Source organism: Mytilus californianus, unplaced genomic scaffold, assembly GCF_021869535.1.
Source record: "Mytilus californianus isolate M0D057914Y unplaced genomic scaffold, xbMytCali1.0.p SCAF_3, whole genome shotgun sequence".
Classification (NCBI taxonomy): Eukaryota; Metazoa; Mollusca; class Bivalvia; order Mytilida; family Mytilidae; genus Mytilus; species Mytilus californianus.
In genome coordinates, this window is record NW_026262679.1 from 110,849,611 (window position 1) to 110,970,605 (window position 120,995).

Sequence of the window (120,995 nt, forward strand, 5' to 3'; positions counted from 1 at the left end):
AGAAGGAAATTTTGTAAAAAAATAAATCCATTTTTTCCGTATTTTACTTTTAAATGGACTTAGATTTCCTGCCAGGAAACAACACATTCACTCTGTGGTTAAAGTTTTTAAAATTTTAATAACTTTCTTATACTATTTTGGATTTGTACCAAACTTGGACAGAAGCTTGTTTATGATCAAATGCTAATATCTAGAAGGAAATTTTGTTTTCTTCCAGTTAACATTACATTCAATCTGCAGTTAATTTAGTTATTAAACATTTATTAGATTCATAAACTATCCTGGATTTTTACCAAACTTGGACAGAAGCTTCTTACAATAAAAAGATAGTATCAAGAGGAATATTTTTATTGATTTACTTCCTCATTTTTGTTGAGCCTGCGATTAACAGAAAAAGTAGGCGAGACACTGGGTTCCGCGGAACACTTACGAATTTTTAACAATATATGCCCAAATTATTTACATACTAATTTTGTTAAAAATGAAACATCTTTCAATACAAGATCTAGTTGTAAAAACTTTTATATACCAGGAATTAAAGGGTGTGAATCAACAACTTTCTTTTATAATGGAATAAAAGACTGGAATTCGTTACCAGACATGATTAAAAGTTGCTCTAAAAAATATAATTTTAAAGTGCAGGTGAAAAAATTTTTGATGGATAAATTTAAATCCATCTTTAATAGTGAATTTGTTTTTTATTAATTATACTGGGGCTTTGGCCATTTATCTGTGATAAATTCTAAATGATTTGTGCTTGTATTTTCTATGTGTCAACCCTTGGTGTAAACTGGAAGTCTCGTTATAAAAGGACCCCACTGGAAATAAGTTTTACTAACTTTTGTGGGTCATCCAAAGATATTAGGCTACAGTGTAAAATCTAGTCAAGTTAAATTTCACTCATTTTTAATCTAGTCTAATCATATTATCAAAATATCATGAAAATTTTCATAATTTTATTTTTTATTTCTTAATTTAAAATTTTTAGTAAACATGTATATCATTTTAGTGTCTATAAACTATGTCTAGTGCTGTATCTATGTCTTTGTAATATTTTGTATCTGTCAAATTCATGCCTTTTTATCTTGAATAAATATATATATATATATATGAAGCATTGATTGTATTCAACTATAATCATGGACAAAGGAAGATAACTCCAATTTAAAAATTAATTGATATTTAGAAAATAAAATGAAAAATTCAGCAATTTTTCCATTTGTTAGATTATAACTCTTAGAACAGTAAAAGTGACGGCACCAATATTCAAACTTGATCTGTTTATTGTGGTAATAAGCATTGTGTATAAGTTTCATAACATTTGGTTGAGGCAAACTTAAGTTAGAGGACGGAAATGAAAAATTTAGCAAATTTTCCATTTGTAAAGGGGCATAACTCCTGAACGGTAAAAGTGACGCCTCCAAAATTGAAACTTGATCTGTATTTAGTGGTAATAAGCATTATGTTTAAGTTTCAAAATATTTGGTTGAGGCAAGCTAAAGTTAGAGAACGGAAACCAACTTTGGGACGTACGTACGGACGGACGTACGTACAGACGGACAAGGGTAAAACTTAATGCCCCCTCCGCTACGGCGGGGGCATAAAAAGGGTGTTTTGTAATTGTGGTCTTTATGGAGAAATTTTGTTTGATATGAGATATTAAAAATATTTGTTACTAGATATAGGAAGATGTGGTATGAGTGCCAATGAGACAACTCTCCATCCAAGTTACAATTTATAAAAGTAAACCATTATAGGTCAAGGTACGGCCTTCAACACGGAGCATTGGCTCACACCGAACAGCAAGCTATAAAGGGCCCCAAAACATTACTAGTGTATAAAACCGGAAAAACCAACGGTCCGTAATCTATATAAAAACGAGAAACGAGAAACACGTATGAACTACATAAACAGACGACAACTACTGTAATCAGATTACTGACTTAGGACAGGTGCAAACATTTGCAGCGGGATTTAACGTTTTAATGGTACCAAACCTTCTTCCTTTTCTGAAACAATAGTATAACATCACAACATAGAAAAACACACTATAAAATATCAATTGGAAGGCTTAACTCAATAAAAAAAAGATCGTACCTCTTGTACACACGTTTTTGTGCAAGGAAAATAAAATATTTGTTGTTTGATTGTTTGTTTGTTACTGCAAGTACTTACTCGAAGCGACTTCGATCGACCATGTTGACGTAGTCAAAAAACGTATGTTAATCTCGGCTTGAATTCTTATGTGTGATATTTAGAGAAAAATCAGTATTTCACCAAAGGTTGAAAGTATTATTCCTGTGGATTTGTCAGTTATTTAAATTAATGTAAAACCTGAAATCCACATAAAATTCAAGTAAATCAATCACGCGTTGACTTACATCTTTGAAAATTACAATTCTTTCATTTGGTTATAATTCAGCCTGGTTTGTTTGAAATTTTTTTTTTGGCTCACGGTGATCAGTGGCGTAGCAAGGCCATGTTTTGCGCCTGTCCCAAACCTGGGCGAGGGGTCTAAAGGCCCATCAGCGGCTCAGATGCAGAGTACCTCCGGGTAGGGAGCGAAACCCCCGGAAGCTCACGCGTTATCGTTAAGAATTTACCATTTCTGTCATTCAAAATTCATCGATAGTAACATATTTGGTTGGTTGGGAACACAACTTTACTACATAAGATATGATTTCAGCTTTCCAGTTGTGAACTTTCCATTTCTGTATAACAACATTCCAGTAGAACCTGCATATCTTCCAGTTGATAGAATATTTCAGAACTTGCATTTCCCGTCATGATTTCCTTGAATGAGGTTGCTACTTACAAGGAAGCAGTTAAACCAAGAGTTCAAAGTGGTGAAGTTGAAAGCATCCCTTCGGGAATTTTAAGATCGCTGTCACGAGAGTTAGTTGACTGTTTCACAGATGACAATTCCGTCCACTTTTCCTCGAAACTAACCTATCGAATTAGACTTATCACCGAGTTTTTACTTACATGAGCCGAAAATGACGGATGCCACATGTGGAACAGGATATGGTTACCATTCTTGAGCACCTAAGACCCCCCCCCCCCCCGTTTTAGTAACTTGGTAACTTTCGCCTCACTTTTGATTTTGAGTTTGATTTGATTTTTTTTTTCATGTTGATTTGATTGTGTTGATTTGGAATTTAATGGTCCTTTGTTTTAGAGAAAAATGTCCAAACCATTTACTTTAGAATATGTTTGAAAGGAGATGTTAAGTAAACCAATCAATCGACAAAAAAATCATAACTTTATAAAAATAGAAAAAAAACAAGTTCTATTATTTATTTTAACTTCATATAATTTTCACACCTTTTTACGGGGAAATTTCGTTAATGGACGCATAAAATAATTAATTTTCATAGATGGTCAGGTGTAACATAAAAATGCAAGCCACACATATTGTATCCCAGCAGATACTGAATTGCTTTCAACAATAGTAAAATAGAGAATGGAAATGGGGAATGTGTCAAAGAGACAACAACCCGACTAAAGATTAAAAAACTGCCGAAGGCCACCAAAGCGTCTTCAACACAGCGAGAAAATCCCGCACCCGGAGGCGGACTTCAGCTGGCCCCTAAACAAAAATGTGTACTAGTTCAGTGAAAATGGACGTCATACTAAACTCCTAAACATATAAATGAACTAAAATTAAAAAAAAAAACATACAATAAAATTGAGAATGGAAATGGGGAATATGTCAAAGAGACAACAACCTGACCGAAGAGCAGACAACAGCCGAAGGACACCAATGGGTCTTCAACGCACGCAGCGAGAAAATCCCACATCCGGAGGTGGTCCTCAGCTGGCCCCTAAATAAAATTTTGTAATAGTTCAGTGAAAATGGACGTCACACTAAACTCCAAAACATATATATGAACTAAAATTGAAAAACATACAAGACATACAAAGGCCAGAGGCTCCTGACTTGGGACAGGCGCAAAAATGCGGTGGGGTTAAACATGTTTAGTGAGATCTCAACCCTTTCAAGTAATCTGAATAGAATATTCACAGTAGATTAAAAGTTTGACAGAAAATGAACAAATATATAATTTGATACCATTTGATTAAAAATTAAATTTCGTGACTGTGATATGATTATCTTCAATTACGAGTCATCGAAGAAAGTATTACAATTGCTCGTGTGCTTTAAACAGTTCTTTTGGTTTATTGGGATCAAAATATTTTATGCCTTCAAAATTCATGTGCACGCCCGGGCGTTTTGACGCAAACGTAGCTACGCGCCTGGTGATAAGAATTATTCTGTAAAATCTTACCGTCCTGGTGATAAGAATTAGTCTGTAAAATCTTACCGTTATCAAGTAACTGTTCTATTCTTATGCCAATATCTTCTTTTTGTCCTTTCCTCCCTGTGCTTATAAGGCAAGATAAGGTGAAGAACTTACGACATCTGATTAACCTGATATTGATTTTCGCAATCGGATCCACAACGTTCAACAATATCGTTTGAGTTGAAAGTATAAAATATGAAAACTGGAATTTCCACAATTTACTTACTTCCTCTTCTGTTTTAATCTAAAATAGTTTATCGATACACACACACTAGACGAGTTTGTTCTACAAACATGGTTGAACAGTAATATTGGCTTAAACTGACTTCTTTAATAAACAGAAACTAAAATAGTTGATTTTACAAAAAATGTAAACTCTTCCGAACACTGAGGACACTGAAAACTTTAGAATGTAAACAAAATGTGCTCACTTCAAAATGTACAAGTATAACCCTATCGCGGTCAATTTGAAGTTTGATGTATAAAGAAGTTTAAGAAAAGTTATGTTTACATTTAACGAGTATGACAGAACTAAAACTATATTGTTAAGGGGTTAATGACTTGTATGAAATTAGAAAAAAACTAAGCTGATGAAAAAGAGTAGAATATTATTATACAAAGGATAGAGTGAGATCAAGCCCTTATAGAGTCTAATTCTTTTCTGAAATTTTAACTTGTAATTAAAAGACTTCCATTTATTTCCGATTTTAAATTGTCATAATTCAAAATTAAAAACGAATAGTTTAAAGGCAGTGGCTATTTTACCGGCGCCGGCAAAATATAAAATATGCTATTTTGCCGGCTCTAGTTAAGCGGAAGCCAATTTTGCCAATAAAAAACGATTTTGTTTACATGCAGATATGCAATTCAAAGAACTTACTATGATTTCAAAAACAAATTAAATTTAAACATATTTTATTTGATTTTGAAGCTATGTGATTGATTTTGTTAGATTGCATAATGTTTTATCAAATTTATATGCAAAGAGATTTTTTACTTTTATATTTTTACAACATATACAGTTGAAAAATCTGAGATTTTATTTTTATGCATTCATGTAGCATTAGACTGTGACTGGCTTTAGAAGTAATTTCATTTACTATTTTGATATGATTTCATTGCTACAAATGGATGCTCAATGTTTTTATTTTTATGTCTTTACTTTTTACAAATTCTTATTTTCACTTTGACTGATAAATGTTTTTAAACGATTAAATGTATCGCAAATATTTATACTGTTATTTTATTAACTATATGAGTAATAAACTGATTCTTTTATGTTGACAATGCACAATATTTCGCACTACTTTTCGAAAGTAAATATTAAAATTCACTCTTTACAAAGAACTGGCATAATAACAAATTCTCTTTATTGCCGGCGCCGACAAAATAGTCATTGCTACATACATATGCTATTTTGCCGGCTTTAATTAAGATATTTTAATCAGAGCCGGCAAAATAGCATAGTTTCTATTTTGCCGGCGCTGTAACTATTCATTATATTTCAAAGAAATAAAAGTTTTTAAGTCTTTTAACAACTAACTTTAAGGTCAAGGTACTTTGGCTCCGATTGAACTAGGACTTATACATTGAATCTATTAGTCCAATGTTGAGCTATTACTAAAACTCATAAAATTGGCCAAAAGCGTTCCTAAATTTTTCTTTAAATCATCAAATCTCTATTTTCAAATTCATGAAGTTTTCTTTAAAATTTAAAAGTTGTTGATACATAGATATCCGTTTGATTGAAATAAAATAACCATAGGGTCATCAACTTCGTTTATACGGTATACATCATTCAAACTTGTTTTCTATGTAAAAAAAAGAAGAAAAAAAAACACCTCAAAACGTCGTACAACATCTATTTCTGACGTTTTTTTTCACTACCAAATAGGTAACAGATTGGTTATATACCAAAAACGAATTGCACTCAAAACATTTTACCTTGTTACAACAAAAACAATACTAAACTAATGTCAATATGGAATAATATACTAGTCAACAAAAGAAACGATACAAGGCAAAGTATTTTCCATATATAATGAAATTGGATACACTGTACCAAGGCAAATAATTGACCAATTGGTGTAATATTTACAGTGTTATTTTCTTACCAAAACCATTGATTTAAGGCAAATATGCGATTTTTTTTAATTTTTGTTATTTCAAAAATCGTATTTTCACCCAAAATTCAAAAATCGATATTAGAACTTAAAACTTTAAACTTAAACATGGTCTGTTTAAAATTTTGAATGCCTTTGCAGATATTTGAATACTTAATTCTCATCTTCGAAATTAACTTTTGTCATCATTTCCCGCAAAATAAATTTGACCCCTGAGTTCAATAACACGGTATTTTCTTCTTCTTCTTCTTCTTCTTCTTCTTCTTCTTCTTCTTCTTCTTCTTCTTCTTCTTCTTCTTCTTCTTCTTCTTCTTCTTCTTCTTCTTCTTCTTCTTCTTCTTCTTAATCATATGTATTTGCTTTGCACATTGGATAATTCACCAATTTTCCTATTTATTATATGTTATGATAAATTGGAGTTCAAACTTGTGTATCGTTACTTTTGTTGACTACTCGGTATGTGTATAATTCAACTTAACTCAACACGATCTGTCCATATTCAAGTCTTCAGATTTATATGTCTCTAATTCTTCTATATAAATATATGTATACATGTATCACGTTGCGAGTCTTTTGTATAACAAGCTATACATATGATATAAAATAAACTATTAGTTGCGTAAGAAATTTTAGAGCATTATTATTAGGAAGACTCCAAAGGTACTTCGAATGACCGGATATTTGAGTAATTCTCGGAATTCCCGCCATTTTTCTGCAAGCAAAGCATATATCATGATACTTCTTTAATCTATGATATGATTCAACACTTGATACACGCATAGATGTAGGTTATATTCATGCATATTGTTCATTTCCATCCAAGAGTAACACTCTTGTTATAATCTGTATAGTGTATAGCCACTCTTGTAGGTTCAAATATAGTGCGTAAATCTTCGTCTTCTTTCCTACCTATTGAGTATTGTATTTATTGTTAATTTGTTCTCGTCCTGAACATGCATGAAATATTTGCCACTGGACGTTAAGCAACCAACAATCAATTAATCTTCTTCTTCCCGGTTACGAGTCAGACTCTTCTTCTTCAAATCAGATTGATACGGTTAACATTATTTACAATTTTGAGTCCGTTATATTAATGTGTAGTCTGTAGCCCTGAGCTGAAATCTTCATTGGATCCCGCTTCAGCAATATTGGCAAATAATGCATTCCATTCCATGATTGTTCTTGGAAAGAAGGAATTCCTGTAGACATCACTGGTGATCCTCTGTTGGAAAAACTTTTGTCCACCACAAGTTCTACTGTCGCCACCTTTGAGGTAAGTACTCTTGTTGATATCTATCAGCTCATTCTGAATAGGATAGAGCATTCATAGCCTGTTATCATGGCGTCTTGCCTGTAATGTTCCCCATTTAAGCTCTTCTAGAATTGTAGTGACACATCCTGGTGTACTTGATGTGTAGTCATTGTAGACAAAACTAGCAGCTCTACTCTGAATAAGTTCTAGTGTGTTAATGTTGGCTTGGTTGTTTGGGTCCCATATGGTTGAAGCGTACTCTATGACAGGTCGTACTAGAGTTGTATAACCAGCAGCCTTTACTTTTCTTGTACACTCTTTTAGGTTCCGTTTTACAAAGCCAAGTGTTCGGTTTCCCTTTGCTGTAAGATTCTGTATATGTGTGTTCCATGAGAGATTGTTCAATATTGAGACTCCAAAGTACTTTGCATTATCTATTGTTCAAGTGTGTGGCCATGTAAGCTGTATGGATATTGTAAAAGGTCTTTGTTCTTTGGTGGTATGCTGATAACATTGCATTTTGTTGGGTTAAATCTCATCATCCATGCCTTTTCCCAATTTTCGAACGCTTCAAGGTCTTTATGCATTTGATCTGTATCCTTTGCATCACTAATTTCCCTCTGCAATTGAGTGTAATTGACTCTGTTCAAAATAAATCCCTTTCTTATGAATTTCAGTGTCCGGAGCGATTTCCTGATATTTTTCATTTTTTTTGTCTGGTGTTGAGTTGTCTCATTGGAATATAAGTTGAATTTACTGACAGACAGCACTTTCAATATATTTATATATATATATGCCAGTTGACTTAGTATGTATTACGTCACAGTACCCAAATTGCACCTATTTAGCAAAAATAGCAGCGAAAATTTTACAAGCTTTCCTAGGGACTAAACAATTTGTATTTTTTATTATTTGACAATTTGCACGTCTTTCAAATAGATAAATATATTGAAATATTCACAAAATGATTACAGTATATATAAACAGATAAAGTAATCACTGGAAAAAGTAAAATATACAGAAACATCGCCATGCGACATCCACAAAAAGTCTTTTTTTTTTAAAATGAGCAAATGAAATATGTTACAAGCATCCATTTCTTAAAAAATGAATAGTAAGCATGGACAAATGTCAAATTGTTCTAAATATTTGAAAAAATAAATAAAAACATCTGTTTTTAGATTTTTAAGGACGCGAATAGATGCAATTTGGGTACTCCTCATTACAGAACCATGGATCCTTTAGAGGTTGGTTCAAACCCATTTTTCTATGATTCATTATGGATTCAGAATTAAATTGGTGGAACTATATATTAAATAAGGATACATCTACAAAATAAACACAAAATGGAAACTTTTGTCTGGATCATAAATAAACGTAAGCAAAAAAACAGTCAAAATTGGTGCAATTTGGGTACCCTCATGTTACATGCTTTCTATTGTTAGACCAGAATATATCTCAAATACTGTCTGTCTGTAGTTTTAATTGGAAAGCAGGGTGTGCTTCTACAGAATGCTATCCAAAGTAGATATAGCTGTAGGTTGGACAGGCTTGACCATGATGATGCTATATAGTATAGCATTCCCCTTTAGTGGCCCCATTACTGTATGAATGGAATCCTTAATCTTGAGGCCTGTTGGCACAAATTGTCTCGAATGTGCAAGTTCACTCCTTAGTGCTTTATGCTCAAACCATTATCTCTGTGATTTTTAAAGGGTATGCACTGGTTAAGATTGGGAATGAGGAACTGCAGTATCAAATCTGCCAGTTCTGTTAATATAATTTGCCACTGCTTGTAGTTTGGCTTTTGTCTTTGATGTTCTCGCCTGCTGAAGGCTGGTTAATATTGTTGCTCAATTCAGGTTTCGGATCCCGACCTCTTTGGATATTTAATGAAACATATTTTCTCCTTTGTTCTCATAGCAAGGACACTCCAAGAGAAATTGGTGAGATGTTTCGGGTGCTGCACAGTTGCATGACTCTATGGCCTACTCATTTCTTGTAATAGCCAGTTGGGCAAATATGCTGAAATGTCTTTTAGTTGGGAAATCATTCAGGATTGAGTGTTTCATCATGTTCATAGTTGGTATCTTTTAGTATAAGTCCCTGCCTCTCTCAGATATTTCCCATCTTCTTTGCCATATTCTTGCTGTACTTTTATAGGTTGCTTGTTGGATGTCCTGGAGTGTTGCGATGTTATTCTTGGTTGGTAGTTCTTTTGATTCCTTTGCTGCTGTCTTTGCAAGGATGTCAGCCTCATCATTATCGGTTATATTGGCATGTCCTGGTGTCCATGAAACTATTACTCTGCAAAGATAATATGGGTGACTTGAAGGGTTGTGTAACAAGAGCCTGACTGAATAGCTTCTTGTTACTGAAACTGTGCGATGCACCTGATCATACAACGAACGAATGCTCTGAATGACAATGACAACTCTGGGACTCAAAACTCTGGTGAAAACTAACTCTTGAGACTCTTGAACTCGCGATGAATAATTCAATAATTCAGCATGGAATACTTTTATTTCCGATGGACTGTGTTCAGAGTAGAGTCATGAGTCCGATCTTATTTATCAAAATTACAAACAAGTATTTATACAAAATTAAATTGACAAGAATAAACATAACAAATAAGAATTAATTTGAGTGATATTGTTCACTGACAAAGATTAAACTATTCTTATATCATGTATATGACAAGGTAGGAACAAGGTTTTTCTGGTTTCCAGCAAATACTTAAGTATAAGTGAATGGATTTCTATGAAATTGTACCACAAGGTTCCATACCACACACAGAAGGGTGGGGTCGATTTTGTGGGTTGTGGCTTTAATCGTTAAAAAACTAGAGGCCAAATAGGGGCCAAAAACAAGACTTTTCTAATACTGGCTAAGCTGGTTCTAACATAAATTATTTCTGATCTATATAAAGAAACAACAAATACTGAGATGGCAGGAGATACACACCAAACAGGGTGTGTAAACTATTATATTTAGTTTGTAAACAGATTTACTAAGTATTGCGCAACAGCAAAGTATTGCACAACAGCAAGAAATCTTCAATTGAAAATAAATACAAATCTTTTAACCAATTTCAATGAGGATTGATTTAAAGTCTTGAATTGTTTGAGGTTTTTACCATGTATTACTATATTGGATATTAGGACATTTTTAAATAGGTCTACTTTGAGGTCCAAAGGGTCCAAAATTAGACTTTGTTTGATTTCATCAAAAACAGAATTCTGGTGGTTCTACATGTTCTATGATATGCTGAATCTAACTGCATTCAGATTTTGAATTTTAGGCCCTGTTTTCAAATAAGTCCATATTAAGGTCCAAAGGGTCCAAAATAAAACTTTGTTTAACAGTCAGGGGACTTACTTAAATGAGTGATTTTCTAAATCACTGATTCAAGTAACATTATGTCCATAAAGGTTGGAAGTAAGAGTTGTCTTTCTTTAATAATCACCTATTTAAGTAGTACAAATTAATCACTAGACTAAGTGATTTAATTTTATTGTAGCTTTAAATATAAAATACTAATGATCCAGGGACTAATTATGTTGCTGAAATTATCAGAACCAACATCTGTGTTGATAGGATGACCGGGTCATGTCAGGTGATGACCTTGTACTAAATCTAGGATAATGACATAAAAATCACTTGTTTAAGTATCATACCTCAATTTCCTTCCAAAAAATCACTTTTTTAAGTACCATTATTTTAATAACCCCCACTAATTTCAACACCCCCAAATAGTGAAATTTTGATCCCTAACAGTAGAATTTTATTACATAATCCCAATGATGAAACCTTGAATTTTATAGGAAAAATACTCCCACTGCTGGGAAAAATCTGTTAAGAAAGTATCAGTTCATTATGTAAAGCCATTTTTATAGCATTTTTTCAACTAAAATAGAATTTGCAGCTAAACGATTGCATCAAAGGCATAAACCTTGCTGCTTAAAAGAAGCAAAAAGTTCATTTTTTTCAATTTTACTAATGAAATGATATTATCTAAACCTATGTGTTTAAAATTTTGGTAAAACTACAAAATCACAATTTGTGACAAAACTTCGAATTTGCTACTTAAATAAGTGATTTAAAAATCACTTATTTCAATAAGTCCCCTGACTGTTTAAATTCATGTTTTTTTTTTATATTCTGAATCTAAACATGGAATTAGAGTTTTGATATTGGACCATTAAGTAGATTAAATGTCCCATTTCAAATTTTTATACGACCGCGAAAAAAATTTTGGGATCGTATAATGGTATGATGTCGTCGTCTGTGTCGTCGTTCGAAGACACATTTGGTTTCTGAACAATAACTTTAGTTTAAGTGAATGGATCTCTATGAAATTTTTTAAGAAGGTTTAATTCCACAAAAGGAAGGTTGGGATTGATTTTGGGGTTGATGGTCCCAACTGTTTAGGAATTAGGGGCCCAAAAGGGGCCCAAAACAAGCATTTTACTAGTTTCAGGATAATAACTTGTGTACAAGTATTTTGATTGCTCTGAAAATATACCACAATGTTTAATACCACAAGTAGAAGGTTGGGATTCAATTTGGGGGTTATGGTGCCAACAATTTAGGAATGAATTAAGGGCCAAAAAGGGGCCAAAAACAAGCATTTTTGTAGTTTCCAGACAATAACTTGTTTGTGAGTGTATGGATCTCTCTGATATTGTACCACAAGGTTCCATATTATAAAGGGAAGTCTGGGATTGAGTTTGGGGGTAATTGCCCCAAACATGGAGGAATAAGGGGCCAAAAACAAGCATTTTTCTAGTTTCCAGACAACAACTTGTGTTTAAGATTTCAGTTTAATTGAAGTCTGGAGCTGGCATGTCAGTTAACTGCTAGTAGTCTGTTGTTATTTATGTATTATTGTCATTTTGTTTATTTTCTTTGGTTACATCTTCTGACATCAGACTCGGACTTCTCTTGAACTGAATTTTAATGTGCATATTGTTATGCGTTTACTTTTCTACATTGGCTAGAGGTATAGGGGGAGGGTTGAGATCTCATAAACATGTTTAACCCCGCCGCATTTTTGCGCCTGTCCCAAGTCAGGAGCCTCTAGCCTTTGTTAGTCTTGTTTTATTTTTAATTTTAGTTTCTTGTGTACAATTTGGAGTTTAGTATGGCGTTCATTATCACTGAACTAGTATATATATTTGTTTAGGGGCCAGCTGAAGGACGCCTCCGGGTGCGGGAATTTCTCGCTGCATTGAAGACCTGTTGGTGGCCTTCTGCTGTTGTCTGTTCTGTGGTCGGGTTGTTGTCTCTTTGACACATTCCCCATTTCCATTCTCAATTTTATTAAGTGAATGGATCTCTCTGAAATTGTACTTCAAGGTTCCATACTACAAAGGGAAGGCTGGGATTGAGTTTGCGTGTAATTGCTCTAAGGAGAGATTCAAAAAGGTTTTTTTTATAGGGGGGGGGGGGGGGGGGATTTTTTTTCCAATTTTTTAAGGGGTTCATATTTTTTTCAAAATAAGTTTCAAGAAGAAAGAAGAAACCTTCAAATGCACAGTATTGCGCAATAGATTTGTAAGATCTTTGACCACATTTATTTTGTGTCAGAAACTTATATTATGTCAAAAATGTGATCATAATCCAAATTCATAAATTTTTAGACCTTGGAAGAATAAATGTAAAATGATAATCTGATTATGACAATTAAGAACACACATTTATGAATAAGGTAAATGGTCACCAATTAAGTAACAGATTAAAACGTGTCACTCAGTGTCCAAATTGAGAATTTCAAATTACATGTAACATCAAAACATGTTGTTTAAAAGATATGGATAAGAAATGTAAATAGAAACCAAAATATAAAATGAATAATTAAACACAATGAATTTAAGTCCAAAATGTCAGAATTGTAAATTTTAAGTAAAAGTCCAAAATAATAGTAGAAGCATCTTTTAGCTTGGTCACAGTTTCCTTGCAAAGTTCTTGTTGCTCTGTTGTCCTTGATTTTGAGTTTCCTTAATTAATGATTCCAGTGTAAAAGTCTTGTTCTGGTCATTTGAGTTCCACCCAGTCTGATCTCTGTATTTACAGATGGCAGGAAGATCTCGCAGAGGAAGAGGAAGGAGAATGGGTAGTGGATGGGAAGAGTGGGTAAGTATAATATACTGAGGTCATAGCTCCATTTTATTAGTCCTGGTACTAATAATAATTTTCAATCTTTAATAGTTGAAAGTTCAGGGTTCAACATTAAGTATAAACTTTGTCCAATTACTGGGACAAGTGAGTGTCATTCTCAGAAAAGTAAAAGCTGCTAGTAAAAAATAAAGTTCAAAACAGGAAAAATGACTTATTTAGCCTCAATTATACCTTTTTTTACATTGATTTTACATGTAAAAACTACTTCCCTTTACCTTTTTAATTAATTTGGAACCTTAAATTCCAGCTCAATAAACTAAGATTGAAAGTAGATTCTTCTTACAATCAATAAATACATTTATGAATTACTTCTTCTATTGTTTGATTCAATTTTGTAACTAGACACTTCCACATTTTGACAAGTTGTTTTAAAAATAAAAAACAGATATGTAAATAGGAAAACAATCTGTAATTGCTAATTTCAGGGAGGATACATGGAAGCAAAAAGACAAAAATTGAGTGAACAGTTTGCTAAGAACGCTGACGAAACTATATCTGGTCCTATATCAGACATCTTTAAAGGTGTTGCTATATATGTAGATGGCTATACAAGTAAGTCTCCTGCTTGTTGTTTTTGGTATACATGTAGATGGCTATACAAGTAAGTCTCCTGATTGTTGTTTTTGGTATACATGTAGATGGCTATACAAGTAAGTCTCCTGTTGGTTGTTTTTGGTATACATGTAGATGGCTATACAAGTAAGTCTCCTGCTTGTTGTTTTTGGTATACATGTAGATGGCTATACAAGTAAGTCTCCTGTGGGTTGTTTTTGCTATACATGTAGATGGCTATACAAGTAAGTCTCCTGCTGGTTGTTTTTGGTATACATGTAGATGGCTATACAAGTAAGTCTCCTGCTTGTTGTTTTTGGTATACATATAGATGGCTATACAAGTAAGTCTCCTGATTGTTGTTTTTGCTATACATGTAGATGGCTATACAAGTAAGTCTCCTGCTGGTTGTTTTTGGTATACATGTAGATGGCTATACAAGTAAGTCTCCTGCTTGTTGTTTTTGGTATACATATAGATGGCTATACAAGTAAGTCTCCTGATTGTTGTTTTTGCTATACATGTAGATGGCTATACAAGTAAGTCTCCTGTTGGTTGTTTTTGGTATACATGTAGATGGCTATACAAGTAAGTCTCCTGCTGGTTGTTTTTGGTATACATGTAGATGGCTATACAAGTAAGTCTCCTGCTTGTTGTTTTTGGTATACATGTAGATGGCTATACAAGTAAGTCTCCTGTTGGTTGTTTTTGGTATACATGTAGATGGCTATACAAGTAAGTCTCCTGCTTGTTGTTTTTGGTATACATGTAGATGGCTATACAAGTAAGTCTCCTGCTGGTTGTTTTTGGTATACATGTAGATGGCTATACAAGTAAGTCTCCTGTTGGTTGTTTTTGGTATACATGTAGATGGTTATACAAGTAAGTCTCCTGCTTGTTGTTTTGCTATACATGTAGATGGCTATACAAGTAAGTCTCCTGCTGGTTGTTTTTGGTATACATGTAGATGGCTATACAAGTAAGTCTCCTGCTTGTTGTTTTTGGTATACATGTAGATGGCTATACAAGTAAGTCTCCTGTTGGTTGTTTTTGGTATACATGTAGATGGCTATACAAGTAAGTCTCCTGCTTGTTGTTTTTGGTATACATGTAGATGGCTATACAAGTAAGTCTCCTGCTTGTTGTTTTTGGTATACATGTAGATGGCTATACAAGTAAGTCTCCTGTTGGTTGTTTTTGGTATACATGTAGATGGCTATACAAGTAAGTCTCCTGCTTGTTGTTTTTGGTATACATGTAGATGGCTATACAAGTAAGTCTCCTGTTGGTTGTTTTTGGTGTACATGTAGATGGCTATACAAGTAAGTCTCCTGTTGGTTGTTTTTGGTATACATGTAGATGGCTATACAAGTAAGTCTCCTGCTTGTTGTTTTTGGTATACATGTAGATGGCTATACAAGTAAGTCTCCTGCTTGTTGTTTTTGGTATACATGTAGATGGCTATACAAGTAAGTCTCCTGCTTGTTGTTTTTGGTGTACATGTAGATGGCTATACAAGTAAGTCTCCTGTTGGTTGTTTTTGGTATACATGTAGATGGCTATACAAGTAAGTCTCCTGTTGGTTGTTTTTGGTATACATGTAGATGGCTATACAAGTAAGTCTCCTGCTTGTTGTTTTTGGTGTACATGTAGATGGCTATACAAGTAAGTCTCCTGCTTGTTGTTTTTGGTATACATGTAGATGGCTATACAAGTAAGTCTCCTGCTTGTTGTTTTTGGTATACATGTAGATGGCTATACAAGTAAGTCTCCTGTTGGTTGTTTTTGGTGTACATGTAGATGGCTATACAAGTAAGTCTCCTGTTGGTTGTTTTTGGTATACATGTAGATGGCTATACAAGTAAGTCTCCTGCTTGTTGTTTTTGGTATACATGTAGATGGCTATACAAGTAAGTCTCCTGTTGGTTGTTTTTGGTGTACATGTAGATGGCTATACAAGTAAGTCTCCTGTTGGTTGTTTTTGGTATACATGTAGATGGCTATACAAGTAAGTCTCCTGTTGATTGTTTTTGGTATACATGTAGATGGTTATACAAGTAAGTCTCCTGTTGGTTGTTTTTGGTATACATGTAGATGGTTATACAAGTAAGTCTCCTGTTGGTTGTTTTTGGTATACATGTAGATGTTTATACAAGTAAGTCTTCTGTTTGTTGTTTTTTGGTATACATGTAGATGGTTATACAAGTAAGTGTCCTGTAGATTGTTTTTGGTGTACATGTAGATGGCTATACAAGTAAGTCTCCTGTTTGTTGTTTTTGGTATACATGTAGATGGTTATACAATTAAGTCTCCTGTTGGTTGTTTTTATACGACTGCAAAAAAAATTTGGGGTCGTATATTGCTATCATGTCGGTGTCGTCATCGTTGTCCGAAGACATTTGGTTTCAAGACAATAACTTAAGTTTAAGTGTCTGGATCTCTATGAAATTTTACCAAAAGGATCAATACCACTAAAGAAAGGTTTGGATTGTTTTTTGGGGGTGATGGTCCCAACCGTTTAGGAGTTAGGGGCCAAAAAAGGGCCCAAAACAAGCATTTTTCTAGTTTCAGGACAATAACTTGTGTATAAGTATATTGATTGCTCTGAAATTGTACCACAAGGTTCAATACCACAAGTCGAAGGTTGGGATTCATTTAGGGGGTAATTGTCCAAACCGTTCAGGAATTAGGGGCCAAAAAGGGTCTAAAACAAGCATTTTTCTAGTTTTAAGACAATAACTTGTGTTTAAGTGTATTGATGTCTCTTAAAATGTACCACATTTTACAAAAAGAAAATTTTCTTCAAATGTTATTTTTTTTGGAAAAAAGGGGGAGGGGTTTTAAAAAAAAGTATATACAAGTAAGTCTCCTGTTGGTTGTTTTTGGTATACATGTAGATGGCTATACAAGTAAGTCTCCTGTTTGTTGTTTTTGGTATACATATAGATGGTTAAATAGTGGATTCAATTTATATTATTTTATATTATGATGATAGAAATCAGAACTTGCCGAAATGGTTTTATTGCTAACATACACGTCATTTGAACTCTAGTGAATAGTCATCTCATTGGCAATCATATTTTTCTCCTTTATTTTTATATTCACAAGATTTGTTTTTATAATGATAATGTTTTCTTTTTTTCTTTGTATTTACATCAAGGGTCCTCATGCATGTATGTCAAACAACTTGAACAATTCCCTGTGATAAAGATGAAGAATACGTTTATTTCTAATTGTATCAAAGTTAACTGTTGATTGCATATTCTTGTTTTAAAAATATTTTCATTATTTTCTCTGACATTTGTGTTTTCCACTGTACAACTTAGTTTAACCTTAAGGTGTTAATCATGTAGAAAGTTAATCAAGTTAGTCCTAACTGTAAAAGTATTGCTATACATGTAGATAGTGCATGTACATGTTAAACAAGTAAGCCTTTTATCTATATATCAACTGTCAAGATGAAGAACAGGAATAAAAGCCCTGTTCATTGATAAATTATTTATTTTTACTATGTATTGTGTGCGATTTTGTCCCATGTACATTTACTCCATATCCTTTCATTTTCTATGTATATGCAATATATATAGAGTATTGTTATTCCACAAGTTAGGTATTTTTTTTGATTTTAGAGGAGGTCTAAATTGTTGACTAGGGTATAGAAATGAGATCACCTAGACTTTTCCCCTCTTGCAGTTAGACCAATACTGACGTGTGGAGCTTAATTTCTGTTAAGAATGAGATAAATACATAGCCAATAATATGGGGTAACTAAGTCTTTATCCTGGTTCTCTATTAATTTTTTATTTGTTCTTGTCCTGAATATGCATAAAACGTTGGTTTTCCCGTTTGAATGGTTTTACACTAGTAATTTTTGGGGCCCTTAATAGCTTACTGTTCGGTGTGAGCCAAGGCTCCGTGTTGAAGACCGTACTGTGACCTATAATGGTTTACTTTTATAAATTTTGACTTGGATGGAGAGTTGTCTCATTGGCACTCATACCACATCTTCTTATATCTATGACATATTTCCACGGGATGTTAAAAAAGCATTAATCAACAATAATTTGTGCATTCAAGTGATAGGCACATGTAACCTTTATTTGAATATGCCTATTGGCTGTATGTGAAAGCTGAATATGCCTATTGGCTGTATGTGAAAACTAACTGACCATAATTATTCTCTGTAGTGCTACTTATACCCAGTAAGTATGAACAAGTTTTTATGTTTTTACAGAACCCTCATCAGATGAATTGAAAAAGATAATGAGGCAGCATGGAGGGAAATATGAACATTACATGATGAAAACTCGTGTTACACATGTCATAGCAACAAATCTACCAGACAGTAAAATACGCAAAGACTTTAAACATTGTAAAGTTGTCAAGCCTGAATGGATCATTGAATGGTACAGTTAACTTTAATTTGGGAGAAAAAAAATTCTTGTAAAATACGAAATTCAATCTAGTTTGAAATGATATAATACTACTGACATTAATTTTTCTCTATCCCTATAAATGTACATTTTTAAGAGCTTTTAATTTCCATCAATTTTGCTATTTTATTGCTAATAACACCAGTTAAGAAAATCTATTCAGTGGTCTAAAAATTTCAATGAAACTAGAAAAAATTCAAATTTGAACTTCATTTTTCTCAAAAAACAAGCACGATAAATTATGTTTTATTTTATGATTTTTATACGACCGCAGAAAAATTTTTGTGGTCGTATATTGGTATGACGTTGGCGTCGTCGTCGTCGTCCGGCGTCGTCGTCCGAATACACATTAGTTTTCGCACTCTAACTTTAGTTTAAGTGAATGGATCTCAATGAAATTTTACCATAAGGTTCAATACCACAAAAGGAAGGTGGGGATTGATTTTGGGGGTTATGGTACTAACAGTTAAGGAATTAGGGGCCAAAAAGGGGCCAAAAATAAGCATTTTTGTAACTTCCAGACATAACTTGTGTGTAAGTATATGGATCTCTCTGACATTGTACCACAAGGTTCCATATCACAAAGGGAATGCTGGGATTGATTTTGGGGGTAATTGCCTCCAAATTTTAGGAATTAGGGGCCAAAAAGGGGCAAAAAACAAGCATTTTTCTAGTTTCATGACAATAACTTGTGTGTTAGTGTATGGATCTCTCTGACATTGTATCACAAGATTCCATATCACAAAGGGAATACTGGGATTGATTTTTGGGGGTAATTTCCTCCAAATTTGGGGAATTAGGGGCCAAAAAGGGGCAAAAAACAAGCATTTTTCTAGTTTCAGGACAATAACTTGTGTGTTAGTGTATGGATCTGTTGAGAATACCGCGGGAGTTAAGACGTCGCGTTTTACCTATTGTATCTAGGGTTGACGTCAATGCGGGACGTAGCCTTAGCAGCTCGAATATATATGAAGTAAACGTTAAACTGTATGGTTGTGTTCTTTCTGTATAACGATAGTTTGAGTTAGCCCCGACATTTATGGTGCCGTGACCAGGATTACATCGATGGAGAAGTTAAAGAATATTAGGACTGGAAATAGAAGTGCAGTGACGAGACTTTTCCGAAAATTCGAGGAGGCGAAGGAAAACACGGACTTCGACAGAGATGAACTACTTGCAACGTACGATAATCTTACGCAAAAGAAGAAATTGTTGGAAAAACTGAACGAACAGATATTGGAAGCAACGGATTCAGACAACGTTGAAAGTGAAATAGTAGATACAGATGAGTATTCAAATAATTTAGACACTAAACTTAGACATTTTCGTAATTTTATACAAATTGGTCAAAACCGTACACCAAGTTCCAATGTAACACAATCTTCATATCAAGTACTCAATGTAGAAAGCCCTCCTTTCCGCCCGGCAAATCTTGATAACTTTCAAAACGCAACACCATTCTATGCTTCATCCGCCGCTCAACCACAGACAAGCTACAATGGCTCTGATACAGGTCATATTGCTCCACAAAATATAGCTAGTACTAGTAACCATCGTTTACCCAAGTTATCACTACCGAAGTTTAATGGCAACATTTTAGATTGGCAAACGTTTTGGGACTCGTACGAATCTGCTGTACATTTTAATCCTACTTTGACAAACATTGAGAAATTTAATTATCTGAAATCGCAACTTGAAAGCGAGGCATTAAATACGATAACTGGATTTGCGCTTACAAATGGTAATTACATGGAGGCTATAAATGTACTCAAGGAACGGTTCGGACAAACACACAGAATTACGGAAGCCTACTTACAAGCTCTTGTAGATATTGCCCAACCACGATACACCTTAACAAGCTTAAGATTATTTTATGACCGATGTGAAGCCTACGTAAGAGGTTTAGATTCGCTCGGACAACCTGAGACGTCATATGGAACTTTACTGGTACCGATTATCATGAGAAAGTTACCCAGTGAAATCAGACAACACTTAGCCAGAGAACACGGACCGTCCAGTTGGAATTTGAAAGATTTGAGGAAGAGTATACTTAACGAAATTCAAATCATGGAGGCAGGACAAAATACGGGCACTTATCTTGATTCTATAGACCACCAGTTTGCAAACACATCTATAAGTACATTTCACACAGGAAATAATTCACCACAAGGACACATAGCACACAACGCGAAGAAAGGCCAGTCCCGGAATATTAAGGAGAGACCATGTATTTTTTGTAAAGACATACATGCGCCAACATACTGTACCAAGGTTAGTGACCCTAAAGCCCGCATATCTATAGTTAAACGAGACAATTTATGCTTTAATTGTTTAGGGAATCATCATGCCAATGAGTGTAAATCAAAAAGAACGTGTAGACACTGTAACAAGAGACACCATTCCAGCTTGTGTAATGTAGGTAACCATGGTAACAGGGAAACTGTAAGCAACCCAGAGAAACAGAACAATCAAAATCATAATCAATCTACATCTGTCAATATCATTAATAATACTGAAAATAAGGAAGATACGAAAATTTTACATTCTTCGACACAGATGCGCACAAATGTGCTATTGAAGACTGCTGTAGCTCCTGTATGGTCAGGTAGTATGTGTATGGATACTAATATTTTATTTGATGAAGGTGCACAAAGATCTTTTTTAACTGATGATCTAGCGAAAAAATTGAATTTGAAAACTGAAGGAGTTGAAATTGTACATCTATCAGCATTTGGGAAGGATAACACCAGCACGAGAGAACTACGTAAATCCACCGTACACATTGAAACAGAGAATAGGCGTAAATTTCCAATTGAAGTTCTAATTGTACCTACCATAGCAGTCCCACTTCAGAATCACATGCGCTACGTTAAACGAGATATGAATTATCTGAAAGGATTGAGACTCGCTCATACAGTTACTAAAGAAGATTCTTTTGAAATTTCTTTACTTATTGGTGCCGACTATTATTGGGATTTTATTGAAGACGAGGTTATACGAGGAGATGGACCGACCGCGGTAAGATCAAAGCTTGGGTATTTGCTATCAGGACCCTTACAATCAGGTAGAGCACATTCGTCTACGACAGCTGGCATCTTTAACGTACTAGTTTCGCACAAATCAGAAGAATTTAACTTGGAATCGTTCTGGAAACTTGAATCGATAGGCATAGATTCATCCGAAAATCATGAGAAGGAGACAAATTATTTGAAAGACTATCAAGATTCATCAATTGAATTTCTCGGAGATAGGTATTCGGCGAAATTACCATGGAAACAAGATTACGAAGAATTACCGTCAAATTATGATGTAGCCAAAAGGAGAACGGAGAACGTTATCAGAAGAATAGGCAAAGATGAGACCATGCTAAAGAAATACGGAGATATAATAAAGGAACAGGAACGTCGCGGATTTATCGAGAGGGTTGATGAATCAGAACCGACAATTAACAAAGTACATTATATACCACACCATGCCGTTGTCAAGAAAGATTCCAGTACAACACCAATACGCATAGTGTATGACTGCAGTTGTAAGATGTATCAAAATCAACCTAGTCTTAATGATTGCCTAATGAGCACTCCCCCAGAGTTAAATGACTTATCCAAGATCTTGGTAAGATTTCGACTTCATCGTTATGCTATCACTACCGATATTGAGAAGGCATTTTTACATGTAGGACTCAACAAAGACGACCGAGATGTAACCCGATTTCTATGGTTAAGTAACCCTTCAGATGTAACCAGTCCGTTAATGACATATAGATTTAAGGTAATATTATTCGGAGCAACTTGCTCACCATTTATCTTGAGCGCCACCCTATTAAAACATTTGCAGCAAACCAACAGTAATACCGCAAGAATGCTTGAACGGGATTTATATGTGGATAACATTTTGACTAGCATAAACAGAGAGCATGACGCTTTAAACTTCTTTGAGCAAGCAAGAAAAATGATGATTAAGGCAGGATTTAATCTGAGGTCTTGGAATTCGAACAGCGAAAAGGTACGACAACAAGCAGTATCTCAGAATGTTTTAGACACGGACACAGACACGAAAGTATTGGGAATGAGATGGAATAGCCACACAGATTATCTTTTCTATCCACACAAGGAAGAAATTACGTCAATACGTGTAACTAAACGAGAAATATTGAGATATTCGTCAGGAATTTACGATCCGCTAGGATTACTGAGTCCAGTTACAATTACGGCTAAAATTTTATTGCAAGAAATATGGAAACTTGGATTAAAATGGGACAGTTTAATAGAAGGGGACCTATGTAACCAATGGATCAGTATACGCGATAATATTGAGACCGCAACACAAACAGTATTTCCTCGATATTACTTCTCTGAGACTACAGGATCAACAAATCACAGTCTTCACATATTTGTTGACGCAAGTACAAAGGCATATGGTGCGGTAGGATATATATGTAACGGACATGAGACAGCACTTGTAATGGCAAAGTCACGAGTAGCACCATTAAAGGAAATTACACTCCCACAACTTGAGTTAATGGCAGCCATAATCGGAGCACGCTTAGCTAAACACCTTCAATCAACGATGGAGTGCGAAAACTTAACTTTTTGGTCGGATAGCCAGATCGTTTTACACTGGCTTAAGTCAACAAAGACATTAAAACGTTTCATACAAAATCGCGTGAATGAAATAAACGAATTGACAAAATCATGGGAATGGAAGTATTGTCCTACAAGCGATAACCCAGCTGATCTAGTAACACGAGGGATAACGGCCGAGCAATACACAAACAGCACATTATGGATTAAAGGTCCGCATTGGTTAACAGACCGTTCAACTTACCCAAAATCAACATCAATCGACACGTCTTTATCCGTTTTGTTAACAGAAAATGACAATACATGTATTAGCCAACCAAAGGACGATTCGATTTGTCAACTTGGAATTAACTTTATTATTGATATTGAACGATATTCGTCGTACCAGAAACTGTTACGTATCAAGTCATATGTACTACGGTTTATAGAAAACTGTAGAATTGAAAAGACTTTAAGGACACTAGAACATTTAAAACCAAGTGAACTATCCAAATCGGTTGAGGTATGGATTCGAAATTGTCAGGAGACGGCTTTTGCTACGGAATATAACGCATTGAAGTATAACAGTAGAACACGGAACAGTTTACCGAGAATCAGACAATTAAGGTTATTTCTTGACGACAGGAGCATCATCAGATGTGGAGGAAGAATTCAGAATGCGCCCTTATCGGAGTCCACAAAATTTCCGTATATCTTACCTAACGATCATACAATTTCTAAACTTATTGTATTAGATGCCCATGAAAGAATTTGTCATTCCGGAGTAAATGCCACTATCGTACATTTGAGACAAAGTTTTTGGATACCTGCAATCCGACAGTTTGTTCGGAAAACACTCAGGAAATGTGTTACTTGTAGAAAGGTGGTTGGACTACCATATGTAGCACCGGATCCACCGCCACTGCCTAAGATTCGTCTACAAGAAGCTGACCCTTTTACAGCTACAGGGATAGATTTCACAGGCGCATTACAAGTAAAAGATAACGATAATGTCATAAAGAAAGTCTACATATGTTTATTCACTTGCGCCTCTACGAGAGCGATACATCTTGAAGTCGTTACAAATTTGTCAGAAGAAACGTTTTTACAAGCTTTTCGGCGCTTTTCAAGCAGAAAATCTTTACCGAAAGTTGTTATGACCGACAATGGTTCTACTTTTGTATCCGCTTCAGAAGACATCAAACAACTTTGTAATTCAAAAAAGTTAAAAGAAACATTATCAGCACAAGGAATCGACTGGTTTTTCATCCCTAAACGTGCTCCATGGTTTGGTGATTGGTGGGAGCGTCTTATTGGAATGACGAAAACGAATTTAAAAAAAGTCCTAGGAAAATCACTTGTAAATTTAGAGATGCTTCAGACAATTGTTACAGAGATAGAATCCGTCTTAAATGATCGACCATTAACATATGTTTCTTCAGACCCCGAGGATCTTGAACCACTTACTCCAGCTCATCTTCTTTATGGACGTAGGATAAATACATTATCGTACATGGATACTCGTGAAATTGACATGTTTAATGAGACATTTATGAGCAAAACAAGTTTTATCAAACGTGTTCAAAGACAATCATTACTCTTACAACAATTCTGGAACCGATGGAAAACCGAATATTTAACGTCATTGCGTGAATTCCACAAGAAAACGGGAAGCAATTCCACGATAAACAGAATAGGCGATATTGTTCAGATTCATGACGAAAACCGAAGAATAATGTGGAAAACCGGGATTGTGGAAAACCTAACTAAAGGAAATGATGGACTAGTTCGTTCCGCTATTATTCGAACCAAAACTGGAACTACATCACGTCCGATCGTCAAGTTGTATCCTCTTGAACTTTGTACAGACATCGAAACATCAAAGGACGAAGAAGCTCGACAGAAGGAGGAACCAAGTGCGACAACAAGCCGGATATTGCCAAACCGAGAAGCAGCCAGAAGAGCCAGGGAAAATATTAAAAAATGGACTAAATAATGCGTAACCGATGAACTGTTCTGATTTATTATGGACTTTTACAAATATGCTTGATTTTAATCGACTAATTGCAAAAACAGATTATATGATAAAATTGCATTGAGTATGTGAACAGGTGCGCGGAAAATATAGACACTGTTATCTGTGGACGTAATAGACTCATTGTGATTTAACTAAAAGATAACTAATCTGGAAGTTAGTGACTGTGCTAAAGTTATTAAGTTTAAGTTTTGAATTTGAGAGACAGTAATTTTAATTCATTTTTACTTTATTGTAATTTAATTTTAATATTTACCTTTAGCGGCCCGGAGAATGTTGAGAATACCGCGGGAGTTAAGACGTCGCGTTTTACCTATTGTATCTAGGGTTGACGTCAATGCGGGACGTAGCCTTAGCAGCTCGAATATATATGAAGTAAACGTTAAACTGTATGGTTGTGTTCTTTCTGTATAACGATAGTTTGAGTTAGCCCCGACAGGATCTTTATGAAATTGTACTGCAAGGTTCCATATCACAAAGGGAAAGCTGGGTTGGAGTTTGGGGGTAATTGCCCTAAACGTTTAGGAATTAGGGGCCAAAAAGGGACAAAAAAACAAGCATTTTTCTAGTTTCCAGACAATAACTTGTGTTCAAGTGAATGGATCTCTCTAAAATTGTACTGCAAGGTACCATACCACAAAGGGAAAGCTGGGATTGAGTGTGGGGGCGATGAATCATAAGGGGGTTCAAAAAATTTGGGGGGGGGATTTTTTTTTCCTTTTTTTTCTTTAGAATTTTCCATTTTAAATTGGTTATTTCTGATTTATATATAAACGCAAATAATAATGATATGGTTTGAATAGCATACATGTGAACCTCCCGACAGGAGTACAATAATCCTGTTTTCAGGAGTCTCCTCCCGACCTCCGGTTGAAGAGGAAAATTATAATCCCGTGTATGAAATTTTTCATGAATGAAAAATTTCTGCCCAACATATCATCTCAGGCATCTGGTGTAACTCACATTACCTGAAGTTATATTTTACCTGTAAATCAATTAACATGCATAATTATATGGCTTCACTTGTCAGCTTGGGTGTCAAACATACTGGTAATCAACGATTTTTTACCTCAGGCTAACTGCCGTTGTGTAACAAAAACTGTGTATTTATTGGGTTACTTCCCTTGATTTATCCTGTTTTAAGTTACTTTCCTTTTAATAATGAAAATTTTTAAAAGAATATAAATAAAATATAAATTGAACAAATAATCATAAAAGGATGGTAAATAAATGATTTTAAATGTCTTAGGACAAATAAAAAAATAATAATTTGAAAATTATTTGAGGATTCTATACTTCCTTTCAAGGCTTAAATTGAAATTTATATAATAACTATGACCCTTGTTTTACAGTTAGAATGATTTTCTGAGTATGCAAACAAAAGCTATTTGCAGATAGTTAAACAAATGTTCTGGTTGCAATAAATGTTTTATAGAATATGAAGTAAAAAATTTAAAGAACATACTGAAAAAAAAAAAATGTTAGATTGAACATGTAAAATATAAAGATGGAGAAACTTTATAAGTACAAGGGTACTATAAACATAATAAATTGGATGGAAAGTTGAAGAAAACACACTTTAAAAGACCATTTTTACAGCACACGGTTACATTTACGACAAAATTTATGTCGATTAAAAACCTCCTGATCTGAGTCCTAATCTCCTGACCAAAATTTCCCAATCTCCTGATCTGAGTTTCACAGTCCATCACATATATGAATAGGTAAATTAAAAAATTATAAGTTCTTAGACCACTTTCATTCTGTGTCAGAAACCTATGCTGTGTCAAATATTTAATTACAATCCAAATTCAGTGCTGTATCAAGCTTGAATGTTGTGTCCATACTTGCCCCAACTGTTCAGGGTTTGACCTCTGCGGTCGTATCAAGCTGCGCCCCAGCGGAGCATTTTATTTTCAAAGAAATCATTTTAGAAAAGAAATAATCTCAATCTACTAGATAAGTGCAAGTCATAAAAATGGCAATGCATGGTAAAACTATCCAGTAACCTTAAACGTGTCTTAAAAACAATTTTTGAAAATCTTGTAATTAGAAATAATGTATTTTTGTCAAATTACTTCCCTTTCCGGAGCATAATGTTAATTTTTGCTGTGTTTCAGTGTTAAAGCTGGACGTCTGCTCTCTTATATTCCGTTCCAGTTATATACTGGTCAGTCTAAGAACCAACCAGGAATGGCTTCATATTCAGCTTTTGCTGTTGCAAGGCAGACAAGTACAACTTCTACGTTAGCTAGGATGGCAACCATGAATGAAAGTTCAGTCAGCTTTGATAAGGATGATTTATTTTCTCCTGAAAAAAGTGAAGAATGCATTGGAAATCATGCAAATGATATGGAACACTTTCCTACACCAAAAAGTCCCACATTAGATGCTAGTGATTCTGATTCCAGTGATAATGAATTTGGCCGTCTGCTGGCAGAATCTAAAAAGACTGAGAGAGAAAGTACATCAAATGAAAAGAAAATTGATGATACCTCTAAAGACCAAAATTCAAGTAAAAATGTAATTAAACCTGATGATCTCATGTCTGATGATGAAATTGATATTGATATTGTTGCTCAAATATTAGAGGAAACTAAAAATACAAATAATAACTCACCAATGGAAAATGAAAAGGCAAAAAGTAAGACTGAAAGCACTACATGTAATATAGTTTCTGAAACTGAGAATAAACAATCTCCTTCAAAAAGAGGCATGGCTTTGGCAGGAGAACCAGAATTCATTAGTGAATTTTATAACAACTCACGACTCCACCATTTGTCTACTTGGAAATCTGAATTTAAATCTTATGTCAATGAGTTACAGAAGCAAGGGACAAACTTCATTGGACGACAGAAATTGAAAGAGTTTTTACAAAAGAAATGTGATACCATGTCAGATAGGGGGATTATCAGTGTAGCTAACGTAGGAAAACCAGAGAAGATTATCATGCATGTTGACATGGATTGTTTCTTCGTGTCTGTAGGGCTAAGAAAGAAACCAGATTTAAAAGGTAAGTAAACACTACAGTGCAAGTGGATTTAATGATTTTAACCTATAGGTTGCAGAAATGGGCACTTGATGTGTGGACAAAATAGGGTTAAAAAAATATGTTATCATTAGACTTGCACATACAATACTTTTAAAAAAAAGAGTTGAGCTTTTGCATTCAATATTTTTACAAAACAAGGAGGTGTCCTTTTATGAATAAGGGCCGTTTTGGCCTAAAAATTGAGGTATTTCTTAACAAGGTGATTTTTATGTAAAGATAATATATAGATATATGTATGTGTAAAATCTAAACTGGAAGGAATTTCAAACGTTATGTATATTCACCTAGATTTTGCGGTCAAAAGATAGTAAAAACAAATATTTTTCCTGAAAAAAATGACAACAATGGTGTTTTTGACACATATATGTGAATCAGAAATATTGAGCACATGCAAGTTCCAAATAAATATAGCAATGAGAGTTCATATAAACAACATATAAATGATTTTCTTGGTGCTTGTATGTGCACTTTATTTGCAGGTCCAAAATACTAGTTGAAAATTGACCAAAATCTTTGCTTTTTTCACAAAAATGCCTAGAAGTATCTTTTCCACAATATTGAAACATATTTTTTTCATGCCACAAAAAAAAATAATATAACATATAGTGATAAATTTTTGCATTGTTGAAGGAAAGCCAATTGCTGTGACTCATTCAAGAGGAAAGGGAGTAAAATCCCAGGTTCCTGGATCTGACCCACAGTATGAGTTTGAGCAGTGGAAGCAGAGAAAGTTACAGAAAGGAAACCAGAAACAATCAGACAGCCAGCTTACTGATGAATTAGGAGATTCTTGGAATGTGATCAGTAAATCTTCAGATAGCTTCCATTCGATGTCAGAGATTGCTTCATGTAGTTACGAAGCTAGACAGGTGACATGTTATGGTTAAAATATTTTTTTGGCCCCTAAAATTGAAAAAGTCAATATTATTAATTCCTTCAAAAAACCTAGTTTTATTGCTCAATAAACAATGGTAAATATGAGGATGACTGATATGGCTATTATTATTGAAATAGATTTATGACATCATACACATGTCATATTCGACTAACAGTGTTTTTATGTAAAAGTATTAAGTTTATGCTGGACATATATACATGTGTAATGTTCAGCCAAGTTTCACAGATAAATTTTCAGATAAAAAAATTATACATATTGCCTGAATCATAACTTAATATGAATATGTTTTATTATTTTTAAGAAAAAGGCATTATTCTTGATTTTTAAAATGACCAAACCAAAATAGTTTTACTTAGAAAAGATAATTACAAAAACATTCTATATTTACTTTTGTTATAGGCAGGAGTAAAAAATGGAATGTTTATGGGTAAAGCTAAATCCTTATGTCCTGATCTGATCACAATACCATATGATTTTGAGGGATATAATGAAGTTTCCAGGATGTTGTATGACATTGTAGCCAGGTATGTTTTTGTTGAGCCTGCAACATTTTGTCAGGAAAGAGAGACATAGCGATCCTACATTCTGCGATGTTGGTGGCGTCTTTATTTAGGTTTAGTCTGTGGTTAAAGTTTTTTTTAGACATCAATAACTTTGGCAAAGCTTCATGGAATTTTATGAAACTTGCTTTGAAGCTTTTTTACAATCAAAAGACAGTATCTAGAGTAGAATTTTGAAAATATTTAATTTATTTCTTCATATTTTACTGATTAGGCCAATTAAAGTTAATTGACAGATTTTCATCCCCACCCGCCCCTCTGGAATCGTCCTGCCCCAAATTTTTTAATTTTTTAAAATTTATGATTTACGGATTTTGTTCATTTCCGTTACCAGTAACCGCCAATAATTTCGTTTCATTCAAAACTTCCTGTTTCATATTCGGTTTTCGTATTGTCGAGTAATATAAATCGACATATTCAGTGTCAAATAATGTTAATCGCAGTTTATCACGGTATGTCACAAATTTCAGTGATTAGAAAACCGTGGACTTTTTTATTTATACAATGACTTTGTGTCAGGAAATTTAGAGTGTGAATGATATCCAAAGCGCAAGAATCGTGGAACACATTGGTACAAAAAAAGGACTGGAATAAAGTTATTGAAACCAGCACGAACTTGGGTGATTTATGACCGTATATTAAGTACAAAGAGTCGGCCAACGTACAAAATGTATTATAGCAAGCCCTTAGATTTACCCCAAGGCTGTCGTTTTTGTTGACAAACAGCAAACACCCTCTGTCCCCAGCCCCTCAATAGAGTCATTAAACAACTTCTTCATTTTGGATCAGTTCATGTTTTACATTAAAATTATATTTGCACCTTGCATAAGAATCTTAAAAGCATCAACCCTAGAATTTTCAACACAGTTTGAGTTTTCATTTCACTCTGTACTCATAATATTTGTGTTGCATACCAATGCATATGCTTCATTTTATGGGCACTACAAATCATAGCTAAGAAAGCAAAATAAATTTGATCTAGGTAGTCTAAAAGAGAACATTCTCCATGTTTTTGCTATTTTCTAAAAATAGGTTTCTAAAGCGGCAATGACATGTAGAACAGTGGTTGCCAATCAAAAATGTTAATTCAAGAATTTGAAAAATAATGTAAAATTCCTTAAATATACATAATATAAGCTTATTATTACCCTTGTATATGAACAACGTGTCACAAAAGGGAAAATGGAGGAAATAAAAATTAAAAAATAAAATCCTCCCACCTGCCTCATTTTATCTCGCCTTGACGGAGTCAAAAAGCAAGACACAGGTATGCTGTTTCCAGAGGCGGTGGATTCAACAATGTATTAGTTTGTGATTAGGTCTAGTTTAAGGTGAACCACTAGTGGTTGGTCAATGATATTTGGTATGCAGTTGTATTAGCACTGGCACATCTCATTTCCATGGAGATTATTAGGCCCTGCCCCCTTAGTCATGGTCTATTGACTTTGAAACTTTTGCTTAGTTTACATGTATTAGTTTGTGATTAGGTCAGTTTATGGGGAACCACTAGTGGTAAGTCAATGATATTTGGTATGCAGTTGTATAAGCATTGGCTTATCTCATTACCATGGAGATTATTTGGCCCCGCCCCCTCAGTCAAGGTCTATTGACTTTGAAACTTTGCTTAGTTTACATGTATTAGTTTGTGATTAGGTCAGTTCAAGGGGAACCATTAGTGGTAGGCCAATGTTATTTGGTATGCAGTTGTATAAGCATTAGCACATCTCATTTCCATGGAGAATATTTGGTCCCTCCCCCTCAGTCATGGTCTATTGACTTTGAAACTTTTGCTTACCGTCTTTTGGTATGCATAGTGCGCATTTTTGTATTGTGTGCACCCCCTTTATGGTTCTAGAAACTTGAGAAAAAAGTTTCTTCTTCATATAATACACATAGACATTTTTCGGAAAAGTCACAGCTCCAAAATCGGTAAAATGTTGCTTGAGCGTGATTTTTTTCGGCAAGGAATTAATGAGAAGTCATGGAAAGAATTTATTGTAGCTGAATAAAGAATTTTAATAGTTATCTTCTTTTTATAACCCACAAGTTAATGTTTGTCGTTTGTTAGCAAACAGGAAGTCTAAACTGGAAGTTTTTTAAATGGTCACCGATGTCTGTGAATTCTGTACGGAATACGTAATTAATACGAAATTGTATTATCTTGTATTATTTAATTTTATGTTATGAATTAGTGCTGAAATAAATTGTTAAAATCTCATAATTTTTATTTTTTGTTTGTTGATTCTAGCTGTTAATCCGGATTATCACACCTCAATCAATTGGTCTAATCGATGTCAAAACAATCAATGACAGGTTCACCTTGTTCCTAATTAAATTCGTTCAGGTTACAATTATGGGATAATCATGTTTTCAATCATAATTTCTTGAACGGTTTCAAACAGTTGTTATTGTTTAAAAGTTACAAAGTAGAAACGTATTTATAAAAAAAAAACTTCTCATAGAATCACTTTACAATATTAAGTCACATGACTGGCGATCACCTGATACATTAAAAAAATATGGCGGTTTATCTTTTCAAAACGAGCGTGGTTTATTCAATTTTCATACACTTATCTTCTACTATCCATAATGAACACATACAAAACAGTAAGTTATGACCACAAGAAACAGAGCCTAAATTAACCGACAACAAAAGCTTCATGGTGTCTTTATTAAGACATGGCAAACTTCCGGATTGCAAACAGATGGACAAGTTTACACAATAAACGAACGTAACTACAGAGATATAAAATGTATTTTATTTGAATAAAACATGACATATCATGTACAATAAGATACATATTACAAATATAACATGTAAAACATAATAAAAGTCGAGGTATTAGCGAAAAATTCCATACTCTTCACTTCACCTGTTTTTTTCTTTGTCGGAGTTCGGACCTGAAAAAAAGGCTAAGAAAATGTTTGTAGGCATGTATAATGGGCACCCCTCTTACAAGAAACATGACCCAGGGTATAAATGTGCACACTATACATACCAAAAGACGGTAGTTTACATGTATTAGTTTGTGATTAGAACAGGTTAAGATGAACTGCTAATGTTAAGTCAATGATATTTGGTATGCAACTGTATTGGCATTTGCAAGTTTAGTTTCCATGGAGATTATATAACCCCAACCCCTCATCATGGTTCATTGACTTTGAAACTTTTACATAGTTTACAAGTCAATGTTTGTGTTTAGGTTTGTTGAAAGGGAACAACTAATGATAAGTCTATGGTATTTGGTATGCAGTTGTATTAGCATTGGCACATCTCATTTCCATGGAGATTGTTTTGCCATGTACCTTCAGTCATGGTTCATTGACTTTGAATATTTGCATAACTTACATGTTAAAGTATTGCTATTTTAATTTCAACATTTGCATTATCAAAAGTACAAAAAGGCGAGACATATCTCTGTGTCAACAGTTTATTTAAAAAATCTGGATGAAAATCTTCTAATTAATTTTAGTTGGCCTTAATGGACTTGGTTTTTTTCACAGTTACCATTAAAATACAGTCTAAAGTTTAAGATTTTCAGACATCTATAACTTTGCCAAATCTTCGTGGAATATTATGAAAATTGGACAGCAGCTTTTATTTGGTCAAAAGATAGTAATCAGGGTAAAATTAAAAATTATTTTTTCACTTTTCTTAATTTTACTGATATGAAGCCTTCATTTTTAGCTCACCGGGTCCCGAAGGGCCCCATGTGAGCTTATGCCATCACTTGTCGTCGTCTGTCGTCTGTCGTCGTCGTCGTAAACTATTTAATAAATCTTCTCCTCTGAAACTACTGGGCCAAATACCTTCAAACTTTAACTAAATGTTCCTTAGGGTATCTAGTTTATAAATTGTATCCGAAGTTTTGATCCATCGACAAACATGGCCGCCATGGCTAAAAATAGAACATAGGGGTCAAATGCAGTTTTTGGCTTATATCTCAAAAACTAAAGCTTTTAGAGCAAATCTGACATGGGGTAAAATTGTTCAGTTGGTCAAGATCTATCAGCTCTGAAATTTTCAGACGAATCAAACAACCCATTGTTGGGTTGCGGCCACCGAATTGGTAGTTATAACAAAATTTTGCAGTTTTTTGTTATTATTTTGAATATTATTATAGATATATATAAACTGTAAGCAGCAATAATGTTCAGCAAAGTAAGATCTACAAAAAAGTAAATATGACCATAATTGTCAATTGACCCCTTAAGGAGTTATTGCCCTTTAAAGACAATTTTACACAATTTGTTCAAGTTTGCTAACATTTAAAAATCTTCTCCTCTGAAATGCAGGTGAGCGATTCAGGCTCTTGAGAGCCTCTTGTTTTGTTTGCAGTAATCAATTTGTTATTGTCAGGGGTTAAAGTTTTTAGACATCAAATAACTTTCTCCAACCTTCATAGAATTTTGCAAAACAATTCATACAAGAAAACTAAAGGTCTGATATATGTACAAAACAACAAACAAAAATAAAATATAAAAAAGGAATGTTTACAGCAACAAACTACAACCACTGAGTTACAGGGTCCTGACTTGGGACAGGCTCATACAGAATGTGACATGATTAAACATGTTTTGGGGTTTCCAAACCCTCCCTCTTGCCTGGGACAGGTCTATTATTAGATATTGGAATAGAGACGCTTGACTATTATTTTGTATACTTTAGCTACACACATGACATAGAAGCAGTAAGCTGTGATGAGATGTTGGTAGATTGTACTGATCTTTTATCAGACACTGGAGCTGAGTCTCTGGACTTTGTCACTATGTTAAGACAAGAAATTTATCAGAAGACCAAATGTACAGCATCTGCTGGCTTGGGTTTGTATGAAATGGACCTTCATTTATCTTAATAATATCACACACCAATGAAAATGTTCTTTTGCATGAAATTCTATTTTGTGGTTTCATCATATATTCTAATCAAAGCAACAAAAAAAATAACAAATTATTGGGCACTTAAATTTCTTGGTTGTATTTTTTTTAAGAAAAGCTCAACATAAGATTTGGAGGTGTGGTATGATTGCCAGCAAGACAAATATTCAACAGAGTCCAAGTGACATGGAGGTGCACACAAATTTGTCATTCAAATTAGATAAATTGTATTTGATCAAGTCATGACTGATAATAAAAGCATATGAAAAACTGTGTACTGTGGATTGACTATTATTCATGGTATACCAATTTTCATGGGTATCAGTCAACCATGAATTTCAAAATTAAAATGCACAAATTTTCTATTGGCTTTGTTTGCAGACTTTGGCAAAACCACAAAATCAAATATTCATGAAATTACAATTTTTCCTCAATCCATGAAAATTGGTACCCACGAAAATAAATGAATCCACAGTATTAAGGATGCTATTTTACAAATATTAAGGTTCAGCATTGTATATAGTAATATTGTGAGTATAAAATTTTATTATTTTTTTTAATCATGAATTCCTTTAAAGTCAAAGTTCTAAAACTATTTCTATTGTAAGAACCTTTGACTGATTTAAAGGTTATTGGTAAAAATTTAGAAAATTAGATAAGAAATGTGTTATGAATTGTTCTACACACCTTATTGTTATTTTTTCCATTCAGGATAAGTTTTGAAATTACACAAACCAGTTGAAGTGTCTGTGACCCTGTTTAAACAATGTATTGTGCATAAAACTTTTCAAAGAGACATGCGTAAACCTTCGTAAACATTTCAAACAAAGCATTTTTATGCCTTTAACTTGTGTTTCAAAAAGTTGGAACATAATCTATCAAATTTCAAAATGTTCACTTTCTAAATTTTTTCCTCCCTCAGCTCATTACTAATGACCTTTGTTTTTGCAACACTTGACCCAAACGAAAAGCTGTTTAAGTGATTGATTTTTATACGACCGCAAAAAAATTTTTGTGGTCGTATATTGGTATAACGTTGGCGTCGTCGTCGTCGTCGTCCGAAGACGCATTAGTTTTCGCACTCTAACTTTAGTTTAAGTGAATGGATCTCTATGAAATTTTACCATAAGGTTCAATACCACAAAAGGAAGGTGGGATTGATTTTGGGGGTTCTGGTACCAACAGTTAAGGAATTAGGGGCCAAAAAGGGGCCAAAAATAAGCATTTTCTAGTTTCCAGACAATAACTGTGGAACGGTGTATGGATCTCTCTGAAATTATACTACAAGTTTCCATACCACAAAGGGATGGTTAGGATTTGCTTTGGGGGGTTATTGCTCAAACCGTTTAAGAATTAGGGGCAAAAAAGGGGGAAAAACAAGGTTGTCCTCATTAATGGACAAATACTTTAGTACAAAACATAATTTAAAGCAGTGTAAGGGAGATAAATCAAATACATCATTGAAATTATCTCCCTTACACTGCTTTTAAATTATGTATAAAGTAATGGTTAATGAACAATTAAGATAAGTTAAAACAGTGTAAGGGAGGTAATCCAAATACAACGTTTTGGTTACTTCCCTTACACTGCTTTTAAATTATGTTTAAAGAAATGCATATTTATAAAGGAAGACCAGTATGGCACATTAGATTTGTAAAATCTTTGACCACATTTGTTTATTTGTTATGCCGAATCTAACCGTGTATTTAGATTTTTAATTTTGGGTCCAGTTTTCAAATTGGTCTACATTAAGGTCCAAAGGGTCCAAAATTAAACTTTGTTTGATTTTAACAAAAATTGAATATATGGGGTTCTTTGATATGCTGAATCTAAACATGTGTTTAGATTTTTGATTTTTGGCCCAGTTTTCAAGTTGGGTCCAAATTGGGGTCCAAAATTAAACTTTGTTTGATTTCAACAAAAATTGAATATATGGGGTTCTTTGATATGCTGAATCCAACCATGTATTTAGATTTTTTATTTGTGGACCCCGCTATCAAATTGGTTCATATTGAGGTCAAAAGGGTCCAAAATTAAACCTTGTTTGATTCCATCAAAAATTTAATTATTGGGGTTCTTTGATATGCCAAATCTAACCGTGTATTTAGATTTTTAATTTTGGGTCCCGTTTTTTAAATTGGTCTACATTAAGGTCCAAAGGGTCCAAAATTAAACTTAGTTTGATTTTAACAAAAATTGAATTCTTGGGGTTCTTTGATATGCTGAATCTAAACATGTGTTTAGATTTTAGATTTTTGGCCCAGTTTTCAAGTTGGTCCAAATTGGGGTCCAAAATTAAACTTTGTTTGATTTCAACAAAAATTGAATATATGGGGTTCTTTGATATGCTGAATCTTACCATGTATTTAGATTTTTTATTTGTGGGCCCGCTATGAAATTGGTTCAAATTGAGGTCAAAAGGGTCCAAAATTAAACTTTGTTTGATTTCATCAAAAATTGAATTATTGGGGTTCTTTGATATGCCAAATCTAACCGTGTATTTAGATTTTTAATTTTGGGTCCTGTTTTTATACGCCCGTTTACGGGACGTATTATGGTATACCGTTGTCCGTCTGTCCGTCCGTCCGTCCGTCCGTCTGTCCGTCCGTCTGTCCGTCGTCAACATGTCGGAAATTAACTCAAAAATGCTTTAACCAATTTGCATAAAACTTTGGTGAATTGTTTATATCTATTGACGTGAGCTCCCTTTCGTTTTTTATAAAATTTAGATTTTACGTTTCCGAGTTATGGGGTTTTATTCATTAAAAAAAGGGGGATTTTCCCGTTTTTGGACAATAATTCAAGAATGCTTTCACCAACTTGCAAGAAATTGTGGTGAATTGTTTATATCTATTGACATGAGCTACCTTTCAATTTTTATAAATTTTAGATTTTACGTTTCTGAGTTGCAGGGTTTTATTCATGAAAAAAGGGGGGATTTTCCAGTTTTCGGACAAAAACTCAAAAATGCTTTCAGCAATTCTAATGAAACTTTGGTGAATTGTTTGTATGTATTGATGTAAGCTCCCTTTAGAATTTTATAAATTTTACATTTTACATTTCTGAGTTATGGGGTTTTATTCATTAAAAAAAGGGGTGATTTTCCAGTTTTCGGACAATAACTCAAAAATGTTGTCACCAATTCTCATGAAACTTTGGTGAATTGTTTATATCTATTGATGTAAGCTCCTTTTTTATTTTCATAAATTTCTAATATGACATTGAGAATTAATTGAACTTTATTTGTTTATAGTCTGACAACAGATTTACTAAGTATTGCACAACAGCAAGAAATCTTTAATTGAATATAAATTCAATTCATATAACCAATTTCAAGATCTTTGACTACATTTATTCAGAAACCTATAATATGTCAAATATTTAATTACAATCCAAATTCGAACCTGAATCAAGCTTGAATATTGTGTCCATTTTTGTCCCAACTTTTCAGGGTTGGACCTCTGCGGGCGTATCTAGCTGCGCTCAGCGAAGCAGTTTATTTAAATTGGTCTAATTTTAAGGTCCAAAGGGTCCAAAATTAAACTTTGTTTGATTTTAACAAAAATTGAATATATGGGGTTCTTTGATATGCTGAATCTAATCATGTATTTAGATTTTAGATTTTTGGCCCAGTTTTCAAGTTGGTCCAAATTGGGGTCCAAAATTAAACTTTGTTTGATTTCAACAAAAATTGAATATATGGGGTTCTTTGATATGCTGAATCTTACCATGTATTTAGATTTTTTATTTGTGGGCCCGCTATCAAATTGGTTCATATTGAGGTCAAAAGGGTCCAAAATTCAACTTTGTTTGATTTCATCAAAAATTGAATTATTGGGGTTCTTTGATATGCCAAATCTAACCGTGTTTTTAGATTTTTAATTTTGGGTCCCGTTTTTTAAATTGGTCTACATTAAGGTCCAAAGGGTCCAAAATTAAACTTAGTTTGATTTTAACAAAAATTGAATTCTTGGGGTACTTTGATATGCTGAATCTAAACATGTGTTTAGATTTTTGATTATGGGACCAGTTTTCAAGTTTGTCCAAGTTGGGGTCCATAATTAAACTTTGTTTGATTTCAACAAAAATTGAATATATGGGGTTCTTTGACATGCTGAATCTAACCATGTATTTTGATTTTGGACATTGGACCATAATAGGTAAATTAAAAAAATTGAAGTTCTTAGACCACATTCTTTCTGTGTCAGAAACCTATGCTGTGTCAAATATTTAATCACAATCCAAATTCAGAGCTGTATCAAGCTTGAATGTTGTGTCCATACTTGCCCCAACTGTTCAGGGTTTGACCTCTGCGGTCGTATCAAGCTGCGCCCAGCGAAGCATTTTATTCTGGATTGGACTAAATAGAGATAAGGTGTATTAGATTTACTTATTTATATAAATTATAGGGGGGGGATGTAGAAACTGAAAGCCTCAATAATTACTGTATTTAGAATGTGTTAGGTTTGTAATAACTACAGTACATTGCCATGAATAAGTTCGCAAAATGGCTGATATAAAAATTCAATAAAAAAAAATTGCATTTACTACCCATATTTGATCACTAAAGAAATAAAAATTTACTTACCAGATGGATTAAATATTTCGAATTCTTTTTCACAAACTAGCATAAAGGCTCCTAGTGTATTGCAAAGGGAGGTTGCTCCAAATGTCAAGAACAACTCGCTCTAAATCGGACACCTTCAAAATTTCATTTGCTCTCCCTTCAACTTGAGCTTTGAGTACTTTCCACACATTTTCAATGATATAAATGTCCTGGCTCTGTGGAGGCCAAGATAGAGTATTTACGTTATTTGCCTGCTTCCACTGATTTTAATGCAAAGATACGTGACAAGGTGCATTGTCCTCTTGGAAGGTCCATCGGTGATTTTGGATGTGTCAGGCGATAACAGGCCATAGAAAATCGTGTCCGCAGAAATGTAATTTTTCACTGTTCGTATTTCCTTCCAAGGTGTTAGAATTCCCACTCTATAGTAAGAAATACATCCCCAAAGTATCATTGATGCGCGTCAAATAGTTACCCAGTCATGAAGAAGTCCAAGACATTCAGGACATAATCTCTCCTTTGACTTTCGCCACTTTTGATTGTTTTTGACAATCCTAAAAAGCACCCTGTCGCCCCCCAAGGTTGTCTTTTGTCGTCCCCACTTTGAGGTAAATTTTCTCTGTTCCCCTGTTCTTGAATTTGTTTAAGAAATTTTTGGATTGTTCTACTATTAATTCCAGTCACATTTTCAATTTTGTTACTTGAAAATCCATTATTATCCCCCCGCTTTAAAAAAGTGGGGGTATACTGTTTTACCTCTGTCTGTCCTTTCTGTCCGTCCATCCGTCCGTCCCATGAATATTTTCGTCGCATTTTCTCAGGAACTACTTGACAAGGATTTCTGAAATTTGGTCTCAGGGTTTATATAAGTAAGTTACACCGTGTGATGCTTTTTCAGATTCATCACTCAACAACTTCCTGTTTACCGAACACTTGTATTATTTTACACATGATAGCCAAGTTGAAAATTTTCGTCACATTTTTCTCAGGAACTACTTGACAAGTATTTCTGAAATTTGGTCTCAGGGTTTATATAAGTAAGTTACACCGTGTGATGTGTTTTCAGATTCATCACTCAACGACTTCCTGTTTACCGAACACTTGTATTATTTTACACATGATAGCCAAGTTGAAAATTTTCGACACATTTTTCTCAGGAACTACTTCACAAAGATTTCTGAAATTTGGTTTCAGGGTTTATATAAGTCAGCTATACCGTGTGATGCGTTTTCAGATTCATCACTCAACGACTTCCTGTTAACCGAAATATTCGGCGGGGGTATCATCAGTGAGCAGTTACTAAGCTCACAGTTTTACTTGTTTGACATTCCGTTTTGCTTATTGGTGAGTTCCTAAAGCCTGAGGTGCCATGTTGCCTAGTAGACAATTTTTTGGTTTAAAAAAAGGGGAATAATCCAAATTTATGTGCACCTGTAGGGACATTGTAATGTCAGAATGTAATTAGGACCAAATTTCAATTTTTAAACAATTAAAGAAAAGTAATTAAGATGAATTTATTTATAGACGAGTTTCATGGAGGGATGTATGTCTTAAATGTAAAAAAAAAATATCAATAAAGGACCCTTAAGGGAAAACACTCTTAGGGGTAGCTTTGAAATTTTCTTTTGTATTCTTTAAGTAAAAGGGTACAAGATATATTGAAATTCATGTCTATTGAACAGGTTCTTGACAAAAGAGAAGGAATATTTTTGGGCTAATTTAGTCTTGTAAATTCTTACAGTGATGTCAAGAATCTGAGTGAAGAGTGAGATTTTCTAGTTCTTTACACTAAAAATCTTAAGAACATTTTAAGCATAACGTCTTTCAAACTAGCCTTTTTGCCAGGGAATAGACACTTATGTTGAAATAACTGTTTCATGGCTCTATTAGTCTATATTATTTCTAAGCATGTACAAGTGAAAAGCCATTTTAAAAAAATTTAGTTGTATAACCCCTGAAAAGGGTACAAATATCCAAAATGGCAATGTGTTATTAGATAAACAGATTTCACATATGATATGATACTAAAAAACTTAAAATATGTTTGAATTAAGGGCCATTAAAGTTTTAAATCCAAATTTGTACCTTCTATTAGCAGTAAAATGTTCCTGGAGGTGTCCTGAAGACCAGGTATGACTTGTTAACTGGATTTTTTCCTGTGTTTTGGTTTGATTTGAGATTTTTTTCTCTGCAGGTGGGAACATTCTTCAGGCAAAAATGGCAACTAGAAAAGCTAAACCAAATGGGCAGTACCAATTAAAACCAGAAGATGTTGTAGAATTTATGAAAGAACAATCTGTTAGAGATATTCCAGGTAAAATGTTTAATGTTTGGTGGACATTGGTAGTAAAAAAGTGTTCATATGATTTAAGGAAAGAATCCGTAATTTAAAAATTGTTCAAGATTTTATACTTTGATTTGAAATGTCATCGCATATATATTTTTTATAGTCGCCTAGAAAGAACCCATATGTTTTCCAGTTTGTGCGCCTGTCATTCCATTTATTTATCAGTCCACACATCCGTCGCATAAAGGTTAAAGTTTTGGATTAAGGTTGTTAACCATAAAGTAGTGGTCACATCAAGTTAAAACAAATCACACATGTTTATTACGATGTAAAATATATGCAAATGTATGGTTTGACCCAAATTTCACTGGTCACTGAATATAATGCACATGTTCACTGTAATGTAAAATATATGAAAAAGTATCATTTTGAACAAGATTTCATTATTCACTGAACCTGAAAAATGTGATATTGCTAGCAGGGCATGGTATCCTTTGGACACATATTCTGTTATTTATTAATTATTAGCTCAATCCTATTGTTGCTTATATCAGATACTTATCAATTTGGCCTCTATAGCTATAATAAGAAATCTAGTCATATTTTCATATTGCATTTCGACAATGAGCAAAATCCATACTGCATAGCAAACTATAAAAGGCTCTTAAATGACAGATGTAAAACAATAAAAACAAGAAAACTAACAGCCTTAATTATGTACAAAACAATAGAAGAAAAACAAATATGATATACAGCAACAAAGGAACAATCACTGAATTACTGGATCCTGACTTGTCTAATCTAGGTTGATTCTTTCATACTTTATGATAAGCCTCATGAGTATTTTATTGTTTGTTTAAAATGCATTTTGGCATGACTATAAAAGTTTAATTGCAAATCTAAAATTTTACATCCTTTAAAAGAAAAATATGATAGTGGATAAAACAGATTTGAAAATAACTCTTTAAAGTATTATTGTGCATTGGCCATTGATGGGATGAACCATAAAAATAATTTTGACATTAAAAATATCATACTTTTAGGAGTTGGCTGGTCTATGTCTCATCGATTACAGTCCATGTCAGTTTCGACATGTGGGGACCTACAGGACCTGTCACTGGAAGCCTTACAGAAGGAGTTTGGTCCCAAAACTGGACAGTCCTTGTATAAGTACTGTAGGGGACAGGATGACAGACAGATTAAGTTAGAACAAGAGCGGAAATCTGTGTCTGCAGAAATTAATTACGGCATCAGGTTTAAAAATGTAAATTTTAGTGAAGCTGCTATAAAAATATAATTTAAGTATATAAAATGTTGTGAGGAGAAATGGGTTACCTATGGAGAAGGATTTTATTAAGAATTATTAATTAATTAATCAAAACAATTTAATTATCTAAAGTTAGAATTGAATTTCTACATATAGTGAAGGAAGTATAACAGATTGATTACCTCAATGTAAAGGCCAGTTCTTGTCTTGCCTCAACAGTGACAGTGGTGAGATTTAGGTGTGCTGTTTCCATCAGCGGTGTCAACAATATGTTTAACTTGTGATAAGGTCAGTAAAAAGGGAACAACCCTACCCTAAAGTCATCTTCCATTGATTTTGAATGGTTTGCATAGTTTACATATCAAAGTACTGTCATTTTAACTTAAATAATTTAACTACCAAAATTTATTACAGGCGAGATAAATCTCTGCATTAACATGTACAGCTTAGTGTATTTCTTTGCCAATTTATACTCCCTCTGACTGGGTGATTGTTTTGTTTTGTCTGCAACAAAAGTCACAAAGCTAGAAATAGTAGTCCAAATTCCATCTGCATTGCATCATCCTGTTGTCGACATTTAGATTCTTTCTGTTGTTGTAGTTTTAAGATTTAAACAAACTTGAACAATAGTTTTTTCATGATCAAGAAAATTTATCAAAAGGAAAGATTTGATTTTTTTTTGGATTTTTTTTTTTATTATACTGATAAATGAACTTAGATTTTTTTGTGGAGTTAACATTTTGATCAAGTCTAGGGTTATAGTTTTTTAAGTAACCTTTCTGAAACCTTTATGCAATTTCAGAATTAACCTAATGACATTTCTCAAAAAGAACACCTTTTTGCAGATCTTTGAAAAAGAATGTAAAATTTGCCTACATACTAAGTCTTCTTAAAAATCTTTGTTTTATTGTAATGTGATTATGGTTGAAAATAAGAGTAAAAAACATTTTAAGTGTATAAGAATAAGTAAATTCTGAAAATTTATGAAAAATTTATAGATATAAGATCTGTTGTAAAAGTCAATGAAGCAACAACACAAATTTACCAAAACAGACATTTAAATATAATACCTCCTACTATTTCCATAATTAAAACATCATCATAAACTTCTTTCTGATCATATTCCGTATAATAAAAAAGATATTTTAACTTTTTTTTTAATATTTCAAAATTTAAGGATTATGATGCAGATAAATTTTTAATGGAGCTGTCCGAGGAAGTTCATACTAGATTAAAGAAAATAAACATGAAAGGGAAGACAGTCACACTCAAACTGATGATCCGGCGAGAAGACGCACCTAAGGAAACAGCTAAATTTATGGGTATAGTATTTTTATAGCCATTCTCATCACTTGACATTCGTAAGGTAGTATACCATGAAGTTATGGTCACATCAACTTGAAACTTAGTACACATGTTCATTATGATGTGAATATTTTGAATTATATACCAAATAATGGTTTGCTGATTTCACTGTACATTGAATTGTGGTAGTGTGAAATTTGTACTTTCTCAGGTTACAGTTATTTTTTAATGAAGTTTTCAATGAAGTGGAGGTCATATCAACTTGAAATTACCGGTAGTACACATGTTTATTATGAGGCGAACGTTTTAGAATTAATGCCAAATTAAAATTTAGAATAGTCTGACTGGGAGTTTTTATATTTTTATGAAATTTATCTTCAGACATTGTGTATATTTCAGGACATGGACTATGCAATCATATTTCCAAGTCATCTACCTTACCTTTAGCTACAGATGATCCTAAGATTATAGCTAAAGAATGTCTTACAATACTGAGGAATCAACATCTTAATGTCCAGGATCTTAGAGGAGTGGGTATCCAGATTCAGCGACTAGAATCAGCTGTAGTTGGAACTAAAACTACTAATGGACCAGCTAGTAGTATTCTTAAGTTTACTGTGGCTAAACTTGGTAATATTTGATAAAAAAACAATTTCATAAGATACATATTCAGAAATCATAAGTTTTTGTGAATGACAGGGTGAACATTAAAATAATCAGAACTCACATTTAGATTAAGATTTATACAATAATTTTAATTCTACATGTCTATTGTAAAGTACACTCCCCCTCCAAACAAGGTGTAGTACTGGTTTACTTCTGTCTGTCTGTCCTTCCCATGAAATTTTTGTCACATTTTTGTCAGGAACTACTAATCAGAGATTCCAGAAATTAGAATCAAACTAAATGGGAGCATGCTATACTGCGTGATGTGTTTTTTCACATTCATTGCTCATCAACTTCCTGATGACCAAATACTTACATATTGTTACATTTAATGGTCATGTCTGATACTTTTGTTGCATTTTTCTTGTCGCGCGAAAGCGAGACATAGCGATCCTAGATTCAAGCTTGGGTGTCTGCGGCGTCAACATTTAGGTTCAGTCTGTGGTTAATTTTTTTTTAGACATCAATAACTTTGTCAACCTAACATGGAATTTTATGAAATTTGGACAGAAGATTGTTTATGACCAAAAGACCGTATATAGAGCAAAATTTTGAAAATATTTTTTTTTTTTTTACTGATAAATGGACTCACTTTTTAAGTCAACATTACACTTTTACACTGACAGCGTTAATTGCAGGCAAGACACAGGGTTTTGAGGAACCCCTTACAATTTTTAGGCAGTTAAGCTGCCTTATGCAAGCACCCTAGATTTGTGTTCTACCCAATAAATGCTGAAATATGTGCCATTGTTATTATCTAGCTGGCTACTATGTTATTTATAACTAATTGGACATTTTTTTAATACTTTTATTTCTGGAATACAAAAAATATGAACAGAAAAAACTTAAATGATCGTCGAACTACCCAAAACTTTTGAAGTTGCACATAGGAAGTAGTGCTCAATAGAAATCCTTACGTAGTTTATTATCCCCTGTGCTTTTGGCTACGATGTCAAAGAACAATTGTATGAAATATTTCATCGCCGAAAATCGGTAATTACAAGTCGTTTATATTTCCCAAATGGCAAAATATTGTTCATGTACAACAAATCTCTATGATAGAGGAAATAAAGTTATATAAGTGGGCGGTAATTTTTAACTTATCTTGCCAAATAAGGTTGTTGTTATTTTATGAATGAAACAAGGTCATGAAACAGATGCGGAAATCGACGTTGATGGGATGTTTTAAGTAATGTGGACAATTCGTCCACAAGACGAGTCAGACCGAATCCACTGAAACCGTCTAAAGAAGACAACTTTGACCGTTTGTCAGATTTACTTAGGGTTTCATAAAATATTAGACTAACATGTCTAGCGGAGCCATTAATCTTTTGTTTGTGCATTGGGGTCTATTTAGGGGTATTTGGAGGGGCCTGAAGAAGGGAGGGGTTTACTATAGAACCCTATGGGATTTTATTTTTTTAATTTCAAATGACTATTTCTCGAAAACAGTAAGTGATAAACACATGCAGTCTTCAGTAATGAGAACAGGACAATAAAATAAATCAACCAAAATATAGGGTGAGTCCCTGGGGGTCATCCCAACCCCCTTCAATTTGAAAATGTACTTTTATTTTGTAAACCGTCGCCATCGCAACCCCTAAACAATATATAAACTTGTATGGGACAATAAAAGAAATCAAATGAAAATAATTTGGGGGAGTCCAACGGTGTCGTCCCACCCCCTCCTGTTTGAGAACTTGGAAATGGTCGAGATCCCCAACCCTAAACCATATATATTCATGTATGGGACAATAAAACAAATCAAATGAAATATAGGGGGAGTCCCTGGGGTCACCCCACCCCCTCCTGTTTGAGAACTTGTAAACGGTCGAGATCCCCACCCCTAAAACCATATATATTCATGTATGGGACAATATAACAAATCAAATGAAATATATGGGGAGTCCCTGGGGTCACCCCAACCCCTCCTGTTTGAGAACTTGGAAATGGTCGAGATCCCCACACCTAAACCATATACATTCATGTATGGGACAATAAAACAAATCAAATGAAATATAAGGGGAGTCCCTGGGGACACCCCACCCCCTCCTGTTTGAGAACTTGTAAACAGTCAAGATCCCCATCCCTTAACCATATATATTCATGTATGGGACAATATAACAAATCAAATGAAATATATGGGGAGTTCCTCGGGTCACCCCATCCCCCTCCTGTTTGAGAACTTGGAAATGGTCGAGATCCCCACACCTAAACCATATATATTCATGTATGGGACAATAAAACGAATCAAATAAAATATAGGGGGAGTCCATGGGGACACCCACCGCCTCTTGTTTTAGAACTTGTAAACAGTCAAGATCCCCACCCCTAAACCATATATATTCATGTATGGGACAATATAACAAATCAAATGAAATATTTGGGGAGTCCCTGGGGTCACCCCACCCCCTCCTGTTTGAGAACTTGGAAATGGTCGAGATCCCCACCCCTAAACCATATGTATTCATGTATGGGACAATAAAACAAATCAAATGAAATATAGGGGGAGTTCCTGGGGTCACCCCACCCCCTCCTGTTTGAGAACTTGTAAACGGTCGAGATACCCACACCTAAACCATATTTATTCCTGTTCATCATTTCAAAAAGATTTGAATGACATACAGGGTCAATCTCCTAGGTGTCACATATGCATATCACTTTACTAGACCAAACCAATATGAACTGGACTTTGCCCAATGTCAGGAGACCATGGGAATGACGAATTATGGGGGCTTTGTTTGGGAGACTTCGTAACGGCATCCTGTTACAATTATTTCTTGTTTATTATAAAATTTTATTGATGCAAAAAATGAGTCTAGGTTAATTGAATTTACTTTAATTATTTATTAAATTATTTCTGGGCCTATAATAGTTTTCATTTATGGCTCATTTTGAAGAAAACATATAAATCTTTCAAGCAGTGTAAAGCCCGAGAATGTTTGACCAACTGTTTTACAATCACCTGTCATTTTTATTCCAAACTTGGTATGGAGTAACATCATGCACTTGGGGGTGAAGATGGGGGTCATTTACATTGATATATGAGTTGCTTTTGGATACCTTGATGAAATATTAATTAATTTGCCTTAATAATCAATTCATTTAATGAACATAAATGTACAATATACGAATGTTTAATGTTTGTTCTTTTAAATCTTGAAAAAAAATTGAAGCAACACTGCCACAGTTTTCATAATTATGTTTGCCTTGGTTTTTGGTTAACTGCCTACAGCGCTTATAGTGCTTTGATTTTATTTACTAGAAACAGGGACAGGAAATATGTACAGTCTTGTCACAGTGTAAAATAATTATGTGTATGTATAATTACCAATTGTTAAGATTTGAGTTAAAGAGCTTGTACACCATAAATTTTGTGCTGCTCAAATCTTGAGTTCAAGACACTTGTACTTTTATTTTTATACATACAAACAGTGTATTCCTATGCAGTATGAACAAAAATTTATATTTAATTACAGACCTTCCAAAACACACAGAAACAAGAAATAATATATTGCCATCCAGTTTAAGTAAGAGTTCTGTTGAAACAGCATTAAGTATAAAGCCACAACCAGAAAAGAAATCCAGGGAAAATCTGATGAAAAACTTCTTAACAAACAGTAAAACAACTATGGAGAATTTGGAAAATTCAGGGCCTGAAAAACAAAAAGAGGGGATTGATATAAATTTGTTAATCTCAAAAACTGTGACAAAGGACAGCACTTGTCAGAGTAACATGTCATGTTCAAGAGCTACACAGAATCTAGCAGAGGATATAACTAGGTAAATGATTGACTTGTTCTTAAAAAATTAACTGTAAGAAACTCAAGATATTGAAGCTTTTATTTTACTAGGTAATGCTTCGGTGGTGAATATTTTATTTACCTGTTAGAGTTTATAGTATATATTTTTACTGGTCACAGCAAAGTATTGGGCTGGTTTGAAAAATTTACTTTGAAATACATACAAAAAGTTGATACATAATAACTACTCCATTCAATGTAAATTGTTTCTTTTGGACTTTTTGTAATTAGTTAGGATAGATGATGTATTAGTATATTAAAAAATAAAACATGAAATTTTGAGTCGAATCAATAAACAAGAATTTGACAACTAATGCCCCTTCAACAAAGCTGTCAAACTTTTTTTTAAAGTCAAGTAAAATTTCTTCTTCATTGTAAATTACAATTTCCATTTAAGTAATATACTTTAAAATCAGTAAGATGAACATTACTTGAAAATTGTATGTAAACAGATCAGGTAAAGTGGACAAATGTTGTATTATTGTATTATATTTCTTATAAATATAATATCAGATATAATCTTAATGTTTACAGATTTGTTTTGTAGAAGGAGTAATGCTTTAATAGTACCACCACTACCAACTCTAAACTTGGAGACATCGCCTACTGAACTATTCAATATTCCAGAATTTCCGTCTGTAAATATTGACTTAAGCACACCAATAAGGTCTAAGGTACCAGCTACACCTGAACTGACTAGGAACAGGATAGCTGTACCTGCTGATTACTTCCCTTCGCCATCACAGGTAAATATTATTATTTTAGGGAGAAACTTTAAAAAAGCAAAAAAGATCAGAAAAATAAGATCTACAAGTTAATCAACATTTCCAAATTGTCACACTAGTTATAGGATTTATTTCCATTTAATGACTTTTTTATACGCCCGTTTACGGGATGTATTATGGTATACCGTTGACCGTCCGTCCGTCTGTCTGTCCTTCCGTCATCAACATGTCGGACATTAATTCAAAAACACTTTCACCAATATGCATGAAATTTTGGTGAATTGTTTATATCTATTGACGTGAGCTCCCTTTCATTTTTTATAAATTTCAGATTTACCATTTCCGAGTTTTGGGGTTTTATTCATTAAAAAAGGGGGGATTTTCCAGTTTTCGGACAATAACTCAAAAAAAAAATTCACCAATTTGCATGAAACTTTTGTGAATTGTTCAAATCTATTGACGTGAGCTCCTTTTTGTTTTTTTATAAATTTGGGATTTACCGTTTCGAGTTTTGGGGTTTTATTCATTAAAAAAGGGGGGATTTTCCAGTTTTCGGACAATAACTCAAAAAAAAATTTCACCAATTTGCATGAAACTTTTGTGAATTGTTCATATTAATTGATGTGAGCTCCCTTTTGTTTTTTATAAATTTCGGATTTACCGTTTCCGAGTTTTGGGGTTTTATTCATTAAAAAAGGGGGGATTTTCCAGTTTTCAGACAATAACTCAAAAACAATTTCACCAATTTGCAAGAAGCTTTGGTGAATTGTTTATTTCTATTGACATGAGCTCCCTTTGGATTTTTATAAATTTCAGACTATACGTTTTCGATTTATAGGGTTTTATTCATTACAAAAAGGGGGATTTTCCAGTTTTCGAACAATAACTCAAAAATGCTTTCAATATTTTTTTGTGAAACTTTGGTAAACTGATTATATTTATTTTTGTAAGCTCCCTTTTGATTTTTATCAATTTTCGATTTTATGTTTCCGAGTTATAAGATTTTATTTGTTTATAGTCTGACAACAGATTTACTAAGTATTGCGCAACAGCACAGTGTATTGCACAACAGCAAGAAATCTTTCATATAACCAATTTCAAGTTCTTTGACTACATTTATTCAGAAACCTATAATATATCAAATATATTATTACAATCCAAATTCAGACCTGTATCAAGCTTGAATATTGTGTCCATTTTTGCCCCAACTGTTCAAGGTTGGACTTCTGCGGGCGTATCAAGCTGCGCTCAGTGAAGCAGTTTATTATTTATATATCAAAAACTTTAATAGATAGGTATTAACTGTAAACAGTGATAAAGATCATCAATACTAGACTTACAAAATGCCACTTAATAAGATCTACAAATAAGCAAACATAACTGACTAGAATGAAGGAAAAAAAATCAAAATTAAGATGGCATAATACATTACCATGTGAGCGTTTCAGGCTATTGTTATAAAAGGAGACTCTTTTCATGCTTCTAATGGATTTACAATTTTAGATAGACCCAGAGGTGTTACAAGAGCTTCCACCTGATATTAGAAAACAAATTGAAGCAGAAATGATAATTAGAAAGAAGTCAAAAGGTGTTCCAAATGATAATCAAAATCTACCAAGCAGTGATGAGCCAGGCTGTTCACACTGGACCAATCCTCCACCAGCTTATAAAAAGACACAACAGGAAGACTCAGTTATTGGTTTGCCTTCAATGTCACAGGTAAGTATAAACAATAGGTATTATAGGTTAAAGATAACAGTTTTATTAGGTTCTTGTTTCCAATAGGGAACACATATTACATTATTGTAGTAATTAAACCATATTTAAGTTTTGTCATGGTTTCTTTAAGTTAGTATGACAAAAATTTGCTCCTTTTAAAACGTGATGAAATTGAAAGTTTATTAAGTGTTTGAAGCTTTTGAAATGTTTAAGGGTCTGCATTACAGATTGATCCAGATGTTTTACCAGAATTGCCTCCAGATATTAGACAGCAGATTGAAGCTGAAATGAACACTCGACATAAACCAGATACTATGCCACTAGCTAATCAACATCAAACAATCTCCCGTAATCTGCATAGCGGTGATCAGCCAGGTTGCTCTAATTGGACAAACCAACCAAAAGCTAATACAAGACCTGTACGAAGTAGTCCAATTGTTGCTTTGCCATCTTTCTCTCAGGTAGGTTAAAGTCGTTTTTATACGACCGCCAAAAAATTTTGGATCTCTCTGACATTGTACCACAAGGTTTCATATCACAAAGGGAATGCTGGGATTGATTTTGGGGGTAATTGCCTCAAAATTTTAGGAATTAGGGGCCAAAAAAGGGGAAAAAAACAAGCATTTTTCTAGTTTCATGACAATAACTTGTGTGGAAGTGTATGGATCTTTATGAAATTGTACTACAAGGTTTCATATCATAAAGAGAAAGCTGGAATTGAGTTTGGGGTGATTGCCCAAAACGCTTGGGAATAAGGGGCCAAAAATAAGAATTTTTCTAGTTTCCAGACAATAACTTGTGTTCAAGTGTATGGATCTCTCTCTGAAATTGTTCTGCAAGGTACCATACCACAAAGGGAAGGCTGGGATTGATTTTGGGGGTAATTGCCTCAAAATTTTAGGAATTAGGGGCCAAAAAGGGGCAAGAAACAAGCATTTTTGTCGAGCCTTCGACTTTAGTCGAAAAAGCGAGACATAGCGATACTACATTCCATCGGAGTCGGCGGCGGCGGCGTCCACAAATATTCACTCTGTGGTTAAAGTTTTTGAAATTTTAATATCTTTCTTAAACTATCCTGGATTTCTATCAAACTTGGACAGAAGCTTATTTATGATCATAAGATAGTATCCAGAAGTAAATTTTGTAAAAATAAAATTCCTGTTTTTCTGTATTTTACTTGTAAATGGACTTAGTTTTTCTGCCGAGAAACATTACATTCACTCTGTGGTTAAAGTTTTTGAAATTTTAATAACTTTCTTAAACTAACCTGGATTTGTACCAAACTTGGACAGAAGCTTGTTTATGATCATGAGATATTATACAGAAGTAAATTTGTTAAAAAAAAAATTCATTTTTTCCGTATTTTACTTATAAATAGACTTAGTTTTTCTGCCAGGAAGCAATACATTCACTCTGTGGTCAAAGTTTTTAAAATTTTAATAACTTTCTTATACTATCCTGGATTTGTACCAAACTTGGACAGAAGCTTGTTTATGATCAAAAGCTAGTATCTAGAAGGAAATTTTGTTAAAATTTTGTACCTGGTTATCCGTATTTTACTTATAAATGGACTTAGTTTTTCTTCCAGTTAACATTAAATACAGTCTGCAGTTAAAGTTGTTAAAACATTTATTAGATTCATAAACTATCCTGGATTTATACCAAACTTTGACAGAAGCTTCTTACAATCAAAAGATAGTATCTAAAGGAATATTTTTATTGTTTTTTTTCCTCATTTTTGTTGATCCTGCGATTAACAGCAAAAGTAGGCGAGACACTGGGTTCCACTGAACCCTTACAAATTTTTCTAGTTTCAGGACAATAACTTGTGTGTAAGTGTATGGATCTTTATGAAATTGTACTACAAGGTTCCATATCACAAAGTGAAAGCTGGGTTTGAGTATGGGGGTAATTGCCCTAAATGTTAAGGAATTTGGGGCCAAAAAGGGGCCAAAAAACAAGCATTTTTACAGTTTCCAGACAATAACTTGTGTTCAAATGTATGGATCTCTCTGAAATTGTACTGCAAGGTACCATACCACAAAGGGAGGGCTGGGATTGAGTTTGGGGTGATGAATCATAAGGGGATACAAAAAATTGGGGGGGGGGGGGGTTTCCTTTTTTTTTCTTTAAAATTTTCCATTTTAAGTTGGTTATTTTTTATTTATATATAAAAGCAAATAATAATGATATGGTTTGATTTCATAAAAAATTAAAATATTGGGGTTCTTTAATATGCTGAATCTAGCCGTGTATTTAGATTCTTAATTTTTGGTCCCGTTTTCAAATTGGTCTACATTAAGGTCCAAAGGGTCCAAAATTAAACTTAGTTTGATTTTAACAAAAATTGAATTCTTGGGGTTCTTTGATATGCTGAATCTAACCGTGTATGTATTTAGATTTTGGATATTGGACCATAATAGGTAAATTAAAAATATTTTTAAGTTCTTTGACCACATTCATTCTGTGTCAGAAACCTATGCTGTGTCAAATATCTTATCACAATCCAAATTCAGAGCTGTATCAAGCTTGATTGTTGTGTCCATACTTGCCACAACTGTTCAGGGTTTGACCTCTGCGGTCATATCAAGCTGCGCCCAGCGGAGCATTTTATTTACATTATTATTAAGTTAGCACATTTAAGCATTCTTTTTTATGCCGTTGTTCACAGCCACCGCACCAGTGAAGTCAACTTTGTGGAATGTATATATATTGGACCATTAAAAAGAAAGGCACCATAATTGTCAATATTTGTTGCATTGATAACCCCAATGAGATGGCTAAAACCTTAAAAATTGAATCATGGAATGGTCAGACATTTTGACAAGTTTTTTTGATATCAAGGAAATTTTAAGAGAATAAATATTTTATTTTGAAAAATGACATTTTTAGCTCTAACCCCCAATTTTGAATTATTGGACGATCAAAATGAGAATAATAAAAAAAAAATCACAATATTTAAAATATAATGAATGGTTATCTAGATTTAACAGATAGAATGAATTAAATTTGTCTACAAAATTGACAAAATATGCATATTTGGTACATGTGTGTGGGTTGGAAATATTCAGCACAAGTAAGTACCAAATATATTTACCTGAGTGGAGTTGTTCATTTAGACAAGCATTATGGTAAATTATTTAGTTTATGCTTGCATGTGCTCTATATTCTTGAGCCCAATATTGAAGAAATAGTTGCCACTGGACATGGGTAATCAACAGTCAGATACATCCAACTCATTTTCTTACTCTTTCAAAGCATATTTGTGAAATTTCTTTTACACAGACTAAAAGCTACATTTGTATTATTATTATAAGTAAACATTAAGATGTTTTGAAAACTGCTTTACCAACAAAGCAGAAACTAACCTTATAATCAACTACTTCAGTTGAGATTATGTTACAATCACATATTAATTAAAAGAAGGTAAAGTCAATGAGTCAGGAACCTAACAACACAAATAAGAGAAGACATCTACATGTTTTTATACAACCTTTGCGGTCATATATTGGTATGACGTTGGCGTCGTCGTCCGAAGACACATTGGTTTTCGCACTCTAACTTTAGTTTAAGTAAACGGATCTTAATGAAATTTTACCATAAGGTTCAATACCACAAAAGGAAGGTTGGGATTATGGTACCAACAGTTAAGGAATTAGGGGCCAAAAGGGGCCAAAAATAAGCATTTTTGTAACTTCCAGACATAACTTGTGTGTTAGTGAATGGATCTCTCTGACATTGTACCACAAGGTTCCATATCACAAAGGGAATGCTTGGATTGATTTTGGGGGTAATTGCCTCAAAATTTTAGGAATTAGGGGCCAAAAAAGGGGCCAAAAACAAGCATTTTTCTAGTTTCAGGACAATAACTTGTGTGTAAGTGTAAGGATCTTTATGAAATTGTACTACAAGGTTCCATATCACAAAGGGAAAGCTGGGTTTGAGTTTGGGGTAATTGCCCTAAATGTTTAGGAATTTGGGGCCAAAAAGGAGCCAAAAAACAAGCATTTTTCTAGTTTCCAGACAATAAATTGTGTTCAAGTGTATGGATCTCTCTGAAATTGTACTGCAAGGTACCATACCACAAAGGGAAGGCTGGGATTGAGTTTTGGTTGATGAATCGTAAGGGGGTTCAAAAAATTTGGGAGGGGGGATTTTTTTCCCCTTTTTTTTTCTTTAAAATTTTCCATTTTAAATTGGTTATTTCTGATTTATATATAAAAGCAAATAATAATGATATGGTTTGAATAGGTAAATTAAAATTTTTTAAGTTCTTAGACCACATTCATTCTGTGTCAGAAACCTATGCTGTGTCAAATATTTAATCACAATCCAAATTCAGTGCTGTATCAAGCTTGAATGTTGTGTCCATACTTGCCCCAACTGTCCAGGGTTCGACCTCTGCGGTCGTATCAAGCTGCGCCCAGCATTTTATTAACAATTGAAATATGTCTATATTATATGTCATTCTCTTAATCATCAAGAGTCTAGAAAAGGCATGAATGAAAACAAACTATCAATGATCTGCCATCAACAACCACTGTTGAGGCTGCTGACATGTATGAATGAAAACAAACTATCAATGATCTGTCATCAACAACCACTGTTGAGGCTGCTGACATGCATGAATTAAAACAGACTATCAATGATCTGCCATCAACAACCACTGTTGAGGCTGCTGACATGTATGAATGAAAACAGACTATCAATGATCTGCCATCAACAACCACTGTTGAGGCTGCTGACATGTATGAATGAAAACAGACTATCAATGATCTGTCATCAACAACCACTGTTGAGGCTGCTGACATGTATGAATGAAAACAGACTATCAATGATCTGTCATCAACAGCCATTGTTGAGGCTGCTGACATGTATGAATGAAAACAGACTATCAATGATCTGTCATCAACAACCACTGTTGAGGCTGCTGACATGTATGAATTAAAACAGACTATCAATGATCTGCCATCAACAGCCACTGTTGAGGCTGCTGACATGTATGAATGAAAACAGACTATCAATGATCTGTCATCAACAACCACTCTTGAGGCTGCTGACATGTATGAATGAAAACAGACTATCAATGATCTGCCATCAACAACCACTGTTGAGGCTGCTGACATGTATGAATGAAAACAAACTATCAATGATCTGTCATCAACAACCACTGTTGAGGCTGCTGACATGCATGAATTAAAACAGACTATCAATGATCTGCCATCAACAACCACTGTTGAGGCTGCTGACATGTATGAATGAAAACAGACTATCAATGATCTGCCATCAACAACCACTGTTGAGGCTGCTGACATGTATGAATGAAAACAGACTATCAATGATCTGTCATCAACAACCACTGTTGAGGCTGCTGACATGTATGAATGAAAACAGACTATCAATGATCTGCCATCAACAACCACTGTTGAGGCTGCTGACATGTGTGAATGAAAACAGACTATCAATGATCTGTCATCAACAACCACTGTTGAGGCTGCTGACATGTATGAATTAAAACAGACTATCAATGATCTGCCATCAACAGCCACTGTTGAGGCTGCTGACATGTATGAATGAAAACAGACTATCAATGATCTGTCATCAACAACCACTGTTGAGGCTGCTGACATGTATGAATGAAAACAGACTATCAATGATCTGTCATCAACAGCCATTGTTGAGGCTGCTGACATGTATGAATGAAAACAGACTATCAATGATCTGTCATCAACAACCACTGTTGAGGCTGCTGACATGTATGAATTAAAACAGACTATCAATGATCTGCCATCAACAGCCACTGTTGAGGCTGCTGACATGTATGAATGAAAACAGACTATCAATGATCTGTCATCAACAACCACTGTTGAGGCTGCTGACATGTATGAATGAAAACAGACTATCAATGATCTGTCATCAACAACCACTGTTGAGGCTGCTGACATGTATGAATGAAAACAGACTATCAATGATCTGTCATCAACAACCACTGTTGAGGCTGCTGACATGTTTGAATTAAAACAGACTATCAATGATCTGCCATCAACAACCACTGTTGAGGCTGCTGACATGCATGAATTAAAACAGACTATCAATGATCTGCTGTTGAGGCTGCTGACATGTATGAATTAAAACAAACTATCAATGATCTGTCATCAACAACCATTGTTGAGGCTGCTGACATGTATGAATTAAAACAGACTATCAATGATCTGCCATCAACAACCACTGTTGAGGCTGCTGACATGTATGAATTAAAACAGACTATCAATGATCTGCTGTTGAGGCTGCTGACATGTATGAATTAAAACAAACTATCAATGATCTGTCATCAACAACCACTGTTGAGGCTGCTGACATGCATGAATGAAAACAGCTATGTAATGCCGTCCACAATGTAATGTGGTTTATTTTCTGCTTGGTTTAATTTTCTCGATTTCAAATAGCAAACTGGTTCACTTGATTTTATTTTCATGTTTTTTTATTTATTATGATCATCCTTGAAGATTATAGTTACGTGGGAAAGTTTTCCTACTTTTATGTTAATTACGAAATTAGCCAAAAATATAAACCCTTCATGAAATACAGTAATATTTTGAAAACTTCAATTTACAGTTAGATGAAAGCTGTTTTAATGCATTACCTCTAGATATCCAAAGGGAAATAAAAAGTGCTTATGGCAATCAAAGTAAAGGCATGCAAATAAACAATAAATCTCCAAATGCCAAGAATGACCAGGTAAATCTTGCATCACCTACTAAAGATCAGTCACCAGGTCATGGAAAGAAAAACAGTCCTGTGTTTAAAGTGCCTAAACAACCAAAGGGAAAATCTGGGAGAGGTAGACCAAAGAAACTTAACTTTGTATCAAAGAAACAACCAAAAATTAAAGCTGCTGTGACTGGGAAGAAATCTACAGAGGTAAATTTTTTATTAGATATATTCCTTTAAAAAAATGTATTGAAAATTCCTTTGACTTTATACTCAGAATGAAATCAAATGCTTATTAATAGCTTTTTTATTAAAGGACTAAAAAAAGTTAGTTGAAATCACTAAATAAAGTTTATGATTTTGATGTACAATATTTTGAATGCAAATATTCCATTGAACTCAAGATGACAAAATATAAGAGAAATGACAGACATTTTACACGGTAATTTTCTTACTTTTACATTTAGTCATCAGAGCTGTTGTACTTTTTATTTCACAGTTACTCCCTCCAGATTTAATAAGAATATCAGATGATCCAGTTGTAGTTGTTAACGAACCACCTTCCATTACAACAAATTTTGGAAATGGATCTTGTGTCCCACAGGAACAAGGAACAAGCTCAAATACAATTCAGGACAGCATTAAAGTCCCAGTTAACTTGTGTGGGGCTGTTACTATAACAGAAGTCAGAACTTTGTTAAAGGAATGGATTCAGACATCAAACGGTAAGAATGATATGTGGATAACTAAACCATATGCTTTCTGATCAATTTCCTATATTTCTATTTTTATTCAATATAGGTAGGCATTAAACATTTTATTCTTGAAAACAACTTTGGCAAAAACATCACGCTTTAAATGCGCATTTGTTCACATGCTTTTCATTGGACATCAAATGAAATTTTTATAAGAATTATTTCATTTAAAGAAACATTTCTAACCGTATATTTTATTTACAGATCCAGAGAAAGATGATGAGGAAATAATGACTAGTTATCTTACAAATCTGGTACTAGATCGTAATTTGGAGCAAGTTGATTTAGTAGTAAAATTTTTGAACAGGTAAGCAAGCTTAACTGTGACATAGTTGGTTACATATACACAGAAAGTTTTATTAGGTCTATCCACTTTTCTGTGGAAAGACGTATTGTATTTGTTCTGATTATTATTTTTTTCTTCCGCCAAATTTTGTCATCGCGTAAAATTTTTGTTCCGCAATATGTCGCTTAGAAATTTCTTATATAGTATCATACAGTATATGCGCTTTTTATTTTCACCTATTCTAAGCCAAACAATTTTCTTTGTAAGAGTTATCTCCCTATTCATTGTTTATCAAGTGTGTGCATCTCCTTTGTAACAAAAAAAGATATCGACAAAATTCTTTTTCTAAATTGTTTGTTACATCCTCAGGAATTTTTGGCTTATTTGGATCGAAGCGATTCGATGAAATTTTAAAGGAGTTATCTACCTTTACCAAATAAATTTGTCCCTAGGTCCTAACTTAGAAAATGAGGTCAAGGTCAAGTTCTCAATTTTGACTTTTCCTTGTTTTTGCATTTTCTCCAACACTTTTAAAGATATATATGAAAGAACAAGTGCAAAATGTTTGATTTATTGTAATGAAGATATGTTACATTTGGTTTGAAACAATCTAATGGCATCTTATAGGAGTTAGTGCCCCTGAAATGTCCAATTATAAGGTCTTCAACTTGGTTCATTATAAAGCCATATGACCTTATACAAAAGGTTGGATGACATATAACCTTGAAAAATGACAACCGGAAGTGACCTTGAGAAAACCGGAAGAAGCCATTTTTGCACTTTCTTCATGGAAAAGTACTCAGAATCCATATATTTTGTAATTTTAATACATTAACTTAACACTGAAGACTAGAAATGTCTTTCGATAAACCGGAAGTGGCCAATTATCTCCTGGTTTACAAGCAAAAGTATATAGAAACTATATATTTTTGGAATCAGTGTGAAAGAAACTATTATATGAGACCGGAAGTGACATTTACTTCACCGGAAGTAGCTAATTATCTCCCTTATTTCACTCAGAAGTATATAGAAACCACTTATTTATTGCATCAGTATGAAGAAACTGATGATAAGATGCCAATTTTAACTTCGAGTAAACACGAACTAGCTTCTTTTCAATAAATTTAAAAATTGCTGTGGAAAGACCTTCAATTGTTCTATGAACAATTAATTGGTTTTTAATTGTGTCTGAAACTTTAATTCAGTATTTTTATTACTGTTTCATAGTAAGAAGATCATCAAATACAAAAGTAAAGCACTGCACAATATTTTGCCGAACTTATAGTTTGCAAAAAAGGAAAGCTTCAATTTCATTCAAACATGTTTTTTTTAACTTGTCATTTGACTTTGAGTTCAGCTGCAATTTTCATAAAATATGACCAACAGCTTGCTAAAATTAACAAAATTACAAAATTTAAATGATTAGGGTGTATGCATTCCCAAGATATTAATCAACAATAACAAGGATCAAATTATCAGTTTCATCTGATGAAACAAGTAATGCCAGTAGTCACCCATTGAATTTAGGTATTAAAATGAGAATAATAATTGTCTTGTTTTTCAGGCACATTAAAAGATTAGAGAATGCTGCTTGGATATCTACTTTTGACAGAATATTGGACTCTGTGCAAAATGTTGTTAAAGGCCTTTATGGAAGTAGATTAAAGATATAAGAAAAATATACATATTTTTGTATCATTTCATTTTAAATAAAAATATAAAAGTTATAACTAATTTAAGTTTTGTAAGCAGTCAGGCCATTGCTGTATGTCTGTCAGATCATCATTGTATGTCTGTCGGGTCATTGAATGTCTGTCAGGTCATCATTGAATGTCTGTCAGGTCATCATTGTTTGTCTGTCAGGCAATCATAGCATGGCTATCAGATCATCATTGTATGTCTTTCGAGTCATTGAATGTCTGTCAGGTCATCATTGAATGTCTGTCAGGTCATCATTTGTCTGTCAGGCAATCATAGCATGGCTGTCAGGTCATCATTGTATGTCTGTCAGGCTATCATTGTATGTCTGTCAGGTCATCATTGTATGTCTGTCAGGCTATCATTGTATGTCTGTCAGGTCATCATTGTATGTCTGTTAGGCTATCATAGCATGGCTGTCAGGTCATCATTGTATGGCTGTCAGGTCATTGTATGTCAGGTAGGTCATCATTGTTTGGCTGTCAGGTTATCATTGTATGTCTGTCAGGTCATCATTGTATGGCTGTCAGGTCATTGTATGTCTGCCAGGTCATCATTGTGTGGCTGTCAGGTCATCATGGTATGTCTTTCAAGTCATCATTGAATGTCTTTCAAGTTATTGTATGTCTATTTGGTTATCATTGTATGTCTGTCAGCTCATCATTGTATCACCTGCAAAGCGTACTGAGATCTGCTGGATATGCTTTCTTTCTTACGCACATGATATTACTCTCAACATGATGGGAAAGGATGTCTTAGTTGCTAATGTTTAGTTGTTGGTTGATTAGATATCCTAAATTATGATTTGTTATTTTTCCACTCTTTATTCTTTCAGATTGGATGGAAAACATGACCTATGAGCTTCTCTTTGTAGTATTTGAATGTACTATTTCGCATTCTTTTTCAATCCAAAAGAAATTGAAAGGTCGTCATACAGTTTTAAATTTTAGAAAAGTGTCTATATTATTAATCAAGCTCTGAATTACTTGTAAAATTTTTACTCATTGAGAATGCACTAAACAAAAACTACCAAAATCAACCATCCACACCAAATTACTAATTTTATAACAGATTCTGTGAAAGAAACCAGCCATTTGCAAGTTTCCTGACCTTATAGAGGCATATAACCATGGAGATGTTTGAAAAGTAGTCAACCCTCTTTATTCTCACTTTAAGGATAGATTAAAAAATTGAGGAAAAAAAACACCAAAAAAGATAAATCCATAAAAGACATTATACTTAATACCTATAAATGCAAGAAAAGCAATCCTAAAAACAACATTAGATAATACCATATGAAAGACAGCACACTGTTACTTATAGCTTGCTCAAGTTACCTATTGGCTGTTGTAGAAATTATGACCCTGTATAGCTTGAAGTTGGTTGCTATGCCTATAAGAAGTCTAAACACAATAGGTCAGTTTAAGATGACTTGGATTTTGTTGGTAGAGAATGCATGAAATGCAGTCCAAATCCCATTGTAACTGGCTTTATACCTATATTCCTGGCCTCATCTCTACTTTTTATTTTACAAGCAACATAGTACAGCGAGGGCAACATTCTTAAAATCAAGTCATGTCCATGTCTAGCAATTTATAAATGATGTATACTCAGATCATTTATACAATATGATGTATATAACCTTACTTTTCAAGAAAACTATTTTATTTAAATCAAAATAAATTATTTATTGGACAGGTGTGAAATCCAAATATTGGATTGCTACCATGACAAACATTAAAGAAAAACAAAGGATATGGGGTATCCATCCATGACACAAAATTAGTACATGCACAGCAAAAAAAAAAACACAAAAAGCAAAGGAACAGCACTTTATTGCTGTTTTTCATCTCAAAGTCACAGTGAGGCCTTCAACACGGAGCAAAAAATACTCACCTCACTGCAAGTTTAGGACAGCCCCTAGCTCCGGCTTGAGGGGAATTCTTTGCAAAAATAGTTTGGATAGACTTTGTAAGATGTCACACCACCAAATCTGGCCCGGTCAAAAAAGAACATACTAGGAAGTAGTACATATTTAAAACAAATTAGTTCCTACGCATAGGTGTAAATATAAAACTACAGTGTATGTAGAATATGTTTTAGTAATTAAGGTATCAGATGAAAGGTGAAGGACTGGGTGATCCTTGTAGAACACATATTGACTGATAATTTTAAATAATACAAAATAAATAATGACAATATTTACAAACATCCAAAATATCTTATTTGAAATTACACAAGTTGTGAATGAGGTATAAATCTATATGTTTGAAAAATAACAACAGAAGCTTATATGTTGAATTGGTGCCTATCATTGAATAGTACAATCCAAAGTATGATTTTAAGTTCACACTGCAAAATAAAAGCAGTCTTTATTTGTTTTTCGTTTATTGTTTTGCATAGTTTTGTTCTTGTGCTGTGCTGTTACATCACTGTCCCGAGTTAGGGGGAAGGTTGGCACCATCAAACATGTTTAACCCTGCCATATTCTGTATGTGCCTATCCCAAGTGAGGTGCCTGTAGTTCAGTGGTTCTCGTTTGTTCGCTGTATATCTTTTGTTTTTCGTTCATTGTTTTGAACATAAATCAGGCCATTAGTTTTCTTTTTTGAGCTGTTTTACATTCGTCATTTCGAGGCCTTTTATAGCTGACTATGCGGTATTGGTCATTGTTGAAGGCAGTACTGTGACCTATAGTTGTAAACTTCTATGCCATTTGGTCTCTGGTGGAAAGTTCTCTCATTGACAATCATACCACATCTTATTTTTATATTTATTCTTCAGTGTTCACAAGCACTTTGATTGTGTCATTGGGTTGCTAACTCATTGTTGTTTACTCCACAACTCCTTGTATTCTTAATATGGAGATTTAATGAGGAAGTATTCACCATTCAGAAATTGAATAAGAAGTTTTATTTCACACCAAGAGTTTGACCGTAATATTATTTGTTTAAGAAATGTCTTTCAAATCTTTCTTTTTGACTTAATAGCCTTGTTTATGAAAATTATAATAAGCTTTGTCTATGAATATATAATATGTAGAGACAACAACATCTGGGTTACCGCAAGGTGATAGTTTTATTGAGTCTACATGTTTCGCCACTTACGGTGGCATCTTCAGGACAATTTAAACAAATTATGAATATATAAGTATAAAAATAATTATCACAGATTGTGCACTTACCATTATCAAAATGACATGTGCCACTAGTGAAGTGGAAACTCCTTACCCATCTGGATCAACCTCAATGCAACAGTTGTAGATGTAAATCCAGCGGCTGACCTTTTTTAAAGCTTTATGATTCAGAAGGTAGAATAGCTGTACAAGCCATGTCTTGTGAGCCTTATCTGAGGCTTTTGTCTTGTAAATGTTGGTTGTTCTTGACCTCATACTTGGTCAATGATAATGTAGGAATTCAAGTATTTTCTTTATTTTTTCAGTTAATAATATATCAACAATATTTGCATTATGAATTCACTGTAAAGTATTACAAGGTTTAACTAACCTTGATTTCATTATCTTGTTATCATGGATTATTGATGATGTTAAGTTTCTGTAAAATTGGTAATTAGATGTTTTGGGCTTCAGGCACCAATGATAAGACTCCAAACTATGTGCAATGACAGGGCTCCAACGACAGGATTCCCATCTCCGTCGGTTGGTATCTGGACTCAAGATACATTGGGTCCTGGCTCCTTAAGAACTATGGATCCCATGTTACTACCCTATAAGTTGATTGATTTCATTTGTGACGAAGTTTGAAATACTACTAGTGTCTAACATTTTATTTTGAGAATGAGTTGTTTTTTAGCGGGAAAAATGTAATTCCCAGTTTGCGATATTGAGACTAACTGGAGATTTACACTAAGTATACGGGTATCGCATTTCAGTTCTAGATATTTCTTTTCAATGTTGAAGACTAAAATCTTAATCAGAAGAGCAGGCAAAACATTTCAGCGGCTGTTTTCTTGTTGTTTTGGTCAGTGTGATGTCTATTTTACTTTAACTTATGCTTTTTATTGTTCCCTTGGTCTGTCCTTGTATTTTTTTAGAGTTCTTCCGTCGATCAACCCTTACGATGTATGTGTTTTACATTTTCCTATAACACTTCAGATATATATTTGGTATATAGTCATATCATGAGAAATTACAGATTAATTTCGAGTTGAGCCTTTTTTTCCGGAAGTTGTGGCTCTATCGGGTGCTTGTGATAAGTAAGCAGATTGCTTGAAACTATCAGTTTTCCTATCTTTTTTCTGTAACCCTTTAATCCATTATTAATACGATTTTTAGTATATAGTCATATCGACAGAAGTTCGAATTTCATTTAAGTTGAATCGATCTTGGTTGAAGTTGTGCTTTTCATCACTATTGCAAATATTTGCTAGAGAGGGATTCAAACTTGTACGAGCCACTATATTTGGGTACATGTTGTAGCCAACTGTTTTTATAATGAGATGTTTTGATAAAAACAATACCTGCTGAAATATCAAGCACAGTTATCAATATATATATATATGAATATAGGCAACAGTGTTTGCCAATATTCAAGGCTCTAAAATCAATTATCATTAAAAATCAATATAACTCCAGAAGGAGCAGATGCTAGACAGTCTTAAGTGTCTCTTGCTTAGTCTCTTTTCCAGACGCTCTATTTAAAGTCGATAATTTCCACTTCTGGAGGAAAGACCGAACATCCCATGGTGGCGGACTTGTTATGTATGTTAGATCTGACATAGCATGCGACAGAAAAGAAAATTATGAACTTAAATTTACTGAAACTTAAATTTACTGAATCAATTATGGTAGAAATGCATATTAATAATAGAAAATGGTTAATTGCAGGTCTTTATAGACCTCCTACAATAAAAGATGATAATTTTAAAAATGAATTTATATGTACATGTGATAAATTATCAACTATTTATGATAATTTTCTTCTACTTGGTGACTTAAATTATAACATGCTCTCCCAGCAAAAATGTACCCCCCTACATGATATCTGTGATATTTTTGATTTCACAAATCTGGTAAATAAACCAACTTGTTTCACAAAACATGCTCCTGCTACCTTAAATGATGTTATTCTTACAAACCAAACAACTTATTGTCAAAAAATTTTAAATTTCAACTGTGGTTTGAGTGATGTACATAACATTATTTCCACTCAAATAAAGGGTAAACTACCAAAAATAAATAAAGGTTTCATAAATTACAGAAGTTTCAAACACTTTGATCAGGAACATTTTTTGACAGATTTAAATGGAAAAAACTTAACTGCTATAATAAAAGAATCAGCAGATGTTAATACAGCATATGACACATTTGAGACAAATTTCATGGAGGTTATAGACAAACATATACCTATGAAAAAAAAGAAAGCCATCAACAAACCAGCCCCATTCATGAATCAAACTTTACGAAGGGAAATATATAAAAAAAGAATGGCATATAACAAATATCAAAACTATAAAAATAAAATAAATTGGGAATCATACAGAAAACAAAGAAATTTGGTTAATAAAATTAAAAAGAAATCCATCAGAAACTATTTCATGGAAAGATGTGTAGGAGGACCTAACAGCAAAGATTTTTGGCCAACAATCAAGCCCTTCTTAACTAACAAAGGTTCACATTTTTCAAAAGATCTAATACTATGTGAAGACAATAAAATAATCAATAATCAAAATGAAGTTGCTGAATTATTTAATAACTTTTTTATAAATGTTGCCAAAGATATCGACTCAAAAGATACTATCATCGATGAACACCATCCCAGTATTAAAGTTATAAAAGAAAACAAACCAGAAAAAGAAGAACTATGTTTTAGCCCAGTAAATTCTGAGTTTGTTAAAAAACAAATCAATAAAATTAACATTAAAAAGGCAACAGAAAAAATGGAATCTCTTCAAAAATATTAAAATTATCTGAATCTGAACTATCCAATCCAATTTCTAAATTAATAAATAAATCATTTGAATTAGCTGTTTTCCCAGATAAATTAAAAGAAGCACAAGTAATACCTCTGCATAAAAAATCAAACACTCTAGATAAAGGAAACTATAGACCTGTAAGTATATTGCCCATGATTTCAAAAAATTTTGAGAGGTCTATAGAAAATCAACTTGTGGAATATTTTAATTCATTTTTCCACATTTTTCTGTCAGCTTTTCGAAAAGGATACGGATGCCAAACCGCTTTATTAAAAATAATTGAAGATTGGAAAAAGGCTTTAGATCAGAATAAATATGTAGCAGCTATATTAATGGACTTGTCCAAGGCTTTTGACTGCCTACCCCATGACCTCCTCCTACTAAAATTAAAATCCTATGGTGTCTCCGCTTCTTCTCTTAAACTTTTGGAAAGCTATTTAACTAATAGAAAACAGTGTGTTAAAGTAGGTACTAATTCAAGCTACTGGCAAACAATGTTTAAAGGGGTGCCACAAGGGTCGATATTAGGGCCAACATTATTTAATATCTTTTTAAATGACATTTTCTTTTTTATTCATAAAAGTGAACTTTATAATTATGCAGATGATAACACCCTTTCATACGCAGATAAAGATTTAGATAAATTAATTAATACTCTAGAAGATGAAAGCAAAATTTTGATAAATTGGTTTTCAATAAATAAAATGAAAGCAAATCCAGAAAAATTTCAAGCAATAGCTGTAGGTAAAAAAAACTAAAGACAAAAACCTAAAATTTAAATTAGAAGGTAATGAAATAGAATGTGAAGATAACGTTAAACTTCTAGGCGTAACAATAGGTTTTAAACTAAATTTCAATGAACATGTCTCTATAATATGTAAAAAAGCATCCAAACAGTTAAATGTATTAAAAAGAATAGGAAAACACCTGACTAAACTCGGAAAATTAACAATATATTATTCTTTCATAATGTCCAACTTTAATTACTGCCCACTAGTTTGGCACTTTTGTGGGGAGGTTAATACAAAAAAGATAGAGAAAATTCAAGAGAGAGCACTAAGGTTTATCTATGAAGACTATTCAGCAAGTTATGAAGATCTACTCTGCAAATCAAAATTACCATCTTTAAAAATAAGAAGAATGCGATCATTGGCTATTAAAGTTTTCAAAATTATTATAAAGATTGTCCTGTTTATCTCCATGATTTAATACACTTAAAGGAAAACACTTACTCTTTCAGATACCAGAATACAGCCGACCTACCACATGTAAGAACAACTGCATACGGCCTACAATCTTTAAGGTATGCAGTTGCTAAGCTTTGGAATGAGCTGCCAGATGTGCTACGTAATAATCATCTTTAAATCAATTCAAGAACTTGATAAGTTCTTGGTCTGGCAGCTCATGCCAATGTTTTGCCTGCAAAACCAGTTAATTTCTGTTCATTATTTTTGGTTTAATGCTTTATTTTCAGCATGGCAATTTTATTTTATTATCTTTACTATAGTGCTTCTGCTGCTTTGTGCTAGTTTTAGTAACTAACTAATCTATATGTGCTTTTAATGTGCAAACCATTTTATTTTTGCGTTTGTGCTTTTATCTCACAAGTGCATGTTTCAGTGGGAGTTTAACTTGTAAGATGCTTTTAAGAACTTTTGGGCTGCATGTTTATATACTGATATGAACTCTTGCTTTATATGTTTAATTTATGTGTGCATGACTTGATATGTATGTTTTGTTTTATTTGTTGCTCTGTCGGTTTTAAAAGCTCTTCAGAGCTTATGTTTTATACTTGAATTTGCACATACCGACTCTAAATAAAGCTTTATGTCTTATGTCTTATGTCTTATGCATGCATCATCCACCATGCGAATTTATACCCAGTCAAAAAGTCACCATCTGTTAAATTACAGATTAGACGATTATTCTGGTGCTCAGAGATTTGAGACTGCGCGGAAAACATGTCGCTAGTGAGTTGAGACACACATATTGTATTGGTTAGAGACGTACATTATCTGACCCTGTTGCGTTGGGGGCAGTTCCTGTGCACGGATCATACCCTTTGCTCATAAAGTCCGTTTAGTGTTAACATGTATGAACGTAAAATATTAATTGAGATATGTAAATGCCTTACGATGGAGCAAAGGTTAGGATTTCTTTATACCACTGTTAACAGCAGGTTTTATTTTGGGGATGAGGAGACTACGGCTGTTAATGAATTCTTTATGATGTGAACATACACCATCGTAGTGTACCAATTCATATATGTAAAGGCCATGCGATGGGGCAGAAGGTATGGTACTGAAAATTGGTACCGTTAATCTTAGACTACTAGATAACTAATCTCAACGTTAATATTATTACTGCTGGGAAATGGAAAGTTTACTATTGGAAAGCTGAAATCATCGGGCTTGTCGTAAATTCTAGTTTGAAGTCGACAGTCGGTTTTAATATTACGGAAAAGTTCAAGATGTGAAGCATGTTTTCAAGTAGTATCCTTAATTTCAAGTTCACTTGGATATATGAGATACAAACACTCCCTGAAATGTGGGTTATAATGTGACAGGACCTCATCAATATATCTGAAAGTGAAATTAAAAGCACAAATTTAGGTGCCTTTTTGTCTTTGAGAAGTTTATTTTTATGAATATTGCTTCATATGAACAAATAGGAAAATAGAGATGCACAATTGGTACCTAGTAGAATACCGAGACTTTGTTGAAATATCAATCCTGAAATCTCAATACATTTTGATGATACCATGTTCAGTGTATTTGTTGCTTGTAATCGTTTTGACACTTCACTATAATTATTGCTGTGTCTGCCAGATGCTCCACGAAACCTCTTTTCTAATCGTTAACATCTATTTGATCAGCAACCAAATTAGGGAGTGAGAGTTACTGTGAATGTGGATACTAATATAAACCAAAATATACTTGTTTAAATCTTATTTAATGAAAACCATTAGACTAAGAATGGATCAAAAATGAGTATAGAATATACGTCAAATATCAAAAACTTTGGTAAACTAACCTTTATAAACTACTTTTGCAATACCCATTATAAAAATGATTGCCAATGCGACATTTATGCGCCAGAGACCATATAACGTAGATGTTAGCAACTATATGTCACCATGCGGCCTTCAACAATAAGTAAAATCAATACCATAAAGTATGCTATAAAGACTCCGACATGGTAAAATGTGAAAAAAATCAGAAGAGAAAAACAGCAAAAATAGCTCGCTCCTGACTTTGGACAGGCACATACAGGATGTGGTGGGTTTAACATGTTTGCAAGCGCTCAATCCTCCCCAAAACTGGAACAGTGGTGTACCAGCAAAACTTTAAAACATGTTGTGGCCTTTTGTTTTCTCTTTTGAATTATTTTACATTTTTCATGTCTGGGCCTTTTATAGCTGACAATACGGTATGGGTTTTTCTCATTGTTGACGGCAGTACGGTGGCCTATAATTGCTGCCATGTGGTCAGCATTTCTGTGTTGACGTTGACGTGAATAATCATTGGTATGGTCATATTTTTAAATTAACTGTTTACTAAAGTTTGAATTGACCGAAATACTAAGGATTTTCTAACCCAAAAACAGATAACCTTAGCTGTATTTGGCAAAACCTTTCGGAATTATGGTTCCTCAATGCTCTACAACTTCATGCTATATTTGGCCTTTCAACCTTTTTGATTGGAGCGTCTTTAGTAGACGAAACGCACGTCTGACATACAAAATTATCAGCCTGGTATGGATAGTTGCCTCATTGGCAATCATACCATGTCTCATAGCTGTTATGATATCAGTGTATGTCTGTTAGTATGTCGTTGGCATCTTTATGTTTCATTATACTGCTATATCTGATATGCTCCAGTATTTTGCAAGACATCATGTCAAATCCCACATTTGACTGTTATGTAAATTTGTACTACTTGATTGTTGTAATTTTTCAATAATAAAAACTGTCTAAACTAAAGATACATGGCCTGTAATTTGCAGTTCTGTGATTTGCATCTTTTTGTCGAGCCTGCGACTTTTGTCGCAAAAGCTAGACATAGCGATCCTACAATCCGTCGGCGGCGGCGGCGGCGTCGTCCACAAATATTCACTCAGTGGTTAAAGTTTTTGAAATTTTGATAACTTTCTTAAACTATCCTGAGTTTCTACCAAACTTGGACAGAAGCTGTTTATGATCATAAGATAGTACCCAGAAGTAATTTTTGTAAAAAAAAAATCCTGTTTTTCCGTATTTTACTTATCAATGAACTTAGTTTTTCTGCCAGTTAACATTACATTCACTCTGTGGTTAAGTTTTTTAAAAAAAATTAATAACTTTCTTAAACTATCCTGGATTTGTACCAAAATTGGACAGAGGCTTGTTTATGATCAAAAGCTAGTATCTAGAAGGAAATTTTGTAAACATTTATTTCCTGTTTTTCCGTATATAACTTATAAATGGACTTAGTTTTTCTTCCAGTTAACATTACATACAGTCTGTAGTTAAAGTTTTTAAAACATTTATTAGATTCATAAACCATTCTAGATTTTTACCAAACTTGGACAGAACCTTCTTACAATCAAAAGATAGTATCAATAGGAAAATTTTTAATAATTTTTTCCCTATTTTTGTTGAGCCTGTGACTAGCAGCAAAAGTAGGCGAGACACTGGGTTCCGCGAAACCCTTACGAATTTTTTAATTAAAATTTTATTTTATCAATGCATCTATCCCATCTTATGGAACTTCTTCTGTGTCAACGGAGTACTAGTATAACACAGTTTGTGCTAGTTAATAGTCAAAAATGATAACGTTTGATTTTGTCAATTTTATAGACTTCACCTTTTTGTATTTACCTTGGATTTCGGTATTTTTGTTATACTTTTTTTTAAGTTTGACCATATTATGATCTGTTCTTACATACAGAACATCTGTCATGCACTGTTGGTTTGCTTTCCGAACTTTATATTGGATTTCTGTCTGTAGCTTCTTATATCTATTGTTATATTTTCCTGTGTGGGTGATTGCATCTCATATATCCCAGTGAGCTTGAGATTAAGGATACTAACGAAACTAGAAAGTCTGCTTGATATTAGATTTTTAGGTCTTTCCACTTTTCCGTGGAACGACCCATTGATTTTGTTCTGATTATTTTTTTTCTTCTTCCGCCTAATTTTTTTTTCTTTCGCTGTTTGGTTATTTCGCAAGATGTCGATTTGATATTTGGTATATGATATCGAACAGTTTATGCGCTTTCAAATCTGACCCTGCTTAACCGAATACTTTTCTTTGTAAGAGTTATCTCCCCGAACACTGTTTTTCTTGTGTTTGCTACTTCTTCGCAACCGTAAAAGATTACAACAAATTTATTTTACCAAATTGCTCGCTATATCTTCAAGATGTTGAGTTTGGTTTTCACCGAAGCAGTCCGGAGACTCCATATGAGAGTTATTTCCCCTTATGCATTTGATATAAGTGATATGCATTTCTAACTGGTAAACCATCAGTAATAGAGACCTAGGTTCTTTTGATTTGAGGTCCTTGGTCCAAAAAAAAGAAAATTAGGTCAAGGTCAAAGCTCAAGGTCATATACTAAAATTAGATTTTGGCTTATTTTTACCTTTTTTCAAAAATTGTATTAGAAATCGACAAATTATTTTTACTAAATTGTTAGTTGCGACATGTCACATACATTTTGGTTGAAAGGGTACGCTAACATTAAATAGGAGTTTTCTCCCCCCTTATATTTAAAATAACGCATATGGTGATATAACTCATTAACCATATATAATTAAGACGTAGGGTCTTTTGATTTGTGGTCCTTGGTTTATGACCTTGAAATTGAGCTCAAGGTCATTGGTAAATTTGACGTTCTAGATTTTGACCTTTGCTTTTACCTCATAAGTATACCTGATAAAGTCATGGGACTTTTTATACAACCGCAAAAAATTTTACCATAAGGTTCAATACCACAAAAGGAAGGTTGGGATTGATTTTGGGGGTTATGGTACCAACAGTTAAGGAATTTGGGGCCAAAAAGGGGCCAAAAATAAGCATTTTTGTAACTTCCAGACATAACTTGTGTGTTAGTGTATGGATCTCTCTGACATTGTACCACAAGGTTCCATATCACACAGGGAATGCTGGGATTGATTTTGGGGGTAATTGCCTCAAAATATTAGGAATTAGGGGCCAAAAAAGGGGCAAAAAACAAGCATTTTTCTAGTTTCATGACAATAACTTGTGTGTAAGTGTATGGATCTTTCTGAAATTGTACTACAAGGTTCCATATCACAAAGGGAAAGCTGGAATTTAGTTTGGGGGTAATTGCCCAAAACGTTTAGGAATAAGGGGCCAAAAAGGGGCCAAAAATAAGCATTTTTCTGGTTTCCAGACAATAACTTGTGTTCAAGTGTATGGATCTCTCTGAAATTGTACCACAAGGTTCCATATCACACAGGGAAGGCTTGGATTGAGTTTGGGGGTGATGAATCATAAAGGGGTTCAAAAAATTTGGGTGGGGGGGTTTCCTTTTTTTCCTTTTTTTCCTTTTTTTTTCTTTTAAAATTTTCCATTTTAAGTTGGTTATTTCTGTTTTATATTTAAAAGCAAATAATAATGATATGGTAGGAGATACACACCAAACAGGATGTGTAAATTATTATATAATAAGTATTGTGCAATAGCAAGAAATTTTCAATTGCACAGTATTGCACAATAGCAAGAAATCTTCAATTGCACAGTATTGCGCAATAGCAAGAAATCTTCAATTGCACAGTATTGTGCAATAGCAAGAAATATCCAATAGCACAATATTGCGCAATAGCAAGAAATTGTCAATTGTACAGTATTGCGCAATAGCAAGAATATTTAATTGCACAGTATTGTGCAAAAGAAGATACTTCGTATAAATTGCTTATTTCTTGACCAATTTCAATGGGGTTTTATTCTTGAATTCTTGGGGTTCTTTAATATGCTGATTCTAACTGTGTATTAAGTTTTTGGATAATGGGCCCCGTTTTTAAATTGGTCCACATTGAGGTCCAAAGGGTCCAAAATTAAACTTTGTTTGATTTCTTCAAAAATTGAATTATTGGGGTTCTTTGATATGCCGAATCTAACCGTGTATTTAGATTCTTAATTTTTGGTTCCGTTTTCAAATTGGTCTACATTAAGGTCGAAAGGGTCCAAAATTAAACTTAGTTTGATTTTAACTAAAATTGAATTCTTAGGGTTCTTTGATATGCTGAATCTAAACATGTATTTAGATTTATGATTATGGGCCCAGTTTTCAAGTTGATCCAAATCGGGGTCCAAAATTAAACTTTGTTTGATTTCAACAAATATTGATTATATGGGGTTCTTTGATATGCTGAATCTAACCATGTATTTAGATTTTTCATTTTTGGGCCCCATTATCAACTTTGTCCACATTGAGGTCAAAAGGGTCCAAAATTAAACTTTGTTTGATTTCATCAAAAATTGAATTCTTGGGGTTCTTTGATATGCTGAATCTAACCATGCATTTAGATTTTGGATATTGGACCATAATAGGTGAATGTCCAATTTAAAATTTTTAAGTTCTTAGACCACATTCATTCTGTGTCAGAAACCTATGCTGTGTCAAATATTTAATCACAATCCAAATTCAGAGCTGTATCAAGCTTGAATGTTGTGTCCATACTTGCCCCAACTGTTAAGGGTTCGACCTCTGCGGTCGTATCAAGCTGCGCCCTGCGGAGCATTTTATTGCATTATCATTTGACGTTGGAAAGCCAACCGGAAATGACCTTGTGTAAACCGGAAGAAGCTATTTTTTGTACATATTTAATGTAAAAGTATATCGAACGATATATTTTTGGAATCAGTGTCAATTGAACTATCAAATTATACCGGAAGTATCATTTTTCAAACCGGAAGTCTCAAATTATCTTCCTTATTTTTTTTTTTTTTTATAGAAACAATATATTTTTGGAATAGCGTACAATAAGCCATCATTTGACGCTTGAAATGACATTTTAAACCGAATTTTAATATTTTTATTTCAAAATAATCTTTACTGGTGGAAAGACCTTCAATTGTTCTTTGAACAATTGGTTTTTAATTTTCTTTGATATTGAAACAGATGGACGACTTTAAAACTAAAAATGTATATCAAACGTGATTATTTCAACTTCCCAATTGTCAACTTCTCATTTCTCAGCAGTAACATACACCCTCTCGCATAGTACGGCGTTTACTTATATCCATGTTATATGTTACGCTAGTGTATCTTCACACTATACGAGCATCATTAGCAAGGATGTGCTCCTACAACAAAAACTGCTCCAACAGAGATATGAGGAAGAATAACTGAAATTGACACAGTACAAGTTTTACCCTGCTTACCCTTCCAGAGCACCTGAGATCATCCCCCAGTTTTTGGTGGGGTTCATGTTGCTCAGTCTAGTTTTCTATGTTGTGTTTTGTGTACTGTTGTTTGTCTGTTGATCTTTTTCTTTTTTAGCCAGCGTTGTCAGTTTATTTTCGACTTATAAGTTTGAATGTCCATTTGGTATCTTTCGCCTCTCTTTACGGTCGCCGTCACGAATTGATTAACCGATACTATGTGTCTGTGTTCCAGTCATAGATCATTGTATACCAGAATAGTTGTGCGATATATATATACTCGACATGCAGGCGCGGCTGGAATATTCTATATAGGAATTGAAAGTTCAGAAATCATGTCTAATGACGTATGGTATAGTTTTGTTCTCAACCTACCTTTCTTTGTTAATTTCTAGATGTAAGTCAAGATAATATTCAGACTTAACTGTATCCGCGATATCCTTTATTTTGTGTCCGATGGGATAGATGAGTTCAACATAGACACCAAATTTTATATTATTTAGTGAGAGGACATCTAATGTATATAGCGGGACGTGAAGTTAAGGATCATTATAGCTTCTTTTCATTCTTTATTAGAAGCTCATATATGAAGCCTGTCTCCTGTAAATAAAAGGAAAAGGTCAAAAGAGGACCACAGTTGGTTCCAATAGGAATGTCGATTGTCTGTTGAAAAACATATCCCTCTAAGGTAACAAATATGTGTCAATTAAAAATGAAGCATCTAGACGAGGTCAGTTTCAGAGAATTCATACCTACGCTGGCCTTTCTTTTTCATCATGAAACAAAGTTGGACTAATTCTTTCATTCTGTCTTTAAGACCAAATTCTATTTTTTATGAGAAATCTTTTCATTATTCTGCAATCAAGGTGTGGAATGATTTACTATTTACAAAAAAAAAAATTGTCGTAATGTAGAACTGTTTTATGTAAAAAATATTATGTAAAAGAAATTAACATTTGATATGACTGGATTGGAACGGTTGGATTGGAATATGAAAACTTTCATTGCTATTTTGATGTATGGGTGATTTTAAATTATGCATGTTGTATTTTGCTGTTGAATGTGTACTGTATGCATGCACTTTTTGAGGGCCTCAATGAAAATTAGACACGTTCTAATTGAGTGACATCTTTAAATAAAGAATTTATTATTATCATATATTTAGGTTTAAAATGAAAAAATACTATGCACTTGAATTTTTACTAGATAATTTTTTTGTTCGCTATGGAGAATCCGTATTTCGTCAAGTTATCGGAATTCCAATGGGGACTAACTGTGCACCACTTATTGCGGACCTGTTTCTGTATTGTAACGAGTGTCAATTTTTGACGAAAATCAGCAAAGACACATCGAAACAACATCTGATTCAAAAATTTTATAACATTTTAAGAAATTTGGATGATATATTGGCTCTCAATGAAGACGATTTCAGTATGTACACTAAAGAGATATATCCTGCTGAACTGACTTGAAATAACGCTTATACTAGCAATGACCACTGCCCTTTTCTGGGTCTTGATATCTATATCTTTAACGGGAAGCTTAATACCAAAATTTACGATAAAAAAGATGATTTTTCATTTCCTATTGGTAATTATCCATTTGTAGATGGTGACGTTCCCTTGTCACCATCTTATGGTGTTTATATATCTCAACTTGTTCGCTTCGCTCGTTTATGTTACAACGTATTTGATTTTAACGAAAGAAATCTCTGTATTACTGAAAAATTATTACACCAGGGTTTTCGATATCACAAACTTGACAAAACATTTACTTAATTTTATCATCGGTACAAGGAAATCATTCGTAAATAAAAATCAACGTGCAGACATCTTATACGTTCAGGTATATTACATCCAATCTTTTGTGGTAATATTCTATACAAAGCACAAAAATGTCGTCATTCGCCTCAAAAGCTAACCAAACCTTTAAACAGACTTATTCAGAAGGGATATAGTTACGATACTGTTTTTGAAATTAATATTGGTTCACTCATAGGGTCTTTGTATCGGGAATAAATACATTTATTCTAAAACCAGTTGTTGGCATGATACGGGTTATGTGCTTCTAGTATATTTTATGATGGTATGATACTAAACCCCTTACGGGAGGGATTGTGCTTGATTTTCATATGATGAAGACATAATCTTTCAATCAGTTTAATTGAGGTCTGGAGCTGGCATGTCAGTAACTGCTAGTAGTCCTTTGTTAATTTATGTATCATTGTCATTTTGCTTAGTTTGTTCTGTTAACTATTCTAACATCGGACTCTGACTTATTTTAAACTGAATTTTACTGTGCGTATTGCTGTGTGTTTGTTTATTCTACATTGGCAAGAGGTATAGGGGGAGGGTTGAGATCTCACAAAACATGTTTAAACCCGCCGCATTTTTGCGTTTGTCCCAAGTCAGGAGGCTCTGGCCTTTAATTGTTAGTCTTGTATGCATGTTTTTTTTTAATTGTTTTTCTTTTATATGTTTCGGAGTTAAGTGTGACTTCCATTTTCGCTTAACTAGTACACATTTTTGTATAGGGGCCAACTGAAGCCCGCCTCCGGTGCGGGATTTTCTCGCTTTGTTTAAAACCCATTGGTGGCCTTGTGCCGTTTTCTGCTCTTTGGTCGGGTTGTTGTCTTTTTGACACATTCCCCGTTTCCATTCTCTATTTTATAGTGTAAAAAGTAGAGAAGTCAAATGTTGTTTTTAAACTATTGCAAGATGAAAGAGGCTTGGAGTATATACATTTTAACCGATCTTTTGATTTGTGTCGTATCTACATTCCGATTCATACCAAACCTGGAGTAGGTGGTTTCTTATAAGCTCTGAAGCCTGTATGTGATAGCTGATAAAATAGATGTTGGTAATTAAAAAAAAAAAGGTTTCGTGGAGCATTTGGCAGACCCAGCAATTAAAATAATAGCTAAGGAAGCCTGGTCTTTTATAAAATAGGATATTGTCACAATCACCCACTGATTCTTGTTTTTTTCCTTGTCATTTTAAGGAAGACGCGAGGCCTTCTTACATGTCTTCGATTATGGTTCAGAAGTTGAAATGTCACAAATACCTGAGATAACTATACTCAGTTATAGCAAGGATTTATATAGTAAATATATATATAAATCACCGGTTGTAGTACCCGTTGAAAGTTTAGTATTTTGATAATACTGTCATATCCAACTAAGTAAGACAACACGTGACTTTGGTGACGTAGCGAGACGCCATTTTGTGTCATTTTGTCCCATGAAAAATGCATAGGTGCTTCAATAAAGTTCAATTTTCTAATTAATCTTACCCGTTTTTATACGACCGCAAAAAAATTGCGTTTGTATGTTGCTATCATGTCGTCGTCGTCGTCGGCGTCCGAAGACATTTGGTTTCCGGACAATAACTTTAGTATAAATGAATGGATCTCTATGAAAATTAACCACAAGGTTCAATAGCACTTAAGGAAGGTTTGGATTGATTTTGGGGGTTATGGTCCCAACTGTTTAGGAATTAGGGTGCAAAAAGGGGCCAAAAAAGGCATTTTTCTAGTTTCCGGACAATAACTTGTGTATAAGTGTATGGATCTCTATGAAATTGTACCACAAGGTTCCATACCACAAAGGGAAGGTTGGGTTTGACTTGACTTTGGGGATTATGGCTCAAACCGTTCAGGAATAAGGGGCAACAAGGGGGGGGGGGGAGGAACAAGGTTCGTCTGGTTTCCGGACAAATACTTAAGTTGGGGTCGATTTTGTGGGTTGTGGCTTTAATCGTTAAGAAACTAGAGGCCAAATAGGGGCCAAAAACAAGACTTTTCTAATACTGGCTAAGCTGGTTCTAACATAAATTATTTCTGATCTATACAAAGAAACAACAAATAATGATATGGCAGGAGATACACACCAAACAGGGTGGGTAAATTATTATATTTAGTTTGTAAACAGATTTACTAAGTATTGCGCAACAGCAAAGTATTGTACAACAGCAAGAAATCTTCAATTAAAAATAAATACAAATCTTTTAACCAATTTCAATGAGGATTAATTTAAAGTCTTGAATTGTTTGAGGTTTTTACCATGTATTACTATATTGGATATTTGGACATTTTTAAATAGGTCTACATTGAGGTCCAAAGGGTCCAAAATTAGACTTTGTTTGATTTCATCAAAAACTGAATTCTTGTGGTTCTATGATATGCTGAGTCTAACTGTGCATTCAGATTTTTAATTTTGGGCCCTGTTTTCAAATTAGTCCATATTAAGTTTAATTTTTGATTAAATACGTCCCTGGAGATTCGTAAAAATCGTACTTTTTCTGGTCATTTCCCCGTTGACTCAATGGTAAATCTAGGGACCCCATGTCTACTTGTACATAATATTCACAAATTCCGTAGATAAAAGTAATAATTTGCAGTTATATTGAACATATTAACACATATATCTAGCAAAACAGGCTACTTTTCAAAGTTGAAATCGAGGGGAAATTACGTCCCACGTCGATTTTAAAAAGTGAATTTTCGGGATTTTTCAAAATGGCGGATGTGTTTGAAAGTGTCGCATGTATTTTTAAACATCGTATATTTTTCATGCAGAATGTGTGCTGTTTTTGGTGGAAGAAGACTTCAAGTCTTCTGAAAGCCTTTACTGCCGGTTGTAAAATCATTGAACCGTCACCAGGACATATGCCGTATCCCTTTCTGTGCTTTACAATTTCATAACAACTTCCGTGCCATATCTTGACACCGATGTTTACACATGATCTAAGCATCTGCATGACGGATACCATTTCGAAAGTACGTAGTTTTCATGTCGGTCATTGTCGGAATGTCCCCAATGATTGCCTTTATTGCCTTAATACGTTTCAAAGTTTTAGAAGTGATAAAAAACGGGATTTAACAACTGAATAGTCCATCTCTTTAACGTTATTCGTCATTAAGGTACACACAAAAATGACACATTATCGAGGCTCGAGTACGGAACCAGTAATTCGTTGCTGTCAATAGTTTTATTTTCATGAAAAGTTTCAGAAAAGGGCTGTGTGACTCCTGGCGGAAAATGCCATTCCCATCCTCATACTTTTGTGTAAAAATATTAGATGAAAATCAAATATGATATATGGGTCAAGCACTTTAAATGAACGGGTTTGAAATGCTAAAAGAGTCAAGCGCACACGTGATTCTGTCAACTGACGGTGCATCGTTTGATGTGTAAAACACCAGCAGATTCACGTGTGCGCTTGACTCTAAATTATCGCAATAACATAGCAAGGTCATCACCTGACATGACCGGTCAATCCTTGGCCTGACACATATCTGCATTGGATATATTTAGAATTTTTCAATATAAGTTTATAATGAAAAACCCTAATTTAAGCAAACTTGACTAAAATCTTGGTGGCCATTTTTTCTTAAAGTTAACTATCTGCCTTTGACAGAAAACTTTCAAGTGAAACCAAATCAATTACTGTTATAATTGCTTGGCGAAATTGCATTGTATCAAATTGACCATGCTGAGACGAATGTATGGAATTTAGTTATAGAAAATTTAATTTGAATCAACAGTATTTGCAGATTTTTATGTTAAGTATAGTGAGTTTTGGTTGAGTTATGAGTAGTATTATTTTTGGAAGAAAAAAATACGTCGAAAGCAATAATGGGACAAAGCAGGCTGGGTTGGTGGGCTGCTTTTATGGTAATTCAAGTTACCTTTTATGCATCTTCTTCCACCTCAGAGCAATCAGCTCTTTGGTTGTTATTTTCTTCATTGATATTCTGATATGTTTGATTTCTTAAAAATCAAGTGTGAAGTGAAAAAAAAAGTTACCACTAAAATTTATAAGAAAAATATTTTTTATTTTCTTAAACATTTTTTCCCTTTTCTCTGTATAATTTATCTTTATATAGAAAAATAATACATTCTGTGGAGAAAAAAAATGTTTTCGTCTCGAGAGAAAAAAAAAAACATGTCCAACAATAAATAAATGTTCCGTACCTATCAAAGTTAATATCCCTTTTAAGTTTCTATGACCAATATGACCAAAATACGATCAGGTTAACTCAGATTTAGGTTATAATGTTACATAACAACAAATTGTCAGGCAGTGGAAAGGAATTGTGTCAAACCAAAAGCCATCAGGTGACATTAACTTCCTGTGTACACACGTATTTCCAAAGTTTAGTTTTAGTGATATATAAAAGTTTCTAAATTGTACAAATATATAATTCTCTTTACCATGTACACTACCGAAGAAATATATATCACAAAGAACTTTAAGAAAATATGAATATTATGAAATAGTCTTCGATAAGTTAATTTTTGCATAAAAAAAAATAAAGAATATAGTGATTCGCGATAATTGTTTAAAAAAAATACTCTATAATTCAAATTTTATATTTGATAGATTTTTTTATTTCACAGAAAAATAACGAGACTTCATTGCATATGATTTTTGTCCTTTATTTTTTTAATTCAATGTTTTAATCAATATCCAGGCATATAAAAAAACAATATTGAAATGTTAACTTGTGTACAAAAAATATGTTATTGCATACATTTCAACATTGTATACCCACCTATATTTTCGACAGAGTTATCGGTCCTGAATAGGACTGATATAGTTGGGTTTAGCAGCACAGCACATCACACCATAAGTATTTTGAACTTTATTTTTATCAAAGCTTTCGCTTGAAACTCGTTGATTTAGAGGGAGAATATGAAAAATATAATCAAGAGGAGGTTACTTTTTCGTTTATAAAGTGTTGAGGTAAGGCAAGCTTTTGTAGAAGCTTATACTTGAAACATAAAGTCATTCAAGCATAAAATTTGGTCACATGATCATAATTGCCATAGTGATTGGGTTGTATCCGCCGCCATGATTGTTATGATTTTCAACATACCATGTGGAAAATGTCTTCTACTGTAATTGGATATTAAGATCGAGTACTGAATGTGACGAACAAAAATATGATGCATATAAAACAGCAGTTCGAAGACAGATATGTAGATGACAATGAGGAAGGGGAATCTGGTTCGGAAGAATCAGAATCAAGTGAAATCGAAAGACTTGATACTGCAACTCCAGTTGAATCCTATGACAATAATCCTACAGAAACGCCCACTGAAAGAGGAATAGCAAAAACAAAAAAGGCCGAGGAGTTGATATTAAAGATTATCGGTCAAACTAAAGCCCTAGGCTCAAACACTTTAGATCTAGGTTCAAAGGGTGTGCGGCAAATTCCCAACGAACTATTAGAATTATCTCAATTAGAGGTAATTATAGCAGTACACAATTTCTCCTCAATTACTCAGTTAGAAGATAAGAATACTCTAGATCACAAACTATTTCAATGCCTTATATCAGTTCCCAATATTCATTAAAAATAATCTTAAATTGTCTGCTAAAAATCGTCATGATTATAGGAGGAAAACGTATTACTCTAATTTATTAAAATGATTGAAAGTATTAGCACAGTTTCACTGAATCCCATACTGGATTAGGTATACAAATGTGTCTTTATCTTGTGCATTCAAGTAGAGTCAAATCGAAAAGAATGACAAAATCAATTCAACAAGGTCTAGCACAAAAAAATATCTACTTGAAACAACAACAAAGGGAAAAAACGTGATTTTCACTCATGTAGCCCCATTTTAGCACATGAATATATATATAACTTGAGGATATAAATTCTCAAGTCTAGCAAACAAGAAGTATTTTATCTCTACCTGTAATTGTTGCAGAATTGTAAGTTCTGTTGGCCATACATTTTTTATACAGTACTCACAAAGTGGTTTTGATAAAAAAAATCACCCTTGGTAATAGTGGTGTTTTTGGTACATTTTATAGCAAATAAGCTTCATACATAATCAAAATGACATTGAATTAATGCAGTACACAAAGTTTTTCTAGTTTTTTGTAACATTCTTTATACATGTATACATAGTCATGGATTTGTATACAAATCCTTGATAAAGTTAAGCCTCTAATTGGCCTTCTTTGTTATATCTGATAATCAACAATCTGTTCACCAGATACAAAATTTGAAATCCTAAATATTTCACATTTGTTTTACCGGTACTCAAAATTTGTCATCACATTAAAAAATTACAATACTTATAGAAAAATAACTTTATAAATATTATTACATTTTCTCTTTGGTCCAGATAAAATGTTTTCAGTTTTAAAACAGATAAGATGTTATCCAAAAGCAAAATTTAACCTGTTTATGCATAAGAAATGAATTTTTATACGACCGCAATATTTTGCGGTCGTATATTGGTATGACGTTGGGGTCTGCGTCGTCGTAGTCCGAAGACACATTGGTTTTCGCACTCTAACTTTAGTTTAAGTGAATGGATCTCTATGAAATTTTACCATAAGGTTCAATACCACAAAAGGAAGGTTGGGATTGATTTTGGGGGTTATGGTACCAACAGTTAAGGAATTAGGGGCCAAAAATAAGCATTTCTCTAGTTTCCAGACAATAACTTGTGTTCAAGTGTATGGATCTCTCTGAAATTGTACTGCAAGGTACCATACCACAAAGGAAAGACTGGGATTGATTTTGGGGGTGATTGCCTCAAAATTTTAGGAATTAGGGGCCAAAAAGGGGCAAAAAACAAGCATTTTTCTAGTTTCAGGACAATAACTTGTGTGTAAGTGTATGGATCTTTATGAAATTGTACTACAAGGTTCCATAACACAAAGGGAAAGCTGGCTTTGAGTTTGGGGGTAATTGTCCTAAATGTTTAGGAATTTGAGGCCAAAAAACAAGCAATTTTCTAGTTACCAGACAATAACTTGTGTTCAAGTGTATGGATCTCTCTGAAATTGTACTGCAAGGTACCATACCACAAAGGGAAGGCTGGGATTGAGTTTGGGGGTGATGAATCATAAGGGGGTTCAAAAAATTTTGGGGGGGGTTTCCTTTTTTTTCTTTAAAATTTTCCATTTTAAATTGGTTATTTCTGATTTATATATAAAAGCAAATAATAATGATATGGTTTGAATAGGTAAATTATTTTTTTAAGTTCTAAGACCACATTCATTCTGTGCCAGAAACCTATGCTGTGTCAAATATTTTATCACAATCCAAATTCAGAGCTGTATCAAGCTTGAATGTTGTGTCCATACTTGCCCCAACTGTTCAGGGTTCGACCTCTGCGGTCGTATCAAGCTGTGCAGCGGAGCATTTTATTTATATTATCTGAGTAGTACACAAAAGGGGATTTAGTTAAAAGTTAATTAATCTTTATGAGTTGAATGCTGTTGATTGTGGAATTCACTTTGAAATCCCAATTCCTTTCTGAATATTCAATGGTTGGTATCTGATAGGGTCATAAATCAGAGTGTTGCATAGAAGCATAGAATGAACTATGAAATGCATTTGTAAATGAGAGGCATTATCATTGATGATTCTGGAGATCTTATTTTTACCTGTGTTGCCAAAGGCAAATCAGGTTAGTAACCGCATTTGTTTGTATTTTTGTTATATTTATTTTACTTTTTTCTTGACTTCTATGAAAGGGAATGATTTAATATTTGATCCTCAGTTTTATAATGTTGAGTTGTAGTGAGCAAGAAATTTTTACATCTGGGATGTATCCACTTCCTGTTTGCCAATAGTTTGAAATTTTACAACAGTGATTGTACAAAGATGATTTTTGTCTAGAGTTTTCTTGGCTTCAATGAAAAGGAATGATCAGTTATGCTCCCATAAACATGTAACCTCAATCAATTGCATGCAGCAACACAGATCAGGACTCAGTATATAGCCACTTCCTCTTGCTCCTATTAAGGGAATGATTTAAACATTTGGTCTGCAGCTTGGTAGTATTAGGTTGTAGCGAGTTACCAATTTTCACAACAGTTGTTTAGCCACTTCCTGTTTGCTGATAGTTTAAGAATTTACAACAGTGATTGTACAAGGAAGATTTTCGTCAAAGTTTCTTGGCTTCAGTGAAAGGGAATGATCAGTTATGCTCCAGTATACATATTACCTCAATCATTTGCATGCTTGGATGCAGGTCCAGACCAGGTATTCACTATTGTTTTTCTAGTTCTAACTTTTGTTCTTTTCATTTGATGAATCTTCTTGACACTGGGACGTTGTCTGAAAATCACCAACATGCCTTACAGTGTATTTTTGGTATTTATTGGGAGTCATAAATCTTATGATTTGTTTATTACAATGTTGACAAAATTTATTTTGTACATTTTCAGTACCTGTATTTGGAAGGGAATGAGTTATGCAGTCTGCCTGATGATTTCTTTGATAAGCTTCCTAACCTTGTGTGGTTGGACATAAGAAGAAATGGATTGCTACGTTTACCAAGTGTTTACACTGGAAGACATCAAAATCTTAGAAATCTTCTGTTGGAAGGAAACAATTTACGTAGTTTGCCATTAGAATTGGGTAAGAAAGATTTTTTCAGATTCATCATTTCATGATAATCTTTTTTTATACTAGAGATTAATTTCCATAAGTACATGATTAATATCAATATTTAAGTTTTGTTGCTTTTTATACATGAGGGACAGATAATGATGTTTACATTGAAAAAAAAGAAATGGCTTACATGTAGCTCCTTCATTTACTTCAACAACCAAAACACCACATAAACTAAATGAAAATTATTGTTCAATACTCATGATATTTCGTACTATAAACTACAGTAATTTTAAGAGAAATACATGTATGTTCTAGCTAGGTTTAACCACAAAATTTATTCATGCAACCCTTATAATTAAGTTTAGAAAATTGTACATGTAATAGTATGATTTTTCTTATTTTTTTACAGGTTTAATCAAATCATTAAATGGACTGAATATCAGTGGCAATCCAATAGAGTTTCCTCCAGGGGAGATAATAGAGAAAGGAACTAATGAAATTCTCAAATTTCTCAGAGAAATGCTTCTTGCCAAGTCTCAGGGGCGTCTCACAACTAGTCTAAATGGGGGTATGTGTACTTTTTTTTCTTTTCTTGTTGCAGTAAGTATGAATTTAACATTAGTTATAAATCTGTATTAATGTTCATGTAACTGTTTCTGAACAACCATTGTATGATTTATTGTTTATAAAAATGCTATTACAAATGGGAAAAAGACTAAAGAATGGTAAAGGCAATATTTGGTGTGTGTTTATTCAAATTCTGAAGGTATTTTATAATTATGTTGATCAGAATAAATTTAGGGCTTATTTCAGGACATAGATTTATATTATATGAATCTTTATTTTTGATTTATTTCATTGATTAATGATATGCAATGCATTTAAAGAAAGAATAAGATATCTGAAATTTGAATAAACTTTGACAATAAAAGGACATGAGTGTCACTGATGTATACGGTAGTTTCTAATATGACATGAAGAAATTTCTTGTACACCTGTTTGGACTATTTTCTTGCAACTGCTGGTCTTTAACAGTACTAACACAGTGAACTATAAAAATGTATTTTATCATGACGGTTTTATCCCTTCCTGTCTATTTTTCAGGGTACACAAATGAAGCAGGCAATGATAATTTTTAGTGGCAGGTCATAAATGTTATGATGGAACAAACAAGATGTTCCAATGTAATCAATTTAAACAGCCAGGACATATTATAATGGCAGATAGTTACATGGCCATGCCCCTACATGTATATAGGAGGGTCCGAAAATGAAAGGGGGGGTCTTCGTATCTGTATTCTTTAATTTACCTTAAGTGAGGTGACATGTAATAAGAATAACATGAATTCTACATGGGCAGTATTAGTTTTCTTCAAAACATTTTTTCATAGCAATTCTTTGTGAGATTTAAACAAAACTTACCAGTTGGTTTGAGTGTAAAATATCATGATTATTTTACAGGAGAAAATGGGGAGGACAGTAGTAGTAGCTCAGAGGACTGGCAGGATGAGAGAGATTTACGAGACTGGGCTAAGATACAACATAGATCTTTGTCCATGGAGGATAATAAAAGTACTACAACAAAATCTTCAGAATTTGGACTGGTACCTCATTCTGCAGAGCTACATAGACCAGTTAGTTATACAGAAATAAAACAAGAAAAAACAGATAAAATAATGAAAGCAGGTGCCATGGGAACAGTTGATAGGTGAGTCTTGTTAAAACAAAAAAAAACATGTGTCTTGTATATAGCAGAAATTGTTCTAATCACATGAACTTCTATCAGTTTATACAGGGCTCACACTACTGGGCAGTTGGGGCAAAAAGTCACTGTGGTCTCTCTGCTTTTCATAACCTCCACATGCAATATTTAGTCGCCAGGGGTGTTCACAATAGTTTCTTTCATCATAGGCAGTTTTCCATTTTTACCAAGTTGATTAAAGTCCTTTTTTATTTGTAAATAAAGAAATTCAAAGATAAAGATGATTAATTTTTGAAACCATTGACTAAGTAGATTGATGTTATGATATTTCAAAGAAACAATTAATATGCAAACAAATCGAATTATTAGGGATTAAAAAGAAAAGTTATGATTGAATTTAATGGAAATGGTTTGATTGTATATAGCTGTATGTTTAAATAATACTAAATTGTTTAAGAACAATTTCTTATTAGAATCCAGTTTGTTTTATTTTATCTGGTAATCTAATTGTGAAAACTACATGTATACATTTTATTCAAGGAGGCCTAAAAGTGGTAAAATTAGACCTAAAAGTAGTCCACAAAGGTATTTTTATCAAAGTAACATGGCTTATAGCATATCCAGAATGCTTGGAGGAAAATGCATGACCGTAAATATCCATGCTTGCTTTTAAATAATCTTAAGAAAAAATGGTTGTTAGAAATTAGATTACATATGTAAATTTTCATATGAGCATATCTCATAAATATGTTGCATGTTCTATTCTTATTGGCTTAAAGATTGCTTACCTTTCATGCATGCCTAAATCTTGAATCATGTGACCAAACATTAATGTAAAATAATACTGATAATTGATAAGCCTTTTGGTTTCATGTGATTTTCAGGCTTAATACCTTAACACAAAGTGTAGATAGGTAAGAACAGAGTGATATATTACTAATGTTTTCAACACACAACATTTAACTAACACAAATCAACATTTATAAGGATTTTATTTCCTACACACAACATTTAACACAAATCAATATTTATTAAGGATTTTATTTCCTACACATAACATTTAACGCAAATCAACATATATAAGGATTTTATTTCCTACACATACATGTAACATTTAACTAACACAAATCAGCATTTATAAGGATTTTATTTCCTACACACAACATTTAACACAAATCAATATATATAAGGATTTTATAACACTTGCAATGTTTGAGTACATTCAATAACACATGAGGGCACTTACTTTCCTTCATTCTCAATTGTCAATGCACATTTGTTTCTCACTATAGGTTGAAGACGTTAAATCGCTTCAATTCTTTGAAAGATTGAGAAATTTTTAGAAATGGGGACATTTTAGAGTCTTTTTGCATTGGGATTCTTGAGATATTTCTATCAAACTTTTTCAGGTAAAACTTCTTGTAATTGACTTTTAAAGATCTTATTTTCAACATTAAAATTAAAACAGGTGTTTAGCAAATTAAGTTGAATTACATGTTTTAAAGCTTGAACACTAAAAAAACCAAATTCACAAACATTAAATCCCAATGCCCAGAACAGTAGAAAAATTACTAGCAAGAGATTTATTTCAAAAGAGGAGGTTTTGATCTCATCATCAGCAGACAGGTCTTTTAGAGACACTTTTATTTCTTTTAATTAAAGTGAAGCTCCAACAGATATTACCACCACACATATGCTGTTGATAGAAAGATAAATAGTTGTCTCTACCAAAGAGTCTTTTTATATACAGTACTCAGGGAAGATTTATGCATGTTTTTTTGCAATCATTATACTAGCTACAACTCGACAGCTTTATTATCTTCTTCAGTTTTGTTACAGTGACTCATTTTATCACATTTACTGAAATCGTCTTCAGATACAGTTACAATTTGTATGCATGTTAAACTGTTATGCTGTTGGATATTGTAAGGAAGTTAGTAGAGGAAAAGTATTGTTCATTAGTGTTAATAAAATGTAGGTGGTAAGCCCATAGGACTGAGGCTTAAATATAGTACTCCTGGACAAAATTATTACGGAATAAGCCACGATTTCTGTTAAATCAATTGTTAAATCTGCTGGAGTTTTTGGAAATTTTTGTAATCTGCTTGTATTATATGTTTTAAGAAATTCTAAAAATAATAAAATTATAAAAAGTAAGATTTTGAAAAAATATAAATTATTGTTGCTTGTCTTTGTGTATTGTATTTTTGGGTCACACCAGTTGAAAGGTATAAATTTAGGAACTTTGTCACCTTACATCAAACCACTTTTGTAATTACAAATGTATGATGACAATTTTCATGCTACTTTTCTTCACTCAAATGAAATTTGGCTTCTATATAAATTAACAGCTTTAATGAATATATTTTGTTTAGTAATACAGTACAGTTTAGGGAATGAAGTGACCTTTTTATTCATAAATTTCCTATGTTAAAAGTTTTCAATACTTCAAAAGTTGTTTTGGTAGAGTGCGCTCTAAAATATTTTTTATCAAAATTGTACAATACAAACTATTTTAAAGTATATAAATTGATTTGTATTTTATTCATAAATACATTTATACATAGGGGTCTTATTTCCAACAGAAGAAATGATTCTAGTAGTTACTTACTCACAAGACAGAGTACATTTACTAGTAGACAAAACACTGTCAGGTAAAGTGTGAAAAATTATAAAGTGTGAAGTCATAAAGTGTGAGATTATAAAGTGTGAAATGCTGCAGTGCATGTGCATCTATAAAGTGTGAACTGCTGGCAAAGGGTATATTATTTCTGCTGAATGATGTATTATTTTGTTTAAAGTAATGCGGTATGAAGATTAATGAAATGGATTTTGAATTGAATAATGTATTGTGATACCTGGTGTGAATAACTGATGTTGGAATTCTGTTTATTGCTGCATTATGATGTTTTGTGAAACTTATATACTGCTGCCGTAGGAATATTAAAAACTGTTATAAGTGTTTCAAAAATAGTATAACTGTAAAATGTACTGGTCATGGTATATTTAGTACATGTAGTTTGTAAGATTCTAATGCTAGCTTGGTGGATAGGTATTGGATAAATTAAAAATTTTGCAGGAACATGTACATGTATATATATTTCTCTAATTCTTCGTCAATTTATCCCTTTCTGCACCCATTGTATAAAAAAAAAATTAATCAACGTGTGGTTCGTTTGATCTCAGTTCTTCATTGGTATTAATCCGATTATGACGTCGATTTTTCTTGCTTTCCTCTAAATTTCCTATTGTGACGGCATGAAAAAAGGCGACCATGCCTGATGACGTCACATAGAAAGAACACATCTTTTTGCAGATCATTCGAAAGGAAGGAATAAGTTTGCCTGCTTATTGTTTGAAAATCATTAGAGAAACAGATTCCACCACCAAATCTCGTGTGATACAATATTTATCCACTCTCGACAGTTAAATTTTAAATATTTAAAACGCTCGGCGAGCCTCGCGTTTTAAATTTGAAAATTTAACTGTCTCGAGTGGATAAATATCGTATCACACTCGATGCAGTGGTAGAATCTATATTTATATGAGTATGAGTATTTATATGAGTGTACATTGTTTTTCAATTTATTGTTCAGTGTAGAACTTCAACATTTTAGCCTAAATACGCACATTCAAGCTTAAGGTTGATTCTGTCAAACTCACTCTGTAATATGAATGACTATTTTCTTCTATTTACTTCTTTCTTTTTCTATCTTTCATCTTACTTTTTTTCTCTACTTTTGTTCATAGCTTTCACTGCCTCAATGAAAGAAACAAAGTAAAGACTCACTTTCCACCCATCCGTTTTATAATCTCTCACAGAAATCATCAGATAGGTGACCACAGGTTTGGAATTTTATTTATTTATTTATTTTATTCCTACATGTGTATTTCTATCTATTTTGTTTCTGTCTTCTTTTCAGTGTTTTTGATTTTTAGTCTTATCAGTTTATTAATTACATCTTACCTATAACATTCTTTCTATATTGAGTATATGATAGAAATTGCCTATTTGTGTGCTTCTTGCTATGTTATTGAGAAATCTCTCTATCTCTGTCCCTATTCATTTATATGGGTGTGTCATTCTTTTTATTCTTTCTATGATTTTTTATAGCACTGAAGTTAAGGTTATGCCTACATGTATACATGTTGTGCTCTCTCAAAGAAATACTCCAGACAATTTAAGTTTTGGATTTTGTCTCACCTTTGTTAAGGTGACGGTACATTAGACTTTAAGGTATTATATTTTTCTTGTGGCAATGGTTGTGGTGATTATACCTTTATATCTTGCACCCAACTTTCACTTTTTCTGAATAGTGTTTTGCGGACTGTTGTTTGTATTTTCATTGTTATTCTTTAAAATTTCTGGTCCTGATTTTCTCTGTTTTGTTTTTCATTTCTATTCTTTCTGGTCATCTCTCAGCCCTGTTTTGTTTTGATTGGTGGATTTTGATATCATCTTTCTTTTATTTTCACTATTCAAGTATGAATGATGATCCTTGTTAGCTCATCATTGCCTTTTGTCCTTGACATTTTCTTCACAGTCAACTAGTCAGGTTAAATTTTCAGGGTTAGTTCTATTTCTCATTAACTGTCCTTGATAGTATCATAGTACTATCACTCGTAGATCAATATCGATTTATTAGTTGATTCAATGATTGTTGGTGTTGAACGCCACTTTCAGCACTACTACCTATCTTGTGGTGGCCATTAACTATTGGTGGGGGAAGCCTGAGTGCATGAAGGAAACCACGAACTTCAGCAGGAAAACTGGCATTCTTAGTTAATTAGGATTGGAGTCCAACACACCTGCCACAGGCAGAGTTCAACCTCAGCATAGACAGGCTAGCTATTGCTGTAGATAAACTACTTTGACTTCTCAGCCACAGAGGCCCCCTTTCATTTAATTGGTATTGCTAAAAGGTACATGTTTCATTTGATTTGATGTGAACTTGGTATGAAATCAATATGAAACTTCATTAATGATTAATGAAATATTCAAAGGTCCAAAGGATAATCAGACCCTAATTTTATGGTTGAATAATCATGATTCTCTGATCAGGTTTAAGTACAATGAGCTTTATTTTTCACTTCATTTTTGATGATTTGAAAAACATAATTATAATCTCCTGGACTTGTCATTTATGATTTTTCTTTATGTGTCTTCTTTCTTGCTACTTCATCTTATTGTCTATCTCTTTGTTTTCTAACTTTATCCTCTGTGTTTTCTCTCTATCTTTGTTCAGCTTCCATCAGGCTCTTATAAAACATGGGCAACAACATCAGATGATACCTCTGATTGAAATAAAGATCATCCAGAAAAGACTTACAAAGCCACATGTTCCAGAGCATGAGAGGTTTGATTTTGTTTTTATTTTTACTGCAAGAGGATTGAACAATTACTTATTTTTTTCTTGTCCTAAATCTTCAGTCTTGTTGATATCTCCAGATTTTACCAGGAAACTTGAGTTTCAGTGACCTCTATAAATGGATCTTTTTAGAAGAAAGAGCATTTGAATGTGTTAGATATAGGATTTAATAGAAAATTAAAAATTTATCTTTTTAAAAAGAAATGTTTTCAGATTTTGCCGAAATGTACTAATATGATCTAATATGGTTAAACTAAGTATTCGAAACATAAGCAAATAAAAGGGGACAGTGTTCTGACATCAATATCTAAAAGAATAAATTATTTAAGGTTGTTAATCATTGAATTCTTCTTGATTTATGATCAAATTCATTCTACTTTTAATGATACTAAAATTTTAAAGGGCTGATTTTGCTATTGTCTGCTGTTTTACAAGTTTTCAAGGTCACAGTGTTCTGACATCAATATCTAAAAGAATAAATTATTAAAGGTTCTTAATCATTAAATTCTTCTTGATTTATGATCAAATTCATTCTACTTTTAATGATACTAAAATTTTAAAGGGCTGATTTTGCTATTGTCTGCTGTTTTACAAGTTTTCAAGGTCACAGATTCTTGCAAACTACAACTTTTAATGTAATAAACAGAAAAGTACTTTTCCTAAATCTTTTGGCGTACTTCAATCTGATCTCTGTAATTCGAAAGTAAAATTACTATTGAACTGTTTAAATAATACATAATTGACATTCAACTTAATATGTAAATAAAAAAAGAGTTGAAATGTTTTATTAATATTATATTATATTGTAATTTTGTTACAGATGATAACAAATACATGTAGACAAACTTAAGACCTCTTTCAAATGGTAAAGAAAACTCCATTAGGAGGAGTTATGGTCAAAATGCATTATTTTTTCGATTTCAAGTTGTAGTTCAAAGAGCCTAAGTTGTATGAAAATTTTTAGCAAAATTGTGACATAGCCCATTTACAGTAACTTGACCTTAAATGAAATTCTGTGTGTGTAAGTTTAAACTTTTCAGCTTCTACTCTTCATTGCCTACAAAATATACTTCATTTTGAGATAATGCAGTTTAAATAAATCATTTTTGTTTCATGAAAATATCTGAATCAAAGGATGTGTAGTATACCTCAATGACCCAGCAATGCAGTGACACAAAAAAAAACAATAGACATAATTGTGAATTGTTAAAATTCAAATTGTTTTTGGATATCTCTTGATATCTTGATGGAATGAATTAATCAGTTTCAAAGAGATATATGGCCTAGGTTTAAAAGTTTTTCATGGTAAATTTACTGGTAATGGGTAGTAAGTTAAATCAAAGCATACCTGGGAGTCTAGGATCATCACTACAGAAGAAAGTGTTGTAAATAAATACCAACTGGAAGTATGTATAGCTAACTCAATCTTAGGACTAGAATATCAACATCCTTATTGAACAAAGTACTTTTCATAATTTATAATGTTTTTTAAAAAGTTTCAATTATTGTAGAAAATTAAGTCATAGACGACGATGAAAATTAACCATCAATTCTATTATGACGTCCTTATTTTGCTATGTGAACAAAGCCATGTTCTAATTAGCACTAAACATGTTTGACACATGCGCACAAACTAACTGTTTACATTCTAGTTATTTTCATTTTTTATCGTAATAAAAAATATATATTTATATATTTTAGCTGCATACATCATTTTATTACATATTGTTATTAAAACATCATATATTTACCTTGCTATAATTTTTTAAACTTATAATGAAAATGTAATGTACATTATTCATGGGGAGGAAACGGGAATCGCCAAGTATTCTGAAGGCATTTTCATATGCTTCAATCTTTAAAAAAAAATCGTTTCTGTCCTATTAGAATTCCTTCATGCTTTATGCTCATTTTAACATGGGTAGGCATTATATATGACCATATTTTACACCTCCTAAACACTCAGTGGAAAATATGTACAAATATAATGCCTACTCATGTTAAAATGAGGATAGAACATGACAAGAAGGAATTATTTCTTAATTGAAAGGTCTGTCTCCCATTTTGATTAGGTTGTTTTGTGATGGTTTCCTTTTCTTTTTTTTCACTTACAGGCAACAATATATGTGAAAGTAAAAACAGTATTGTCATTGGAAGTAGTTGGATTGTATTTATATTTGATTTTGCAGACGACAATCAGCCAATAACAGTGTGTTATCATGGAAAGTTAATCCCTATCCCGAGCCCCCTCCAGCAGATTATATACATTTTAAAATGAATGAAGAAAGACAGCTTGCCAAAGTCAAAGATTTCAAAGAAAAAACAGATGCCATATTGCAGAGAAGAAAGTATGTACATTTTTAAAGAGTTTGAAGGAATGTACATGTCATACCACATCTTCTTATATCTATGTACAAATAATCAAGATTTGGATTAAAAAATTTAGGACAAATTAAGACACAAATTTTTCTGCATCATAATTTTTTTTTGTTTTTTTGATATACTGAGATGTTCTTTTTACCTCTTCTTGTTTACTTACTCCTTTTTGTATAAAAAATAATAAAAGAAAAACAAATATGATAGACTGCGACCAACAACGACAAAAAAACTACAGGCTAGTATATTCTCTATCTTGTGAATATATATTTACAGAGATGAAAATGTTCTTAAGGAATGGAGACATGAAACAAAAATAAAACAACAGAAGCGTCAAATTGAGATCATGAGAACAGGGAAAAAAGGTATGAAGTTTACTACTCTGAATTATGTAATGTATTTGTTAATGAAATCAATCTTCATTGAGAAGTTTGACCAATGAAAATGTGAAATGGCATAAAAATAAGTCAGAAGATATTGGTTTATGAAAATTGAAACTACCTTATAAAAGACCAAAAATGTAACACTTAGCCTATAAATGAAAAAATAAAATTAATTTGCTGTTACATGCTGTAATATTTTCTCTATCTCCAGTTAGATGTTTTGCTAAAATCTTCCTGACAATCTTACTTCAACTTGCATGCTGAAAAAAACTCCAGAACTGTTTTTGTAAAAAAAAAATTGTTTAATAAAATATTCTTGTTCTTATTTAAAGGTCAATGGTTTACCACCATCAATCTGGTTTCCTCCACTCATTAGCCATTAATTTATATTGTATTAAAAAGTGATCCACATAAGAAACAAATTTAACTTTATTTGAATATGATAAAGCAAAAGCAGTCTAAGGTTTTCAAAACAAACAGTATACATGAAGAACCTATTGTGACTTCACAGTGACAGTACTTTTATTCATGGACTACCAATTTTCATGACTTTCATGGTTTATCAAACCCACAAGTTAAAATACCTAACTTAATTCAAGGGAGAAGGTCCGGTAAGGGTTTATTTTGGCCTAAAGTTTGAAGAGCATCTGATGAAAGATTTTTGACATTTTTTAAACACTTCTACAGTCGATTCAATTAGTTTATGTAAACGATTTGAACTGATTTGGTCATTAAACTAAAGACGCCTTAATTCAAGCTTAAATATGAAAAATCTATCAAATATGCCACAAAACGTCACTATTCAGTTGGTTCTTGTCCAAAATGGAAGTGGCTGCATTCGTGTTCAGTCTCAACCTTCATATATGTTATGTATCACATATATTTGAACATTAAGAATGAGCACAAGTGCTACCACTTCCGTTTTAGACAAAAACCGTCTAAAAATTAGCACAAATGCTAAAATTGTGAAGATTTCAGTAATTTTGCATGACTTAATGATGCTAGTACATGTGTACCTAATGCATGTGCATTGCATTGTCAAAAACAGCCCATACTTATGTAACAGAAGTATTCTTCTTTCCAATCAATAGCTAAAAGTTTACATTTTTAATAACTTTTTGAAAAGCTATATTTTGAGGCCAAAAAGTTGTCTTACCGGGCCTCCTACTTTCCTACTGATTTATGATGTGCAAAGTATCAAACAAGGAATTCAATACATGTACTCACAAGCCAATGATTTTCATACAAACCACAAATAAATGGAATCTATGGGTAAAAGATTTTTCTAGGTATATGGCATCCATGCTCGGTTATCATTACTGTATTTTGTCTTTTAGACTATGTAGATCCTGTAGAGAAGGCACCATTTGATATTGACGAGAATCATATCAAAGTTATGTCCAATGAAGAGAGGATAAAGGTTGGTTATGTTCACAGGCCTGTAGTGCTTGTACATGTATCTCAGTATGTAAGACCTGATATATCTATGTAATTGGAGGCTTTTAGCGTCTTCAGTGAATAGTTTCAAGTTTTATTTCATTTTATAGATATAAGTAATGGTGATTTTTACAAAAGGAAATAGATGCCGTATATAAATGCACACTTGGTTGCAATAATGTGTCTATTAGAAGAGATTAGTTGGGCTTTTAACAGAAACTGTTTTGTAAGTTTGATAAGAATTAAGTGTTTGATTAAGAAAACAAATCATTTTATTAGCTAATCACAAGATACAGCATTAAACACAGGGGGAAAATGATATTGTAATAGATGGTTACAGTACTGTTAATTGTTTACTTAATTTTCATTATTTATGTGAAATGTTTGTTTTTCAGTTTCGTTTATATTTCGTTTTAGCTTTTCCAACTAACGAATTGATTAGTGCATTTTGTTGAAAGATTAGTGGTTTTAGTCCATGAAAAATATTGCCCCAGAAATATAATGGTTTTGCAATATATTTTGAGTTTAACCAAATATGTTTTTTACAGCAAGATGTAAAGACTGCCCACGAAAGATTAAGAAGACAATTGTCTCCAGCAAGCAGACAGAGAGTAGAGGAAGAAAAGTAAGTATTTCTTTTCTACTTGTGGCAATGATTTAAAGATATCAGTCAATAGGTCAGTTTCAGAATTTGATACAGTAAATGTTTTTACATGTTACATACTGATTGAGGTTGTTACAGGCAAGACATCCTTCTGTGTCCACAGATTTTACTATTAATACACAGTAGTATATCAATTGAATGGATGCATTGATTTTGCAAAGATATGTGTAAATATATCATGATAATTGTTTTGTTTGAGACTGGTTCATTCCATTAAACAAAAAGTAACAAATTGGATAATTAACCCCGTCTGATATTTTAAAAAGAATTTTTGATAATATTTTGAAATGTGTTTTCATGTAATTTTTAATTAGTGAAACTTAGTTATAGATATACATACAATTTAATGATGTTTTTTCTTTCATTTTGATATAGTTGTACTAACAAATACCTACCTCCACCACATTTGTCCATCATAAAGACCCAATTTATAGAATATTTTCTTCATAGTAGGACCTCGATAACTAGCAGTGCACTGAAATATTATAGTGTTATTAACTGGCTGTATTGGCCCTGTTATAGATTCGAGGTGAGTCGAGGGCAAATACAGCTGATTGAAAATCTATAACAGGGCCAATACAGAAACAGCCAGTTCATAACACTTTTATTAAATGATTTTAATTCTTTTAATTAGAATAAACTAAGAAACTTACCGTGAAGAAGATACAGAATTTCATATCTGAACTTGTCTTTTCGCATTCAAGTCCATGGATTTTTTGTCAACATTGTCAGATGTAATTTCTGATTTGTCGTCCAAGTACTTAATATTATGCTATTACAATTCATTTTATCTAGCAAATATAAAGTAGCTTGGAAGAATAAATCAGACAGTTTAACTATTCTTACTCTTGGATCGTCTGCGTTCTCATGATTAATCAACGGAAATGAAACAGTGTCAATAATCAAAAGTCTTCTCGAAAAGGCTGTGAAATATTTCCGTTTCAAGACTTCAAGACGTTACAAAACACTGAACATCATTATACAAATTTTTTTTATGCATAACGATACGTCCAAAGTTAAGTATTAAAAGCGTAAGAAAATTGAAACCGGAAGTGGGCCAATACAGCTTTTTTTCCATATTGGCCCTGTTTTTTCCGTATTGGCCATTTCCGAAAAGCAATATTAACTCTTGATTTATATCGACAGGGCAACCTCATCAGTATTGCACATGCTGATTTATCCATATTAGGGATGATTTGCTCATATCATTTAATAATACCTTTTATTATACGCCACGCAAATTTTTTGCGAAGGGAATAATGTTTTTGACCCGTCAGTCCGTCAGTCCTGTTTCTTGTCATCGCAACTCCTCTCAAACCACACAACAGAATTTCATGAAACCTTTTCAGATAATAAGGACATACTATGTAGATGTGCATATCAACAGGAAATTACGATTCAATTTTTTTTCTAGGAGTTGTGCCCCTTTGAACTTATTTGCTTTAATGTACTACTGCAACAGTTTGTCATCGCAACTCCTCTGAAACCACACAACAGAATTTCATGAAACCTTTTTAGATAATAAGGACATACTATGTAGATGTGCATATCGACAGGAAATTACGATTCAATTTTTTTTCTAGGAGTTACGCCCCTTTGAACTTTTTGCTTCAATGTACTTCTGCAACAGTTTGTCATCGCAACTCCTCTGAGAAATCACACATCAGAATTTCATGAAACTTTGTAGAAAATAAGGACATACTATGTAGAGGTGCATATTGACAGGAAATTATGATTCCATTTTTTTTTCTTACACTTATTTTATTTCTCCAATGACAATGTGGGGACGTAGGGTATGTGAGCGCGCTCACTAAGGTTCTTTAATCTTGCAATTCATGTCACCAGACAGTCATATTTTGTTAGACACCAGTAGTCGATATACTGAAGATTAATTATTATACATTGGTACTTATTTTCATTTATTTTAAGGATATTGATAAATCAAGAATTTAACAGTATAAATTTTTCTTCAAACTATGAATATTATTGCCCACAAAAACAAATCAATTCACAGTATTATAGTTGCACTTAAATAGACAAAAATGCTGTATGTTTTAGGAAAGTCATATATGAGAAAAGCTATGTTTGAAATAATACCATTTCCCATGCCATTAACAGATCTTATTCAACAGTTTAGTTTAGAAGATTGTACATAAAATAGCAATATAAACATGTATTTTATAACTTGTAGTGGTGCAGAAATAAAGTAAGAAATGTGTAGATATAATACAGTAGCTTAATCTCCCAGAAACCTCTTTATAGAATTAGTTCATCCTGCTTTAACAGTTTACTTTTCAGTTTACTTGATGTATTTTTTTTTATACGCCTGTTTATGGGACGTATTATGGTATACCGTTGTCTGTTTGTCCGTCGTCAACATGTCGGACAATAACTCAAAAATGCGATAGGCATATCATGGCGCAGCTCTTTATTACTTATGATCTGCAAAAAAAAGTATGTTGCTATTGAATAGTTGGAATTCAAAGAAGTATGAAACAGTCAACATAAATGGTGATATTTGGAATAATCGTTGATTACGATATTTATCCAATCAAAACATTTAGTTAAAATTTGAATATTTTATCTGGAGATGATACATACTGATTATCTAATGATTAAATGGAGAATGCTAAGTCATTGTTCTGAATGGATAGGGGGGAGAAATTACACAAGAAAAATTTTATCAACATGTCTTTATCAAAATTTTTCGAACTGGTCATAACAGGTTTTAATGCATACAGAAGAAACATACTTACACTACAATTTGTTATGAATATACTGTTGAAATTATAGTTAGTTCCAAGTAAGATAAATGAAATTTTTAGATTTAAGTTTATTTAACGGAATTGCTGGATAAGTCTAAAGCAAGATAAGAGGAATATTTGGATAATTAGAAGTAAATTTAAATTTTTAATTTTAATTCAAAGTAAGATAAGTTGAAATTATTTTTAAGTTGAGTTAAACTGACTGGTCCATTTTTACAGCCAGAATCAGCTATTTTTCAAATGTAGTGCAAAAAAAAATCCTTCATAATTCAACGTAACAGGAATTAATTCAAACCACCTTATTTTTCTGTGTTGCACAAACATCAATTAATAAGTTAAAAAGGTCTAAACTTTAACGCTTTAATTAAATCATGAACAAATTCAACAAATGTAGTTGACTCTTCAAAGGACAAGCACCTGTTTTGGCCCCCCTATTTTCTCATTTTTCAAATTTTGTTTTGGAAAGCTACTTATCATGTTAAATTATTCCCTGAGGTTTGAAGTTTGTTTGGATGAACTTCAAAACCATTAATTTCAGACACTGGGCATCCGTGTACCAGGGCTTCCAAAATTATTTTTAGCCAGCCAGACATTTTATATATTATCCCGATTTTAATCCCTTAAGACAAAATAAACAAAAGGCAATTATGGTAGTCACTGTTGCCGAGTTGGCCATCCCAATGATTGACATTAAAAAAAAAACGATACTAAACTTTCTTTGATTCAAATTCGAAGTTCTGACTAAACTGTTAAATTGACAGTGCATCATTCGAAGTGTGCAACATCAGCGTACTTATATCTGCCTTAGACTCTTTATTTGTGCAAAATAATGTTGTCAAAAACTTTACCTGTTTTTAATCTTATACCGGATGTTATCTTGACAATTGTAAAACATGGACCAGAGACGGATATGTAAATTCCGTGTACGTTTGCAAAGCATGAATGAGTGTATGTATAGCTCTTTCTACGTTATTTCTTCAAGAAAATATTTGAAATAAACGTGAGATAAAGGTATCAATGACAATTTAAGCATTTTTTGGAGAAATTAGGATGCATAATTAAATTTCATACCTGCGCACATGCGCACACGGACATGTCTCTGGTTCAAACACCGTGGTTATGTCGATTTTTCATTTACACCTTTTTAAATTTTTCATCAAATCATATTTGTAAACGTATTTCTGATAATTTAAATCTTTTTGACTTAATTAATTAGATGCAAACCGCTGAAATGTAAGAAAATAACTTTGAATAGATCGATCTCAATGTCCGGTTCAAAATAGTTTACCTGTCACCTGAACAGGTAAATTTCAGCTGTTCGACAACTAATTAGCCTTTATTAAAATGATTAGGTATTGAAGTAGGGGTTGTTTTGATAGTACTTAATGATCATGTCACTTTTATGACCGGAAATGTGTGGCTGTTAAAGGCAAAAGGTTGGGTCAAAAGATCGTGAATTATGTTAAAATGACCGTCTCTTAAAAAAGCCTTGAAAACTAAAAAGTAGATGACCGTTTCATGCTTTTCCCAGCCGGACTTTTACCGGACATTATAAAAACGTTTTGGAAGCCTTGCCGTGTACTATGGACACATTCTTGTTCTGATATTTATCAAAATAAGAAGATGTGGTATGATTGCTAATGAGACAACAGTTACTCTCTACCAAAGACGGAATGACATAGAAGTTAACCACTTTAATTAACTTTATTATATTTCTTCTTTTAGTTTGGGAAATGGTGAATTACTGATCAATTCAATACTTCTGCCATTTTATATGACTCTTCCATTTTTCATCTTCACTATGTTGTAGAATATATCTTGTTTAAGGTTCATCAAAAGGATTTACACCACAAAATCTACTCTAGTACAGACAAACCAATGCATCTAGGAAAGTTTTAAGGCATGGCTGGACCTAGATAAATAAAAGTTATATGTAGTTTATGTTCTAGAAAATTAAAAACTTATCTGGATTTTGATGTGAATTTTTTTCCAGTCTGCAGAAGATAGCAAAACAAACACTTGAGTTTCATTTGATACGGTCCACTCAGTTACACAGTTTAAATCACCTATTGTTTGCAGATATCTATTGTCGATCTATTGTCCATCTAAATCAATACAACTCACAACATTTATTATATGAGGGGAGCTTCTCAAACCTCTTTCCCAACTTAGTTTATTTTGGCACCTTCTGCAGGAATAAACAAAATAAGTAGCAAAATCCAGTCAATTTTTTAATGTTCTAAAACTTAAAATGCATTTAAATTTTATATATCTAGGTCCAGTCATGCTCTAAAACTTTTCCAGAAGCACAGATTTGTCTGTACCCAGAGTGAAATTTGTGGTGTAAACATAGCCATATTTGCTAAAAGGTTATGATGAACCTTAAGTATTGTCATAAAATCATGTATTTTTCTTCTTTAACCATTGAATAACATTATTGTCATCCTTATACAAATTTGTCAAAGAGCTTGATAATTAATAAGATTTAATGTAAAGACAAATATTGTTGATAATATGTTACACCTTTAAATTGGTTCTAGTTCTTTTCAAACTCATCAGTTTCATACATCAGAAAGTTATATGATGTATGATTGTCAATGAGACTTCTATCCACCTGAGAACAAAGGACAATGGATATTTCAGTCTTATAACAGTATATTGCTATTAGATTTTTGACATCACAGCAAATAATATTACCAATAGCGTAACCTTATCTAAGACAATATATCAGAATATTCTAGTTTACAGTGAATGACTTCTTGTGATTAAACAAATGGATGTGAAGGTCATCTTAAATTTTGATTACGGACAGTGTATCACAAAAAAAAACTCATAAGCTTCAACAATTCAGAGTTTATTTTCATTGACTGTAGACAAATAACAGTTTAATAGCATCTTTCGGTTTAATTCTAAATGTGAATGCAGGTTTTCTACCATAAAACTGCATAGAAATTGTGAGAAACTAGTGTACCTTTGTGAACATATTTCACAATATTTCAGGTAGATTGCAATAAATAGAATTGGTTTTTGAGACATTTCTGTGGTTTGAGTTGCAATGATTTGACAGAAATTTGTGTAAAAATACCAATTAAAGGACTGTAGTACAGTACACTATGATATAATTGTGATTCTGGTTTCAGGAACTTGAGGAAGGGTAAATTATAGTTTGATATACTCTGTTTTAACTCTGAACCCAGAATGAATTAAAACATTGTGACATCAAACACTTTAGGTATGACATTGATACTAATATAAGACAAAGAAATATGTTATAAATCTTGGTAATACAGCCTTTATTGCTTATCAGTAGCAAGGAAAAGGTATTTTACAGTCTAGCATTGCGTGTCTGGACCCTAAATACCATATAACATTGCGACACCAAGGACTTCAGGTGTTCAGTAGACCTTATTGTTATTTGGAATCAGCAACACTTGACCTTAGAATCTGTGAAACTTGAACTATTGGCTTCATACAACAATCACTTTTCTTTTGTGGAGAAGGATATTTTCTCTTGTGATGACAAAATTTTATGGGAACGTCTTTTATGTCCAGTATGTCCAGTAATGGGTGGACAAATAACAGTAAAGGTGTATATTACCCTGACAAAAATCTTTGTATGTTTAAATCTTGTTACCCATCTGTAGCCAGGAATTGTATTGGTTTTTAAAACAAAGGATATTGTTATGCATTATTGATTTTTCTTCAGAGCTGCAAGAATAAAAGAATTAGAAAAGAAGATAAAACTGCATACATCACAGATGCATTCTAGAAGGAAACAGCAAAAGGGTACACCGCAGGAAGAAATGGAAGCTGCTAGGAGAGATTTGGAAATTGTAAGTCATTATAAATTAGCCATATTATCTTCCTTATAAATAAATAATTGCATTACACATTTGTGACCACTGCTTGAAAATAGACATTTGTGCGCTTGAGCACTTCATATAAGTATTTTAATTATTTGAAAGTATGTAACAGTCCAATATTTTCCGATTTTTTGGTTTACTTTATTAAATTTAAAAGTCAATAATTTTCAGCCAATTTTTCTTATTGAATTTGCTGCTACCAGTACCAATTCAAGACCCTTAAAAAAAGAAGGCAGGAAAATAGACATCCATGAAATAAACTTGTGCAACAGTGTATCAATCATGTAATTACAAGTATAATCTGTGAAGTCCTGTGATTAGTACATTTAATAATCTATTGCTTTTAATGGAAATTGTAAATATTTCTAAATTCTTAGTTATTGATATATGAAATAATTAGACATAGATTTCTATTTATAAACTTTTAGATGACAGTTATGTTAAAATACTGTCATTCATCCAGTTTGAACCTTTTTTCCACCAATGTAGTTCCCTTTATTGAATATAATGAATTAATAGTCACCAACCTTTTCCTTTCCTTTAAGATTTAGTTAGAAATTAGATTTGTAGAAAGATTGATAAGGCTGTGATAACCTTAGGTCATTTTGTTGAAATTTTTCATTCCCCCTTTTTTCTACCTCTGTAGCATGGTTTAAGAATAATGTGATAAATACAAAGATTTATTACTTTTACATCATGTAGATATTTATCAATGCAACCAGAAAATATTAATTCTATTTAACAACACAGCTTACATATATTTGTATCCACATGCTTTGCATGTCATCACCTTAAATATTTAATCACAGTTTTTGCTACCCCTTGCAGATATTTACCTGTACACTTTTTTTCTTCACCTTTGTGTCAATAGCAGTTTTCAGGTGTAAAGTATATTTACTTATTTATTTCAAATTCTTCATATGAAATACTTTGCAGGATGGAAAATTTTAAATGTGTTCTATTGATTTTAATTGGTAAAAGTTTCCAAGTTGACATGTACCTTTAATTTCATGAAATGATATAGGCTTTTGTTTTACAAATATCATTGAAGAAAAGTTCTTACAGAAATGACAAATATAAAGGTCATTAGAAACAGCTGGCATGACTATCTTTCTGCACAGCTTTTATTATAACTTAATGCTTATAAAACAATTTATTTGTCCAGGTGAAAAATCTTCAGAAAGATTTGCTGAAACGGTATCAGGAACTCAAGGCCTGGACAACAGGTTATATCATTGTTACATTGTAGATTGCTAAATATTTTGCTTTTCTTACAAACAGTGCATGCTTTATGAGGAAAACTAATTCTCACTCTACTTTTAACTTTTATAATTATGATTTTTTTAATACATTAATTTACTTGTATACTCATTTTAACTTTTAAAATAGTAGCATAAGTTTTAACTATTTTATTTTCTAATAGCAGTCCTTTTAATTCATTTTAATTTGTTTTCCATATACACAGAAAAGCTATACTTTTTATTGATCTACTTTTGTCTTGCCTGTGAAGAAAGTGGCAAAGGTGTGATATATTGTTAAGTAGGACATTTTTGAGAGGGACGTATTTTCACTTGTATCAGGATTAAGATTGAATTGTTAATATATTCCAATTCGTAGGTTATTATTTAATGAGAACAGTTTTTCACAAGCCTACATACAGAAGTCACCAATTACAAAATTTCTAGGAATAAAAAAGACTCAATATTTTTTTATTTTCAAATCTGGACTAAGATTTCATTTCATTTGGAAAATCAGAAATAGTTTGATTTAAGGACAAATTTTATCCCAAATATCTTAGCAGGCAAGACACAGATCCTACAGAAATCTGCATAATTTATTTATTTCAAATTGATCATGTATTAGGGCTATTAATATTTCACAAATTATTTCACTGGGAATTGTTAGTCATATTTTGCAGATTCCAAATTTTCATAATATAAATTGATTTTTGTATAATTTTCTCATACATAAATCCAAAATAACAAAATGACTGAAATACTTTTATCATAATTCCTCCAGACCTCCTGTTAGGTTATTTCTAGAATTATAGCCCTTATTTATTTACGGGTATTTCAATTTCAAAATAGTTCGAGCTTTTAGACATATTATGTTTGTTTATTTAAAGTTTTTTATTTTATTTTTCCATATATATATATATATAGAGCTTTATATATATATATGAGTAGAAATATTTTCAGATATCAGGTTTTTGTCTCACCTGAACAAAGTTTAAAAAAAAAAGCATGACTAAGGTGTGCTGTTTCCATCTTTGGCTATGGAGGCATCAGCAATGAATTAGTTTGTGAATATGTCAGTTTATGGAAGGTCAACAATATTTGATATGAAGTGTTGGATTAGCATTAGCACATCTCATTTCCATGGAGATTATTTGGCCCTGCCCCCTCAGTCATGGTCTATTGACCTTGAAACTTTTCCTCAGTTGTTTGTGATTTAGTCAGTTTAAGGGGAACCACTGGTTGAAGGTCAGTGATATTTGGTATGTAGAAGTTTAAGCATCAGTATGCCTTATTTCCATGGATATAATTTTATTCCCCATCCCCTCAGTCATGGTCTATTGACTTTGATTGTTTTTCTTAGTTTACATATTTAAACTTTGTATTTAGGCAGTTTAAGAGGAACCACTGGTGGAAGGCCAATGACATTTGTTATGCAGTTTTATAAGCATTGCCACATCTTCTTTCCATGGAGGTTATAAGGCCCTGCACATTCAGTCATGGTTCATTGATTTTGAATGTTTTGCATAGTTTATATGTTCAAGTATTGCCATTTTAATTTCAACAATGGCATTATACCATCAAAATTACATAAAGACAAAACATATCTCTGTGTCAACATTTTATATTTTGTATCAGATCCCCCCAAAAAAGACCAAACAATTTCACTCTTTTAAAAATGTACACATAAGGCATATGATTTTCCAGTCTGAATTCCCGACATTTTATCAAACATGTTGTTAAGGGTAGGTATAAGACCAGATGTTGTCCTCTAGAGTTTGGGGTTTTTTGTATTTATGGGTGCTGTATTTTTTACATATTTACCCCCCATCTCTTTTATTTATATAAAGTGAATTTATTTCATGGTGAAAGATCACATGTCAGAAAAATAATTTGGTTTATGTTTTAAACTCAAGGAGAAATGGATGTGATATCAATATGAAACTTCATCAGTGAAAAATTTCTTAGCTTTTTTCTCTGCATCTGCAATTTATTAATAAGCTTCTTGATCTTGGATGCCAAACTTTACTACTTTTTTTTTTGCTGAATAGAAGTTTTGTACTTTGTTATACCAGTGATTGATCTGTTTATTATATTTTGACATTAAAGGGGCATTAGCTGTCAAATTCATGTTCACCTATTTGACTTAAATTCTCATATTTGATTTATAACATACTAAAAAGTATATCCACATTACAATAAGTCTGAAATAAACAGTTAACAATGCATGAACTTGATAACATTTGTCAGCATTTTGTGTGTATTTTAGTATAGATGCCATCTAATTAACCATCAAGATGACCTCTGAAGACTGCCGACGGTCACATAACCCGATATAAACATATACATAAATATAAATAGATAGTGACCTCGTGCAATTTGACTTTTCTAGGTCTGTTTGATTTTATGTTATAGGTTAACAAAATAAGTTAATGATCATTTTTACTTGTATAAGAATGATTTTTTGTGGATCGAATCAGTCAACGAAATGGTTCACCCTTGTTTCACTCTCAATGTTGACATTCTTTTCCTTTTAATGGCTGATCACGACTAATATATGTGTAAACAACCTCTAGCTAATGGGTTGAATTGAAGGTCACATGAATACGGATTAAGTGAGGTCGAATTATTCACTTGCAAGGGAATAATTCATTGGCGATGTTTCTTAGCTTATTTTGACAAAATTGAACTAAACTGGATGCTAAAAGTGATTTTTTTTTCACTATTTCACATTCATTAATGATTGAACAAAAAAAAATCATATTTTAATTTTTTTTATATCTCATAGCTAATGCCCCTTTAACATTACAAACCCAATTGATTTTTCAAGTAAAGGAGAACCTATTTGAGTACTCTTATCTGCATCAACAGAACTTATTGAGGTAAAGTCCTCAAATTTGGTGTGGAGATACATTTTGGAACGTGTATTCAAATGCTGCATGACGGTCTTATACAAATTGTACTTCATGGTTCACTGGCTTTGTCCAAATTAAGTCTTGATGAAATTTAATGAACATTAAGGCCTTCTGTAAAAAGTAGGTCACTTTGATTGATTGATTGATTGATTGATTGTTTGGTGATTGCTTTACTCTGTAGATCATTGACTTCTTTTCATGTTTCATTGTCACAGATAGTTCACCTTTTGGAGACTGTGGCTTAACATAATAATAATTATAAGATGTAGTAAAGTTATAATACACTGTGATCTACTGTGATCTTCATTAGACATCATTGATTTTAAGTTTAAAGATAAGTTAATTAGATATTCTTTACTTCTGAAATAGTGTAAAGGGTGAATCTTGCAGCTACATGCGGAATATTGGTCAATTAGATATACATTTTTCATGTTTATGCTTCATTGACAAAAGTCAATTTTTAGCTCGCCTGTCTTAAAGGGTCAAGTGAGCTTCTCTCATCACTTAGCGTCTGTTGCCTTAGCCAGCTGTCATTGTCGTCATTTAACTTTTACAAAAATCTTCTCTGAAACTACTCATGGTCAATTAAACGAAACGTGGCTACAATCATCATTTGGAAATCTAGTTTAAAAAATGTGTCCGATGATCCCGTCTACCAACCAGCATAGCTTAAAATAGAACATGGGGTAAAATGTAAGTTTGTCTATTATCTTGAAACCCGCTATAGACGAAGAAAATCTGACAAGGCAGAATGTTAACAGTGTTGAGTGCTACCTACAGTCTATTTACATTAAAACTGTCAGACAACTCTTATCTCCATACAGCAGTAATGATGATTTTTATCAATTTTTATGCCCCCGCCATAGCGGAGGGGGCTTTAAGTTTTACCCTTGTCTGTCTGTACGTCTGTCCGTCCCAAAATTGATTTCCTTTATCTAACTTAAGTTTGCCTCAACCAAATGCTATGAAACTTATACACAATGCGTATTACCACAAAACACAGATCAAGTTTGAATCTGGGTGGCATCACTTTACCTTTCTAGAGTTATGCCCCTTTACAAATGGAAAAATTGCTGAATTTTTTCGTTTTCGTTCTCTAACTTAAGTTTGCCTCAACCAAATGTTATGAAACTTATACACAATGCTTATTACCACAAAACTCAGATCAAGTGCAAATTTGGGTAGCGTCACTTTTACTGTTCTTGAGTTATGTCCCTTTATAATGTTATATGCAAGCTGGGGCATCATCTGTGTCCCATGGACACATTCCCCATTTATTTTTATATTTTTGTCTATATTCTTAAGAAAGAAAATTTAAAATGCAAAAATGATCAGCAGACCAGATCTACGAATAAGTCAACATGGCTGAAATCAAAGGAAAAAGGGAAATGGTGAGCAAGACTAAGTCTACAAATGAGTCAACACTGCCAAAATTTTATGTTTACTACCGGTACTTACAGGAGTGATTGCCCTTAAATGACAATGTCTCTTGGGCAAAAACTATAGAAGATAAAGAGAAATTGTAAGCAGCAAAAATGACCAGTTAGAAAAGATCTTCAAATAGTTCAACAAAGCTGGAACTAAATGTACACTTCTTAAAAAAGTTATTGCCCTTGAATGACTATTTTTACCCATTTTTTTTGTATTTTGCTGTAGTAAATATAGAGAAAATGAAAACAGAAAAAATGATCAGCAAAACAAAATCAATGAAAAATAGATCTTGGTCATGAATTATATTCAAGTCTGTTGAAGAGAGGTCATTGTTGAAAATGCATATAGATCCAGATTAGCGACACAGGTTCTTTAGAGCCTCTAGTTTCAATGAGCCAAAATGTTTAAGAAATTCAGATCCAGCAGTTTTTGTTAAAATTTTCATTTTTATCAGCTAACAGAATACTAATAACACATGAATTTAACACACGGAAGATGACGTCTTCATTGTTTTTGTTAATTTGCATGTTTAAATTCAATTGATGATTTTTTTTAAATTATATATTTATAATTGAAGTTAGATATAATCAGAAGAGGAATTAATATGTAAAGCTTGATTTTGACGTAAAAATTTAGATAATGACAAAAATAAATGAACTGTATGCAGTATCTGAAATTTCTCAAGAAAGCTTGCCTGTTTTAATTTATTTTAAGACCAAAAACATGTTATCAAAGTTGAATTTCATTTAAAACTGCTCATATGTATGCTTGTCAAGTTGAATCAATTCCCCATTGTAACTGAAACACCTTCTTTTCTCTAGGGGTTGGTGATTTTTTGCCAATGATTGCCACATAATAAAGGTATCAGGTCATGCAGTTTAGTTTTTTTATCTTTGTTCTATTTTGTGATTTTTCATTTAGATACTTGACAAGGGAGATGACCAGAAGCTGGAGCTTTTGATTGTTAAACTAAAGTTGTCTAAATTTTTTTACTTGAATATGGGAAATTAATGTATAAACTGACATTTTTGAAATGATGAATTATCTTTTTTTTTTTTACGTCCTTAGAAATCAAAACAAGTCGGTATGTAAAAAGACCTTCTGAAAAGGAGAGAGAGTGAATTACAGAGCTTTTTTCTTCTTCAACAAATTCAGTTGAAAGATGAACATTTTGAGCTAGCGTATAGGAATTTTGACCTTATGTGGCCAGTTAATAATTAAGTTATTGTTTAGAAAAATGCTCTGATGTAACCAATTTTGTTTGTTTCCCATATTCATTGCATATTTTCATTTATTGACATACTTATTTACAGAATGACTATTGATTTTGATTGATATGGACTTGTTTATCTTGATATACTTCAGTTTTTAGCTGTTGTCTGCTAGTCTGTCCTTATATTTTTATCTAATAGGTTTTACTTAAGCACTTAAAATTGTATATACTATAACAAAGGCAAAATATTATTACTACCAACCTTGCGAGACTCTCATGGGTAGGTAAGGTTGTTAAACACCTCCCTACTGTAGAACAGCTTTGGCTCCCATTGAAAAAATTATCTAAATGAAAAGTCATATTATTTTTGAAGTTAACCGCATGCACAAACATTAATCCTAAATGTTACAGTTGTTTGGAGATGTTTACTTTTAATATTCGGGAACCACTCGTTCATTGTGTTCACTTGCTAACTAATGTTAACTAAAATTGCCCATTGATGTTATGAATTCTAGCACTGTTACAGATGAAATAGAAATTTGGAAATTCAAAACTATTTCCTGTGCAAGTAAAAAATGTAAAATAGGGTGCAAAGTTTAGGAGAAAACTGTCTTACATCGCATGATTTCAGTAAAAATGCCTATTCTGACATTTCCAAGAAATGCTATTGAAAGTTGGGTGAGTTTTTATTCCAAAGCCTTAGAATTTTTACATTGTCCACACAGGCTTACTTCCCTTCACTTTTTATATTATAATCAATCAAAATAGTTAATATTTATATCTTTATTTTAAAGATGGTGATTTTGAGAACACACCAACTCGAATTAGAGTGGTGATTCCAACACTTTATTATTTCCCTGAGTATTAAGGTGAGTTGCTACAGCTCAGTTACATTTGGCTCAAATTGTACAATAGAAAGTCTGTGTGAGCTAATGTCAACATGCTAGTCATTTAAAACATTCATTGTGTCATATCAGCAAGATGGCATTTCATTTGAAACACTGAGAACACATCCTCTGTCAAGTTATGTATCAGAATTTCACGCAGTGCATCCTTTGGTCCTGAAAAATGGGGCCCAAAACAGAATAACGCTTCAATTCTAAGGGGATTGAAAACATGACAAGATTGAAGATTACTTGTTTTCTTTATGTCCAGTTACAAATATTTCATGTATTTTCAGGCCAGGATGGAAAAGTTAATAGATGAAGCTGTGGCATAGATCATAGTCCAAAATAAATTTCGAGATATTTTAACTGTAAAATCATAGAATTGGTATCAAAATATTTGGAAAAATGTAATTTTAGAACATTTTCTGTATAAATCAGTATAAAAGTTGATCTCCTGAAGATTAATTACTTCCCCATTTTCTAGAGTTCAGGTTTAACGTTAACCTTAATATGAAAATGTATTTCATAGATATACTTTTTTACAGATAAAAAAGAGGAAAATCTTGCCCTATTGTAAGGAAGCCTTGAGAGTGTTAGGTAGATGGGTTGTCATTTCATTTCATACTTTCGGGGATTCAGATGTTTTAGTTCACTCTTTTTTGTTTGAAATTTCTTCTTTTTGATGTGTGATGAATTTAATTATTGCAGTTTGATAGAGGAGTTTAATAGTTTGAATTTTGTGTTACTGTGATAATTTAATTCTTTTTTTCAAGTTGTATAAAAGGAGATAAATATTTCTTTTAGTCTTTAAAATAGGAGCCATTTACAATTTATTGAAGTTTTTAAGTAGCAGTTGACTATTAATTTTTTTATTTATTATATTTGAAATTGTAGATATATTTGATATTTTTTGTGTTTTTTGTATTTTTTCAAGTCTTTTTTTTGTTTAAATTGGAGCTCAATATTATTAATCAGAAATACCTTAACTTGTTAGAATATAAGTTTTAATTTATAAATGGTGTTACAAATGATTTTAAAAAGTCTCAAACTTCATTTTCAAGACATATCCTATCACTTTCAGATTAAAATTAGTAATTTTAGAATACTTTCAACAGACATTGTCATTATTTTCTATTTTGACATTTGAACCAATGTATAACTATTAGTAAATTATTTTATACAAAGTTTGTGTTCAGTTTTTGTGACATACTAAGGATAAATTTAGGATCATGTATGGCAACTTTTAAATTTATTAAAAATTTTGGGTCAAATAAGACCCTTATTTTATGTGTGTGTGTGTTTTTACTGATGCTTAATTTCTATACAGGGAGGATGACAGCTAAATTGTTTTCTAAAAAATGAGGTGTGTAAGTAAACAGGTGTATATTTATCGTAGCTAGTGTAGTTATAGAATGCCAGGTTGCATTTACTTTGTGGTTGTCTCCCTTTGCCATGATTTTTATTATTCATACATACAGGGATTTCCATTTTAACTGTAAGAAAGTTACTCAAGGTCTTAAGAAATTTATCAAATTTCCATTCAACAAATACCAATCAGTGTTATAAGGGACAAAAAATTTGACTATAATATAGATAATAAGTTTTAGAAGTCATATTGATATGTTAAAATTTCATTTTCCTCTTTCCTTTCTAGGAAGTGTTTAAATTATATATTGTTACCTGAGTTGCTGAAGGCGGAAGCAGGTCTAGTAGCAGCTCGAATTCATCTGTCTGTCCGTCAGTCCATCCTAAAGAAAATTTAAGTCAAATGAAAGGGAATGATTTAATATTTGGTCTGCAGCTTGATAATGTTGACTTGTAGGTAGTAAGCAATTTTTACAACTGCCATTGCCACTCTACTGTTTGCTGATAGTTTGAAATTTTACAACCCTCATTGTGCAAGGAAAATTTTTTGTCAAAGTTTTCTTGGCTTCCTTGAAAGGAATGATTTTATATTTGGGTAATGTTGAGTTGTAGCGAGTAAGCAATTTTTACATTTGCCATTTAGCCACTTCCTGTTTGCCTATAGTTTGAAATTTTACAACACTCAGTGTACTTGGAGAATTTTCGCAAAAGTTTTTTTTGGCTTATATGAAAGGGAATGATTTGATATTTGGTCTGCAGCTTGATAATGTTGAGTTGTAGCGAGTAAGAAATTTTTACATCTGCTGTGTAGCCACTTCCTGTTTGCGGATACTTTGAAATTTTACAACACTCATTGTACAAAGAAAATTGTGTCAAACTTTTCTTGGCTCTCATAAAAGTGAATGATTTTTAAAATATTTGGTCTGGGAATGATCAGTTATGCTTGGGTATACAAGTTACCTCAATCAGTTGCATGCACTGACACAGGTCTAGACCCAATATTGGTCTTGTTTTTCTCTATGTCTGACACAAAATTTTATGAACAATATACCTTCTAAGGTTAACTCAGATGGCATTCTTAAACAATTACCAGAGTTATAAGCTTTTAACGAGGAACATTGCCTTTATACAGTAATTACCAGTTCCCTCATGTTATGTAGACCTGGGATGAAAATAAAAAAGATTTTATGTCGTGTATAACTCAGAGAAAATTCTATTATAAAGTACACGGTTTGTGAACAGGAAATTTCCAACCTTTAATTTCAGATTGGAATATCAGTTGGCATAATTGTTTGAGACCTAATTGCACATTTTGAATGTTTAGGCTCAGTGAGGTTATTTTTAATTAGTAGGGAGTAACGGAAGCTCAGTGAGGTTATTTTTAATTAGATTGATAGTAGGGAGTAACGGAAGCAGATTATATGTTTTTTAACTTTTTAACAATCATTTATGATTATTTGAATTTTGAAAGAAAATACCTAATAAATTATAATTTAATGAATATTTATTTTATTGAGTAAAAGATCAGTTCCTGTATTTTCACCCTCTAATTGCAGATATTCTTTGATATTTGAAATGTCCTTTCATTTATATAGGACTCTAGAATAATATATATTGATGATACAATTCCTGATTTTAATATATTTAAAATATTCACATGGACATTTATTGTTTTGCCACTATACTGGTAATATATAGTAAATACAGACAGCTTTTTCCAAGCTTTATTTGTTGATGTATCTAGATTATTTTGTTAATCTTTAGAATTGTAAACTTTTATATATAGCTTACATGCCTTATACAAATCTGCATTCATATATATCAAAAGATAGAAATACAAGTGAAATAAATATTATGTTTGTAATTTGGTTTGATAATGTTTGTAATAGTTGCATGCATGTTTTTCAAATCTCCAATGGTACTTGCAAATTAGATATGACAGTGCAGGACTTTTAATCACAACTTGCATGAGTTTAGTAGACTGATCACAGGTCATAGATAAACAAAATTAAAAGCTTCAATATCTAATGCATGCATCCACATATATTACATTAAATTTTTCCTTTTTAAAGAAAATAAAAATGTATATTTAAACTTAGCAATAATATTTTAAATCATTCAAGTTCATTAAGGTCAAAAGAGACCATGTCATCCCAAATTCTACTTTGTACCAGAAATCCCCAGTGGGCAAACTGTTTTCGAAATTACTAATGAATATTAATTGACTGAAAGAAAAGGAAAAACCTGACACATATGTTTATTGGTAGCTTGTATTACAGTATAGGACTTCAAATCATAATAAAGTATGTTTGAAAGCCATTGGTCTGTAGCTAGGGCAACAACCAATACCTGCCACTCATGTCTGTAGAAATAATGTATGTTCGAATGCCATTGTTCTGTAGCCTGGTGAGACAGGGCAACAACCAATACCTGCCACTCATGTCTCTAGAAATATAAATGTATGTTTGAATGCCATTGTTCTGTAGCCTGGTGAGACGTGGCAACAACTAATACCTGCCACTTGTGTCTGTAGAAATAATTATTTGCTCTTCATTTTCTGGGGTATTTTCAGTTTATAGTGAGGTAATTTAGTAATCTTAGTACAATTACCTAAGTTTCTGCTTAGGCTCATTTATTTTTTATATTTACTCAAAATTTGTATGTATTCGACTTTTTAAACATCTGGTGTATGTTGTGTCAAGGTTTTTCCAGAAACACATGTCATGTTCTCAGAAATCAGTGTTCTTTCTTTCAGCAAGCCATATTCCAAATATCTAGGAAATTCCACATTACATGAGAAGTTGTTTCCAAAGGATTTACTGAAACTCAAGTCTAAAATATTTAATAAAAACATGAAATTTTGCTTTATTATTAATATTTCTTTTCTATTTTTTACTTTTAGGCTGAAGATCTCCACAAGGAGTTAATGAGCACTCGCAAAAATTTGGAGTACCGATTCAGAGCCTTTACAGCTGAAGTATCGTCATATCCAAGGGCCAAGAAAACTCCAGTGTAGAAAATTAGCAAATGATATTCAGACTACTTAACTAATTTGAGATGCCAGTTTATGCCTTCAACTAAAGAATTTTTGTAGACAATGCAGTTTGAGTTTCTGTTATGTTTTATATGTGCATGTGATAAAATATTTGAATAACTAAACTGAAATCTGAACAATGCAAAGTTGATCAGAAGTATTTGAGCGACTTCATCATTGGATAATTTTAAGAATATCAATACATTCTGATGTATATTTCCTTTTAAGTTCACTAACCTTGAATGCCAGAGTGACAATGTCTGAAAATTGTTTTGAAACAACTTTGGAAGTTTAAATTAAACCTTATCACTTTATATAATTACAACAGTTAAAAAAGGCAAAGATTGATTGATTAAGCCTTTTTTTTTAATAACTTTTTTTTACACTACTGTTACCTAGATTTAGTCAATAGTATGCATAGATTGCTGCTGTCTACACTCTTATAAATGCTTTTATTTTATGTGTTCACAAAATTCATCACATATTATGACTGAATTGAGCTCACAGTTATTAAAATATTTCAATTCATATTAAAATTTTCTATTATACATGAAGAATTTCAGTTTTTTACACATAAGGGTATGAATAATAGAGGATATTTTGTGTTCAGTTCTATATGTTGTCAGTTTGCATATCATTTTAACCAACTTCAAAAGTTGTGTTTTCTGTTTATATTTTTTATTCTCTTAAAGAGGTGTATGGGAAGAATGTGGTGTGACAGTGTGTGTGTCCTTTTCTTTTTTTCTCAGTGTTATTTTATGTCAATTGTCATAGATCCCAGTTATTATAGATATTAAACAGTTAGAATTTTATTGCTTGGATTTTGAAGACTTAACTGACTGAATAAATACTGTAAAATACTGTAAAGCAAATTTAAATGGAGTCAAGTTTCTGTAGGAAAAAAAGTGTGATAATTTGCTAGAAAGAAATTCCTATTTACATTACTTATCTCGTATAACTATCATGTGAACAAATGTGCTACAGGGAGACAACTGTACTTACTTTATAATAACTTTACAGTGAAAATGTGTATGATTAGTTAATGAGGTTTTCTTTTTACATTCCTGCTATTGTTCAGATCTGTACATTATTTATTGTGGCCATATGTTATTTATATTTTGATTCTTACCATTATTTATTATTTATCTATTTTGCTTTGATTATATTGTTTAATCTTAAGAAAGCATTGCAAGTGCTGCTGGTGTTTAATTGCATGGCTCAGATGATGTCAGACATCTGAAGATAAAATTTAAAGAAAAAGTTTATTAGAGAAAGTTCAATTTATGAATGAAGATAAAAACAGTTAGGACTTTTTAGATATAGAATGGTCCTACCTCTTCTTCCATTTTATTAAACTCATTTGCATTTAAATCTCTTGAATTCTTTGAAAAAATAAAACGGTCAGTACAGTTTTCTGTTTTTATTCCTGTCACTTAATTTTTGAATGAAAATGTTTTCCTGTAGATGTTATTGACAGATGTTCATGCTTATGATTTTTAGAACTGTATAAAATTGTTCACTGTTGATAGTTGTTAGCAATATTATCTAAAAAACACAAATATTCGAAATTCTTTGTAGTTTGACAAATATGATGAATAAATTATTTTAACTATAAATGATTTAGATTTATACAGACCATAATATCAAATGAAATGGATCTGATTGTAATGTTATTTCTTTACTATTTGAAACTGATTTCTGAGGCTTTTTAGAATCAGAGAAGGTGCCGTGGTAGCTGAGTGGTCTAAGTAGTTCCTCTACTGTATCACTAGCCTGTCAACACAGAGGTTGTGAGTTCAAACCCTGGACTTGGCTGGTGCATTTGACAAGGATTACCAGTTTTCCTGCACATGGTTGTTGGTTTCCTTCAGGGCACTCCTTCTTCCCCCACCAAGAAAACCTGGCCGCCATTAAAATAGATGATAGTGTTGAAAGTGAGGTTAAACACCAAAAATCAATCATTTAATTTCAAGAAGCTGATACTCTTTACGTTACTTTGAGACATGATAGTACTAGCTGACCAGAAAATCATAGAATTATGATCAACACTTTGTAAAACACTATTTCTCTTTATACTGCATTACTAAACAAGGAAATTTATTCAGTGAGAATATTATTATAACAGTGCTTTAAATTGGTTAAAATCTTTAAACAACTCAGATGTTTTATTTTAATGATCAGGGGTAACAGTTATGTCAAATCAGAAAAATGTTTTCTAAAATAATAGAAGAAAGTATCCTTGGACACAGATGCCCAGGTCTACAGAAAACAAGGTTTGCAGAGCCATTTGCATAGTGAAAACATGAATGAACAAAAAGGGACATGGGTATACCTCAATGGGACATCAATCCAACAAAACAAATGGCCAGAAACCATGTAAGTTCAATATACAGTCTTCAATAATAGACAGGTGTCTATACAATATTAATAAGCTCTAAAGCACCCTTGAGTCTAAAAAGATGTGAATTAATTAAACAGACTACCAAAGAACTGCCATCATTACCTGGTACTTTTATTTACAGTTGGTCTAATGTTGGGCTGTTACACAACTATCCAAGGTTAGGGGAGAGTTTAGCGCTCACAAACATGTTTAACTCCACCACATCATGTTTTTGTCCCAAACTAGGAGCCTGTAAAATGGTTGTTGGTTGCTGTCTGTCACATTTGTTTTTTTGTCTTGTTTTTTATGAGACATAGGGATTACTATCCGTCGGCAGCAGTTGTGACATAATCTATTTGTATAAAGCTTTATGTTTCAGAAGGTAGAAGACCTGTATGCTTCATACCTTATATGCAGATACCTTGTTATGAAGTTTCTGTCTGTCATATGTTCACTGTCCTTGACCTCATTTTTGTCTCGCCTAAACGGAGTCAAAAATAAGACATAGGTATGCTGTTTCTGGCGGCGGCATCGACAACAATGTATTAGTTTGTGATTAGGTCTTAGTTTATGGTGAACCACTAGTGGTAGGTCAATGATATTTGGTATGCAGTTGTATTAGCATTGGCACATCTCATTACCACAGAGATTATTTGGCCTCGCCCCCTCAGTCATGGTCTATTGACTTTTAAACTTTGCTTTGTTTACATGTATTAGTTTGTGATAAGGTCAGTTTATGGGGAACCACTAGTGGTAGGTCAATGATATTTGGTATGCAGTTGTATAAGCATTGACATATCTCATTTCCATGGAGATTATTTGGCCCCGCCCCCTCAGTCATGGTCTATTGACTTTGAAACTTTTGCTTCGTTTACATGTATTAGTTTGTGATTAGGTCATTTTATGGAGAACCACTAGTGGTAGGTCAATGATATTTGGTATGCAGTTGTATAAGCATTGGCATATCTCATTTCCATGGAGATTATTTGGCCCCGCCCCCTCAGTCATGGTCTATTGACTTTGAAACTTTTGCTTAGTTTACATGTATTAGTTTGTTATTAGGTCAGTTTATGGGGAACCACTAGTGGTAGGTCAATGAAATTTGGTATGCAGTTGTATAAGCATTGGCATATCTCATTTCCATGGAGATTATTTGGCCCGCCCTCTCAGTCATGGTCTATTGACTTTGAAACTTTTGCTGAGTTTACATGTATTAGTTTGTGATTAGGTCAGTTTAAGATGAACCACTAGTGGTAGGTCAATGATATTTGGTATGCAGTTGTATAAGCATTGGCATATCTCATTTCCATGGAGATTATTTGGCCCCGCCCCTGCAGTCATGGTCTATTGACTTTGAAACTTTTGCTTCGTTTACATGTATTAGTTTGTGATTAGGTCAGTTTAAGATGAACCACTAATGTTAAGTCAATGATATTTGGTATGCAAATGTATTGGCATTTGCAAGTTTCATTTCCATGGAGATTATATAACCCCACACCCTCATTATGGTTCATTGACTTTGAAACTTTTACATAGTTTACAAGTTAATGTTTGTGTTAGTTTAAAGGGAACGACTTATGAGATTTCAGTGGTATTTGGTATACAGTTGTATTAGTATTGCACATCTAATTTCCATGGAGATTGTTTAGCTCTGTACCTTCAGTCATGGTTCATTGACTTTGAATATTTGCATAACTTACATATTAATAAAGTATTGCTATTTAAATTTCAACATTTGCATTATCAAAATAACAAATAGACGAGACATATCTCTGTGTTAACAGTTTATTTATGGTTCAGTGACTTCTTGAAAAAATATTAAATTTTTTTGTCGTATTATGAGTAATAGGATAACTAACTATATTTGCTATATATGGGTTCCTTGCAACATCTACATGTCCGTCAGACAGGGTTCATCTGACCTCAACCTCATTTCATGGATCAAGGATCAAGGCTAAAGTTACATGATTAGGTCTGTTTATTTATCAGATACTATAAGCAGTAGGTCAACTATGTGTGGTGTATGGAATGATTGTAAGGGGTACATGTCAGTCTGGCAGGTTGCATCTTTCCTTTACCTAATTTTCATGGTTCATTGGTCAATGTTAAGTTTTTCAAATACTATAAGCAAAAAGGTCAACTACCCGTTTATTTGGTGTATGGAATAACTGTAAGGTGTACATGTCTGTCTGACAAGATTTATCTGACCTTGACCTCATTGTCATGGATCTTTAAAAATGTTAAGTTTATGTGATACTTGTATTAAAATTATTATCTTGAAGACTTTCAACATAAAATCAATGGTCAGTAAAGCAGGTGCAACATTTCAGCGTGTGCACAATATTGTAAGCTAATATCAGGCAGACAATTTTCTCTTTTAATTTGATTCATATTTTATTTCCCCAGGTGTCAAATTGGCTAACTACAGACTGAGACTACTATACCACCTATAGTGCATTCATACCACATTTCCTAATTTTTTTTATTGAGATATGACAACCACTGACTACTGATGAGGGTCCTTACTTTTTTTTGGGGTTCTTTTAAACTTTTTATAAATATCTAAGAGAAATGTAGGCTTGAGAGCCCTTTACAATGCAATATAACATAAAATTAATATTTCCAAGAGCCATAACTCTGACTCTGTTTAATATAATTGATCTGC

The 120,995-nt window shown here is 32.8% G+C and overlaps 2 protein-coding genes across 52 annotated transcripts; both read left to right on the plus strand.

Annotated features, from left to right (window-relative positions):
- Positions 1 to 7,129: 7,129 nt before the first annotated feature.
- Positions 7,130 to 60,654, plus strand: LOC127735796 (DNA repair protein REV1-like). 42 transcript variants are annotated; one of them, XM_052246119.1, is made up of 20 exons: positions 7,130 to 7,211; positions 13,697 to 13,814; positions 14,285 to 14,411; positions 18,646 to 18,817; positions 27,562 to 28,454; positions 29,124 to 29,362; positions 29,791 to 29,915; positions 34,621 to 34,775; positions 41,591 to 41,710; positions 42,727 to 42,947; positions 44,128 to 44,272; positions 44,655 to 44,885; positions 48,401 to 48,704; positions 49,272 to 49,470; positions 50,953 to 51,168; positions 51,396 to 51,629; positions 57,784 to 58,089; positions 58,379 to 58,604; positions 58,839 to 58,941; positions 60,485 to 60,654. In XM_052246119.1, exons 2-20 carry the CDS (start codon positions 13,755 to 13,757, stop codon positions 60,591 to 60,593), a joined length of 4,185 nt encoding a protein of 1,394 aa, XP_052102079.1. In that variant the 5' UTR covers positions 7,130 to 7,211; positions 13,697 to 13,754; the 3' UTR covers positions 60,594 to 60,654. The 42 variants fall into 42 exon arrangements, with proteins under 42 accessions (XP_052102079.1, XP_052102080.1, XP_052102085.1 ...); XM_052246120.1 differs by having other exon boundaries at positions 13,755 to 13,814; XM_052246125.1 differs by lacking the exons at positions 7,130 to 7,211; positions 13,697 to 13,814; positions 14,285 to 14,411 and adding an exon at positions 14,444 to 14,460.
- Positions 60,655 to 81,779: 21,125 nt separating this feature from the next.
- On the plus strand, positions 81,780 to 117,566 carry LOC127735801 (leucine-rich repeat-containing protein 27-like). 10 transcript variants are annotated; one of them, XM_052246169.1, is made up of 14 exons: positions 81,780 to 82,193; positions 85,144 to 85,336; positions 85,722 to 85,880; positions 86,773 to 87,019; positions 87,898 to 87,927; positions 89,581 to 89,667; positions 94,572 to 94,730; positions 95,035 to 95,123; positions 96,479 to 96,561; positions 97,127 to 97,203; positions 103,714 to 103,840; positions 105,036 to 105,096; positions 112,097 to 112,124; positions 115,819 to 117,566. In XM_052246169.1, the coding sequence occupies exons 1-14, from the start codon at positions 81,888 to 81,890 to the stop codon at positions 115,841 to 115,843; spliced, it is 1,671 nt and encodes a 556-aa protein (XP_052102129.1). In that variant the 5' UTR covers positions 81,780 to 81,887; the 3' UTR covers positions 115,844 to 117,566. The 10 variants fall into 10 exon arrangements, with proteins under 10 accessions (XP_052102129.1, XP_052102130.1, XP_052102132.1 ...); XM_052246170.1 differs by lacking the exon at positions 112,097 to 112,124 and adding an exon at positions 110,273 to 110,312 and having other exon boundaries at positions 115,819 to 115,956; XM_052246172.1 differs by lacking the exon at positions 112,097 to 112,124 and adding an exon at positions 112,879 to 112,914 and having other exon boundaries at positions 115,819 to 115,941.
- The last annotated feature ends 3,429 nt before the right edge of the window (positions 117,567 to 120,995 follow it).

Bases quoted from the DNA above. Each gene is read 5' to 3' on its own strand.
- LOC127735796 (XM_052246119.1), top strand. From the start codon at position 13,755: ATGGCAGGAAGATCTCGCAGAGGAAGAGGAAGGAGAATGGGTAGTGGA. The intron at 28,455-29,123 runs GTAAGTAAACAC...GCATTGTTGAAG, and splicing joins AAAGAAACCAGATTTAAAAG to GAAAGCCAATTGCTGTGACT. The intron at 49,471-50,952 runs GTAAATATTATT...TTACAATTTTAG, and splicing joins ACTTCCCTTCGCCATCACAG to ATAGACCCAGAGGTGTTACA.
- LOC127735801 (XM_052246167.1), top strand. From the start codon at position 81,888: ATGATGCATATAAAACAGCAGTTCGAAGACAGATATGTAGATGACAAT. The intron at 82,194-85,143 runs GTAATTATAGCA...GTACATTTTCAG, and splicing joins TAGAATTATCTCAATTAGAG to TACCTGTATTTGGAAGGGAA. The intron at 96,562-97,126 runs GTTGGTTATGTT...TGTTTTTTACAG, and splicing joins CCAATGAAGAGAGGATAAAG to CAAGATGTAAAGACTGCCCA.